The 113,649-nt window shown below is 39.2% G+C and overlaps 19 protein-coding genes across 26 annotated transcripts in view; 9 read left to right on the top strand and 10 right to left on the bottom strand.

The window, feature by feature from the left end:
• Positions 1 to 2,576, bottom strand: part of LOC135627783 (uncharacterized) — a 6,365-nt gene extending 3,789 nt beyond the window's left edge. Inside the window, exon 1 of the mRNA XM_065134077.1 lies at positions 2,355 to 2,576. Coding sequence (XP_064990149.1) covers positions 2,355 to 2,427 — 73 coding nt within the window. The 5' untranslated portion in view covers positions 2,428 to 2,576. The remainder of the gene's footprint in view (positions 1 to 2,354) is intronic.
• A 775-nt stretch (positions 2,577 to 3,351) lies between these two features.
• Positions 3,352 to 6,653, top strand: LOC103970445 (probable bifunctional TENA-E protein). The gene is made up of 3 exons (XM_009384225.3): positions 3,352 to 3,519; positions 5,467 to 5,684; positions 6,142 to 6,653. Exons 1-3 carry the CDS (start codon positions 3,370 to 3,372, stop codon positions 6,452 to 6,454), a joined length of 681 nt encoding a protein of 226 aa, XP_009382500.2. The 5' UTR covers positions 3,352 to 3,369; the 3' UTR covers positions 6,455 to 6,653.
• Positions 6,654 to 9,418: 2,765 nt separating this feature from the next.
• On the top strand, positions 9,419 to 10,696 carry LOC103970446 (bZIP transcription factor 53). Its single transcript, XM_009384226.3, has one exon. It carries the CDS (start codon positions 10,043 to 10,045, stop codon positions 10,475 to 10,477), a length of 435 nt encoding a protein of 144 aa, XP_009382501.1. The 5' UTR covers positions 9,419 to 10,042; the 3' UTR covers positions 10,478 to 10,696.
• Positions 10,697 to 13,562: 2,866 nt separating this feature from the next.
• On the bottom strand, positions 13,563 to 14,210 carry LOC135627786 (calvin cycle protein CP12-2, chloroplastic-like). The gene has a single exon (XM_065134083.1). The coding sequence runs from the start codon at positions 14,172 to 14,174 to the stop codon at positions 13,785 to 13,787; it is 390 nt and encodes a 129-aa protein (XP_064990155.1). The 5' UTR covers positions 14,175 to 14,210; the 3' UTR covers positions 13,563 to 13,784.
• A 650-nt stretch (positions 14,211 to 14,860) lies between these two features.
• On the top strand, positions 14,861 to 19,368 carry LOC135627785 (uncharacterized). Of its 4 annotated transcripts, none has more exons than XM_065134079.1 (8): positions 14,861 to 15,089; positions 16,096 to 16,161; positions 16,275 to 16,505; positions 16,599 to 16,772; positions 16,954 to 17,060; positions 18,269 to 18,726; positions 18,810 to 18,896; positions 19,016 to 19,368. In XM_065134079.1, exons 1-8 carry the CDS (start codon positions 14,934 to 14,936, stop codon positions 19,042 to 19,044), a joined length of 1,308 nt encoding a protein of 435 aa, XP_064990151.1. In that variant the 5' UTR covers positions 14,861 to 14,933; the 3' UTR covers positions 19,045 to 19,368. The 4 variants fall into 4 exon arrangements, with proteins under 4 accessions (XP_064990151.1, XP_064990154.1, XP_064990153.1 ...); XM_065134082.1 differs by having other exon boundaries at positions 18,831 to 18,949; XM_065134081.1 differs by having other exon boundaries at positions 18,831 to 18,896.
• Positions 19,369 to 19,694: 326 nt separating this feature from the next.
• Positions 19,695 to 27,999, bottom strand: LOC103970448 (argininosuccinate lyase, chloroplastic). The gene is made up of 7 exons (XM_009384228.3): positions 27,534 to 27,999; positions 26,332 to 26,595; positions 25,258 to 25,374; positions 22,961 to 23,109; positions 20,972 to 21,263; positions 20,700 to 20,864; positions 19,695 to 20,180 (listed from the first exon to the last, which is right to left on the bottom strand). The coding sequence occupies exons 1-7, from the start codon at positions 27,966 to 27,968 to the stop codon at positions 19,908 to 19,910; spliced, it is 1,695 nt and encodes a 564-aa protein (XP_009382503.2). The 5' UTR covers positions 27,969 to 27,999; the 3' UTR covers positions 19,695 to 19,907.
• A 4,007-nt stretch (positions 28,000 to 32,006) lies between these two features.
• LOC135627787 (GTP-binding protein SAR1A-like) lies at positions 32,007 to 35,333 on the top strand. Its single transcript, XM_065134084.1, has 3 exons — positions 32,007 to 32,368; positions 32,524 to 32,655; positions 34,783 to 35,333. The coding sequence occupies exons 1-3, from the start codon at positions 32,240 to 32,242 to the stop codon at positions 35,101 to 35,103; spliced, it is 582 nt and encodes a 193-aa protein (XP_064990156.1). The 5' UTR covers positions 32,007 to 32,239; the 3' UTR covers positions 35,104 to 35,333.
• Positions 35,334 to 36,485: 1,152 nt separating this feature from the next.
• Positions 36,486 to 38,103, top strand: LOC135626305 (flavonoid 3',5'-hydroxylase 1-like). Its single transcript, XM_065131520.1, has 2 exons — positions 36,486 to 37,402; positions 37,477 to 38,103. Exons 1-2 carry the CDS (start codon positions 36,509 to 36,511, stop codon positions 38,101 to 38,103), a joined length of 1,521 nt encoding a protein of 506 aa, XP_064987592.1. The 5' UTR covers positions 36,486 to 36,508.
• A 2,141-nt stretch (positions 38,104 to 40,244) lies between these two features.
• On the top strand, positions 40,245 to 40,946 carry LOC135627252 (uncharacterized). The gene has a single exon (XM_065133268.1). It carries the CDS (start codon positions 40,345 to 40,347, stop codon positions 40,834 to 40,836), a length of 492 nt encoding a protein of 163 aa, XP_064989340.1. The 5' UTR covers positions 40,245 to 40,344; the 3' UTR covers positions 40,837 to 40,946.
• A 720-nt stretch (positions 40,947 to 41,666) lies between these two features.
• LOC103970450 (uncharacterized) lies at positions 41,667 to 42,262 on the top strand. Its single transcript, XM_009384230.3, has one exon. It carries the CDS (start codon positions 41,730 to 41,732, stop codon positions 42,219 to 42,221), a length of 492 nt encoding a protein of 163 aa, XP_009382505.2. The 5' UTR covers positions 41,667 to 41,729; the 3' UTR covers positions 42,222 to 42,262.
• Positions 42,263 to 43,151: 889 nt separating this feature from the next.
• On the bottom strand, positions 43,152 to 54,156 carry LOC108951662 (pentatricopeptide repeat-containing protein At1g09900-like). Its single transcript, XM_065131522.1, has 4 exons — positions 53,993 to 54,156; positions 46,107 to 53,381; positions 43,518 to 43,619; positions 43,152 to 43,342 (listed from the first exon to the last, which is right to left on the bottom strand). Exons 1-2 carry the CDS (start codon positions 54,154 to 54,156, stop codon positions 51,626 to 51,628), a joined length of 1,920 nt encoding a protein of 639 aa, XP_064987594.1. The 3' UTR covers positions 43,152 to 43,342; positions 43,518 to 43,619; positions 46,107 to 51,625.
• Positions 54,157 to 55,738: 1,582 nt separating this feature from the next.
• On the top strand, positions 55,739 to 58,772 carry LOC135627363 (uncharacterized). Its single transcript, XM_065133440.1, has 3 exons — positions 55,739 to 56,058; positions 56,386 to 56,822; positions 57,356 to 58,772. The coding sequence occupies exons 1-3, from the start codon at positions 55,996 to 55,998 to the stop codon at positions 58,533 to 58,535; spliced, it is 1,680 nt and encodes a 559-aa protein (XP_064989512.1). The 5' UTR covers positions 55,739 to 55,995; the 3' UTR covers positions 58,536 to 58,772.
• A 2,033-nt stretch (positions 58,773 to 60,805) lies between these two features.
• Positions 60,806 to 67,529, bottom strand: LOC135627031 (phospholipase A1 PLIP2, chloroplastic-like). Of its 4 annotated transcripts, none has more exons than XM_065132975.1 (8): positions 65,953 to 67,529; positions 64,869 to 65,342; positions 64,690 to 64,749; positions 63,775 to 64,191; positions 62,607 to 63,679; positions 61,570 to 61,738; positions 61,301 to 61,477; positions 60,806 to 61,208 (listed from the first exon to the last, which is right to left on the bottom strand). In XM_065132975.1, exons 1-5 carry the CDS (start codon positions 66,589 to 66,591, stop codon positions 63,107 to 63,109), a joined length of 2,163 nt encoding a protein of 720 aa, XP_064989047.1. In that variant the 5' UTR covers positions 66,592 to 67,529; the 3' UTR covers positions 60,806 to 61,208; positions 61,301 to 61,477; positions 61,570 to 61,738; positions 62,607 to 63,106. The 4 variants fall into 4 exon arrangements, with proteins under 4 accessions (XP_064989047.1, XP_064989046.1, XP_064989044.1 ...); XM_065132974.1 differs by having other exon boundaries at positions 61,570 to 61,815; XM_065132972.1 differs by having other exon boundaries at positions 61,570 to 63,679; positions 65,953 to 67,130; positions 67,385 to 67,521.
• A 2,861-nt stretch (positions 67,530 to 70,390) lies between these two features.
• On the bottom strand, positions 70,391 to 71,768 carry LOC103970454 (uncharacterized). The gene has a single exon (XM_009384234.3). It carries the CDS (start codon positions 71,610 to 71,612, stop codon positions 70,512 to 70,514), a length of 1,101 nt encoding a protein of 366 aa, XP_009382509.2. The 5' UTR covers positions 71,613 to 71,768; the 3' UTR covers positions 70,391 to 70,511.
• An 811-nt stretch (positions 71,769 to 72,579) lies between these two features.
• LOC103970893 (uncharacterized) lies at positions 72,580 to 76,031 on the bottom strand. The gene is made up of 2 exons (XM_009384813.3): positions 75,745 to 76,031; positions 72,580 to 73,703 (listed from the first exon to the last, which is right to left on the bottom strand). The coding sequence occupies exons 1-2, from the start codon at positions 75,966 to 75,968 to the stop codon at positions 72,785 to 72,787; spliced, it is 1,143 nt and encodes a 380-aa protein (XP_009383088.2). The 5' UTR covers positions 75,969 to 76,031; the 3' UTR covers positions 72,580 to 72,784.
• A 4,646-nt stretch (positions 76,032 to 80,677) lies between these two features.
• On the bottom strand, positions 80,678 to 81,523 carry LOC135626210 (uncharacterized). Its single transcript, XM_065131363.1, has one exon. The coding sequence runs from the start codon at positions 81,365 to 81,367 to the stop codon at positions 80,927 to 80,929; it is 441 nt and encodes a 146-aa protein (XP_064987435.1). The 5' UTR covers positions 81,368 to 81,523; the 3' UTR covers positions 80,678 to 80,926.
• A 3,175-nt stretch (positions 81,524 to 84,698) lies between these two features.
• Positions 84,699 to 90,407, bottom strand: LOC135627788 (uncharacterized). 2 transcript variants are annotated; one of them, XR_010492698.1, is made up of 5 exons: positions 90,260 to 90,407; positions 88,593 to 89,920; positions 86,464 to 87,253; positions 85,004 to 85,437; positions 84,699 to 84,905 (listed from the first exon to the last, which is right to left on the bottom strand). XR_010492698.1 is itself a non-coding variant. In XM_065134085.1 (4 exons), the coding sequence occupies exons 2-4, from the start codon at positions 89,913 to 89,915 to the stop codon at positions 85,214 to 85,216; spliced, it is 2,337 nt and encodes a 778-aa protein (XP_064990157.1). In that variant the 5' UTR covers positions 89,916 to 89,920; positions 90,260 to 90,407; the 3' UTR covers positions 84,699 to 85,213. The 2 variants fall into 2 exon arrangements, 1 of the variants encoding a protein (XP_064990157.1); XM_065134085.1 differs by having other exon boundaries at positions 84,699 to 85,437.
• A 9,682-nt stretch (positions 90,408 to 100,089) lies between these two features.
• On the top strand, positions 100,090 to 101,875 carry LOC135626395 (acyl transferase 9-like). Its single transcript, XM_065131642.1, has 2 exons — positions 100,090 to 100,732; positions 100,829 to 101,875. Exons 1-2 carry the CDS (start codon positions 100,319 to 100,321, stop codon positions 101,675 to 101,677), a joined length of 1,263 nt encoding a protein of 420 aa, XP_064987714.1. The 5' UTR covers positions 100,090 to 100,318; the 3' UTR covers positions 101,678 to 101,875.
• A 3,810-nt stretch (positions 101,876 to 105,685) lies between these two features.
• Positions 105,686 to 109,456, bottom strand: LOC135627789 (protein DEHYDRATION-INDUCED 19 homolog 2-like). Its single transcript, XM_065134090.1, has 5 exons — positions 109,217 to 109,456; positions 108,977 to 109,122; positions 107,065 to 107,144; positions 106,621 to 106,890; positions 105,686 to 106,043 (listed from the first exon to the last, which is right to left on the bottom strand). Exons 1-5 carry the CDS (start codon positions 109,329 to 109,331, stop codon positions 105,941 to 105,943), a joined length of 714 nt encoding a protein of 237 aa, XP_064990162.1. The 5' UTR covers positions 109,332 to 109,456; the 3' UTR covers positions 105,686 to 105,940.
• Between the last annotated feature and the right edge of the window lie 4,193 nt (positions 109,457 to 113,649).

A 113,649-nucleotide genomic window follows, 5' to 3' on the forward strand; every position in this document is an offset into this window, starting at 1 on the left:
GAGTAGAGAATAGAGAAGAAATAGACCACTGTTCTATCTTATGACTACCTCCTAAACCATAAACGAGGAAGATACTGAAGATTGAACAGGAAGTAGCATTTACTGTACTAAGGTTAGGTACAATAGTCAACTATGAATCATAATGGTTCACATGAGAAGTCATATGAATGCAGTTTCAAAGGACACTTAATTAACCAAAACTGGAATGAACCTCACCTATACCCTGTAGATGGTCTAGGTTAATAACACATGATGTATTGCTAAAAAAATCATCAGAAGAGAAAGCGGAGGGAGAATGTGATTGGATCAATTATGGTGGTTGTGGTTAATTAATACTAGTACTTTTAGCTGAAACTAGTAATGTCAGCTGAAAATGATCGAGACAGGCTTCTATAAGTCATTCCCATCAATCAGAGGCAAGATCATTACAAACTCACTCAAACTACGTTATTTTACTGGTGGCCTAATATATATAGTTCCCAAATCATAGCACATCCTATTTAATGATGACGGATAATTAGAAAGTCCAACACAATAATTATGCAGACACTTATTCACTCATTTAGATGAATCATGATGAAGTATATCCCTGCCAAAGGCCATCACACCATATTTAAGTGTAGTAAAAGGAAAATTTCACTGCAGTGATCAATGTGACATGAAAACCCAAGTGCACACTCAGATAAAATCTACTAAATCTCAGCAAAACTGGGGCTGGTACTCCTTGGTTATTTGGAGTCTGACTTGTGTTTTGATGAAATCCCGAAGGTTGACATGAGTCTTAAAATACACTAACCCAACCTTTCCTTTGTGTATCCTCTTTCAAGACTCAATCCCTAATCCTAATACACTTCAGCGACACACATTTTCCTTTCATATAGGGGAGGAATGGATTTATATTCAAGTGGAGAGGGAGGCACAAATCTTAGTGGATTCTAATGCTTAAGTAAGTAGGAACAATTTTATACAAAATTTATGTTTTTTTACAAGAAGCCAATATCACACAGTAGTAATTTAGTTTATGTAATCCAAATAGTTAGATGAATGAATGACAAAAGAAAATGAAACTTTAAATATAAAAAAAGCAATATAAAAAAATAAATTGCAAGATCTACACAGAGAAACTGCCAATATAGAGTAATACAGAAGGATTGCCCTCATCCTGTGAGCAGTTACAGTCTGCTCTGCTACATCAGCGAATCCTTATTTGGCTTGAGGTAGAAATGGCAAGAAGTTGCTATCACTATCAAACAACCTCTCATACCTATAAATTTTGCCTAGGGTCTAAGGTTGTAGTCTCATCTAATTGCTACCTTAAGCTTAGCCTACTTACCTGTCTAACTCAAATATCAGAAGGGACCCCATTAAACGTAACTCTGATATCTTGTTGGTGGTGTTCATGTTAAAAGTCCTTGACCTTGCAGGTTCAGCGTCTCTCTCTCTCTCTCTCTACATATATATTTCTCTTAGTGGTGATTTCATACCTCCAATAGTGCCAACCCTCTGATTGACCCTACTCTCTCCCTCTTTCTCTCTCTCTCTCTCTCTCTCTCTCTCTCTCACGCTCGCTCCTTTTCTGACCTCCTTCTGTCTTTGATGGTGCACTGAAAGATGGGGATGGGGATCCCCGTACCAATACAGTGTGAGGGTGAGGATAGGTATAAACTGGAGATTACCTATAAACTGGAGATTAAGGGGATGGGCAAGATCAAGTATGATCAAGCCAACCCCTGATCTGGATCAATGTTACTCCTATTAAACGGAGCACAACATTCAGCATAAACATCTTTTTGTAGGCAATATCTCTGTAGTCAACCAGATAGATTAGCTTCTAGTAAACAAACAATTACATATGACAATATGGCACATCTTATTGTACTGCTGAATTCATTAATGAAAGAAGAACATACGCTGCATTTTACACTGCATATCATCCCATCCAACCGATCATTGATTCTATTAGACACTCTCCACGACCAAATCATTGCATGAACAATAGAAAAGCTTTATGTTAACTCTATACGGTTATGAACTTTTTGCTCCGCTATAATGCACCTCATTTATCCCAGTACTGAGTGCATCGATGTTTCCGAGCCCTAAAACATAACAATCATTAGTTACTAAGCCCATATCCTCCATTCACTAGTCCACCATGCCATAATCAGAGTCAAAGACGTCGATTCCCCAAACCCACGCATTTATAAACCCCATAGAAAGAGATCAGCATCACAGCCGCAACCATGTCGAAGCCCAACTCCGACCAAATGAAAGACGCTCATCACACAAAAGAGGCATAAATTAAGGGACGATTCCAGAGGAGAAACGCGAAGTAGAGAGGTCGAACCAAGGCGAACCTGTCATGCTGAGGGTTATCAGACCGGCGATGAAGAGCAGGAGTTGAACCCGGCGCTTCTGGAAGTCCATCATCCGCACCTGAAACCCTAACCCCCACCCTCACCTCTCAGACTTCTCAGCGATTCGGAGCTCGAGGCGGTGACTGTGAGTGGGAAAAGACGACTTCCCGAGTGTCTCCGTCTAATTTTGGGCATCCAGATTCCAAACGCAACCAAAAGCGTCGACGACCGCGTCGAGGGTAACAGAGCCAAGGAGGAAGACGTCGGTCTGCTCCGGTACCATAGACGAGCGACCAAACATCAAATGCGCCCCTCCCATTGGGCCACCTTTCAACTCCGTGGCCCATGATGTCGTAGGATCACATACGACACGTGCCAGCAACAAAAAGCCCCATGCTTTCTTTCCGTGCTCACTTAATGGTTACCCGTCTACTTACCTGGTTGTGATTGGAGGATGCGTGAACCCACACGCACGTCTCTCCTGATCGTTATATATATATATATATATATATACATAATGGGTAATTTTTGTTTGGTCATCAATTTTATATAATGGAAATTACAACTCAAATTAAATTATCCTATTTTTAATTAAAAAATCAACAATTTTGATCCCCCTTTAGAAAAATTGTATAATAATCTTGAATAGAATATATTTTAGTGAGGTTTAACTTCTCCATCATCCATTAGTAGATTTTTTCTAAAGTGAGAAATTAAAGTCTTACTTTGATGCTTCAATTTTAATTTAGTAGTGAAGAACATGCTCCATATATTCTAATGATCATCTCAAATCGTCAATATCATCATCAGCACATAATTGCTCCAAAAAAATGTTGAAATTAAAAAAATATTTATTTACTAATAAATATTTTTGTATATATAAATAAAGTTGTTGAAGAAATCATTTATAAATAATAAAAATGTAAAATAATTAACTGATAGGGGTTGATGTGCAAAAGTCACATCATCTTATATCTCTACACAGCAATGGGACAAGGCGGCGTCCGTGAGGACGATGGAGAGCCGAAGAAGCAGCGGCGACATGGGGAGAATAGCCTCGTGGGTGAAGAGCCACCGTCCGATGTACGATCGCGCGACCCAGCACCCCTTCGTCGTCGGCATCTCCGATGGTTCCGTCGACCTCTCCGCCTTCAAGCGATGGCTCGTAAGAAATCGATCCAAACGCTTCCTTTTGTTGTGTTAGGTATCATCTTAAATCTTTTTTATCAGACAAAAAGGAATATTTCGATGTTCTCGCACACTTTTGCGGGTAATTGTCTTATTTAAAAGCTTTTAGCTAAATTTTTCTTGCTAGCTAGGAGGGTGAATATTTGACTGTGACAATGTCTAGATTTTTTGGTTATCAGCATGAAGTGCAACTCCAGTTTTGATGTCCAAACTCCAGTTTTTTTATTTACTACCGATACGTACGTTTGATGAGAGAAAGGTACCATTTTTCATCAATTCTTCAGTCCAGTCTTGCCAAATACAACTATTAGTTTCACCACTATATTATTTATTTGTGTTCATCATATGGTTTGTTCATTCTTTTGATTGCTCTCTTTTCAGAGGAAGCTTTTGATTTCTCGAAATTTGCACATTCATGAATCGGAGCAGTGGCATATAGTAGTTCTTTGCATCGACACGATAATAGTGGATTTGGGTTTAAATATAGTTTCTTCTTCCTCCATCTAGGTAACATATAAGATAACTAGCTTTCTGGCATGCTGGCTATTCTTGAAATGATGGTTCGTTGTACAAATGTCTTTGGTTGAATTACGGAGATTTTCTTTGCAAAGAGTCATCTTTTTTCTTCATCACAGAGTCATCTTTTTTTCTTCTGTAAAATATTTGAACAGCAACAGGCTCCATGGCTTTTGAAGGGATAACTTGGCAACACTCTATGGTTTAAATGTTGTGCTAAACAAGCTGAATTTTTTAGCACACAAGTCCATCGAAACTATCCTTCTAGCATCCGACGTTAGATGACCTCTGTCAAAAGGAAAAAAAAAAGTGATTTAGGGTTTGTATGAGAATTAAGAAAGTAAAAAATCAGCTTGACATTTTCTTTTCATCGCTGCTTTAAAGAGAATTATGACAATGTTTATCTGTGGCAACCTTTATGTACTGGATCACGCAGCAATAACCATGTCAACTGTTGTACCAAAAATGTTGAGTTAGTGCATTTTTTGTTATTTCTGCTCTAATAAGTCACCAACATCCACATATTAATACATTATAGCACTTGATTTGTTATACAGTATAGCACTTTGATTTGTTATACTACATCTTTTTCCTCAAATCATCCGCATCTTCTCCTCTTCTTTTGCTTGGTTGCTCACTTCATTCTTGTTCTATATTCCCATTGCTTAATGCCTATGATGTCATTGTGCAGTGGCAGAGTGAGTTCCATGGCAAGTTCTGTTGTTTCTTAGCGAGTAAGTTGAAGGGTTGTGTTGGATACAGAATCTTCTTGAATGTTGTTATCTTCCTTTCTGCAGGAAGCAAGTGTGGTCTTTGGGTGTTTTCAACTCATTTATTATCATGCTTTAAGAGGATAAAAGACATCTGAGTTAGACATGTTTAATGGGCTTCCAGAACTATCTCTTCACTCTCCTAGAAATGTGGAAGAAATACCAAAGAACATACTGCAATTACCACTTATCATCAGCCATTATGCCTCAATAATACAGATACTTATTTTTAATTGTCCTGTGTATTATGTATTAACCATACTGCTGATTTGTGTTATTTTTGACTTGCTTCTTGGCACAAGAACACTGTGACACTGAATCATACATGTAGAAATCAGTAGTCATTCTAAAAGGTACAAAGGGTTGATCAGTTGATTATACCCCTGTATCACCAGTAAAAGCTCAGGATATCCAAATATCATACTTGCTCAGGATTTCTATAATCGCATATCAGCAATTAGTTACAAGGATACCCAATATATTTAATTCTCTAGTGAGCAGCTGATCATTCACATAGAGGACTGTAACCTTCCTCAGCCCTTTATATGTTCATGGTGCAATTCTTTTTTCTTCAAATTTCTGATTAGTTAACATTTTCTATATAATCATGTTATCAATCCTTTTATAAAAATGAGCAGGCACAGGATTATATATTTGTGAAAGAATTTGTCCCCTTTCTAGCAAGTGTTCTGCTAAAGGCTTGGAAGCACTCGGATGATGAATCAGACATGGAAATACTCTTAGGTGGTATGGCATCTTTAAGTGATGAGCTAGCTTGGTTTCGAAAAGAAGCTTCCAAGTGGGACGTTAAACTAGTTGGTATTGTTCCGCAAAAGGCTAATCTGGAGTATTGCAGGTAACTTTTCCTGGCTCTAACCAAAGTTTAAAATCTCAGTTTAATATTGATTTTGATTCCTTGTCGGGCCGATATGATACCAGGCGATCACTGTCCTATACCATCTAATATCACCAATAATAATAATAAAATAATGAAGACCAATTGATTTAGAGCTGTGGTCCACTGTTGGTCCTCAATTGGACTGGTGAAAATTGGTCAGGTGCATATGGGTATATGAAACGATAGGTCTACCTTAGGAGCATATTTTCAAACATATTGCCTTTTCTCCCATAGAATCATCGTCAAGATCCGGAGAACATAATTGCAAATAATTATTCGTCGAAGAACTAGGAACATTTTTCAATCTGTGTTCTTTGAGATATCAGACAAAACCCTTCTTCTTGAGATTAAAGTGGGAATCCAGATAGTTGCAAGCATAGCAGATGAAGCTAAATACTTTTAATGTCAATGACAGGTTTCTACAAAGTTTGATGCTTCCAGAGGTCGATTATGCTGTAGCCATCACTGCTTTTTGGGCCATTGAAACTGTCTACCAGGAGAGCTTCTCTCTCTGCCTTGATAGCAGTTCAAAGACTCCAGAAGAACTTATGGAGACCTGCCAGAGATGGGGCAGTGCTAATTTTGGGCACTATTGCCGCTCGCTACAAAAGATTGCAGACAGGTGCTTGGAGAAGGCTTCTAGTGATATTATACGAAAGGCTGAAGAAGCTTTTGTTTGTGTTCTTGAGCATGAATTCAACTTTTGGAACATGAGTTGTGGTGAATGAGGGCAATGTTATTAGGATTGTGTAATACTTTGATATATGGAACACAAATCTTCAAGTAGATTTTTAGATGATTTTATGTGACAATGGTCAAATTGGTGAGACATGTCTGCCACTAAACCATGACAGTCCAGTTATGTGTCCTATCAGAAGTTTCAGCCAATGTAACAAGGTGAACTAAACTATGATGTATTTGTTCTTACATATGCCTTATCACTGATTGATTTTGGCAAGAGCTGCAAAGTTGTCTAGAGTTGATTGTCCTCTCACAAGTCTTGAAGAAGCCCACTATCAAATTAAATTCTTTACACAAGGTTGGAGTATCCAGGTGGGAGAAAGAAGCCCCCAAGAGCAGGTAAAAGAATTTTCTTTCAGCCAATCCAGCATTGCATTCTTAAGAAGAGATACATACCCATGCTATCTTTGTAACCTGGCACAGCAATGCCACCACTGTATGGTGTGGGATTCATCAACCATATGAAAGATGCCACCAAACAAACAATTTGCATAAAAGATTAATACCAAATATACACTTTGTTATTTATTTACATTGAATCCCAAATTTGTTGTGATCATTAATTTACCAAATGATGAAAGATGCCAACTTGTTTTATGATATCATGTTTTAGATGTTACTCACAAAGGAGTTGTTTCAAAGTTATATATATATAAAAAAGAGTGTCTATAAAAAATATGCATGCAATGGGTGAGGAAATAATATATTATTAGAAAAAAAGATGAATCATCCAAGAATATAATTTTAAATACCATAGATAATGTTTGGAGTTTTTTCCTATGCAGGATAGAAGAAGGGCTTTAAATTCTACTAATATTAAAATGATTCATCATAAAATACAGAGAAAAGTTATGCTTAAGCTATTTCCCTCTTTGCATACAGGCAATTGTTGACAAAAAATTGATTTCTCAACAATAAAGTTTCTGAAATTGCAATCTATTTTTTAATATTAAAATATTATACAATGAAACAATTGAAAAGGAGAGTTAACATGTACAAGCATGCTTTCACTTTCCTCTTTAAATAAATATAAATTTTTTTAGTAAAACATCTTAATTATTAAAATTTTCATAAAATATTTTTGACTGAATGAAAAGATCATTTTATCCATATCTCTTCGGGCCAATGTCGTCTCCTGTAATACACTATTGATTCTTCTCCGTGTTACCTTCACTATCGCTTATGTGTCCTCTTTGGACTTAGGAACATTGTGGTCGACATAATTAGCCTGCCGACAGAGGTATAGATCAAGCAAGAGGAGAGGGGTAACCAACAAGACTAACTTGCACCAGGAGGTGCAAGCATGACCAAGAGGGTCAACCCATATACAGAGGAAAGCAACTGTAGAAATCAACTCGCTTGCGAAGGCACATACGATTTTTGAATAGTGCTTCCCAAATTTGTTTGCACATAATTAAAAACTAGATAATAATATTATATATTATAATTGATGAGATAGTAAGCATTAAGAAGGCAGATGAGAAGGTTGGTGATGTAAATAAAATTATTCCATTTCTTTCCTTAGAGACTAAGGAAAGAATCTTGTTTTGATCATTCCAACTTGGGATTTATTTACTAACCCTCCATTACTAACAAAAGAAATATTATCCTAAAGGAATATTCCCACTTACACATTGGATCTAACGAAAGGTTACAGTCAAAGCCAACTAATGTTTCTGATTTTTCACTTTACGAGTTATTTTACATGTCTCTCCTTTCGAGTTTGGAAATGGCATCTTTCATCCTTTAATATATTATTCAATAAATATATTTAAATGTTACTTTGTTTGGTGTCCTAATAAACCCAAATCATTTTCATCGATTATTTTATTTTCTTGATTATTATCTTTGGAAAACTGAGACTCAGACATACGAGTCCAATTGTATTATCTTAATTTTTAAAGATCGAAATAGCTTATCGAATATACACTAAATATTATTTTATTAAATAAGTATTTAGAGACTATACAAAATAGTCTCTATCAAGGCCTGTCATACCGAATTGTACCGTCGGACGGTACGTACCGGTCCGATAGGTTATCGGTACGTAGATCGTTCGTTACCGGACGGACTGTGCTACAGGCTGGTGTACCGTTCAGTACACCTTAATGTACTGCTCGATACATCGATACCATATTGTACTGAGCCAACATCGAAACACCGATACGGTACGATATTGTTCGGTCTCTATACATATCTAATTGATTGAACTTATACTAAATTTCTGATTTTTTTTTAATGACTTGGTCATTCAAGAGCTCATAACCAAGAAAATAAGAAATAAGAAATGAGATATATTTATTTTATATTCTTGAACTAAAGAGAAAATATGAGTTATATATAAATAAATTTTTTATCCTCAAGTGAAATTCTCAGTCAAATTTTTTTATCTATAATAACACTTAGAAATGATGGATTTAACAATGAGAATTATTTAGTTGGAATATTAAAACTATTATATCTTTTAGACTTGTATTAATGTTGAATTTAAGAAAATATGAACTCATTTATATTTGTTATAGCACCATGACTCTTACATTTTTTTATATATTCTCATTCATTTGATTTTTTTTTACCTTCCTTAATATTCGTATCTACTACATCATACTCAACAAAATCAAATAAATAAATTTTTTTATTTTAATAATATAAAAATTATATATATATATATATATTCTGAGTTTGTGTGAGGATGTTTACGTAATTTTACCGATACTTTTTAGGAACCTGTAGGGAAGCTTCCCTTCCGGCGATACATAGTTGGCAAGTTGAACACGCTTCCTTGACAGCTCTGCTCCTCCAACCATGGCGTTCCAGCGCACGAAACCACCGCATCGAGCCGGCCCAGCTGAAGTCATCGCCCACGTTTGAGGGCACCGAAGTAGACGATGACGTCGTCCCAAAATGCCCCGGCTTCCTCTATAAATAGACAAGCCGATGGCTTCTTTTCTCTTCTTTCATTCGTTTGGTTGCTGTGTGGGTGGATTAGGTTTTGGCTTCCGTTCCAGATAAGTGTTCTTTGTCTCCTTTCTTTTCTCTGTTTCCTTTCCTTTTCTTAAGGGTTAGTTCCTTTCTTTGGTTTCTGTGGCTTCTGGTTTATCCTTGGCTGGGATCCTTCTTAGGATACACCTCCAGGTTTAAAATCTGATCTTTCGGGGTTGATTTTGGCTTTTGGGTTGTTGTCTTTTAGCCCCGATCCTCAGAATCCGATCTTTGGAATCGACCCTTCCGTTTAGAGAGCTTGCGCTTCTCAAAATCTGTTATTTGGAGGCCAATCTTTTCTTGAAAGATCTGTTATTTCGGTGTTGGTCTTTGTTCTTGCAAGTAATTAGAGGGGGCTGATGATCTTGATGTTTTCGTCTCTAATTCTGTCGAAAACCAGTTTCTACCCTTTATGAATCTTGCTACTCTCAGCGTCTGCTTCCTCCACTCCTTCTCCGTGGTCCTCCTCTACTGGTTCTATGTGATCTCATGAACTAAGTCTCTTTGCGTGATCCAGTCATTTCATTTCATTTTTTTCCGTTCAAACCAATTTCTATTAGCTTAGAATCAGAGAACCACCCCTGCTAAAGAGTATGTCTTCCATTCCGGTCCGCCGCGCTTCGAGTTCTGAAGGAGACTCGCAGCCGACGTCCGATGAGAGGAAGAGAAAGAGGATGATTTCGAACAGGGAGTCCGCAAGAAGGTCTAGGATGAGGAAGCAGCAGCATCTCGATGATCTGATAAACCAAGCCGAGCAGCTCAAGAACCAAAACAGCCAGATCGACGTGCAGATCAATCTGGCGACACAGCAGTACGTCAAGGTGGAATCTGAGAACGCTATTCTAAGGGCTCAGCTGAGTGAATTGACAGAGAGACTGCACTCGATCAACTCTGTTCTCCGTTTCATCGAGGAGGTCAGTGGAATGGCCATGGACATACCGGAGATACCAGATCCTCTCCTGAAGCCATTGCAGCTTCCCCGTGCGGCACAACCAATCATGGCCAATGCTGACATGTTGCAGTTCTGAAATGTCATTGTTGTGTAAGGTCTATCTAGCATGTGTCTCCATTGATTGGGCTATTAGTTCCTTGTTTTGCTGCTTATGCTTTCATCTTGTTGAGTCGCAGTAAATTAGCTTTTTCTTTGGTTCGAGTCAGTAAGTGATGTATGGTTGTGTGCTTATTGTAATTTTACCTTTCAGCAAATGTTGCTTTGGCTGCTTAAAAGATTTTCTCTGATTATATCATTTGCATGTGATTTTTGTTATTGTTGATTGGTGTAGATCTTGAAATGAGAACAAAATGATTCTTTCAATGGTCTTTGGAATCTCTGGCTTTAGTTTTATGTTATAGTTGTTGTCATCTCTTCAAGGTTTTTACTATGTCATTTGCAAACATTCATTGGATGTCCATGATTTTTAGGAACACCTATCGGATAATGATTGTGTCGGCACTGCTTGAATTCAGTTCAGAGCAAATAATCTGTGCTTTCAATTCTAAATCTTATATATATGGATGTCACTGTGTTAACCGAACAAAGTGGTCATGAATTTGGTTCTTTAAAAAAAGGGCAGATCGTCTATTATTACATTTAGAACTGTAGAAGTGAGAAACTTCTTCCTAATTAGCTCTATGAGACAGATTGTCGTAACAATTATTCTAAGTCATCGGTAAACTCTAAATGCGCTGTTCGCAGATGCATGCACATGTTTTCATATCTTTTAGTTCAAGTTAATCAAGCTCACTGTTTCAGGATGCTTTCCTTGTTGGCTCTTTGCAATTATCAAACTTTCCTTTGGTTTTGAAGTACTCTTTATTAGTGAGCACAGTAGGATGCTTTTTCATATGTTTACTAATAATCTCTCTAGGATAAGTAGGAACTTGTGAATCTTGGTTGTCGGAAAACCGATGCGATAATGCACTCTCTTATACTGTCAAAATTTGTACATTGCTGTTGTTTGTGAAATACTAATGAATTTTCTCTTTGCCAACCTGACCTAAACTATTCTCTATCAACTAATGGCTGACATAACACAATCATCCTTGTCATTATTTAACTTTTGCTGTATCTGAAACCCATACTCAAAGCTGAATCAGCTAATGATCTAACTATACTTGGGAAAAACTCACAGAGGCTACTTTGAGACTGTGGCTTTGATGGCCTACTAAAATACATGTATATTGATGGTAATCAAAAGGCCTCTGTTCTCTACTTGTTGCTACTGCAGAAGCTTTACCTGGAAGATGTTTGCTTTATTTGAAACCAACGTTCTCCATTCTTGGTTGATGCTTGCTCTGTGCAGGAAGGATGCTACTTGTGCTTGTTTCTGCCTCTGGTTTTCCATCTTGAGTTCTGTAACAAACAATCTGTGCTCTACTATATCTGGTCTTAATCTCCATACACACAGATGTAGCTTGAAAACTCTGAAACATATTTTTGATGCCTCATGGTGTTTCTGAATGTTAATATATACTTTGTTAAGTCTCCATGAGCAATCATTATTGAGGGTCGGTGATGGTGATTGCATGACTTTGTAAATTGTTTCCTAGCCCAGGTTATGTGATTCTTCAATTAATTATGTTCTTTGCATGCTACAGGCATGGCCAAATCTGTAGTTGAAAGGCTATTTCAACTTATTAGGTAGACTAGAATCAAGACAGGTGCCATATTGATCATGCTTGTGCACTATATATATTCTCTTTGAGTCACTGTCACCTTTGATTTTTTATGCATAAATACATATTATATTGATGGAAAACCACTCCTTTACCTACACCCAACATAATATGATGCCAGTTATAATGTATACAGTGAGCCATGTTAGGTGGAATCTTCCTTGGAAGCAACTTTATTAACAATGTCAAAAATTGCAGCCTCTAATGAAGCTACTGACATGCTTCATTCTTGCTTGATACTCTTTTTACATGTACATTCCAGGCTGCTATTTAGCTTGTTTCTGCCACTCAATTGCTGCATCTTCTCTCCAACTTGAGCAAGACTTTTGTGCAAGATTTACAATTCATCACCTGTGCTTGAGTTTTTTCACCCAATTTTGTGGTACATATATTCTAGTCTTGACCTTATGGACCTTGTTGTTGCTTGGAATTTAGTGAAAAATATTTCAAATTTCAGTATGATATTTCATAATGTTGATACATCATGCTGAATCTTTATGTGCATAGTCATGCTATGGATTAATGAAGTGAACAAGTGTATCATCAAAATTCTTGTATTTCTGTTCTGTTTCAGGTTGTACCACTACCTAATTAACTTGGTATTTTGGAAATCAAGGCATGGCTAAATCTGTCATCCAAGGGTTGTTCAACTGAGAAATGGTATTGAAGTTTTGGCATTTAGTAGCTCAAATCAGGGCTGCCACCAACCACAAACAATGACATGGAGACCATATTGATCATTCTTGTGCACTTCACAGAAAATGTTAAAAGTTGCTGTCACTGTTCATTTTGATCCTTCAATTTAAAATGTAGTGATCAGCCTCCACCAACACCTCACACCAAGGCCATGTTCATTTATAAATATAGAGTTAGGCCTTTGCCTTTTGTGTGTGTATATATATATATTCAACTTTGAGACATATTTATGCATATCTCTCTCTCTACCTTTCTGAATTTGATATTTCCACTTATACCCTTGAAAGCTTGGTAGACTGCCATATTTTTCTTTCATATTATCTCTATGAACAGAGTTTGGTACCAATCTGATGTAACTAAAACACTCAACTCTTCTTCACCATTAGCCAAAATATTGCCCCTTAGCAATTTAGTTTGGGCCTATCAACATCTGAGCTTTACTGTCTGAAAAATTAGTGGGGATACAAGTATTTTCTTCACTGCTTGATGATAAAAACTTTACATTTATGAAGAAGGGTATCATAATGAACAAACTACACTCTTTCTGGGCAATTGCAAATGAAAAGTATTTACTATATATATTTGTAGAGTCCTGCAGCAGAGATGTAAATAGGTAATAGTTATTTTAGATAATAATGCTATTGAAAAGATTGAAATGACTTTATGATCTTGCAGAGATGATTTATGCATGAATCTTGCACAAAATAAAATAAACATACAAAAATAGCCTATTGCTGTGTGTGTCTCCAACAAGATATTAACACCAATTTCCCATTGCCTTCATTAAATAGTGAGTACATAAACTGTAATGCTATTGCAGAGTCAAAGCAGCTGTAATACAATAGAGTTCAGATGCAAGTAGAAGTTTAGGCAAAGAGAAGCCACCACAAGTTTCTGCAAGCATCATGCAGTGACGCAGTGTGTCTGGATCACCTTCTCCACTGCCTCTCCTCGATTACTACTTCAGTTGTCGTAGGTGCGGCACTCGTCGGTCTCGGGGTTGTCCTTGCAGTAGTTCTCCAGGGGGTCGGAGTCAGTCTTGAGCTTGTCCCTGGCGTGGCTCGCCGCGGCGCTGAGCTCCTCCACCTCGTCCCACGCCGCCGCGCACTCCCCGGCCACCGCGTCCCCCGCGCACGCCTCCTCCGCCTTCTTGATGCTCTCCGAGACCTTCTCGGAGATGTCGGGCGGCGTCGACGGCGCGCTCGCCACGAGCACCGTGCTGCGGCGGCGGCGAACACCGCGGTCGAGCAAAGGGAGGAGCCTTGCGTGGGTCTGTCGCGGCCTAAGCGGCTCCGCCTTCACGAACACAGCCCTTCGGGTGGAGAGGCTCACGCCACATACTGTCGTCGCCATGGTTACTGCCTGCTTCTTCTTGCGGTTGGTACTGTGAGTGGGAGGCTGCAATCCTGAGCTATTTGATTGGTTTCATGGTGCATTGGAGGACACACATTTCTTATCTCCTTGGAGCCAAGTGGAGGGCACGACATCCACAGGCTCGTAGATATTTACTGCACCTTGGAGTGGTACAACGTGAACGAGTGAAAGACTACTGTGCCATTAGTATGACCACACAAAGTTCTTATAGCAACCTTAGGCTGCAGTGTAGCGTGTACTTAGCTTCCGATAGGAACGAGGAAGGGAAGAACCAGTGGTGGTGGCAACCATCTTATTCTGTATATAACATTATAGAGAAAGGAAAAATTAGAAAGGAAAAATTAGATGGAAAAGTAGAGAAGTAATGACATGTTGACTTCAAATGGATCTCGAGGAGCAGTAGTAGACTTAACCCAAAGTCAAAATCTGAGTGATGGTACAAAGAACTCTCTGACTAATGGTCTAATTTCTAAGATCAATGAGTATTATTGCTTAAGCCTAAAGCGTTAATGATTCTTACTCTTAATCTCTTATGCAATCAATATAAAAAGCAAAAGAAAAATTTTCCAGGTAAAAAAGGCGAAAAAATTAATATAATAATCAGTAAAAAAAATTAAAAATGTGTTTATATATATATATATATATATTTCAAACGTAGTTTTAGTATGGTGCGGAAAAAAAGGGCATAACCACTTCAATTTGGCGGGTGAGTTGGGTTACGGAGGTAGTGATTATAAGATGGGATTCCTCTCCACTTCGCGCGCTTCTCTCTTTGTAATTATAGAGACCCCGGCGTTGGTTGTATCGGTGGAGGGCCGCTCGCTCCTCCGATTGTCGATCCTCGAACCAGTGAGCGCTGCGCCCTGTGAACCCCCGACTCATTCGAGATTCGAGGTAAGCGCGCTTCAATCCGATCTAAACCTTCCTCCTCCTCGATGTCGTCGATCGACCTCGCTTGAACCGGGAGGTGCGCATCAAGAAGTAGGTAAACTATTGATGAGCATCGCTGCGGTTCGATCTTTGAACAGGAATTACACGGATCCTCTCGGGTAGGTGTTTAGGGTTAATACATATGCTTCTTGAATAGGGAGTAATCTGTGGTGACTTTTTGTGCCTTCTTCCATGATTTGATAGATTGGGAATTGGGCAAGTCCTAACAGTAAGAATTTTCTCTGTTCTGGTTGATCGATGAGGGCAATGGAGGCATGTTATGGTCACCATGTTCTAGTTGATCCGTCTCTTAACTCTGCTGCCACGAGCCTTTTCTTTGGGGGATGGTGACTGATTCTTTCTCCTCCCATCCCCTCCCTCTGCTAGCTTGGGAGGGAACCGAAGGCGGCCTCCTGCCTCATTGTAGGCTGACGGCTGGAGATCAGCGGTTGCCTGGACGTGCACCTCCGCCACCTGGATTATGATCTGTGGTCTTTTCAGTGCCTTCAACAGGTAGGTTGGTTAGGGAAATCGAGGCACAGCATTTGCCTCAGGAAATGGTGTTGGGATATGAAAGCATCCACTGGTTATCAGGTTGGGTTTTAGGGTTTAGGGCAGTCCGGCCCACAAACAGAGACGGAAAAAGCTTGTGTTCTACTCGAGCTCGTCTTATTTGAATTACATCAAGTTCAAACTAGAATTTAGTGTTTGTTATTCTTGACAAGTCAAGCTTGATGCATGACTAGGTTGGATCATGTTTGACTTGAAAAGGACTCAGTTTGAAAGAAAAATTGATTTTATTATACGATATAGATTTTGTATCCTATATATATCATTTACAGTAGATTTAATGGATTTTCTATTACTAGTCTGTAGGTCTTCATATCATTGTTGGAATTTCATTGTATATTTTGGTATATTTTAGGTTGTATATATTTATAGTTCTCTGATATTTCTTTTCTGTTTTCAGATTTGCTGTAGTTATCTTGGATTACTATTCCTTGCAATATCAGTGATCAGGATGAGTGAAGCAAAGGTACACTAATTCTAACAAAATTATCTGATATTTCTTAGTTTGCCTGCAATTTAAGTAGATTTGGATATACTCTGTTGAACACTAACTGTACTTATGCTGTTTTTTATTTACAGATAGATCAAGAATCAGGTCCTCTGGGCCTGTGGTTGAACAAAACTGAATCATTTGTGAACTCCATCCATATGAAGCTGCAAAGGAAGATTAATCTTTCAAGTGAATTAACTCAAAACAATAGCTTGGAAGAACAAAATACAGGAAATGATAAGCTCAATGCTGAACCTCGAGCTGATAAATTAAGAATTATAAATGTTCCAGTACTGATGCTGAAGATTGGTTCATGGCAGGTAGGTTCACTTTCTATGAGCTGAAGCAAATATTAAACTTAAGCTTAGTGTTCAATGTTTGTAATTCAGTAATTACCTCTATTGCCATTGTAGTGTGTATCGGTGGGTGAAGGTGATATAGCAGCCAAGTGTTTCTATGGTAAAAAGAAATTTGTGTGGGAGATGTTAAGATGTGGATCTAAGAAAAAATTCGAGATCCAATGGTCTGAGATCTCGGCAATTAGAGCCCACTTCGCTGACAAGCAACCTGACATCCTAGAAGTTGAGGTTAGACTTGATTCCCTCTATGAAAAAGCATTATTCAGTTGTACATTTCCACTTCTCCTATATGAGCAAACAAATTATGTTTTTGTACGAATATTCTGTTCAAAATTATACCAAAAAAATTTCAGCTAAAAATGTTGGCATATTGTTGTTTTCATGTGACTTATGGATAATTTTTGGGCAGCTAAAAAAACCACCACAACTCTTTGAACTAGTTTCTTCTGATCCAAGAAGGCACCCCATGTGGCAACCAATTCCTGACTTTACTGAAGATCAATCTCGCTTATATAGGTATGTAAACTTAAACTTTGCTTGTAATGCTTTCTTGTGAGAAAAAATTTTCTTATATTTACAAGAACTGTACAGGTACATAATAAGCCAAAACACCTCATTAAACAGAAAATTTTAAACTAAATTCTACAAGCTACCAACTATGATGTGGAATTGAGCATCTTTGAAATATCTATTTAGCTGACAAGAAATAGAAGAAACACCAAGTGAGTAAGGATAGCAAAGACTACAGAGGTAAACTCCATAAACTTCAGTCTGAGCAAACCTATAGATCTTGCATGATTCCAAAATTCATTCAATAGATCAAGAATCTCCATCGTAATTTTACTGCCTTATCTGTTTGAGCTTGAATAGCCCCAGAATATTTAGCTTTGGTTGCATTTTATAGACATGTTCTGCTTCATGAAATTTTACAGGACTTAAAGAGTCTCAGTTATGGCTAAGTGCTTCAGCGAAATAGATTCCTCCATGAACTACCAAAAGAAACTCTCTTTTACAATCATCCTCAGTCATTTTAGCCCTCGTTTAAAGCATAAAGCCAATGTAGAGATGCCACTCATATAAGCCGAGTTCCTCCACATTCTCTTTGTGATGAAGCATTCAGAATTATAAGTGTCGTTTGAAGTTACCATATTAACCTGGCAAAGATACATGCAGAAGCCTGCAAAATCTCCGTTTGGTCAAATTATCCTGAGCAGTAGTTTACCCGGAGCAAGCAGTGAAACTACAAAAGAAAGTCTAGAATTCTTTGCTTAAATGAAATCAAGTTAGGTCAACTGATAGTAGCATTCTTTTATATTAAATCTCTTGATTTCTTATGATTTTATATTAAATTATTTCAGTTTCCTCCTTTTCCAAGAGGAAAATTCCATTTCCTGCTAAGAGTAACATCTGCCATCGTTTCTTTCTTTCCCACCTCCTTGGATCAACCAGCACAATCACACCGGAAGAATGCCTTACTGCAATTGTTTTGCCTCAATTCAGTTTATCAAATCTTATGATTAATATGTACATTCCCTTTCTATAATCGCACTGAATAAGCGGACTGTTGGTTGGCCTCCATTTCAGCTATATTTCTATGTTTTTAAAGTTTGCAATCGATCTGAAATGATACCAAAATAAACTGGTTTTTCTTAAATTGTAATTATAAAGTGCAATAAGATCCTTCTTCTTTACAAAGTTTATGCACTTGTCTATATTTCTTTCAGGAGACACCATCTTGAGTTCAGAGAAGGGAGTTTCCGGAAACCTTATGACAAATTATTGCTCGAAAACAAACACTTGTTTAGGTTGAGTCACAATTTGTTCGAAAACGATACGTCTCCACTTTTTGGGGTGGTCCGCAGTGGGATCCAATATTCTAGCACCATCCCACAGTTGCTACACATGTTCAACCAGCAAACTAATAACTTGTATCACTCATTCACAGACCATTTTGGTAATCAGGGAACTACAGATCTTTCTACTAGGTATGTTGGCAATTCTGGATACATGGCTCAGTCTTTTGGTGCTAATTTGCCGACTGGACAACCTGTGCCACCATTTAGACTCGTTGATGAGAACAAGCCAAACAATTTGGGATGTATCAGTGAATCTGTTGATGCTTATTTGCCAACTGGTTTTCTGCCACCAACTGGACTTGCTGATGATAAGTGGCCAAGCTCAGGTTTATCTTGCTCATCGACTTACATATCTACATCGATGATCATGTTATTTAACTAAATTTGGTTTTTTTCCTCAATTTGTAAGATATTGCATTTCTGGAAGCAGCTGCTGAGGAGCATTCTGGAGTTCTGAATCATATACCAAATATGGATAACAGAGCCTCAAGTTCAGGTGCAGTTCTCTGAATCATATACCACATATGGATAACAGAGCCTCAAGTTCAGGTGCAGTTCTAACCCTTCTTTTACTTAATTTTAGAATCTGCACTAACCTCCCTTTATCTTATGCAGCCAATCTGGTGATTAATCCTGGCACATGACTCAATCTGCAATCGCAACGGTTGAGCGATTCTTACTGGAAGGTGACTAGCAAAGTATTGTTAAGAATGTGCTCGAGTCATTGATGAACATGATTCAACCAGGCTCACAACCTGAAACCGTAAACCATGAACCAGAAGAGTAAGGATTTATTTAGATAATGATGTAGACCAACATCATAACTTGTGCATTGGTAGATTGGTTTAACGTTGTTTTCAGTCTTTGCAAGGACAATGTGGTTTTAGTTCATTATTGCCACAGATTTATGGATTTATTACATCTTTGGCAGGAATTCCAACACCGTCACCAGAATCTTAATCTTTATACACGCTTTTGCAACTATCAAAAACCCAGATTCGAGGATATATAGCATCCTGTGTTTAAAAGTAAGAAGACCACCTCCAAAAAAAATTCAGCTTGATCATTGTCATGTAACACATTGTGCAGGTATAATTTTAAGGAGAGAAAAATAGAAAAAAGATATTTCATTTGAGTTGTTAAGTTCCTGTCCCCCAGACATCTGTTTTAACTGGACAAGACAGGACTGTTGTCTAAGAAAAAGAGAGAAAATCACATTTCAATTCATGATAATTAGAATCTAAAGAACACAATTTGCGGAAAATTCATGACACAGTATAGGTTATTTTAGCTATTAGCATCTTGAAATCAGATATCCCTTGGCAAAAATTTCACTAAAAACCCAATGAGTTTGGACTCGATAAACCTTACTAAGATATGAGACCAGGTGTTAACCATCCACTGTAGCATAGTAGCTTTTGTTACATCCAACAACCATATTCATAACTCAGTACATCAAAAAAGAACAACCAGCTAATGGTAGTCATAAATAAGGAGGTTGTAGTCATTACTCTGTCTTCTCATTTTCCGTTTGACCAATCTGAAGCTTCGAAATCCAGAAGCTGAGTTGTTCTGCAACACATTCTGAACCTGTCGACCCGTAGGAGGAGAACTTGTTAACTGAATTTTCAACTCCTAGAAAATCATAAACATCCTCCTTGAAGATGGAATTAATTCCCTGTAGCTGGTCAAGAGGAAGCTCCGAAAGCTGACAGTTTCTTGCGACACATAAAGCCACACACCTTCCAACTATCTCATGAGAAGTCCTGAAGGGCAGCCCCTGTTCAACGAAAATGCAAACATGAGAGGAATTTTCAGAGCCAAGTGGAAAATTGACTAGTGCAAACAAACAACAGAAATAAAATACAAGAAATTGGTAAAGAGATAAATGTAATGAGTGAGCTGCTCATGAATAATAAGAAGCAAGCCCATGGGCCTTTTATGCATCATTTTGAACCGTATGGAACATTCTTAGCAGGCCTATTCCTTTTAGAGCTTTATCTATTAACAAGATAGAAAAGTAAAAATATTTTACAATGATGACAAACTTCCATGGAAGTCTCCAAAGTGTTCAATTGAAAAAAAAAACAGAAAAGAAGATGAATCCCTTAAAGCTACCATGTTGCCTTCATTTCTTGAACTTCATAACTAAAAAGATCATTGGTTTTAATAACTGAAGCAACTTGTAGAACAGTTCGGAATTTTTTGGGGGTTGGATAAGAATATTAAGGTCATTACGAACTTTGTAAAAAAAAAAAAACTATTCTGTACCGATTATCAAAAGCAACAATAGATTTACCTTGTTCACAAGATAATCAGCAAGGGTAGTAGCATCAAGATGTCCAGCTGGCAAAACTTTTCGTATTCTTGCATGATTGAATGTGATGTTCTGCGCAAATTCAGTTGTTACTTCAAGCATCCCCAGTACAGTCTTAACACTGTCAAATAGAGGTTCTTTGTCTTCCTGTTTCGAGAGAAATTGTCCTCGCCGTCATATAGAAGCAACAAAAATTATGAAATTCTATATCTCAAAGGAAAATGGAAAAAGCATTTTCAGTGGCAAATATATACTTGTAGATCACGATTGTATGCTTGCGGAAGCCCTTTGCATAGAACAAGAAGGGTCATAAGATCTCCAACAACTCTAGCAGATTTTCCACGGACAAGTTCCATAGGATCTGGATTTTTCTTCTGTGGCATAATGCTGCTTCCAGTAGATACTGAGTCGCTTGGGGTCAAGAAACCAAACTCCTCTGATGCCCACAAAACCCACTCCTCACCAAGCCGTGAAAGATGAACAGCTGCTATTGAATTAGCTGACAGAAACTCCAGGACAAAATCACGATCTGATACTGCATCAATGCTACACAAAAGAGATATTTAGGGACAAATCAAACAGCACCTGGATGAAAAATGATAATCGCAAGGAGAAATTGTGAAAAAAAAATTATATTCAACATAATTTTTTTATCATTAGTTTCTTTTGTCTCTATTTATAGTCATGAAACTAACAGAACATTGCAGTTGACCAGGAAAATCCTTTCCGAAGTTTCATCTTGAGAATCCTTAAGTAGTAGCATAGCCGTATTGAATAAAGATTAACTGCTAGAAAGTGTCAATTAATGCATGTTGCAACCCGGGAGTGATAAAGAGTCACCAACTGATTAATGGATATCAGCAGAAGTCTTAAAATACCCGATAATGTAATGTCGAACTATCTACTGAAAAAAGGATGTAATTCTAAATTAACAAATTGCAACAGCCATATTTACATAAATCACCGTTTGATTTTCATTCATCATGACAAATATTTCACATCAAACTAAAGTTAAAAATTAACTATAATACGAATAGTTACAAAACAAGGGATTGGGAGATTTTAGTTGATTTATCCAATAAATAGAAAAAGATGTCCTACCGTTTCCACATAATGGAAAAAAAACTGAGGACCAAAAGGACATCCAGGGAAATTCTGTTTTAGAAGCACCCCAAATAATGCCCTTATTTATGACTTGCAACATAGGGACTGTCTAAATCTTTGAACTAATCCATCCATGCTTACACTTATTTAATGCAGATCAGCTATTTTCTTTTTTCTTACTTCTTCTAAATCCATATTGAGGAAGAAATTCTGTAGGTATATGTTGGTTTGCAGGTCCAATATTACAACTTTGCAGTGTCATGGGTAAAGGTCTTGAATGTTTTGATGGTCCACCAAACAAAAGTGTAAACAGCAAGCATGTAGCTTGAAGAGATCAGAACTAAAAAAGATACCCAAACAATGTAGATATCAGAAGACCACTTTTAACTACATTAACTTGTTTGTGAGAACCTTACACAACAAGACAAAAAGGTGAATGAGAACCTTTATGTTATTAGATCTCACCAGTGGAAATGTAATTAACAAGTCACTGGAACATTAAATTAACCATTATAAAAGCAAACGACATGCGGTCATCTTTTTCACTTTCACTAAGATATGAAGCCTCTTCCCTTACCCCCCTCTTCTTTCAGATAAAGTTGTCTTTTTAATTATTTATCAAAACGTCTATGTGTTTCCCCTCCTCAAGTCTACATGAACATTCAGATATGGGTATAATTTGCAGATTCTCATTTGAACTAACAAAAAGCATCCTGTTATGTAAAATGATGAATAGGGATAAGCCTAGTAAATAGATGAAGTCTGGGCTGGATAAATTATCGAGATGACCTTCCATGTATAAAATCCATGATGGCAGCAATGTGGGTCCTGTGGAAAGTCAACTATTTGTACAATGGTGCACAGGAGACATCAACTTTAGAACATAAGTGACTAAAATGATAAAAAAAATGGTGTTTGTAGAAACAAAAGAATTTGTAATTGCTACAGATTTCTAAATAACTGATTTCTTTATTGTGATAAATCAATGAGATAATTGTCATCACATGATGATAATACTTAACAATCACATAAAATCAAATGGCAGGCAGTTCAGGCTGGAAACAGCTGGGTTGATGAAATACAGGTACAATGAACAACAGATTAACTTTATTTAAAGGTATATATGAAAATAAACATACCTGTTTCTCATAGGAGCAGTAAATCCCAGAGCATCTGAAGTAAGAAATCTGTCAATAGGAAGGCCAGTACCAGCCAACGCACAAGCACCTAAGGGGCAGAAGTTCATCCGATCCTTGCAATCAACCAGCCGACCGACATCACGTTCAAGCTACAACATATCACATCACTTACATAGTTATGCAAGTTTAACTCAAAGAATTAACACTCGTCATTATAAAAAAAAATATGTTCCTTGGAACATACATATCTGACCATAGTTTAAATTTTCAAATAAGTTAGAGCAAACAAAATAGTCAAATAACTCACATCTTAACTGAAAGAAATGACACACTGTCTATGATGCATCTTAAGATGGAAAAATCATCATACAGAAATGTATCCTCTTTGTTTCTCTAGATAAATCTTATGTCTTCTTCAGTTGATGCTTTATTAAACAAGACCATAGAAGGCAAGCCAAGTGGGAGCCAAAGGTGTTACCCAAATGGCATTCTCAAGTCTAAGACTCGAATGATGGTCAAGCAGTGTTATTCTATGGACATATTATGATAGGTTTAACAACCAGCAAAGGACCATTTCTGCAAGTTGTCATGTGAGGTCTATGATCATTATCAAGCCATTTTATGTCTATTATTATCCCTTAAATTCCTGAACTTAAGACCACCTTTCATAACAGCTTAATGTCTATTTTACAGGTCTATATGTGACTAATAATGATGAACTCATTGTTCTGTAAAGCCAAAACCTATCTCAATTCCACATTTTATCTCAAGGTAAAACATGCCTAGTAGATCTTCTACAAGCACAAGGCTATGCGTATTGACCCACCCTAGACCTTGAATTGACATAAAGTCTCATGCATTAAATCCGCCACCCCTTACCTTAGGGTTAGTGCCAAATATTTGTCTAGTTAAATCTTTGGGAGAAAGAATAAAATGTAAAATCTACAACCAATACAAGATCTAAGGCTTGGACGGACAACATATTTTGAGTCTAAAGTTTCCAGATTTATCATTAGGAAATTAAACTTAAGCCAATCAGTTAGTTGTTTCTGGATCAAGGTATCGTAACCTGATAGCTGAATAAGTAGTGTTTAATATGTATGCTCACTAGCCATTCTTGACTTCATACGGTACTTGATACAGCCATTGTAAGCACTAACAACCAAGGATTGCCTTTTCGGGTATCAGACCCATTCCAGTAATTTGTCAGAACGATATGTACCGATCTGTATCAGTATACCAGCCCATGATATGCAAATGTATACTGGTTGTTCGGCAAGGAAGAAAAAGAGAGAAGTGGAAAGGGCGGTGGAGGGAGGAAGGAGGAAGGAGGAAGGAGGAAGGAAGAAGGAAGAAGAGGAAGATATGGAGAAGGAAGAAGGAAGAAGAAAAAAGAAGAGGAAAAGAGAAGCGGCAATGGCGAGGCAACGGCATTGTCAAAGCATCAACGACAATGACGAGAAAGCGTTGAAGCAACAATGGTGAAGTGGCAACAACAAGGCGGCGGCATCTTACGTGAGAAGAGGATTATTATTTTCGTTTTTAATACTGATTTGGACAGGGCTCCACCATTTTTTTGAATTTTCTATTAATTTAACTGGACCGCAAGAAACAGGATAGTCGACATATCGGCCCATGCTTAGACCGGTATATACTGCCCGTACCATACTGTTTTGGGTGGTACAGCAAACAATCTATCAACAAACCAACATTTCATCCACTTGTAGGCATATACATAGGACCAGCTTACTGCTTTCATGATCCACAACAGTAAACTAGCCTACATCAACTACATTGTAGTGCACTTCATCTTCTCTAATGAATCAGCAATTTTCTTAGACCAAATGCTTCAACCATAGAGAAAGAGCTCACTAACCAGTCTTGACTTCACAAAGTACTTGACAGAGCCACTTTTCAGCAATATCAAGGATCAAAAGTTATATACACTTGTGTAAGTATGACCAAGGAATCTGCTTATTACTGTCATGATCTACATTGGTAAACCAGCCCACATCAACTCCGATGGAGTGTGCTTCACCTTCTCTACCAAAATGAAATCTTCTTAGACCAAATACTTCAACCATCAGAAAAGTCTACATTATTGCACGAACTTATTCCCTCAAACATGCTTTTAAAATGAGTTTCTATATCTTGCCTCCTTTATTAAAGGCTATTATTGATTGAGAAATTCATACATGTTTCCTGACATTCTTGGTAATTATATTTCCATCTTCTATTTCTAACTTTTATTTGCCTACTATTCTCCAATTAGAAATAAATGTATGCAGGATTATTACCTGTTCAACATATGATAACAAGAGATGTTGCAGCAAGACAGGTTGTGCCCTCTGTAGATGAGTGTAACCAGGAACTATCAGTCCTTCATTGCTCAAACCTAATTTGATTAAGGCCACCTGAAAAATATAAGAATTGAATAATATTTCATAGAATGTCGTATAACCATTTTGAACAGGAAAAAGAATAGATCAAGTCCATCAGACCATTAAAGCAAGAAATCCTGTAACCATATGTTCAAGAAACTTTTCAACCTCACAGATCCATACATTATATTAAGATAACAATGTTTTTGTCAAGCTCAACATGCATAAAGATCATAGCATACTCTGAGACTCAGCATATAGGAACATCAAAATAGTTATATGCATGCCTTTAATTAACATGACCTCAAGCTGTTTCTAATAGCATATATGTTTCTGGAGAGTATCCAGAGGTTGAGACAACCGAAAATGGCATGTCTCTACATAACAATATATTGTACCAGATGCACAATTAATAAAAATAATCTGCAAGAGACAATTAATGCTTCAATCAAGAAATATAATTCAAAAGTGTAAATATTTATTTGAGGTCAAAATTAATTCCAACATACACAGTTGGTGGCTTGACAATGAATGTTTTCTTCTCTCTCTAGCCAATTTCGCATAATGTAATTATAAGAAATAGGTTAACATGAGCCTAAATAGATTTATTGATATGAAGTTTTAAACATGACTCTCACCTGATCAAACTTATCAAATATTATGCATTTCATGCCAAATTAAGGAAAGAAGAGCAAAAAGAACCAACAAAAACTTGTATCAAGCCATGAGAATTTTACTTTGTAAAGTTAGATATAATATTACATTTACAATAGCATATGTCAAAACAGAAGGGTATATTTTCATAATTATGGTGCACATGTGGGAGTATGTGGGTAAGGAATTCAGGGATAATGAAAAAGGCACAATTGTCTATGTGGAGAATAACAATTAATGGTTTTTGTACATTCAATTACAAGATAAGCAGCATTCAGACAAAAACAATGAGATTTTCAGGGAAAAAATGCAACATACTAAATGAAATGTATGAACCTGAAGTTGTTTGATGGATGCCACAATTTTATCAGTGGCTTCCCTACACCACAAGCGGAGATCTGTTACAACTTGATCATTTCGGCTTCTTGCGGTGTGGAGTTTTTTCGCAGGTTCCCCGATAACTTCTGTGAGTGCAGCTTCAATATTCATGTGCACATCCTCCCTATCCATTCTCCAAACAAACTCCCCTGCCTCAATTCGTCTCTCTATCTCATCAAGACCATGCAGTATGCTATCTCTATCGCTGACAGTCATTAAACCCTGCACCACAGTAATGATTAGTAAATGAAATGCCTTCTTCAGAAGAAATAAAGTGACAAAAGTTGATTCAAGAGTCGCTTCGTAAATATAATGCATTATAGAAACGCTCATTATACTTATGTAAACATAATTTCTTTTCTAAAGTCTACTCTGAACTTGTAACTCACATAATATATGAAATTTAATTAATAAAGCATTTTGCGTTTAAAGTGAACACAATATCCCATTTGTTCACCAAAACTAGCATCATTGCATAGTCTAGTCATGTCCCTGACAGAAAATAGATGGTTTTCAGCATTGTTAGATGTTCTCAAGAGATGAGATTTGCATAAAATGGCTCAAGTAGTGTAGCACAAAACCTGAAGTAGACTTCCACTCTATTCTCTTGGAACTCTCTCCATGCTGTAGATTTCTAAAAATCACCAACCAAAACATAACTAAATCATCCGTTTCACAGGATGATAAACATGATTATTTCATAGAAAAAGTTCTTATCCGAATGTTTAAACACACTACTATTGAACATTAAAAGAACTTTAAATGGTTGGTGAGCTTTGGTATCAAGGTTGCTCATCTGTGGTCCAGTTGATCAAATTTCGAGTCAAAACGATGGATAAGACTGCATAATGAAACAAAGTTAGATATCCTTCTACAGAACCCTCCAGAGTAGAGCTAAAACCCAAAACGCCAACTTAACAAATTGAGAGCCAATTCCAACCCCTCTCGCACAAACTCTTCCAGAATCCTGAAAACTAAGAAAAGTAATGACCACAATTCCTACCCCAACTCATCCAGAATCCTGAAAAAGAAGTAAAAGCATAACCATAATCCTTGAAAAGCATCACCAGAAGTGAAAAGAACTAACACCCGCGAGCGTGATTTCTTCGAGCAACTCGTGCTCAAGGACTGCCGACAATGGCAAACGCATGACGACTCACCTGGTGGGCGAGCATCCGGGCGTGGGCGCGGCTACCCATGATGTCCTGCTTGTAGAGCGCCTTGTCGAAGGAGACGGACTCGCTGAAGCGCTCGACGGCGTCGGTGACACTGTCCTCGAACCGCCCGCCCCACAGCTTGGCCTCCTTGGCCTTCTCCTGCTCCTGCGCCGTCCAGGGCTGGGTGGATGCCATGGCCTCCGGGGCGGCGGCGAGGATCCAGCGATCGGCGCGTCGGCGGGGTGCGGCCGAAAACGTCGGGAGGCGGCGGCGGCGGCGGCAGGGGGTTGGGCTGCGTGTGGAGGAGGAGAAGGAAGGGAGCACGGGGTGGCAGAGAGCCCTCATCGCGTTCATTCGAAGCAGGTAGTCCGATAAATAATTGGATCGAGCGGGGAAGTGGGAAGGGGGAGCGGAGGCGACGGAGAGTCCACACTTCATTCAACCATCCCACCGAGAACAGTAAGTCATTCTCGTGACGAGGGTTCGTGAGTGTCGCGTGTGCCTGCCGTACACGTGGAAAAGGCCCGCAGCGGCCCCCATATCTTTCAACCAATGGTTTGTCACCTGCCGCGTCATCAGAAGGATGGGTGCATCGCCACGTGCCAAGGGTTGGCAACGTGAATCGCGTGCCCAGTGCACGTGTTCCGAGCGGCCCCCCTCAGCTTAGCTAATGGTGGCGTGCCACCTCATCAGGATGTCTTGGTGGAGGAGAACGTGTATGGCACGTGCGATTATAAAAGTCTTATTATTTTTTATTATGACAACAAAATCGAATGTTTTATTATTTCAGAATTTAACAATAAATAGAAAGTCTTTTCAGATGTACAAAAACTTCTTTCTTCCAAAAAAAAGAAAAAAGAAAAAGGAATGAGGTCTTCAACACTTGTTTCATATGTAAATTATGGGATAAAATTTTAGATCCTCAATTAAGTACATTTCATTGGATAAAATTTTAGATTCTCATACATCATCATCTGATTGAGTCAGATATATCACTATCAGTTCAATGCTTTATGTATTAAATTTAGCTGATAAAATTTCAGGCATATCACTAGAAAATATTCCTACTTAGTTCTTGAAAATTTTGATTTATTCACAAGTCCCTTAATTTAGTTCTTGAAAGATGTAAAAAAATCTTCCATTCTACTGTATGCTACAAATTTAGGTATAGCTAAATGACATTCTGCAATGTGATAACAATGACCTCTTACACTGAAACCATTTTGTGGTTTTGGAATACATTCATGAGAATGGAAGGACTGTTCCACAGATCTCCCCTCCCCCTAAACAAATCAATAAAAAGATCATTTTCTCCAAGGAACTGATGCTACAAATCAATAAAAAAATCTTCCATTCTACTGTATGCGACAAATTTAGGTATAGCTAAATGACATTCTGCAATGTGATAACAATGACCTCTTACACTGAAACCATTTTGTGGTTTTGGAATACATTCATGAGAATGGAAGGACTGTTCCACAGATCTCTCCTCCCCCTAAACAAATCAATAAAAAGTTCATTTTCTCCAAGGAACTGACCAAAAAAAAAAAAGAATTTGGTAGTAAGTCATAAGAAAGATCAGAAGATGCTACCCACATGCCAAAAGCAAGTGCAGTATGAAGAATTAAGAAGAGTACAATTGAGTTGTATTTTATTAAGTATAGATAAAAAAGCATTAAAAGAATAATTACAAATATACAGTTTCTAAGTGTACACTGAATCAATCCTATAAATATTTTCTTTTATGATTGAATCAATCCAAGGATCGTTTGTCATCTTTTCAAGTTAACCACTATAATTTGATGAACTTCTTTTTGCTTTTTTTCTTTTCATGTTCCTCTTCTCTTTGGAATCTAATAGGACACTTCTTTCCTTCTAGTCTATTTGATCATGTTGAACTTTTTTTTTGCCACATTTATGTTTTCTTTGCTCTTTGACAAAAATAATTTGGACTTCTCTTTTGCTCACATAGTCACAAATCAACCCTAAAAACCTGTTAGTTGCATTATTATTCTCAAAATGGACTTCGAAGGTTCCTAGTTAGCCTGTCCATAGCTAAATTTTGACATGAGAAATAATTTGCAAAGCTTGTATCAGGTATCTCACAACATTATATCTACAGGTTTGTAGACTATAGGAATGACATGAAAGCACATGCATTCCAACAGCCATTAAAACACGTTTACTATGGCCAACTCCCAGCAGTCCAAAGTCCAGTGAACAATCTCAAAATGGATAATCCAACAATTCTATTTCACTATCCTTTCAGACCTTCATTTAACATTTGACACACTTTAAATGAATAGAAAATACAACATAATGTGCAAGAAAACTCAGAAAATTTCATCCAACAAAAGTAATAGGTGCATGAATATGAGAAAGAGCTAATCCAACAACTGGCCACATTGAGTAGATGAAAGCACACCATAAAGCTTTATATATATATATATATATATAAAAGCCTAAAAAATCTCATAACTCCATCCAATGATCACAAATTTGTAGTCCCCAAAAACAAGGTCATAACCTAGTGCAGAAGAACTAAAAGGCTAATCTAAACAGAACATGACCAGAAATATTTTTCTCAAAAGCTATTGAATATGTTAATATAAAGTCTTATAGACCTTAAGATTGTTTAAAAGTATATTAAATTATTTCTTCCAGACTGTGGACATACTCAGATTCAAGACCAATCACAAGAACAAACATTCATTTTATAGGCCAATTTCATAAGTCTGCTATTTGATTACTCATTGGCAGCAATATTCTTAAGACATTAAATCCTTCATCAGCATCAAGAACACAGATGTACTGATCATGAAACAAGTATGAACTGCAACAAAGCTCACGTAAAAGGAAAAAAAAAAAAAAAAAAAGCTCAGAGCACAAAGAGAAAATCAACAAGTGGTTTGCCAAAGTTATGTCCTCTAAGAAGCATGTGACTTGTAGGCCTTAGCACTTTGCAGAATCACAAGTCAAGGGTTTTTTCTGCCTGATTCAGTTTTACACAGCCAGTGAATAAAACAACAATAAAATATATCTGGATTATGTTCACAAGAAATGTCAATCTATAAACACAGTGATACAACAGCACATCGTGATATTACATATTTAATGAAACATTAGAACGTGATACACTCTTTATCACGTGATGCCGATCAATGAAGTATATATATATCCAGATATCCCTAAACAATAACTTCAATTAAGAAGTACACAATGTTAAGAAGGCAATTATTGCATGAGAATTTTATGACTCATTTATATGGAGAGAGAAGTAGATAAATAAAATTGCTATTTGGGATGCCCTAAAAAAGCCTCTTACAAGAATGAGAACACAAACTGGAACCACAAGATCAACAAGTCATTTAAATTGCTGCATAGAAGATAAATAATGACACAAAAACTAGTTTGGCCTAGAAGTTGTCTGACATACTGGCTAAAGCAATCCAACAGTGCCCATTTTTGCTCATCAGAAGTCGAATTAATATTGTTCAACAATGCGAGAACAAAAGCTTAGTTAATTCCTAAGGGGAAAATACAGCTAGATCCATTTTCCATTGTCTACTCCTCCATCTCCGAACCCGAGGCACCATTCTTCTTGTTATGCTTTCTTGCGTACCTTTGGTTCCTCAGAAACTTTGGATCCATCTGCAAAACCCATAAATAAGAACCCAAATAATATAAAAAACAAATATTTGATGCAAATTAGCAAATCCACGGGCAAAATAACATTCCAGAGATGCTACCAAAGCAAACCCGATTAATACATCTCATAAGGATACAACAAAAAGGAGGAAAAACATCATCTGGGAACACTACGTAAGCATACAAGAAGAACCATATACACTGCCTAGTAAAATCTACTAAAAAGGAAAGAAAAAGACAAAATGGCGAAAATAAGATTAGAAGGGAAAAGATCGAGAAAGACCAATACCCCTTTGGTGGAGGTGTGGCGATGCTTTCTGGGCTTTTTGATCCCGTTCTTGTGAGCTTTGTAAGACTGGTTGTGAGCCGTGTGGTTCTTCGACTTAGCCATTTCTAGATCCAGAGAAGACGGTTTCGAACAATTAGCCAAAATGGTACGGAATCCAAAGCCAAAAGGCGATTTTGAAGGCTAAACGTCAAAGGAATATGCCAAGCGAAGGTGGAAAAGGTCGATTCGGAGAAAGAGTATTACCAACCAAAGCTGCGGAAGAAGGCGGAGCGGTCGCTTCGATGCTCGTTCGGAGCCGAGTAGGGTTTGGAACACGAAGTCGATGTAATCCATTTTATAGGGCCTCTCGTTCGAATGTTGTACTTATAGTAGAATGACGGATATGTCCTTCCCGTCGACGCAATTTATTGGGCCAAGCCAAGATTTCGTCCCTTGAATCGTGTTCATCGTCGTGGCCTGAAAACACCGGTAACATTCCGATACGAAACATCAGAACAGGCCGGTCCGGTACCAGCTCGTCCCCATATAAATACTTCGCTATGCAGTGGCTTCGTAGCGAACGCGTGACCCTTTGCTTTGTCCTCTCGGTACTCCCCCCTCTCTCCTAGGGTTCGCCCCCGCCCCCTCGCTGGTGCTGTTGGATTTCCGGCCACCAGATCGCAATCAACCACTTTCGATCATTGGATCCGATCTCTTCCGTCAGGGATCCGCTAGAACTGTGTGAGGTTTCGGCTTCTCGGTCGTATCTGGGGATAGATTCTTGCCGGCGACCATGTTTCTTATAGATTGGTTTTACGGAATCCTCGCCTCGTTGGGGCTGTGGCAAAAGGAGGCTAAGATCTTATTTCTTGGACTCGATAATGCGGGGAAAACGACTCTGCTTCACATGCTTAAGGATGAGGTAATCTCGGGATTCCTAATCTTTTCCGCTTTGTCTATTTTTTAATCATTAAGCTTGGATTTGTGTTGGAAGCTTTGATTTTTATGCTTGTTGGAAGCCTGCGAATACCTTTTTCTGATTTTTTGGTGAATTTTTTGGTGTTCGTTGTATGGCAGAGGTTGGTCCAGCACCAGCCAACACAGTATCCGACGTCGGAAGAGTTGAGCATCGGGAAGATCAAGTTCAAGGCTTTCGATCTGGGTGGGCATCAGATCGCTCGCCGTGTCTGGAAGGACTACTATGCGAAGGTCTTATCCCCAACCAAGAATCTCATCGATACATCTAAATTGTTTCTCCAGATATAAAATGGTTTGAATTTTCTGATAATTATGATCAGGAACTCTCTTAATTCGTTCTTCTTGATCTCCGTTGGTTCTTAATCGACGCATCTCATTGATGGAAATAGCATAGTAGGAAGCGATCTGTTGTGAGCTATGTGAAGTAGAATAAAGAAAAATAACAAGAGTTGTTAAGAATTCTATGCTTATTTTCCAAAATGTCTTTCTTAAGAAAATTGTTGCACTGAATGTTATCTCATAACAAGTAATTAATTCACTTAAGTTATCGCAGAGAGTAGCTACAATTAGCTTATTTTAAATGCACGTGCAGATTGTCTTTTGATTTATGCAAACGAAACATTGCAATTTTGAGTTATGAATATCCAGTTTGATTACAATTCTTAAAAGGAAAGTTTTGAACTTACTTCATCTATCATATGCATAGATTTGGTACTACTGAGTTTGATTTTTTATTTATGATTGATTTCCCTGAGGAGATTTTCCATCCAAGGCCCTTTTTCATTATTTTTCCCTTAAAATAATTCAATCTTATGGTTCCCTTCTTCGGAGGAGTAATATGAGAGAATGGAGATCATCACAAATGCATATAACTCTTCAATCTTAACTAATATGAGGACATGCTCCATTTTGATCATATAAATGTCCCTTAGCAATTAATTGATCATTTATTTTAAACTTTTCGTGTGCTGCTCAGATCACTCAACCATGACCCCCCCAAGTTGGCTATTCCTGGTTAAGTTTTGTTAGAAGAATTGGCTTTGTTATGTCAATCTTTCTAGAGTTCCCATTTGTTTCTTGTGTCTGTATGTGTGTTATTATACTCTTTTATTCCTTTGACAAATTTACTGTCATTATATGTTGGTTTCTTTTCTGTTTCATGTCTTATGGCTTTAGATGATATGTATCATTTTAATCTACTCATGCTTTTAATAAGTCCATCTAGATATATGTAGACATGTAGAACAAATCTAGTGTCTACAATGGCAACAAAAAATGTAAACTCCAGCTAATTAGGGTAAGTTATATTGTTCTTTTTGTGAACTTATCAACAGTTTGAGTCATCGAAATAGCCTTCTTACTTGTAATAGTAAAACTGCATAGTTGTTAAATCATGCAATGGTGAGAGCCTCATGCATTAACTAATATCTTTTTAATGGAAACATTTCTTATAATTTTCTTTTCTACTAGCCGTAAGCGTCATTCTCAATATTCTAATTTGAAGGATACTAGCTTTTTGGATAATTCTATTTCTTAAGCACTTGACATTCTGATCCATGGAGTGTGGCAAGTTTTACATCTATCTTGAAGCTTTTTTTTTTCCTTTAATTTAAGAGGGCGCACAAATATCATACATTATGCCAAACACCCTTCTCTGCTTTGACTGTTAGGGTCTACCATATGAATAATATTTACTTTCGTTGCTGCCTTCCATTGGATGGTAGATTCATTGTTTTGAAAACTTGGCTTTTGGGTGCCCCTTTCCCTTTTTCATCAATTCCAATTATAGGTTTGCTTGATCTTAAATATCTAGTTAGCTTAAAACCAAAGAGAACCTTATAAAATGGAATGTTCTCTCTTATTAAAAATTGAGCTTTCAAGAGCTTAGGATTGGAGCAGAAGTGGCCTTTTAAGAGTTTAGGATTCTTCTAGGTTCCAATTATGAGTTATTGGAGTTTGCCAATTGGGATTGTGACAATCTTTGCATGGTTGTTTAAGTGGAACAAGAATGTCATTAGGTTATTGAGACTCCAAGTATATCAGGTTGTATGTGAGTTTCAAAACTATAGGCAGGTGGAACTTCAAAAACCAGCAAGTATATATGTCAGGAAAACACCGATGGCTGTGGATATGATGCAGGTAGGAAAACCAGCAAGTCTATTGTGTGTCATGTGCGTTCCTGCATTGGTTAAGTTTGAGTTTCTAATTGGCCAAAGCCTTGATGAATTGTTTGTTCAGTTAGGTGCAATTCTATTATCTTGAATATTGCCTTTGGTGAAGAGGATTGACAACTTGAATCTCATTCATGAAGATGGTAGTTAAATATTCTATGGTTAGATGTTTTAATTTCTTTGGCAGGTAGATGCAGTGGTTTACTTGGTAGATGCAGCTGACAAGGAGAGGTTTGCAGAGTCGAAGAAGGAACTTGATGCCCTCCTTTCAGATGATGCGCTGGCGAACGTGCCGTTCCTTATATTGGGTAATAAGATTGACATACCATATGCAGCATCTGAGGATGAGCTACGCTACCACCTGGGCTTGAGCAATTTCACCACCGGCAAGGGCAAGGTAAACCTGGCGGACACCAACGTTCGCCCCTTGGAGGTCTTCATGTGTAGCATCGTTCGCAAGATGGGCTATGGAGAGGGCTTTCGATGGATGTCACAATACATCAAGTAGACATGCTCCCTGTGCCGAGACGAAACAGCTCATGGTATTTTCTACCCTGGTCCTCAGGTTCTTATTGAAGCTGCTTATCCTGTTAGGTTTTTAATCATTTCATTGTGATGTTGAAGAAGGAACAAACATATCTTAGCGATATAGTTTGTCGTTTGCACGTTCAATCCGTGACTTTCTTAGTTGCTTGTAAATATATTTATCTTAAGTTAATACAATTTGTTTTTCTGTAATCTTGTTGAAAGATGTCCCGAGTTTGATGGCAAATATACTTTGTTAGAATTGGGTAAATGTTTCTGATTAATACATAGCTAGAATCACAAGCGTGCTGTATTTTTGTTGCTCTTTTAATTGCGGATTTGATCGATGGTAGGAATTGAAAGCTTTTTTAAGGGCAATAGACGTTTAGCTTTTAGATCGCTGTTATCTTACTAATTGTTGGTGACTCCTAAAAGACGAGAAGAGTAAGAGTTTGTCTTCCTTTATTTCCTTATAGCAACACGACTCCGTGGTTATGCTAATTAGATTCATTTAATATATTAGACACGTGGCTTCTGTCAGTGCGGGATTTAGTTGAAATTGGTCGTAGAAGCCCATCTCTCTCTCTCGTTTGTTCACCTGCCTCATTTAAGTACGTATCCTCTTCGCACACGCGTCAACACGTGGGTCCGGGAGTGCGATCTCCACACAAATAGGCCGACTCAGCTCGGCCGAGTCGACGTCCGAGTCCGACCGAATACCACACAGCATTAGAGAGTCGAGAATAAACAGCATTGTTCTCAGCCCGGTGATCTCAATCGTTTTGCCAACTCAGTTCGTGGACGGAGATTGTATTCGTGTGCTATCTTGCTGTCTTTGGGAGTTTCATTATTCGAGTTGGTTGGTTGGTTGGTTGGTTGATGTCCTACTGGTGAAGAAGGCCAATGGAAAATCTATTTTATTGATCTTAATAAATATTATCCTAATAATAGTTATCCTTTTTGCCTTGAATTTTTATCCGTTGATAGTTGTTTATGAACTATTCACTTTTATGGTCACCTTTTTGCTTATTTGTGAATAGACGCTTCGTCTGTTTATGAAGTATTGACTTTTTATGATTACCCTTTTGCGGTGCCGTCGAGGGGTCAAAACAGAAGGCCGCATCATATAAACATCAATAAGTCAACATCAAGCAGGACTGACGGGTTAAATATTTGAGCAGCTGTTTCAGCATGCACGCGTCTGTGAATACTAATCTTCGTCCACTCACCACTCGTTCCACGTGATAGTCTCTCACCGCCGCCGTCCCACATCTACTATTCTACACCTGCCACACTTCTCCGAGGCTATATATAAACCTGCAACCGACCACCCTTTGCTCCGTCACTCACATTCATCGAGGTCGCTCCGTAAGTCCACCATTACCGCCATGGATATGGCAACAACCTTCCTACGTGAGCTTTTCCTATGCGTTGCGCTCTACTACATCCTTCGCCACGTCGTCTCCCGCCTCCTGTCGTGTTTTTCTCCTCTCCCTCCGGGACCGCGAGGCTTCCCGGTGGTGGGTGCCCTTCCGCTGCTGGGAAGCGCGCCGCACGTCACACTGGCCGGCATGGCCAAGCGCTACGGCCCCGTCATGCACCTCAAAATGGGGCAGTTCGGGATGGTGGTGGCGTCTACTCCGGACGCCGCCCGAGTCTTCCTCAAGACCCTCGATCCTTACTTCTCGAACCGCCCCGTCGACGCCGCCTCCGTCCGCCTCGCCTACGGTGGTCAGGACCTTGTTTTCGCCGAGTACGGCCCCGAGTGGAAGTTGCTGCGCAAACTCTGCAAATTGGAGATGCTCGGCAACAAGGCGCTCGAGTCATGGGCGGGGGTGCGGCGCGACGAGGTCGGCCGCATGTTGCGATCCATGCATGCATCGGGGCGGAAGGGAGAGCCGGTCATGCTAGGGGGGATGCTAATCTATACCATAGCCAACATGATCGGGCGGGTGATACTGAGCCGGCGGGTGTTCGAGACGAATGGCTCGGAGGCGAACGAGTTCAAGGACATGGTGGTGGAACTCATGACATTAGCGGCGCAAGTCAACATCAGTGACTTCTTGCCGGCGGTGGCTTGGATGGACCTCCAGGGGCTGGAGGCGCGGATGAAGAAGCTGCACAAGAAGTTCGATCGGGTTCTCAGCAGGATGGTGGCGGAGCACGAGGCGTCAAAGGGTGAACGTGAGGGGAGACCGGACTTGCTTGACGCAGTGATGGCGATCCGGGACGGGCCAGAGGAGGAGAAGCTGACCAACGATAACGTCAAGGCTCTTCTTTTGGTAAAGACCACCTTTCCCGCTCATGCAAACCACGACGCATGCACAGTCTAATTTCTGGCTTCTGGCCGTGTCAGAATCTGTTCACCGCAGGCACCGACACCTCGAAGGGCACCATAGAATGGGCAATGGCCGAAATGCAACTGAACCCAAGCATCCTCAGGCGAGCCCAGGCCGAGATGGACGGAGTCATCGGCCGAAACCGGCGTCTGGAGGAATCCGACATACCAAACCTCCCGTACCTTCAAGCCATATGCAAGGAATCATTCCGGAAGCACCCATCCACGCCTCTCAACCTCCCACGGATCTCAACCCAGGCGTGCGAGGTCAACGGCTATTACATCCCGAAGAACACGAAGCTCTTCGTCAACGTCTGGGCCATCGGGAGGGACCCGGACGTGTGGGAGCACCCACCAGAGTTCAACCCCGACCGCTTCATGACGACGAAGGGCGCCAAGATAGACCCTCGTGGCAATGACTTCGAGCTCATACCGTTCGGCGCCGGGCGGAGGATCTGCGCCGGTGTGCGCACGGGGGTTGTGCTCGTGCAGTACATATTGGGTTCGCTGATCCACTCGTTTGACTGGAGTCTACCCGAAGGGTCAAAGCCCGACATGGGCGAGACGTTTGGGATCGCACTGCAAAAGACTGTGCCGGTGGCGGCCATGGTGAGCCCTCGATGTGCTCCGAGCGTCTACGACTAGTTGAAACCCCATGCATGTTGCCTCAACTTGGAAGACGGTAGTGAGTCAGTCTGGTACGAGACATCTCCACGGAATGCTACATCTCACTATTAATGCCATGATAACAAGGGTTTTTCTATTTTTGACTTAGCTCGTCTCACTATTAATGCCACGGAATGCTACGGACTCAAAAAAATATTAATATAATGATATATATAATTTAGAGTTAATGTCTATTTTAGTCATGAACATCTTAAGCCCTTATGGTTTACTAGTGTCTAAAATAACTCTTACATTTTCAAAAACATAATATATAAGTTCCTCACATCAAACCTGAGTTAACAAACGTTAGAGTCCGCTTATTTAGCATGTTGACTCATAATAAATTATTAATATAATGACATATATAATTTAAGATTAAAAAAAATTAAGACATCTATCAATGGTCGAAGGAGGTATCGTCGTGAAAATGACCAACAACAACAGTGTCGAGCCACTATTGCCTAGCAAGGTGTCATACGCATACAATCTCTCTCGTGCAAATGACGAGCTCAAGAGCTTTCGGTCTTGCCTTAGGTGGATATGCGTTGACCAGTCTGACGCTATATCATGGACAATGTTGTAAACGAGATGTTTAATGTAATGCTCATGTATATTCGTATCTTTCGATTTTATTCATACTTTACACAACATGAAGAGGGCTGACCGTAGGCTTTGACAACCCCATTTTAGTTGAGTTTAATGGCTATTTTAGGCTTATAAATAAAGGTTGTGTCATGTGAATAATTGTAGGGATTTTGATCTATAGACCATTTGGATCATTTGTTGTGCGATCGTTTAAAGCTTGTGAAGTCTATGTTTATAACTTGCATTGGCCATAAAGTGTTCGATAAAATAATTATTTGTGGATCTCGAGTGAAACACTTTCTCTAACCTATTTTCTCTTTTGTAGATCCTAAGGGACTATAGGAGGTTTCGGGGAGGTTGATCTTTGCGGACATACATGTAATGGTGTCGTACGACTTAGACAAAACTAGCTAAATTTGTGATAGCTAGGTACATAGTGGTCTCCTGGTCTATTTTCCTTCTCTTAGGAGTCTTAGTCCCCATCGCCTCTCAATTTGTCCTCTCCTACGCCCCCACCTATCGCATATACGATGTGGTGGTCCAACTCTCCCTCACTTTCACCTTTGGCCTCTCCTACCTTTGCCTCTCATCTTTGTTTGCCACTTCCTCTTCCTCGATAAACTGGTCGAGGAGAGCAAGTGACAAGATGGATCTATTGGATGGCAAATGTTCTCATTGACTAACTTGTCAAGGAAGAGAAAGCAACGGAGGTCGTAGCGGCAAACAAAGGCGGAGAGACAGAGGTAGAGGTGAGGAAAAGTTGGATCGCCAAGTCTTAGGCACGATGAGTGGGGGCGCAAGAGAGGACGAAGTGAGAGGCAATGGGGACGAAGATATCCAAGAGGAAGAAAATGGATCAAGAGGCCACTATATGCCTAGCGTCGACACACATCCACCTAAGGCAAAACCAAAAACTCCTAAGCACGTCATCAGCACGGGAGAGGCTGTGTGCGTATGATGCTATGCTATGTAACACCGGCTCGGGACTGTTGCTGGTGATCACTTCTATAACGACGCCTCCTTTTGTTGGAGGTCTCAATTATTTTTAAAATATAATTACATATATCATTATATTAATAATTCATTATAAATTAGTATACCACGTAAGATATGATGGAATGAGTTTATATATTATGTTTTTAAAAATATAAAAAATATTTTAGATATGAGTAAATCTTAAGTGTTTAAGAGATCCATGATTAAATTAATATGGGTTAAAATAAAATGACCCATAACCTTAATAACAATAATTTTGCATGACTTGTTGGCACAAATATGTCACGCGGATTAGACTGTTAATTCATGCACGCTTCAACGAGAAGGTTGGCGAGTCTGATGTCGACGCTGGCTAAGCGTGAAGCATGCTTTTCCCTTGACTCGTCGTCTTGCTCGTGTGAAATCTCAGTATGTGGAGAGAAAAGCATGCTTTTCTTTGCCATCTCGCGTCCTTTGCCTTTACCGAGCCATCTCGCCACGCGTTCTCTCTCTCCCCTCTCCCTATATATCAACTTCACAGAACATGAAACCTCGCACAGGCTAAAGAAGAATTCCTGCTCCTACTGACGGCTATATATTATATTTATATGTATACAGAGAGAGAAGAGTAAGCCCAACAGCATAGGAATACATAAAGCTATGGGCAATTGGGCATCGTGCGTGCAGCTGAGGCCGAAGGCGGGCGCGACGGCCAAGCTCGTGGGCATCGACGGCGTCGTCCGACTCGTGGAGGCACCAGCCACCGCCGCCGAGGTCATGATGGAGTTTCTCGGCCGCGTGGTGGCGAGCGCAGACGTGGTGGAACGGACCCGGCGCGCCGACGCAATGAGGGCGGACGAGGAGCTGCGGCCTGGGGCGGTCTACCTGCTGCTGCCCGTGGGCCGAGTCGGGTCCCGGCTTTCCGACCGGCAGATGGAGGTCTTGCTCGACGCTGGCCACCGACCGCGGAGGGGGAGGGAGGAGGTGGATTGTGGTGGCGGAACGCAGGTGTTCCCGGAAGTAGCCATCGGGACGGAGGGGAAGGTTGCGGGGTTGGAGGCGTACGTGACCGGGTATCGTGGTAAACGGGTTGGCGGATGTGGGCAGTGGAGACCAGTTCTCGACACCGTTCACGAATCCGAATCCGATTAAAACTGTGATATTACCCTTTTATTGACACGTGAAAAGCACGTGAAATTCTTTTGCAATGTATGTGGTCAATAATAAGGTCGCCAGATTATTACAATCCTTATTGTTTTCAATGCTTATTGATTTGATTGGATGAATGTGGAGGAAGTCGTCGATTTGAACCAATTCCAAATTGATTAGTCAACAATTGCAACTTAGTGGTTTATCATTAAGCAAGATTATGTTTCCCTCCAATCCAAACCAAACAAAAGATTAATCTAAACTTGAGGGTAACTGGTCATTTCAAATTTTCCGATATTGATTTGGACCGAGTGTCACTCACAGTAGTCTTAAGCCAATCATATCCCTCTCTCTCCACCCTAAAAACCACGTGAAACAACAAATGGGCCGATGACTCGACGAAATCACGTTTGACACGTCACGCCCAATTTGGCTTTTGTGGCGAAATATACGACACAGGAGCGGAGGAACTTCGACGAACCCATTGGGACAACTTACTTGCGCAACTTGGGCCCCACCGGAACGCGGTGTATGGTGACTGGTGGAGTCGCGAGGTTGGTCGCCCGATTCGAGTCCACGGCGTCAACTATTGGAATTATTAATGGGAGAGGAGGAGCAGCAGCAGCTGCATCCAACGAAACAGGAGACGCGATGTCTACCAATCAGAGCCTCCCGAGGAGTAACGGATGGTTCGCGATCGACAGTGTTGGTGTCCGCTGACTCCTTCAACACTCTTGAACACGCGCCATTTGAACGCCGCATTCACGTTCCCACCTCCGAACCGCTCCCATCTATAATATACCCACCGTTCTCCTCTCCATTGCCTCGGCCTCAGCTTCAGCTTCAGCTACAGCTACAGCTACAGCTTCTTCTTCGTATCTTCTATTCTCTCTACTATGGGGAATCTGCTCTCGGGCCAAGCGCACGACGGCAAGGTCGTGCTCCCCGACGGCACTGTCCTTGAGCTCGACCGCCGGACGTCCGTGGCGGAGCTCATGCTCGAGCACCCGCGCCAGTACGTGCTCGACCTGCGGTCCCTGTCCGCCGGCAACTCCAACGCTGCACCGCTCCCCGCGGATCACATGCTGGAGGCCGGTAAGGCGTACGTGATGCTTCCGATGGCCCATGGGAGAGCCACCGGCTTGTCGGCGGGCGAGGCCCGTCGGGTCCTGGCGGCGGCAACCCGATCGATGACGAAGATGCAGCAACCGCCGTGCACGCGCGCGGTGGGGGTGACGGAGAGCGAGCGAGCGGAATGGCCGGCAGAGGAGTTTGAGGAGGGAACGGAGTTCTTCAGGCGGCAGCATTCGAGCAAACGGTGGAAGCCGAGCCTTGGTACGATAGAAGAGGAGAGTTTGGAGAGGAAGGTGCCTCATTGGTTGTTTTAAGAGCTGCAATTGCATGTAACAGTAGTTATTATGGTTATGTGCCTATGGGTGTACGAGAATTAAGTTGCGGAGGAGTGCAGAAAGAAACACCTTCCCGGTTAGACTCAAATCAGACTGTTGGTGTAAATAACTTTAAGCCGTGGCCTCGGGGCCGACGCAACTTGGTTCGGATCCGGATGATGGGGGATCTTCCCGGGTCAACCATTGAAATCGCTGAGGTGGCCAACTACGGTGGTCTGATCGGAACGGGGTCGTCGTTTCCTTCGGGAGGAAACTCCTCACCTGAGTGTTTAGTGGGAGGCCTCCGTCTTCGCACCTGCATACAGGTTGGGTCGGGAGAGCTCGGTCCGACCCCTCCAACGATCAAGTTAGTGAACAATCGCAGGAGGTTTTTCTCTGTTGTCCTCCTCTTTCCTCGGAGCACAAGGGTTTTTATAACGAGGGTTACTGTTGCCTGATGTGCCTGCCCATAGGGAGCAGGATTGTATTTCTGATAACGTATGACATCGACGTTGGCATGGCGTGAAAGATCGAGTTTGAGCAGGATGTTAATGTGCCTCAGTCGACGTTCCGATCCATGTTGACCAGATGCTCTTAGGTCAACAGAGACGCGAGGCGTCATCTGGGGTAGCTGATGTCGCCCGAGTATTATTGCCATTATTACATCACAGACCAAACTAAGACAAGACGAAGTGGCATGAGTCAACGCCTTCTCTCTTCAATGACGACCCTAGAAAACCCATAATGACCCATGTCTCGGTGCAAAAATGTCACGCTGGTTTCGACGCTATAGTTGGCTCTCGAACCACATCTGTTCGGACGTTGTCTTGACATTGGACTACCAAGCTTCATGCAATTCAACTCATATTCCCTCTAAATCTACACAGAGTAAAAACAATTTTAAGAATGCTTAACATGTCAGCCACTTGGTAAGGTAATGCAGAAGAGCATGGGTGTTGCGCTAACACTGGATTATAAAGTCTCGCACATTCAAGTCTAATTCTCAACCTACAGAGAATAAAAATTCCAAGTACGCTCAATACACCAACTATTTGAGATGTCAGACACCCTGCTGATTGACATGTATGGCTCAGCCATGTTGAGACCATGGAATAAGAGGCCTGCGGTTTGGTACATCTGGAGTTAGGCACACATCAGTTTGTTCAAACATCAGCTAAGTTAGGCAAGAAAGTAACACCCAGAAAATATGGCATCAGTACTGGCATCCTCATGTTTTTTAGCTATATTTCATGTGTATTGAAGCAGCCAAGGCATATGCTTTTGTGGGAAAATTACCTTTGCCTGTTCATTGTGCCATCTTCGTTTTTGGGTACAAAAGCTGTGCCTTTGTCAAAGTCTCTGGAGTATAAGCTGAGGACAGACGCAAGGACATGGGTCCTGTGAGGAAGAGCAGAGCAGATTGTAAGCCGTTGGGGCCATTGCTCTTTAAATTCTGTCTGGCTAATTCAAGTCAACCATCAATCTTTTGCAAACTAACTCTTTATTCTAATGGTAGTTCTATTGTTTGGATGGCTTTTGTAATGATGAATATTTGTTTTAGGCAGTCTTTGACACCAGATGTTAGCCTGACATTTCAGCTCCATATAGAAGATTCATTATTGGTTTTGGTTGGCACAGCTTCTCCATGGTCTCAGACAAGATATATAACCTGACCTAACCTAATATGACATATGGAAGAACTTGATTCTACAAACCACAAGATCTGTTGTATCATTACCACTACAGTTGGATGGAAATGGAAATTATATATTATAACTACAAAGCATGGAAGTCATTTACTTGAGATGTGCCATCTCCATATCCAAAATAACTGTATGCTTTAACAAAGGAGCATGTACTTTATGTTGTATACCCCATGATCTTCTTATGTTACCATAACCCTCAACTACTAACCAAAGGCAAGCCAAGGTTAGTTCAACTGTGTTTTCTTTTATTGTTGAACTCGCAACCATTCATCTTGAACTGGCTCTATTTAAAGTGTAATTCTTCTATTTTATTCAGACAGCACCAGATCAGAAATTCGAACCAACAAGCATGGCCACAGATAGAGGAAAGGCTAGGATAAAAGTAGTACATGTATGAATTGATACCGAAGAAGCTCCTATAGAGAAAGAAATATGTGATGATGATGCAACATAGGTACATGGAAAGAGAAAGGGATCAAACAAAAGTAGGCAAATCCAAAGGCAATATATCAAAAAGATTGGGAGAATGGAACAGTGTGTCTGTTGCCCATTATCCCATATTACTTGGATGATGTGAGCAGAAGTGGCACGAGCCAACTCTAACACCAGAAACTTCAGCTAACAAATCTCTTTTTTCTATACCTCTTCTTTTACATCCACCTTCTTAGTAAGGTTTCATTCTTTCACCGCTCTTCTCCTCTTTCTAAGTCTTTCTCGAGTCTCAAGGTTCTTCCACATGACCCTTCCTTCCATCTAGTCAAGACTTCAAACAATTACCATTTGTCTCATTCTCTCAAGGCTAAATGCATTAAACTGTTTCTCTTTTTTCTTTTGTGCATAGAGACAAACACAGGACATGGCTGGCTGTAATGAGAATGTGGCATCCCAAGGTGAAGAGGTAAGCCTTGTTCAACTTAATTATAAAAAAGAGCACTTAAAAAGAACAGCTGTATTAACAACTTATTCAATTTGTAATCATAGTCACTCTGCTTGGATAGGCAGGTAAATTTATCACACTAAGAGAATCTAAATTTTCTGCTTTGCGAAAATTTAGGCACTATCATCGCATTTGCCACGAAGGTTTGTCCAGTGAGTTGTATGAATTGGACTGAGAAGTTTTTCACTAATAATTTGCAGAAAATTAATTACATAAACAAATAGTTTGCACTGGTTGGACTTAACAATTCAAACAAACAATGTCCATGCATGAAGAAGTACAATTAGGTAGATTCAACTCTGGAAAGAATAGGAAAGATATCTTTTAACTGATTCTTAAGAAGCATTTCCATTTACTTCGTGACTTATTTGTAGGTATTTGAGTTCATTCATTAAGAACATGGTCAAAGTTTTAAGCAGATTGGGAAGGAAATATTAGCTCTGAAACCAAGGGTATTAGACATGGTTTATTATGTCAGTCTTCGAACACATACATAAATTAGGAGGCCAATTTATTTAAAACACAATGAAAAGGGAAAAAGAAGAGGTAATGAGATAAAAGGATGCTTTAAGAAGAACGAACTAAGAAGTGGCAAAAGCTTTGCATAAATGAACTCTAGTAATAAAGTGCATTAAAATATCTTTCGTTTACATTCTTACTGCCCATGAAGGACTGAGACTCTGAAAAACACATGCAGACTACACTTCGTTGTAAAATTATTAAGGTTTGAAAGACACTTTAAGATTAAACAATGTTAGAATAATTTACAGATTTCTAAGTGATTCTTTAAGCTTCTGAGAAATAAAAGCAACACATTGAGCAATGTTCAGATTTCCCTGTTTCCTTTGGTAGGTGATACATCCTGATCAAATCAAGGACAAATTATTGGGTTAAAAGGAACTCAAGGGCCACCGAGATTTTTCTACCTTTATCATATAGTGATGACCATAAACATTACATCAATTCAAATACTTTACATTTTTTGTCAGAATGTCGAAAAATCATATAATGTTTTCTTCAGGGCTTCTTATTTTTATGCTCATAATCTTCTTACTGTAACTCTTAGGTGAAACTTTTGTATTTCAAGAAAATCTTTCGGTTATAGAATAGATATGTCTTTATTTTCAGATTGTACACAACATTCTCCAAAGAATTAAGTTACTTGTTCAATTCCAGGTAAAATTGGAGAAGTATGGAGGCATTGTGCCTAAGAAACAATTAATATCAAAGGTTAGTTGATACCTTGGTAAAGTAAGCAAGCCAACTTCTGAACACAATTAGCCACTAAGGTTCCACCACTGCAGGGTTCTGCAATCTTCAACACCTGGCCATTAAAAGTTCAAACCCAATATCAACTTCCTTTGTGATCACATGATGAATTTTAATCAGTATATCACCATTTATTCATACCTTCTAGCTTACCTATCCAGTTGAAATGTCCCACATTCATGATGGTGCAATATAATAACCATACAACTCGAAAATTCTCACTGATGCAAACAAAGCAACTGCAATGACATAACTTTATCAGCTATCAGGCCATCGCTTATGAGGTTGGATGTCATTGAAGCAGAAAATTTGTTTGCTGAAGAGACTGATCTTCAAAATCAGCAAACCTCTATTTGTTGAAGAGGCTTTTCCGCATAAACATGTTGGGTCAGAAAATTTATGTCCATTATTCTCTTTTGCTGGTTACAGGACCATGAAAGAGCCTACTTTGATTCTGCAGACTGGGTCCTCAGCAAGGTATGCCCATTGTGCTTCTCTAAGAAGGTTTGATATGACATAATTTAAAGAAAAATATCTGATATTCTAATGTTAGATTCTAACCCAGTTTTTGATCATTTCCTTTATTCTACAGGTAGGAGGAACAAGTTCAAATACAAAAACTGCAACTGAAAATTTAAAACCCAAGCTGAAGGTATGTTGATTATATGCATTGCTACCAAGTTCATCAAACGTCAATCATATGGACAATAGATCATGGCATGCATTCTCCAGTAGGTGATTTAGATAGCTGCAGTATCACAAGCAAAAAAGCCTCATAAAGCACTTGTTTTCTGAAACAAGCATACAATTAAAACCATCTTAAAAGTTTTTTGCCCAAGCTATGGACAACAAATTTCACTCAAAATCAGTCAAAATACTTGATGCTATCTTTACCTAAAACAACAAAAATATATGTAAACACTATTGATTGAACTTGAGACATACTCGGTGATGAGAACAGATCCATATAACCAACTACACATGGTTGGAACATCACAAGTTCTTATTATTGTTGTTGGACTATGATCTTTCTTAATATGGTTTCAATTTGATGGCCAATTGCTGCAGCCAACACCTCATCACCAGCTTCCACCAAGGAAGCCGACATGCACATCAGAACGAGAGTACGACAATCTTCCATTTGATTACATTGTTTTGCTTTGCTCAAGCAATCTTAATCTGATAATTGGATTCTGAAGCATTTACTAACTTGATGTAATCATACAGGATTAACAGCTAAAGAACAAATTGGGTGTGCATGATGTGGTCTATGTGAGGAGGAACGGAGATGATGCTAAATGTCTTTTTCATGTTTTCTGGTCTGCATGTTGTTTACATGTCTTTAACAGTCATTAAAGCTCTGTTGTTGATAATAAAAAGACACAATGATCAAGTTTCTCGAGATTAAAAAAGGAATCAACCAACATTAAGGTTTTGTTTCTTGGTTGTTTTGTCTCCCAGTAAGGTTTCATAAAATAAATATCTACTGCACTCATAGTTCCCTATGCTTTTTCAGATAGTTTTCAGATAACGCTTGGAAGATAAGTTGCAAAAGGATTAAATGTATGATAGAAAACTGCCTTCTATTTTCTTTAGAGATGTTTATAGAACACAAGAACATACTAGGGTCATAGAATAAGTTAATTCTGTAATGTTCTCAACTTTACAAAGTCTAACATGTCCTTCTGTTGTTCCAAAAAAAATATGATAATTTGAAGAACCTAAATGCCTCTTACAAGTGATTAACAGTAAAAACTTAGCTCACAAATGTGTAAGAACTAATCTAGCAAACACTTTTTATTATCAGAAATTGTGAATAAGCATTACACAAAGAAAGTTTTCTAGAACATGGAAACATAATGTCATGTTTGGTGTAGTTTCAAGCTTTGGATTCCTTAAGAACTCTTCATTTGAGCATCCTTCTGTCTGTAGTTTAGCTCAACAAATTATTGGGTATAAATGACGCGTTGCAAATTTGATCGACCACAGGTAGATGATGAGTAAATGACTAAAAACATTAGGATTCACGACAATCACACAGCAGGTTCTTGAATGTTTATCTAGGCTGATCTCAATTGAAATAACAAAAGAACATGAATCAGCAATAACTGACTGGATCTGTCCTAACTTATCAAAAAGAGTAGCTTTATACTAAGTCTTTCCTTTTAGATGATTAAAACAAGAAAAACTACAAGTCCATCTAGCTCAGTGATTAGGATATAAATTGCCAGTCTATCTGATCATCAGATGAAGCAATAAATAAATACAGCTGCAACAACAGAATTCAGAATCATCCCAGGTTAATTAACCTCCCAGGCTGATGTTCATATATGATACATTAGAAAATCACCAAACCATGATTTGTACAATGAAGATAAAACATCAACTAATTTACTTACTATCCTGAACAATTATAAAGGAAATTCTAGTTAGCATATCACTAGAAGACTACTTACAGAAAATCTCAGTTTTTCTAATAATGAAAAATTCGTTGGGCACTTTCCATGACAAAACATTGGGGAGTTGTTTTTTCTCAACATATGGTCCAACATCGTCATCTCCTATGTCGAGCACCCCACCATAAACCACACAAACAGTGGTATTACTCCAAATCAAGCCTGCTTTGGGTACATATGTGGCTCCCCTTGAAATAGCTATAGTTGTCACTCTTAGCATATTAGGTGATACAGCAGCCATAACTAAGAAAACAGAATCTCGTAAATTAAGTTATTTATTTGACACGGCCATTCTTTTGAAGAGTGATGGCTTGACGCTCAGACCCAATCTAAATAATTCAATTCTCCCCAAATCATAGCATCATCATAGACTCGAGTAGCAAACATAACTTATTTTTTTAATGATTTGATCAGTTTCTATATGTTGTACGTAGAAATCCTGTTGCACCAGTTAGCTGATTAAACTGACCTTCTGAATATTGAAATAAAACACAGTCATGCTTCTACTAATTTGCAAATAGAAGATCGCATTACAGTGAGACATGTCAATGTTCGATGGTGTAGTTAACCAAGGTATGCAATTTTGAATGGTACCGCCCGATACGGGCGATATGTACCGGTCCGACGGCATACCGATACGCGGACTGCCCGCTACCGGGCGGAACGTTTAAAGACGCCCCGTATCGGACGATACGGGGTAATATCGGGCGGTAACGGTCAAAATTGAATTTCGACCGTTACCGCACTGTAATAGTGCTACAGTGCTCCAACGATCAAATTGACCGTTGGAACCCTTTCTCATAGTATTTAAACCCTTCTTCTCCCCTATTTCACTCCATTACATTCTTATACTTTCTTAAACTATCTTAAACTCTTTTTTTCTCACATTTGTGCTCTCATAAACTCTACAAAACAACGATTTGTGAATTCAATTAAGGCAAATTTGGAAAGATTAAGAGGAAGAACTTTCTAATCAAGAGCTATGTATTCTCTTTCTTTAATTAGAGAGTAATTAAGATCTTTAATATTATAATTAGTGTGTAACAAAATAGTCTAACAATTCAAATGATTTTTCTATAGATATTTCAATATTTACATAAGGACAATCCGTAATAGACTGAAATACAAACCTTGCACAAGATATTCTTCAAAGCCCGAAAAAAATATGTGATACTATTCTTACATAATTTACATTGATTTTGCTAAACTTATGTTGTTACTATATTTATTTCTAACTTAAAAACCCTATCCTAATTTTTTTTTTTTCAGGTATTTTCGGAGGGTTTTACACCTAAATTAGGTGTACCGCTCGGTACGCCTGCTCGGTACACGGTACCGTACCGTACCGAACCAACCTCGAAACACCGGTACAGTATGGTATTACATACCTTGTAGTCAACCACTATCAATACATAGGAGTCTAAGACCCATGAGTGTTGCCAGCATTGGTTGCCTTTGGATAGGTATTAAGGAGATCATAACCTCCAGGTGAGGTTGGAACCAATACAGAGTGAATGCAGTGAGCAATGGCTTGCATGTGATTGATGGAATGTTCCAATCTTTAAAGAGGATAAATTCTTTGTTGATGCATGGAGGTGGTGGGTGGTGGTAAATTTCAATATGACCAAAGGATCAGTACTGAGATGGGCAGATGTCAAACAAGCAATTCTTTGTACAAGAGTTTGGTGTGATTTATCTGTTACTGGCAGTGAGAAGATCCTTTGTTGTTTGTAGGACCAGTAATGGCAACAGTTAATAGTGACAATATGGGAGACAAGCAGTCAAGAAGATTGGGAAGGAATGCTGCCAATCACCTAACGAATTCATTAAATATCATCAGCAAGCTCTGCAAATCCTTACTGTCCGTAAAATTTAATACAACAAAATTGTATGAATATGTAGAGTATAAATACACCTGATCTCTGATTCATAAGTAGTAGGCAAAAGAAATCAGAAAAAAAACCTAAGAAAATGATTCTGGTCAAGAAAAAAAAGGTGGACTTCTTTGCTTTCTTAATTCTTTTCTTTCAGTAAGTTTCTAAATCATTTCTAAAGTGGGTAATCATATATTCACCCCAATTGCTAAATGCCAATGTCGACATAACCATCTTTTACGGGTCCACTCTCTGGCAAGAAAGGGTAAGAGATCTTTTTCTATCCTTAGTGTTGTTACCATTTCTGAAATACAAAGACAAATACATTAATATCAGATTTTTTCACTAAATTAGAAAATCAAAGTAACTTTGATAAAAATTGTCCTGTTGAAAATTAAATCAAAACAAAAGGTCAAAAGCATTAACATTATAAATACTAAGCATGGACTTCTACAGTAACAACCATAATAATTATGTGATGAACTAAATTATCCAATTTATCTGTACAAGCAGTATACCAGAAAATTATATGGATGAAAAGAACAGCAAATTTTCCTATAGTTCCATGTAAATCTAGAGGATGACACTTTGTGTTGCAACTACAACATGGCATTTGCCTCAAGCATTCATCTTCACATTGTAAACCAACAAGGACTCCAATTAACTGCAGAATGCAAGCACACATGAAGCTCAACATCTCTATTATAGCTATCATAAAAGAACGTCAAGCATTTTTGATAAGGAATTACCAAAACGAAGCAAAAATGAAGAGCCACAAAAAAACTTGCAATACCATCAACAAAAAATCAAGTTTAACCCAAAAGTCATGCAAGAGTTGAAGCAAATAACCCCTGTGAACCAGGAATTAAGGTATAGCCTGGTATTTGTAAGGTAATATTCTGCAGATTTGATGATGTGCCTCTATGCTTTTGCACATACCAAATGGGGCAACATGATCGAACGAAACCGAGACACTATTGGACTAGTTTTTCTAAATTCTAAATTGCAACCTATATGTGTGTTGGTTATAGATAACTGCATTTGCATATTCTCCAAAGAAAAAAACTTTCAGTGAAATTAGAGTGAATTTATGAAGGAAGTTACATTAAGAAATGTTAGTACTTGTTTATCAAGGACATACACTTGTATTCTAGCTTGAGCTTTATACAGGAGAATGATCCACTTCCATTTTTTTTAACAACTCCTGTGCCATCTCCCACTTGGCAGACCTTTGAAATGCACATTCAAATGCATCTCTTGCGTAAATTGGAGGATGAAACCCCATAGCTAGCATCGAGCTTAATTTGTCATAAGCAGCCTCCAACCTACCAGCTTTGCAATGAGCATATAGGTCCTGGACCTCCATTTTTCTTTTCAACTTCTTTGACATATCAAGCTCTCCATTTTTCTTTAGAAAACCATCAACTAAGTTATAAGTGTTGAAATGAGGGCGCATACCCAATCCTATCATCTCCATCAACAATTTGTATGCTATCAGCCAATTCTGAATCATGCAGTTTGCATGGACTAACATAGTGTATGTTGCACAATCTGGCTCACACCTCCTCTTGTTCATAATATCAAAATATTTTTGTGCTTCAACAACATTTCCTAACATACAAAAGGCCCGAATGATTGAATTATAAACAACGAGCTTTGGCTTTAGCCCTAGGTTCATCATTCTTCCTAACACCCTACAAGCTTCATCCATTCTACAAGCCTCGCACAGTGCCTTTATTATGACAGTATAACTCTCAGCAACACAATTAGGCTTCCTACCCTCCACCACTCCCAGAATCCCCATTGCTTCCTCAATCTTTCCTGCTTGACAAAGCCTCAAAACAAGTGCATCCACAATATAAGTGCTTGGCAACAAACCCAACCTTGCAATCATGTGGAAGACCTCAACTGCAGGTCGTAAGACTCCATCAGCCATGAGATTGGGAACCAAAATATCAAATGGCCTGCTGTGTTTCCTAATGCTAACTCTCCCTACCGTCTCGTCCTTGCCACCAAACTCACAAAACTCTCTGATAAGAATATTCAATGCTGTCCTTGTTGGAACCAAAGTAGCCCGGGTCATCTCCCGGAACACTTCAAATGCATTCTCCAATCGTCCAAACCTACAAAGTCCGATAATAATATTACTGTACGAGTACATGTCCGGCTGCACAATCTTATGAAAGATTCTAACAGCCACATCGATCAAGCCACCGGAAAGATCCTTTTTGCAAAGCACATATAGCACATTGTTGATCACCAGGTTGTCCGGAGGGCAATTGAGCTCCAATTCCATCACCTCAAACAGGGAAAGCGCCTCCCCGACCCTCCCCTGCCTTCCGAGGAACCGGATGCAAATGGCCACGGACCGAGTCGACACGCGACCATTGCTGCGCGCGACCGTCCTCAGCAACCACTTGAGGTCATCAAATAGCTTCCTCCGGCCGAGGAAGTCGGCCATGTACTCCACCACGGGGTCATCAAACCGGAACCCCAGCCGGAACCCTGCCCAGGAGAAGAATCCGAGGGTGGCGGATCTCCCCAGCCGGCGGTGGCACTTGAGAACTTCCAGCACGAGGTCGGAGGTGAGCTTGTGTTCGAACCGAACAAGGAGGCCATCGACGACACGGGGGCGGTCAGAGGGCGGATCCGACAGCAAGGAGCAGATGGATTCCGCGTCGGGGGTCGAGACGAGGGGTAAGGAGTCGGGGCCGATCCGGGGAACGGCAACAGGAAGGGGGGCGGGGCGGTTGGCGGGGGAAGGGATGGCTAGGGCTTGGAGTGATGTGGGGATGCAGGAGAAGCGAAGGGTGGATCGGAGGAGATGAAGAGCGAGACGAGAGAGTGGTTTTGGCCTCCTGAGCATTACAGGGACGGGGGAGGCACGGAGACGGCTGAAGAGTCGAGATGAATACAAACTGCAAAATTGAAGGTCGTATTTGATTGCTTATTGCATACTATTATGTAGGGGGCCACTCCGTTTCCTTAACGGGTCGGGCCGATGTAATATGAGATGCAGAGACAATCGTGAATTGGGCTACTCCGTTTTGTTAACGGGTCGGGCTGAGGGAACATGAGCTACGGACACAATCTTGGGCAAGTGGGACGACTCGAAATTTGTATTAGAGAGAGAAAAGGGGATGAGGTCGAAAGAACAACCAAATAACTGAAATAAACTCACAGTTAGTGTCATTCGCATGGGTCTTTTAAGTCCAATTGCATTCAAATCAATCTTAAGACTTGCAACTTGCTTATTTAACTGTAACAAGAGATTCTTCCTGCCTGGCATCTGACATAAATGCCACTCAATCCATTTGCCTAAGAAAGAGAAAGAATGGGGCACGGACTTAGCAGACCCAGCTTGTAATGTGATTGTGATTGACGTATCCACACTCATCACACTCCCTTCTTCTCAGCTAGCAAACAAGCTGAGCTGCCATATCACATATCAATGGAGAGGACCTCAATGTGTCATGTGGGGTGGTCTCATGGCAGAGAGAGGGGCGGGGGTCCCCTCGTATTAAGGCACCTTTCTCCTTCAGCTGGGCTCTCCTCACTGTTTGCGAGGTACACTCCACCGAAGAGCAGCAATAATGGTGGCGTCCTTGCTGCTAGTAAAGCCATCCCTCGCATCCCTTCACTTGTGTGTTTCTTTTTTGATGCTTTCCCCTTGTCATCATCCTTCAGCATCATCCAGCACTTGCCATGCATCATATAGAGCATAAATATGTGAGAGAGTGAGAGAGACCCACCACTAAGGTGGGGATGTGAATTGAGATGGAAAGACGAGTCTTATTCTATGGTTATACAAATGATGTGGATCCTGGTATTTCACTTTTGGCTCTACCCATAGCTTCTGCACAAGTCACTTCGGACAACTGGGCTTTGGTTTCACCACCATCATCTCCTTCTTGCATCCAACATTATTGCAGATGATATCAGTACCAACTCGAGGGCATTGTTTGATGAGCCCGAGCTCACTCTTTGATGTTATTGCAATCTACACTTTCTATGTATATATATCATCTTTCAGTCCATACATATCTTAGGAGTTGAACGAGCCTGGCCATTGCGATATATCATGACCATGCACCTTGATGAGGTGCAGGTTCTTCTTACTACCTACTCAAATGAAGGGGTGCAACCAAGGTTGTCTTCCTGCTCCATCAAGCAGGTGGAGTAGAACAATAACTACTGCTGCAGTTTGTGTAGTTTGTATATTCTTATACCAAGCATTGCTTTCCCTCGCCCTCCCACCAACTCCAGTTTGAAACTAAGGATTCCAGTAGTAGTTTAATGATAGAATGTGGGAGGGCAGTTTATACCTGTGATCACACTTCAATGTTCAGCAACAGCTGTTCTTGCATGTTTGTGGACAACCTACAGTGACGATGACCATCTCTGGCTGCTCCAAGGCCGCTGTTGCTCATTATTTGTACAGGTTTAGAAAGGTTTCCATTCATTAGACCGCTTTTTCGATAGAACCTACAAAGTTTTTGGCACAATAGAAAGTGCATTTAAGGCTCTCAAATGCTCACACCAAAGGAGTCGTCCAATTCAAGTATGCCTACGAAGCCTCAGTTAAAGACTGACGCTGAAACGAGTGTGTCAACTCTCGTCCCAGAACCGGACTTGACAGCTGTCATCCACGTTACAGGACACGTCGGTGGTGTGGGTCCTCCTCCTTTAGGGGTTGGGTGTTGGACACAAGTTCAATAAATGCGGCGCTCGGAATTCCTCCCTGTTCGCTTACCAACAGCAAGGACCCTTCCTCCGTCCAATCACAGCCCTTGATCATAGCGAAAGGCAGCGGGCCCCGCTATAAAGTGGGAACTTTGGAGTGGGGGAAAAAAGAAAAGCGAGAACAAAGTAAAAGAGGAAAAAGAGGTGGCAGGATTCTTGTGGGGTAAGCCATCACCCCCATAAATACGATCCTCCGACGGCATTAAATGTATCGAGATAAAAGAGACTACCTGCCCTGAGATTGGAGGGTTCATTGACCCCACTTGTCGAGTGGATGGTGGGCCCCACCTTAAGGTATGACGGGCGACCCGTCTCGGTAGAATCATCAGAGGAAACGAACGGCCAAGATCAGCGATCGCCGTGGTGGTTCTGGATCCGAACGCGATCTGGTTACCGCTGCGTGCTTCGCTTTCTTTTTCTCGAGGGTTGAATGAAGCCCGTGACGGTTGTGTTTACGGCCGGTGAGAATAACTCGTCTCCCTCTCTCCATATCTCTCTTAATGTATAGTATAAGGCCGGGTGCGCGAGAGAGGGGAGGCATCTTTGCCAGCGATGCCAGCGAGGATGTTGATGGATCGAGGCTTTCTCCGAAAGGGAAGGGAGTGGGAGAGGGCGAGAGGCAGTCAAAGCTGGCAATTTTCTCTCTTCCACGCCCTTGCTCGGGTTTAAATGGGCATCTGATCCCTCTGAGCTCGCCCTTAATAAGTCCTCTCGGCTCACACCGGAGAAAGCTGAGATCTTTCGGGTCCTTCGGGTGGGAGAGTGGGGAAAGGTGATGCTTTGGGGACAATGGCGGCGAGCTCACCTTGCCTGGCGACGGAGAGGAAGCACTGGTGGCTGATCAACAGGAAGGTGGGTGTTGCAGCACCGCCGTGGTGCATCTCCTGGTCTTGGCGTTCTGTTTCTTTCTTGCCTTTTCGCTTCTTTGGTCGCTGGTGTTCTGTTTCAGTGAGCTTTTGGTTTTGGTTGTTTGTTTGATGCTCGGAAGAGCAAACTTTTTAGACATGCTTTTTTGTTCAGGTCTTCATCATGAAAGAAGCAGCCATTCTTTTCACTGTTCAAGACATCCTCTGTTTTTGATGCATTAAAGATGCCCTGAAGTTCGTGTTTTCCTCTTTGTTGATCGCCATTACTGCATCAAAACCTGATCTTTGTCACCTTCTTCGTGCGAATCCTCAGGTAGTCGACAAGAACCTCCGAGAAGCCCGAGCTCTCATAACGACGCAAGAGCAGTCCAATGTGTCGACGGCGGTGGGCCTCCTCGACGCCGCCCTCGCTCTCTCCCCGCGCCTCGAGGCCGCCCTCGAGCTCAAAGCCCGCTCCCTCCTCTTCCTCCGCCGCTTCCGCGAGGTCGCCGACATGCTCCAGGACTATATCCCGAGCTACAAGGGAGGCGGCGGCGGGGGGGACGACGGCTCCACTTCCTCCCTCGGCGCCGGCGACCACTCCTTGACGGCCTCCTCCGCGCCGCTCCCCCGGGAGCGCGCCAACCTCCTCTCCCCCGGCCGCGAGAGGTCCGACGGCGACCACTCCTTCCGCTGCTTCTCCGTCTCCGACCTCAAGCGCCGGCTCTTGGCCGGCCTCTCCAGGAGCTCCTACAGGGAGGGCGAGTGGAGGTACGTTCATCGCGGTCACCACATTCCCCATTCTCAAGTCCTTTATGTTTAATTACTCCTTTGAGATAACTAACACAGTGCTTTAGTAGTCCCTTTTTGGCCTTAAGAATTTGATCAAGCTTTCCATAACCAAGTAATGAACTTTGTTCTTATCCTGCAAAATCTTTGGAACTCTGAGCAAACTCGAAGAACTTGTAGTTGCATAGGTCAGCCATTGGGTGGAGGATACAACTTTCAAGTCCCACCCTGGATTTGCTGCCCCCCTTTCTCTTCTCCAATACAAACAAAACCAGCAGCTAAACCAATCTAAATCCTCCAAAACATTGCTGCGAGTGCTAATCAGTACTTTTCACCTGTCTTGTCTTTTCTCCCACAAACATCAGCTGGACTTTTTATTACATAATGAACGGTCCGGTCTGGTTAAACCGGACCGTTTTGGTTTGTAGTCATCTTTTTTTCCTTCGTTTTCAATTCGGGGAGATGTCGCGTCTCGGTAAGCTCACCGCCTGTGTACTCTGCCACCTGTGTCTCAGGTATTTGGTGCTCGGCCACGCTTGCTGCCACCTCGGCATGATGGAGGACGCCATGGTCCTGCTCCAGACCAGCCGCCGCCTCGCCTCCGCCGCCTCCCGCCGCGAGTCCGTCTGCTGGTCCGACGACAGCTTCGGTCCCTCCGCGGGGGAGGACGGCTGCTCTGCTGCCCCGCCGTTTTCCGACTCGGAGTCGGCCTCCCAGCTTCTTGCTCACGTGAAGCTCATCCTACGGCGGCGCGCCGCCGCGGTGGCGGCGCTGGATGCCAGCCTCCCTGCTGAGGCCGTTCGCCACTTCACCAAGGTCCTCGACACCCGGCGCGGACTCCCTGGCAGCTTCGCGGCCGGCTGCCTCGTGGGCCGCGCCGCCGCTTATCGCGCGACGGGCCGCCTTGCGGACGCCATCGCCGACTGCAACCGCGCCCTCGCCGTCGACCCCTCCATCCCCGCCCTCCGCGCCCGCGCCGACCTCCTCGAGGCCGTCGGCGCCCTCCCGGATTGCCTCCACGACCTCGAGCACTTGAAGCTCCTTTACGACGCCATCCTCCGCGACCGCAAGCTTCCAGGGCCACCGTGGCGTCCCCACCACGACATCCGGTACGGCGACATTCCGGCCAACCTTCACACGCTCGCTGCGCGGATTCAGAAGCTCCGGGGCCGCATCGCGGCCGGCGAGGGGAACAACGTGGATTATTACTCGCTGATCGGCGTTCCAAAAGGGTGCAGGCGGCCGGAGTTGGAGCGGGCGCACTTGTTGTTGACGCTGAAGCATAAGCCGGAGAAGGCAGTGGGGTTCGTGGACCGGTTGGAGTTCGCTGACGACCACCGAGATTTGGACGCGATCCGAGATCAGGCGAGGATGTCTGCCTCAATCCTTTACAGGATGATGCAGAAGGGATATGCCAGTATCATGGCGGCGGTCATGGAGGCGGAGGCAACAGAGAAACAGAGGGCAAAAGTGGCAGCCGCCAATGCAGCGATTCAAGCCTCAACAGTGAAGACGGCTGAGAAGGTGAATGAAGCGAGGAAGGAATCTGTTTTAGGATCAGATAAGGCAGCAGTGGCAGCATCCGCGGCAGCGGCCGCAATGTTACAGAGTGTATTTTGCCGCGACATGGCGGTGGTGGGGAGCATGCTGTCGCACAGGGCAATGCCGGTGAAGTACGAGGCATTGAGCTGCTGAAGAAAGAGGATGGCGGGAAGGGATCCGAGGGCATGCGGATATGAATTCGTTGTCTGCTAGCATCACTGTACAGCTGGGGGAAAAATATCTTATGGAAGGGAAATTTTGTTCTACTCTATTGTTCTTATACTCTTCTTGTTTACCTGTCTTTCGTCTTTCGTCTTTCGATCGTCGTCTTCATCTTAGTAATGGTCAGTATGTTATATCAGATGTTTGTACAGCTTAATATTGGGCTTCCATCAATGTCTACTCCCTTCTGACTGCAGCTGCATGTTAAACTCTTGCCTGATTTCAAACCAGCTAAAATGACTACTGATGCAGACGTATCCACAGCAGCAGCAGCAGCAGCAGCAGAGCTTTTGCTAATGCCTGCTTGACGTACTCATCTTGCATCAGCAGGAAGCGCCAGTCCCCAGAACACTGCACTGCCAACCCCATCCCATCCTTATTTTTCTGCACCACAGTGGCTTCGTGCATCCATCCATAAGTAGTCACCACCAACGTGACAACACAAGTCCCCATCCATTCTCTCACCCCCCGTCCCCTCCCCTCCGCTCGGCAAACACAGCACATGATTGGAGGAGAACCTGATTCTTGCAAGCCCAAGCAAACCGTAAGGAGAACTCGCTGCAGCACTGAGGCACCACTAATCTGCAGGTTAATTTAGGTGGAGATGCAAGCCTTCATGGCTGCTAGGGTTCCAAACGCATGCAGCAGATGTGATGGATCGTCCTCGTTTCGCGTAAAGCTGTGTCCGTGACGTGCTCCCCATCGTGTTTCGGGCACACAACCCTAGACGGGAGACGTGCTCTCCACATGCGTCCCTGTCATGGTGTTCACTGTTGTCCAGGTGTTCCACACCCCCTCCTGGAGCTCTCGTACATGAGAGGTCTTGGGAGGTGCTCCTTTGTTGTCCGCAAACCTGAGCGCGAGTCAGTGAGGCAGGCAATAATGGTGCTAATTTAAGGACACTTGCGAGAGGACGTGATGATGATAACTTGGACAGCACAAAGCTGATGTCCACATGCGTCTCATCACAGTAAGGTAACCAAAGACACATAAAATACTCTCTTATCCTGACAGTAAGAAGCTGGGAAATAAAAGATTCAAGGTCAATCAAACACTAAAATAATAAAGAGTATTTGGTGGTCTTAAACAGTCGATGCATAGATCAGCCAGCTAACTTTAGATCATGTTCTTGGAGTTTGGTTTAAGAGAAAACTGCATCTCTATTGCAGTGACAGATAACTGGCATTCATGGTACATAGGCAGCAGTGGATAGCTTTCAATTGAAAAGACTACATGCATGAAGTTTACGACAGCAATACTTATGCAATTACTCCCGTGACAAGTCTTCAATGTTGCTCCAGGAAGAAGGAATCCAATGCAACTACATGATCTGTTAATGTCTATGCATGCTAAGAAACAACATCAAACACTGGTTTCCTCAAAGTTTACGATCATCACACACAACCGCAGCGAGACGGATCGTAGGATTAGGCGACTCATTCTATCGATTCAATATACAAGCATCATGGTCAAGCTTCGAATCCTGCTTTACAGGTAACAGTTGTTGGGAATCTTGGCTTGTGGAATAAACAACAAAGTGATACACCTCAAAATAAGAGAGGATGATTTGTTTTACAGCATGACATTCTTATACAAAGCTCTCTGACCGAGATGTAATGATGAGAACGAGGTGCATCTCCTCATGAGTACCCCACTCTCTCTTTTTATTCGACTGTCATGAATAGATTACTGTGAACAGTTGTGGGGGTTGGCTTGTTCTTTTGGCCAAAGAAAAGTAGCACTCATAACCTCTAAATTAAGCTTCCACAGGTCAGTGATGAAGCCTTGTCTTCACTTAAAACGTGAGTTGGAGTTATCTTTTCAGATGTGTTCGAGTAGTGGATAAGGAAGAAGGTGTCGAAGGAGCCAATCGAGTTGTCTTGAGATGGCTTGAGATCTAATGCTCATGGTGTTGGAATGAGAGGGGACAAAGAACAGCTAAGAGGAGTGACGTGAGGAGTGATGATGGGGATGCATGTGGTTGTAGAATCCATTTAATATTATTTTTTCGTCATATATAAATATTGATTGGTCTTTTTTTTGGTGTTAGCTTAAACTATTGCATCTCAACACTCATCATTGCTACTTGTAGTCATTTCTCTCTTGAAGTCTTATCTATGGTTGATTTCTATGTTTCTTTGTTTTGATGTAGCATATGAAGCCCAAGATTAAATTGAAACCAAACAAGTGGATTGTAAAGATGAACAAACACAATCTTTTGATATGCTAATTGATTGCATCAATCTGTAGATAAAACAGTACCTTTTTTTTTTTTTTGTTAGTCACAGGGCATGATAATATCTTAAGAACATGATATAAGCTGCAAAGTTAATGTGTTCGGCATCAAAGTTCATGGAACAGCAAAGATTATTTGTAACCTTGGCCATGCTGAAGACACGATTTCCTCAGGAAACTCGAGCAAGGAATGAGAAATTTGTAACCTTGTCAAGTTGGAAACATCAATGGATTCTTCACTAGATAATTCCGAAGAACAACCGGGCAGAAAACGTGAAGAAGTAGGCCTCTCTAACACTTGCATGACTTTGTCCAATACACATCCAGAAAAGGCCAATTGACTGTAGATTGTCATGAGATGACTGCAACCTGTCAATACATACAAATACTCTGCATTATTATCTGCTAACATTTCAACATGTTATGAGTATAACGATCAGCGTCCGACGTGTAATCCTTACTTGAGTAGCCGTCATAGTCCCACGCATACGATACTCGTACCTGACTGAAGAGATAAGCTTCAAAACATCAACCAGGCAAAAGCTGAGACCTCAGTTTTGTTGCTGTTCTCCTTCACAGAAAGGTTTGTTTGAACAAGACAAAGGTTGAGCTGATGACTACATACATACAAATACAACCTGTAAATACATACAAATACTCTGCATTATTATCTGCTAACATTTCAACATGTTACGAGTAGAACGATCAGCGTCCGACATGTAATCCTTACTTGAGTAGCTGTCATAGTCCCACGCATACGATACACGCGTCTGACTGAAGAGATAAGCTTCAAAACATCAACCAGGCAAAAGCTGGGACCTCAGTTTTGTTGCTGTTCTCCTTCACAGAAAGGTTTGTTTGAACAAGACAAAGGTTGATCTGATGACTACCTGTCAGCACTTGGATGTGTATATTTCCATGGCACAAGAAAGAAAAATAATTGAGCCTTTAGTCTCCAATATAATCTGCAGAAATGCTGGAGAAAAATAAAGTGATGCTTTGGAACCATTGGAATCAGTCAAGTTATAGAACTAAAAAGGGAACATCCAGTCCTGGGAAAATTTTATCCAAGTGACAAGAAGTTTTCAGCCTGCCTCTCGAAGCATGCCGCCAATACGCCCTACCCTTTTGGGCGACAGGATATTGAAGGCCCGGACAGGAAGTGAACGGAAACATGATTTTGACATATCTTACTAGTTTTTTGGAATTCCGACACAAATCTAAGTTCTAACAAATGCGATACTATTGTGGTGAAAATGACAGATCACAAATGCAAATATGTGGCTTCTCTTCAATCACTTGAAATTATTCATTAAAGAAGCTAATTTTGAGTTTTACTGTCATGGTTTGTAATGAGAAGCCTGAAACTATTCCTTAACGAAGCATAAGAGAAATGTACATTGATCACGTTTTGGATGTAGAGCTCGCATTTGTATAATGATAATTATTGTCATGCAACTCTTCTTGCCAAAAAATATCTGCAATGCATATATCTCATGAGTTGGCAGACAGCAAAACTTTTAGCAAAGAAGAGATGGCCATATTTGTACCAATACTATCTAAACTGACAAGTATTAATAGAATTTTCCAGTAAATGGCAAGTAAAGCAAGCATTAACTGATCCAATTAAGTAAACAAAACATAACAAATAAACCTCATAATTCAGAAGAGCTATATGGTCTGATTGGCCAACTGATAGAACCAATCATGACATAGCAGTCATAGCAGTAAAAAAGGACCAAAAAGCAAGTTCAGGATTAAGCTTACCAGAAAGAAAAAAGCCAGATGACTTGTGATGGTAAATTGATCTCAGTGCTTAAGAGTATTGATCACATCTCGTCATACTGTATCTCCTTTTTCTTCCACAAATTGGTCTGCAAATTCCTTCAACGAGGATACTAGAATATATACAATGTAAATATGACACTCATTGCATGCGAGACAAATTACTATAATGAGTCAAATTGTACCTTAAATTAGAGAAATGAAAATTATAAAAAGGCTTCGGGATGAAAGACGTTCATTCTTAAATACAATCTATATGCTCATGATGTATATTCTTAAATTTGATATTAAGTTTGAACAGGCAAAGATATGTTATAGCAAAAACAGAAGTTAATAAGTGAAAAATGAGTTAATTTTTTGATTAAAAAATGCATTAATTTCTATTTATTGTGAAAAATGACAATTGTTTCCTTTCAATTCCAATATCCTTTGGAAGAATCTGTATGACGAATAAAGAATGCAACTGCATCAAACTACAGCAACTAACTGACAACAGATAATGCTCCCAAGAGAAATAAACGTGCTGGAAAAAAGAGCATGACAAACATATGCACACGCTGAGATGCGACCAGCCTTGCAAACCGCTTGAGTGTTCTACTTCCTCCATGGAGAACACTGACAAAGCTGAAATGGATTTGGTTGGAGTTGGTTGATCCAACAGATCTGGTGGTGACAACAGTGGGATGCACGTCCGGTGTGGCCACAAGAGGCCACCACATTCTGCGACGGTGCTCCCTCCTGGCTTTTCTAATGAGTTTAAGCTCCTGACGGACCACACCACGGATTGATCTCAGGTAGGAATTTGTATCATGATCCCTATATACTGTTCCTTCAGAACCATATGCGGATGGGTCACTAAGTATCTGAAGAGGGTGGGGAGAGTTTAGGAAAGCTAAACTTGCAGCCTGCAGTAGTCTTTCTGAATCATCTGAATCCACTGATGAATTGTCCAAGATGTAGAGGCCACTGCCTGGGGGAAGAAGGTGGTGATGCGGAGAGAACTTCTCTTCAGGTTGTAGTATCAAAAGCTTCCCCATAGGAGCATACAACAGTTTCTGTCAAGCAGTGGCACAAAAGCAAAGAGCGTTCGTTAAACATTCAATATGGTATTATGACATTCCAAGAAGCTTCAGAATGGAGCAAACTTTACCTGGTTCTTGAGACATGGATGATTACGAAAGTTGCCATTAACTGCATTGAGAATCTTAGCTACATGATCTGGATAGTTGCAGGAGAAGGCTCGAGGAACAATGTCCCTATGCATAGTTATGGCTTGGACATGATATTTTGGCAATCCCAATTTGCGAAGCAAGTAATCACCACCACACATTATGGATGGCGCACCAAATGTTATAACAGGAAGCAAGGATGTAGCAGGCACTTCTCCTCGTATCAGTAACATGAGATTCACAAGAAGTGCAAGACTTCCCCCAAGAGAATGACCAGTGAAGCGAAAAGTTGCAGATTTACCATGAGACTTCAAGTGAGTTCTGACTTCTGGTAGCATCTGTTGGTACATTCCCTTAGCAGCCTCATATATACCCCTGTGGACAGGTACATCTAGTCCCTAGAGCATGAGCCGAGATCTTGATGAGCACAAGGTGAGATGCAATATTATTTTGTTTAAAACAAATTGATTAGTGCACCAAATAAAATGAGAACAGTCTAGGAAGTGCCAGAATATGAATTGTATTGGCCAATCAACATGCAGAAGTGATGTCCAGAAAAGGATTAAGATATTATGTCCATAGACATTGATACAAACTGATCTTGCACATCCAATCTAAGATAGTTTAGATTAGTTTTAGAATATGAAAAATGAAAATAAAAGATAAGAGTTTTGTCCTCATGCGCCTGGGTATATCCAAAGAACAGAACAGAACAGAACATATTTGACTCGAGCTTGCCCCAAAACATGCAAAAGCCGAAGACTTTGCCAAAACAGGCCCCACATTTTCATTTAACAATTAACAATCCATGTAGACGGAACGAGCAAGTCCAGCCAAAATAACTAAAAATAGCACGAAAAAAAGGTTTATAGATAAATTTTAAAAACAAATATTACCTCAAATTGAATGGGTTCAAAAAGAAGATTTGTTTGCCAAGAAGCCAGTGTCTCAGAACCCTGCAAATCATAAAACGAATCAAAACCAGAACTATAACTTACTTGGCTACAAGAAAAGAGAAAAAGAAGAAGAAAATAATAGAAATACTCAACAAGCATTTTGAAGAAGGAAATTTCACCTGAATGACAAAATATCTTGTAGCACTTTTATCATCATCACATATGTACCATTCACATGGTAAGGACTGGCTTGAATTCAAGTCCCCAGCAATGGCTTGTTTCATTTCCTCCTTACTGGCTACTGCTTGAGTGACTAATTTTGTAGTGGCCATGCGAGACACCTCTTCTGGACTCACACTTCTGTCTTGTTTGTCGTCGCTGATACCTTCCACCGGTTTCTCGCCGTCCTTTGTCTGAGCAGCACCATAGGGCAGAGCACCCGTAGTCTGATACTGCAGATTGGGAGCAGCAGATGTACTTACGCTGGTACTATTTCCCTTCATTGTGTCAATCTCTTCTGAATCGCTGTTTTCCTCTTTCAGTTCTTGATCTTGGGATGGTTTCTTAGCCTCATCGGAATTTAGGGACTTTCCATTATTCTCCAATGACGAAGCAACAAATCGTAGTCCATAGCATTTCAGGAGGTTTTTTGGCTGAAGGAACAAAAATAAAACATGTCTCAAATATTTTCCTCCTAGAAAAATAGAACATTCAACTAATAGAATCTAAGATGTCGAGTGAAGTTAGGTGGGAACACATTGGATTGGAGGAGACTTTTAACACTCAATAAAAGTAAAGGTCTCATCAGATTGGATTGCCCAACTCCCAGAATGGACGAAAACAACCAAAACTTTCAACCTCCAAATTGGAAAGGGAAATCATGAAAACCCAATTTTTCTCATGTCTACCAACCTCTGCTTCACTTTGAAAAACTGAGAACCATTTTCTTATTCTCTATGAGGAATAAGAACTAAACATTCAACCAATACATCAGACCAAACATATCCATGTGATGCTTTCTTGAAATTCTGAACATATGATCTCCTTCCAAACTACAAAATTTCCAGTCTTTCTTGAATCACAAAGTTTAACCAATCAGTAAACATCTCAACTTCAGAAAATTGTCCTCCTAAATTGATCCTAAAAGAAACTCTACTGAAATACCAAATATTTCAATCAGAATATGCCATAATCGAATTCTCTTTCCATCGATTTAAAGCAAAAAGAACGACCGAATTCAAGAAATGCGTGGGAATTCCGTACCTTGATCTTGGAAACGATGTATGCCAGGCTACCGAGGTAGGCCATCTTGGCGTAGAGCTCTGTCTCCACCAAAGACACCCTTCGGAGCAGCCGCGAGAAGGACTCACGATCGAACACCAACTTCTCCTCCTTCCCCACGCCGTCGATGACGCACCCTTCCGAGCCATCTTCGTGGCCGCCGCTGCCGCAACCAACGCACCGGTCTCCGTCCTCAACAGCTGCCGCCTCTCGATCGCCGCCGCCCGCCGCAGCCCCCTCCCTCTCCGCCCACACCGACCTCACTCTCAGTATCTTCAACACCCAGTTGTCGCTCCGCTGCTCCGCCGGCAGCTCCTTAAGCACCTGTGAGTCTTCTGCCCTTTCCGCAACTGCAGCCTCCTCGCTCCCCTTCCGCTTCCCCGCCACCGCCCCTCTCCGGCCGGGCCACAGCCGATCCAGCCGCAATGGGAACATGTAGGAATGCCTAGCAGCCGCCGCGGGCCCTGACGCCTCCGCCGCGCTCCCACCGCCGGCCCCCGCGGCGGCACGCGGCCCCAAGGTGCTAACTTTCGTCGCCGGGTGGTGTTGTCGGGCACCGACATCGCGGCCTACGGCGAGCCCCGGAGACGGGGCCCCCTTCATAAGCATCACACCGTCCATTTCTCCCTCGTCCAATCGCTGCACCCCCTGAAACCGCAGCAAGCCGCCAGCTTTCGCGCAAAAGAAGCGCCTTTGGCTCCCCTCCCGCGTCTTGAGCCTTCGTCGGAGGTCGAGAAACGAAGAAAACGAGAGAGAAGGAAAGCTCGAAGCCTCAAACGACAAAAGATCTCCGAAACAGGCGGAAACACGTCCTTCACGCTGTGTCGGCCACAGGAAGAAGCAGCCAGGTGGCACCGCAAACGAAGCGCTTGATGAACGCGGATGATTTAGATTATGGAAATAAAAAATCTTGTTCGATCTTATTCTACTATTTGCTATTGTCTGATCGTGTTCTCAAAACTACTCCGAGGAGAGCGCGAGAGAGAATGGCTTCCAAATAAGTTCCGCAAACGGATGGATAGGCGAACACGTCATGAGATGGAGGCTTGTGACTCAGCAGGGCAGAGCCAAAGACAGCAGAGATCAAGATCAAGATTAATTCTTGTGTACGCGTCTTCTTCCTTCTTCCGTCTTCCTTCTTCTTTTTCTTCTTCTATTATCTATTATCAAAAGAAATAGAGCTTTGTCTCAAATTGAAAGTGTTCTTTTTTCTCATGGAGTTTTCTTCTTCAGAAACTCATTTCTTTTTCTTCTTTCTTCCTCCCCAAGTAAACAAATACGTAAAAAAAACAAAGTCTGCAGAATCCTCACTCAGCTATGAACATGAAAGATCTAAACAGGTGCCTTCAAACTAAATCCAATTATTGGATCGAGGAATCCGATGTAAGCATAAAATCTATGATCACGCTGCTACCTTTGAGATCATTGCTGGAGAACACCCTCCATGCTGCTTGGCAGATCGAATTGCTTGAGATTGTTAACGAGCGCAGCAATGTTTGATTGCAGAACAACTTCAAGGAGATGAGGATTGATCTGACAACACCACTCTCTTACGGGTAAGAAAGAAACCCCACTTCGGTGCCAAACTAATTGAAGCGAACTTTAGCTCCAAAGACTATTTGATCGTGTGTTGGGTTCGGTGTATGTAATCCAAGTGTCTTAGTCTATCTATTTCAGCACTGTTGGGTGCATACAAAGATTCCAAGGAGAAACGGGGAGCATACAAAGATTCCAAGGAGAAACGGGGAGCATTATAAGCCTTCCTCATTGAATTCCTACATCGACGTTGAATGGTGAGTGCTGAGAGTTTTCGTGTTCGAAGTTCAACTTCGACGTTGATCAAGAGGTCGGCTTTTATATTGATGAACGAAGGTTGGTCGTAGACAGGTTGTTAATGGCTGTCGACTCCATGGGGCACCGTCCCGAGTTTTTCGAAACGATTAGCAAGAATCCGCATTGCGCAAAATCGTTCTGAGCTTTCCAAAACGATTATGTGCTATGTGGCATCGTCCGGTAGGCCTCGAACGATGCAAAAGCGAGCAACATCTCAACTAAATATGAGATATCATATTGATGTGATGCAACACGTTGGCGTTGATGTGGCTACTGACCATTGATGTGAGGGTAATACCAGAATCACCATCCATTTCAGCATCGCATTCTGTATCGGTGGTAAGAAACACTGGTCATTCTCCCATCATCAATTCGTCCTTGGGAAAGGATAGCGATATTTAATCATGTCATGAATCCATAAAAGGGACTCCACATGTTTCTCTGAGATCTTCAGTCAAGATTTATTATTTTCTCTATTTTCTTGCATTTATTTACTTTTTCTCCTCTAAATATTATGTATATGGTAACTTAATTTCTAAATTAATCATATTTATTTTAAATAAAGGATCAATTAAATTGTACCTGCATCATGAGAACTTGGTTTGATCTCAATGTTATCAGAGTTGAATTAACTCGAAGAGTTGATTGAATTCGATGTGAGAATTATATTTAACATATATATGTTCAAGAAATGAGGTCATACGTTTACTAAAAGATTAAATAAAAAATACTAACGGAAATACAATAATAATATTATAATAGGACTGACTCTAAAATAGATAACAAGACTGCTTTCTTTTTCCTTATATATACAGTATTGCGAACGCAGAAGAAGCTGTAATTTTATATATAATTCATGGATGGAGGAATTCAATGATGGAGAAAGAGGAGATGAAAGTTCAGACTATCTACTTCGGTCGGGAAACCAAATATGTAGCATCGATCGAGGATGAGAGAGGAAAAGCCACGACAACCCCCAAACCCATGATGAACACGTAGTCCTCCTCACCACCTCGCGCTTCCTCTCTCTCTCTCTCTCTCTCTTCTCTTTCATTGACCTGTGACCACCTTCGCAATAGCGACATATAAAGGTCAGACTCTTTGCTTCTTCACAACTGGTTAGGGAGACATGGTTAGGGAGATGGCGGAGTTAGAGAAGGGAAAGTGGCCGGCGGAAGAGGATGAGATCCTGGTTAAGTTCATCGCCGCTAATGGTATTGGAAATCGGAGGTCATTGTCTAAGAATGCAGGTAAAGCAAGCTCCACTGCTGTGACACTCTCAGCTTTACCTCTGATCTGCCGAAGCTGTTCTTTCTTTTTCTTTTTCTTGTCTCTGTAGGGATCGGAAGGGCTGCTGAGGTGTGGGAAGAGCTGCAGACCAAGGTGGATGAACTACCTCAGATCTGACATAAAGAGACGTAACATCACAAAGGAAGAGAAGGTCTAGTGATGTCCATCCTCATCTTGTCCTTTACCTCATACCTTCTATTTTCACACGCACATAATTTAATTTAGCATGTGTTTAGTCTGAGACCATATATGTACTATGTCTATCTAATTGCATAAAAACTCTTAAAACAAAATATTTATCTAAATATATAATTTAATTTATCATTATAATATCATAAGATGATGTTTCTGGGATATTTTATCTGGAAATACTATCGCTTTTACCGAAGAATGCTCCATATATTAGAGTATAATTAGGTCCCCCTTCTACGAAACCAATCCAAACTTTCACATAATAATTAGTTAGAACATAATTTTTAGATGATTAATATTTTTTTTACTTTTTTTTTAAAAATGATAATTAATTATTAAAATTTATGATTTTTTTTTTTTGAAGTGATCGAATGTAACTAATATCAACTTCTACTAAGCCTAACTCAAACTTTTTAGAACATAATTTTAAGATGATTAAAATTTATTTCAATTTCAAATATAACTTGATCAACTTCTAATAAACCAACTCAAACTTCCATCGAAGTTTTACTTCTTCTACTTTATTCTTTCAGATCCTGAGTTTCTTTTTGTTTTTCCATCCAATTACCATGCGCACATTATCATTTCTCATGTGTCATGGAAGAACAGTGACAGTAGAAACCGAGTCACTGATCCGTGTCGAATGGGGGACAAGAGAGAGGATCCAAAGCCTCCTCGTTAAGTGCCCACTTCACGACAATGGCATACAGAAGAATGGTGGAACCTACGAAGCAGCCAGCACTGAATGCCCACAGTACACAGGTGTGGAAGGTCCCACAGTTATACCGAGACGAGACGGTGAATGAGAGATGATGACAACATGCCCAGTTGTACGGCCCACAATGCCTGATTCCCGTCCCTCGTCTCCAAATGCCAGGTTCAAGTGAATGGTGGGGTCACGGCACGTCACGTGCCTGGGAGGCCGCTCTCACAGCCTTACTTGTAATGTATGCAACAATAGTACAGGCGTCATTATTGCACCTCAGCATAGAGTAAACGCAACTATGCCTATACTAAGCAAACATGGCATGCATCACATCACTACTATATCGTCTACCCATAGAACGAACTATTATATCTATGCGAGGCAGAGTTATGAGGAACAGAACATAAAGATAGGAATTTATTTTGGTGAAGGAAAACAAGAAAAAAAGAGTATACAGAACGTAAAGGGGAGCGTATGAGATCGTTCTTACTTAAATTGGTTTGGGTGATGGGATCATGGTTTACCTGGAGGTGACGGGATTGAGGGCTTTGGCGAGACAATTGAAGACGCCGTAGCTACGGGAGGAGAAGCCCAAGCAGCCCAGGAGACCCTGACGGTACGGCAGGAAGGTCCGCCGCCTCATCTCCTCCGCTTGCGCGCGGTTCGCCGTGTAGTGGCGCTCGTGCGCCGTGGGGCGCCGCCTTCCCGACCCGTTTGCCGGCCGTTTCGACGGCTTTGTTTTGTTCTGCTCCGGTGCCGGGGGCAGAACCGACGATGACGCGGCCGGAGGCGGCAATGGGGGCTTCGATTTGGAGGAGGGGGAGAAGGAGATGGAGTGCCAGAACTTTTCCTTCTCCCTGCCGTTCCCTCGCCCGCTGCCTTCGCTTTTGCTTCGGTAGAGGAGATCTTTGAGGAAGATCCATGGTTTGGAGTTCCTGTTGCCTGAGGAGGAGGCCGAGTCCGGCGCCATCGCAGCCTCCTTGGGATCCGGGTTGAACTCGAGCTCCTTCGCTTCTTCCTGCTCCTCCTCCTCGTTCCTTTGACATCGGAATCGAGGGCTTCGAAGGGGTGACATGGATCTGGTCCTCCGATGGATGAATCTGCCCCGGATCCTGAGGCGCCGCCCCCTTCCGCCCTCCTCCGGGGCTCCGAGCGCCGCCATTTCCTTCGCTTCCTCTACATCGTCACAGTCGTCGTCGTCGAGATCCATCAGCGGCGCGAGGGACTGCGGTCGCAGGTGGTAGGAGGAGGGCTTCATCGGGCGGATCTGGCCGTTGAGAAAGAGCTCGTCCGCGGAGATCATCGTTCCCCCGCGAGCCGCGCCGTCGAACTCAAACGAACCAGAGCCGGACGCTTCGTCGATCGCCACGGAGGCAGCGGCTGGGGAAAAGGAGTAAGGAGGGGAGGAGAGGACGTAGTGGACGGGGCTGGCGGGACAGCTGAAGAAGTAGCTTCCGGCTGCGGCCGTGGCGGCACCACCATCACGGCCAGGGCTGGAGGGGGCGCTGACGAAGGGGGTGGAGGTGAATGAGGAGCCATCATCGATGGTGCCGACGGGGAAGGGAGGGTATTGCGGGCGGCTCTTTAGCGTTTCGCCATGGCCAGGGTTTTCGAGCTCCATTTACTCTTCTCTTCCTTCTTCCGACGTCGCTCGTAGAGAGAACCAATGAAGACAGAGAGATAAAGAAGGCAGAGAGGGAGAGAGAGAGAGAGACGAAGGTAGAAAGGGAGGCGGCGATGGCAGCGCGCGCGGGATACTGTCAGATAAATAGGAGACACGCAGAAGGTTGTTACTGTTTACGAATAGTGGTAGCCCTGATTTTAACTGTAATATCGAGATTGCCACCCATTAGTAGTTTGACTAAAATGCCACAAAAGTATCAGTTAAATATTTAATAGGTAATAAAAAAAATATTATATTCTGATAAAGATTTTGACAGATTATTATATGTACGTTTAAGCTTTTAGATTTTAAAGGGACACATAATAATACTAAACTTGAATATAGAGAAATTAATACGATTATGATGACTGCTTTCGAGAGTTCGAAGTGTGACGTTAGGAGGAGGCCTCACCCGAAGACCTTTCGGGTTGTAATCTCTAACCCTATATAAAAAGAAAAAAAAGTCAAACTTGGGTACTATAAAAACCTGCAAGAAAAAGTCAACCTTTGCTCGACGTGAGGTGCATGATTCATGAAATATGGGTGGGTCCACCTCGTAGGTCCGCAAGGCCCCACGTCTCACGTGCAGAGTCTCCTCGGATCTTGAGAGATGGAGAAGAAGAGGGTGGCATGCACGTCTGCTTGCTGTCAGTATCAACTTTCTCTAGTTTCCTATTTACGTTCAGAATCTGAACTATGCGTGCGGTCTCAGTATATAAAATACTTACACGTGTATGCTTCTCATCCTTCGTGCACATAATAGAAACATGCAAATGCAAATGCAAATATATATGTATATGTATATGTATATATAAACAACCATGGATTCGAAGTAATGGATGAGATATTTTTATTGTCTGGAGTTGTTCTTTTAATGTAGTTTGCTTTCCTACTACGAAGGGTAAGTAAACCTAAAACAGAGAATGAAACATTTGCCAGATTAATGGCTATAGCAGTATAAGATGCTACATGTCGATGTAATGTATGGAAAACCTATGGGCAAGAATTGTCCATAGGTTTTTGAGTTCATAAATTGTATATCATGTCAGCAAAATTTCAGGTCAAAGAAACAAGTTCAATTGGGTCTCTTAATCTTAACTGGTGCTAATGATACAACTAATTTTCTTTTGTTACTTGCACAATCCAGCTTGATTCCTTTGCTTCCTTCTATGACGACCAGACTGAGGTGCTGAGTGCAGTCCTCTCTTTCTGTTGTGATTGTTCTTGCCAGAAGATGCATTTTTACTTGTTGAAGGACCAACCAATTCTACACCTTCATCATCCACTTTGTTTTTAGTTCCTGGAGAATCTGATCTCAGGCAATCATTGTTCTGGTTTGTCTTCATAATCCACATTCGCGGTTCCATAGCTTTATCTGTCAACTCTTGAATGCAAGACTTCCTCTTTGCAGCTTGTGATTCACCAACTCTGTGAGTCTTCTTCATATTGGTTCTTCCCATGTTCAGATCAGTCAGAATTCTCCTACCGTCACCTTGTAGCTCTTCTCCGGCAACAAGGAAATGAGTCTCTTTTCCATGGTCACATCTTCTAATTCCATCATCCTCGTGGTTGTTCCTCAAATTCATCTCTTTGTTTCTAGTAACACCCATTTTGCAGTTAGATCCCATTTGTTGGCTGTGTTTTAAGGTTCCAGTGTTTGGTTGCATCCTCAACTGGCTTCTCCCCACCATGCTCAAACTGTATTGTGGTACTCTTAACAAACCAAGAGAAGGATCGACTGCAGAATGGTGCACAGTGTTTGAGTTTGAGTTGCATGGATGTCGACTCAGAAGACCACTGTCCAAAGCAGCATTTTGTGGGTAAGATTGTCCCCTATGAGTGTGTCCCAGCAAAGGGGCTATATTTTTTGGAAGGAACCTTAATGGGGGAACAAGCACAGCATTTTGGTGCTTCTGCGACCGAATGCTCCTTTGATCATGTCCTGGCTTCATTTGATCTGTGTGATTACCAAGTCCAACAAGAGGATGTTCTTTTTTGCTAATGGAAGATGATGCCAGAGAAACGTTTCCTGTTAGCTTCTTGTCGTTCCTGTACACGCCAATGATTAGCAAGTAGGAAATAGTACAAAAAGGAATGCAAAACATAGAATAGAAACATAACTGCATCAAATAGACTCATCATTTTCTTGGTAAACTATAAAGTGACTTTTTTTGCCTGTAATGTGAAGATTCAGCTATTAATAGGTAGTCTTGGATTACAATTAGCATATAGGATGAAGAGCAATCATTCAAGGGAAAAACAAGCATAATCAGTCAAGAAATTTGGTACAAAAATAGTACAAAATATGGTTTTCATGACTTTGTACCTATATCATGACCCAAGCATAAATGAAAAGGACAATGAGTAAAGAAGATTATGCCATCTCCACAAATATAGTTGGTACCAGTTCTAGGCAATAACTTGTTATTGTTTTACAATATGTTATCCCCTTCAAAAATAGTTTTATCAAAGCTGTCCTCTTTCATAATGGTCAGTAGTTTTCCCTAAATTCAGGCTTAGAGATTTGGCACTCCAAGAACATTGAGAACCAAAAGCATCACCAGGATCTAAGGTTACAAAAACAAGAACTGAGGTTTTTTTTAATCAAACAATCAACTTAGGTACAGAAATTTGAAGTAGAATATTTTGTTATGGTATTAGATGGTAATCACAACAATAATTTGAGGTTCCAGAGTCTTACTATGGATCATAGTATATGCCAACATCTGGGTGGTCTGTCTTGATTTATAAGTAATATTGTAAAATAAATAGAATTCAGCATGAACTGTAAGACTAAAATCATCCACAAACACAAATATTATCATGGAACTATGGTTACAAAACATAACAAAAAGATCAACACTCTGCACAAGTGGCTATAAGTCAAGTAATTAATAAGAGATTTGGAAATAGCAAACTTCCATTAAAAGAGTGTTCAGACAACTAGTTATCTGATAATTAGAAGAAAATTATGGAAAAGCCAGAAACTGCAAAAACACATAATATAGGCTTTATGATGGAGTAATGACTGATCTTACCTATGATTGGGTATTTAAGTTTCACAGTCAAAGGTAAAGTAAATTTTATGCTGAAAAATTAAAATGACAGTATTCAGGAAATGTGGAGTAATTACTAGGCTCACTCTCGACTGCAATTTGGTTTCATGTCAACATGCTTCCTATGATTCTATCATGATGAAACTGTTTCTTACATCTGATGCACATGAAAAATTCTATATCTTGAGAGAAAGTTGCTTACATTGATATTGGAATGTATGTGCTTGGAAAAAGGTTGAGATTGCATATTAGACACCTAACTTTTTATTGAATGCTTCAAATTTTATGGTCTACTAGATTTAGTTCAAGGATTTGACTTCCCTGATGACCTTTACAGGGAAGGATACAGATGGGAAGTGATTACCTCTTGACATAGGTCATTTTGTAGGACTTGACGGATCAGGAGTCGGGCCACTTCGGGAGTCATGGAGGATCTACAATGGTATCATCGACCCCGAGAGGGAGCCGAGTCAGAGCCACATTGGACCGATCGGCCTATTTCGAGGTGATCATCAGACATCAGGAGCTACTAGGAAGTACATGGTAAATGGTTGACACCTGCAGGCCCAATTGCTCTAGGAAATCACACAGCTACAAAAATATAGAAAATCGAGCAGTGAGATGCTGGAAAGTGATGGCATTTTGTCCAACTAACCAGCACTCCCTTTACAATACAACAATATCTGCTCATAACCAAAACTTCAAAGAAGCACTACCTACAAACCAAGTGAAGTTTTGGTATTTAGATCACCATTCATAAGGCAGAAGGATGATTGAGTCGAACACCTTGTTTGAGGTGACATTTTTCTGTCATTTGCATATAATAGATGGTCTATACTGAGATGCTAACAAAGTTTATTCCTATTTCTCAAATCTCTATCCCATGTCGTCAAGATCTTGTCGTGCCAAATTAAAGAGATCAATCTCCAAATGAGGAGATCCATCCACAAAATCCAATCCTAAAATGAAGAATCTGATAAAACCTTAAAGAAGCACCCAACACCAGATCGGAGATCAAACAGAGAAGGGATCACCTGAGATTGGAATGGGCGTCCAATTCCTGATCTAGCTTGCGCCAGTCCACTCCTTTCTCCTCTAGGACCACCTCCCTGGGCCTCGCGGACCCGAAAGGGTCAGCCTTTCTCTTAGGCTGCTGCTTCTCGTCTTCCTCTCCCGCGTCCTTCCCCTTCGCCTTCTCCAGTTCTTCCTGCTCCTCTCGCTCCACTTCATCGGCCCACGAGAAGCCGAAGGAAGCCATTCTGGTGCTCCTTGCCGCCCAAAACCTCTCCTTTCTCTCTCTCGCTCGCTGGCGTTTGAAATTTCAAATCGCTGTGGTCGGTAATGGCTAGGGATTCAACTTCCGCTTAGTGCGTGTGGAGCGTTGGATCTGGATCGGATGGCTGGTAGCGGACCACATCGTTTAGTGTCGGATCCCCGTATATCTATCATATAAATATAATGGATTTATATTTCCGATACATATTGAAACCATAGTAGATTGGGATGGGGTAATAAGGTAAATATATAACTATCGTGCTTGTAATCGGTTGGTCTCTTATCACGTCTGCTATCGTGCAGCTTCAGAACTCTCTTTGGACCATATCAAACACCACTCTGTATTTATTTGATGAAATTTTCTAAGAAAGATTTGCATTAATTCTAAGGATTTCAATTGCAATCCTCAACTCTCTTCATCATGCATGGCTACAGGCAAGCATTGACATGGAATTCATTTTGTGCATTTAGACCGAAGCCAATAACTGCTGCATATTTATGTGTAAATATAAATTATTATATCTAATAATAATTCTTTCTATTGTTTTTGTAAACTTATTTCTTATTGATATTTATAAAGAAATTCTTGAGGACGCTTGTGAAAGGACTCCACAGTGGAGTAAGAAAGTATCATTTTCTTCATATGTCTCAAATTATTTCAATCATTTGCTCTGTCTCATATTCAGTTATTCTGATTCAAAAAAAATTTATTAATATATATTTTATATTTCTTTCCACAAAAATAATATCATCAAAATTTTAAAGTAAACACTACTTATATTAATTTTAAATCATGGATTGAATAGTTCTTCTCGTAATATTTTAATTGTTCTAAGACATAAGTTATGATTTTATTATTCTACATCAAAACACATCTTAAATCATTTTTGAATTCATCACTATACACCACATTATACTTAAAAAATTAGATCTGAAATGAATCTTTTTTTAGTTCTTAAAAATTATCTTCACAAGACTCAATCCATTTAAATCTAAGATACATTATAATAATCCATATTTTTAAAAAAATATTATTTTATTATTTATAATTTACATAAGACACTTTTTTAATCCTTAAATTCAAATCCTTATCTTTACATTAGTAAATATTTTATTAACTAGTCAAATAATCACATCTTCTTGATAAGACCACAAGTAACAAAAAAAAAATCTCTTTCACCCAAAGTCTCGGATCTATTGCAAAGTAGTTGATTATTCTGAAAATAAATATAAGATAAAAAAAATCAGTAACCAGGTAAGAACCTCTGAAAAATTATAAAAAAAATAATCTTCAATATTTATGAAACATATGCAAATGTCATAACATATTGATTCATTATAAAAAAATGATAATTCTTATGTAATAAATAAAATCATATATCAATCACATGCAACACAAATTTAATAGTCAGATAATAAAGACATACATCACCCCCGATAATGCACCCATATCGCACTCCCAATAGCAGATAGAGTGATATCCCTCACCCGCCCAAATGATGATACATTTCTCCTAACAGCAAATGAAGAAAACCACTAATCATCACGTCTAACAGCCCACTAATCCCTGAATGGAATCACCCTACCTACCCTTTATACGGATACATAAATATCCATGATCATTCAGTTACATTCATCCATTCATTCATACATGCATCCAAGAAATAACATGATAAAATATTAGAGGAACCATGTTTGATATATGATTTGTTAGACTATGTCCATTGGTGGCTCCGCATTATGATAGGCTTGTAGTTTCTTTCATAGGTTGTACTTCCAATATGGATCACTAGCATAGTCACAAATACTACATGACAACAATCATATCAATATCATAAACTAAAAAAAAGTATAAAACCAATAATTATTTTCAAATAACACAGAACTTTAAGTTCATGAAATCATAAAGACGTGAGACGTCAATCTCTTAATAGTCATCGATCAACCAAAACCCTAATTAGAATAACCTAATTAACTTGAACCAAACTCAATTTGATTAGGATCTAATGAAGCTAACCTTAAATCCTTATAGAACTTATATGGAATCATGTCTAATTTAGATTTAATTGATTTCAATTAAGTCAAGTAGGTTTGAAATCATCCTAAAGCGACTTTAAGCAATCAAACTTATCTGATTTAGACAATTAACAAACACAAACCAATAAAGGAAGATGAAATTGGACTATACAGTGTAATGTTAGTCTAAAGTAAACTAACACACCTGAGTCTTGGACGGATAATTGTACTGCACATGATTATCCCAAGTAATAGGTTGGGCTGAGATACAATGGGCTAGATAGAGGAGTGATGATGTGTCTAGTATCAATTGCATAGTTCGGTGAACCTAACTTCGTGGACCAAGTTAAACCTTACTCACAAGTTAAGTTGAGTCTTACCACTAAACTAGGTCATGCTTGGCTCGTGAGTTGGGTCATGCCTTGACACATGAGTTGGAGTCATGTTTGACTATATGGACTGAGTCGTACCTTGTCATATGGGTTAGCTCCTACTTGACCACATGGGCTGGCTCATATATGGCAACATGGGCTAAGATATGCTAGATCACATAAGTTGAATTGTACCTAGCCACAACGGCTGAATCATGCCTGGCTACATGAGTTGGGTTGTACCTAGTCACATGGGCTGAATTATATGTGACTACATGGGTTAGGTCATGCTTGGCCACATGGGTTTGGTCGTATCTTACCACATGAGTTAGATCGTACTTGATCACATAGGTTGAGTTGTACCTAACCATATGGGTTGAGTCGACCTAGCCTAGCAAATCAACCTTAGTCAAGTCAAAAACCAATTAGACTCCTCTTATCATATTATATTTTAATATTTTTAAATTATTAAATAATAACTCAAATCCATATATTAAAAATTTTAAATTCGTAATCTTAAATTTAAGACTAATTAAATCATAGAAATTCATAATTCTTAAAACACATATACCTCTGATTAAATAAATTAAAATTATTATATTAATCTAAAAATAAAAATTTAAATAAGTAAATCAATCTTGAAATTCATTATAAGTCAAATGATCATTCTAGTATTATCATCATAAAATTTTAAAATTAAAATATTATTATACATCATAAAAATATAATAGTTGATTAAAAAAGAATAGACGATCCTACCTCCTTTTGAACTATCGTCTCTTTAGGATCATCTTCTCAGAAAATCCTCTACTCAATCCTCTCAATGTAAGGCTCGGTGGAGAATAAGAAATGAGGAGCCCCTTTATATAATAGAATATGATATCTCCCCGAAAGGTAAGTAGTAATTTACCTTTATATAAGAGAATATGATATCTTCTCGAAAGGTAAATAATAATTTAATTTTTATTTTTCCTTCGCATATAAAGATAAAAATATAATATTTATTTCTTATGATTTACACAAAAATAGAATATAAACTATTTACTTCCTAAAAATCACGTTACTTATTAGGAAATAAATCAATTTATAATTTAATCGATTAGTAAAATTCTAACTCGTGCATGTGATTAACGAAATCAATTTTAACCATTTTCTTAACCATAGTACACAAACAAGAAAATTAATATATTATTTATAATAATTAATTTATGTTAAGAATAAATTATCAATTATTATATAAATAGACATTCAATTCACGATCAATTATCAGATGTTAAAAAAGAAATCTTCTCCTTACAATCTTTAGTCGTCCTTTTTTGCTTTTCTCATACAATCTAGGAGTTGGTTTAGGTCAGTGACACAATAGGTAACTATGCTGGGTAGAATTTCTATAGTCATCTGCAATGTGTGTGGGATAACCACTATCTCAAGATAGTTTCCTGGAAACACCAATCCTACTCTCTTAAAATTTATTTTCTTCTAAAAATCTTAAGATTTATCTACTAAATCTTTTTTGCCCGATGATATATATAAAGGTTTACTACAATGCTTACATACAATGTCATAAATGGCACAAAGTAGATTGGAAGATTGATTTGCCATTTTGATCAGTTCAAAAGCAACCTAACTCAACACATGATGAAGGTTACAGAGAGCATTTGCTAATCAAAGCCTAAATATCTACAAGAGAAATAAAAGAGAAGGAGAACTACTTACAAGGAAGAAACAGGTTTGCTCAGAATTAGTGAATTGTCTCAAAATGGTCAATATCAGATTTGGATCACTTGCCTAAGACATCTCTAAGTGTTTCAGCTTATATAATGCAATTCTCACTCTCAGCAAGGAAATCCGAAAGTTACTCAATGTATATTCATCAAAAAAATATGTTTCTTACTTGTACATGTCAATATATATACATCCTTCAAGAAGCAACATAGAATGCATAATATTCTCCAAGGAAATATGGCAATTTGTTCTTAATTAGCTTAAAGTTATAATACTCTTGTAGCTTATAAATCCAAATTTATGAACCAATCTAATAACATCCATTGTGCCAGTTTTTGCCTACAGATTCAACTAACTAAGCACAATGCTGGGAGAACCCTACTTAATCCACCATAACTTGGTCATCATCTCCCTAAAGTTCAAAGATGAGGAGGCAACAAATGCAACAAGAGTGGTTGTTTAACAACATTTGTACATGATCATATCTCTCTCCATTCAAGATCAGAAACTAAGAAGCAAATGGCAATCATATGAGATGCAATTATCGATTCGCAATGATCTTCAATTACCCCAACAAAACTGAAATTTTAAGCAGCATCTTTTAAGAATATAAAAAGCTCCTTTACATTGATCTTCAATTACTCAATATAAAGACATTTAATCTAAAAGTTCACTCCTACAGTCTCACATTAGATAAAGAGTTTCCAAGGAGAAAACAAAGAGAATCATATGTAATAAACACAAACATATTGTTTGCATCGAAAGAAACCAATAATACCTCCATAAAAGTCACCACAAAGCGGCGCCATCCGCTTCCCTTCCGCCTCGCTCACCAACCGTGGACGAGCTCGGAGCACTTGACCTTGATCCACCGGAACCCCTTCCGGAACGACGCCTTCACCTTGCCCTCCACCGCGTACGCCTTGTAGCTGGCTACCCGCCGCCGCCGCTTCGCCTCCGGGTCGGTGAAGCACCAGGCGCTAGACCCCGCAGACGACAAGCCGCTGCGTTGGGGCGGCGGGAACGGCGGATCCCGAGACCGACGCCGCGGCGGCGGCGAGGGATGCCGGTCCCGGTCGGCGGCGTAGTAGGAGGTCTGGTTGGCGCTGAAGACGTTCCCCTTCACGATCTCCAGCCTACGGTCGCCGGCGCCTGCGCCGTAGGCTCGGAACTCGTTGCGGTAGCCGCCGTCGTACGGTCGATGGCCACGATCGTGGTCGGCGGCCGAGTACCGGTGCTCGTCCCGGTTCCTCCGTTCGAAGTCGTCCATCTCCAGTGGGAGAGAAGGCAAATAGGGAAGAAAGGCTTTAGAGAGAGAGAAAGAGATCGGCGGAGATTTGGCTTAACATTGCAAATAGTTTTGGGCGATGAGAGACTTCAAATTTAGGGTGAGGACGACTAATTATAACTGCATTTTTCGAACGGTGAAGGAAGGAGTTGGCTTGCCTTTTATTTTAATTTATTGTACTTTCTTTTTGTTCGTAAACTCCCTAATATTGGATTCTCCATAATGTTAGTTACTTCATTATATATATATATATATATATATATATATATATATATATATATATATATATATATATATATATATATACTTTTCAAAGAAAAAAATGACAATTTTGTTTGTAATTAATCCTTTATTTATAATTATTCATTATTTATCCCCTTCCAGCAAGAACTGACGGTGCAGTGAGTGTACAGCACGCAGCCAACTCAGTCGTCTTTGTTCCACATACATGGAGTGCCTTCCAAGCCTCGTTACACACAGAAGAAAACAATGAAATGAAATGGATGATGATGATTGATACGGCATGTTTTGGAAGCCCAGAAACGTCATCACTGATGTCACACGTCAAGTCAGAACCGTACCGAGAAGTTGCTCCGCCTGTCTCGTCCCGAGAGCTCAGACGGTGCCATCTGATGCTGCTCCTCACGTCCCGGACATGACGATTGGTCAGAAGTCCCGTCCCGCCCTTCCGGGGTCAGCGGCCACGCGCTATCGACCCTCGTGCAATAGTATAAAATCCCTGATCGACCTCCGGCAAAGGGAGAGACGAAAAAAAATAATTCACCCCACACTGACTTGCTTGTTTGAGGTGCCACAGCCGGGATCACCCGGCGGGGGCCATTTTTGCAAGCGGACGACCACCCGCGAGCAGTGAGCGTCTCAACCCGGGACTTGCCATCCAGTGCATAAAGGACAACATCCAATCGGTCGGAATCTCGACCAACGTTGACCAACATACCTTCCCGAGGGCGCGGTCAACTCACAAAGACGAGCTGCCAACCACTCCGGAGACGGAGAGACGCAACTCGACATACACAGCGCCTGGATCAGCACATCAAGGAACGCGGATCAACATCTCAAGGGCCCGGTTGACCTCGGCGTCCAGCTCAGCCACTAGAAGGCTCCCGACATCGATCCGTGAACCTAGTCGTGCTGACTCTTCAGTCATGGTATGCTTGTTCGTTAAAAATAATGATGATGATGATGAATTTATTGTGTTAATCCAAGATCGTGACAGTTCATAACCTGTGTTTTATTCGAACAATGTCTCCAGCATCCCTATGGAATCCTAACACTTCGAGATCGAGTTATGTACAGAACAGTATGTTTACATCTACTGGATTTAATTAGCTAACGAGTGACCGAAAATATCAAGACAACTCAAAATCTATTTATTTAGCATGCGCATGTGATGATTGAGGACCCAACTTTTATAGAGTTTTGTTGCCACAAAATTGTTAATATTGGAAGGCCAATTGTATGCGATTGCCGAATCCTATACTTGTTGGATGCATTGCACAAAATCTTAAATGGTAAGTTCTTGATGTTCTTAAGTACTTGTACCACAGCAATTCATGTGAAAGGCAAATTCATTATGCTTCGTCGAAGTGATGGATTAGACTTATATAGAGTTTTGTTGGTATCACAAAGTTCCCAAGCAACTTCATCAAGTGGGATCACAAAGTCACAAATGTTGGTATCACAAAGTCTCTCCAAAATATCATTGACTCACTTAAAAGAAAAAAGGCTGTAATTTTAATTTCATAGTTTATTTGTTTAATTTTAAATTTCATAAGGAAGTTTATGCTCTCAATGAAATCTATAACTCATCCATTTTGCTAATAGAGTTGAATCCAAATTGTGCATCGATTTTGCAAGAGGTTTGTATTCCTCGATTCAAAATCATGAAATAAATCTACTCTGCCACTTCATTTCAGGAAAAAAGAAAAAGAAAAAAGAAAGAGGGTAGAAATCACTGCATAATAACTCAAGACGTATGAAATTAGTTAAAGGATTATTTATATAAACGCCAAAATCTTTTGTTATTATCTTTATTTTTTCATTAATAATATTATTAAATCTATAAGTTTAAAAAGCGAAGTAAGACCTATTATATTTATATTTATATATTCTTATATTATTCACATATGACAAGAACAAAATAAATATAATAATAGGAGAAAGGAAATGAAAGGACACCATCAGTCGGCAACCATGGTCGTTATCGCTATCGCCTTCGCCGATCACAAGCGGCGTCGCCTGTCGCCTCCACCCTTGTTACCACTGCGAGTGGCGTCGCCCCCTCCGACTTCGCCCCGCCCCTCCTCGACACCGCCACCTCCACCTCTACGACCTTCGGCTCCACCCTCCGCGTTCCAACGTCACGGCCACCGCCCCGTCCTCCACCAGTTGGCCCCCCCTTTCGCCTTCCAGCACTGTCGTCACCCCGCCCTGCTCCTTCTTGCTAGCGGTAGGGAGCTCTTCCTCCTCATGGTGATGGTGCTAGCGGTGCAATCCTTGCGGATGGAGCTCTTGGATCGCGAGAAAGAGGGAGCGGTGGAGAGCGACACCGATAAGGGATAAGGAAGGGGGAGCGACGAAAGGCAAGGGCCGAGGCTACGATTGGGGTTGAAATGGCGTGGCCCCATGAGCGAGGCCCGACGGTGCCACGAGCAACCTGGAGGACAACGATGGCGAGGAGGAAGAGCTCCCTGCTGTCGGTGAGAAGGGGTGGCAACGATGGCGACCGCGGTGGGCGAAGGTGACGACAGCGCCATTGATGGAAGATATTTTCATCAGCCTGACGAAAAAGAATCGCTTCTAGAAAAAAAATCCAATTAGGAGGTCAACATTAGGTAAAAGTCTAATAGTAGAGACTTCTTTAGGAAAAAGCAGACATAATAAGATTACCGTATCAGAAAAGACGAGGAGATTACCTCACATGCATGCCAAGTTATGTGCTGGTGCACGCAAAACTTGGTAAGATTCCCAAAAACACATCAGCATAGCCACATGAGTGTGAAAAGAGGAGAGAAGCAATCAATGTACTGTGCAATGATCCACGACAAATTTGGAAGGAAAGAATCCAAGTAGCCATTCTACAAACAAAAATTGCCCAATTGTACATCCACCACACACACACAGCAAAAAACAGGCATAAATATGCAGGTAGAGGTTGTTATTAAGAGGGGAGGGGACTGGGGGGATTGATTGAAGAAACATCGAAGAACAACACACCAATCCGCAAGGCAAAAACACTTCCCCCAAACTCCCAAACAACCAAAGATGGCCTATAAAAGAAACAACCACATGATAAAATTTCAAGTCCTCTACATTTTCATTGAACTCTTTAATCAGTTGAAACTAAATACACTGGAATCAAAATTGAAGAAATATGAGTACACGTGTTTTGCGTTCTGCTTTACAGAATCGTTTGGGCTATGATGATGCTTGACATGTAAAAAAAGAGTGAAATGTTCATAGTTTTTCAAGTCAGCGGGACCATAAAAAGACTTCTGATCTGCGCCGAGGACAAATGCAGAGGGCGAGCGTTCCATCAGCTAAAAAAATAATTCAATTGAACTAACCAGGAGAAACCACAAGTTCTTCTCTACTTACCAATAAGATTCAATCTCAATCTTCAAGAGATACTAATTTTTTGGAGTACAGATTTGCAGTCCTATCAGAGTACTGCAAAAAAATAATGACCTTGTGAAGCCATCCTGATTTCTTCAGGCAAGAATAGGCGTTGCCAATATGAACGTAGCTGCAGGACATGATCAAGACAGTCGATGCAGTATTACCCAAGGATCATTTGCCAGCCTAGATTCAAGTAGCATGCAAAATCTTCTGAACCACATCCTTGACATAAGAGCTAAAGCAAGACAAGCAGCAACCTTGAGTCACAACTACTTGTTCTTGATCTGAAACATGTGAACAACAGCCAGGAGGATGGACAGGGACAGAAACCATTCTCCTATGATGTTTAATTCCACATGCAGCTAAAACAGTGTGGGTAGAACGCCTAGCAAACTCCTTGAAAGTGATACGATCTTGTGAATGAAACATTTAAAAATTAGTTCCTACAAAGAACTATAATATCTACTAGTTATGATCAAATTAGAGGTGCAAGTTAAACAAATGATGAAAAGAATATATTATCTACTAGACTTAGCTCAACCTATCATTCATATCAACTCTACGATACAAAACAGAAAGAGGCTTGAAACAATTAAACACAAGAAAAATAGGGGAATAATATAAGCAAGGAAGACACTGTAAGGTCAAAAGATGTACTAAAAATCTCTTATATGAATATATGCAAGAAAAACTGCAATAATCAATCTTACTTTTCCTAAGCAAATTAGCTTCAGGAAACATGCAGCTTAACTTAATATATGTAATGTCATTTCCAAAGATAAAAGCAAATAAGACTTGCACCATGTTTGGATTAATCACTTCAAAAGGAATAAAAGGTGGCAAATAAATTCTGTTCCTTTTTTTCCCCTTTCATATCTCAACTCGACCATAGAGGAGAAATAAAATATTTTAAAAATATTGGAAGAAACAGCTGACTAAAGAGCTGACAGGTTTCAAATTCATTATGCTAACAGTCAACAAATGAAAATGAACTAAAATGGCATATATATGATCTTTTAAATTCTGTTGAATATATATGCTGAACTTCAATTTACAGGGATAAAGAAGAATAACTAACTTTGATGTGATATATATATATATATATATATATATATATATATATATATATATATATTTCCTTAAAGAATTTACTTATACTGCCCTTTCAACTGAACAGGCAATTCACTTGATCTTGTTGTTGACCTAACAAGATATACTATATATGAGGAAAAGCGTGATTGTCAAGGAACTTAATAGTAAAATAACTCATGCCATCATTTGCATCAAACAGGGCCTTGGCTTCTTATGTTTTTTCTATAAAAAGAATTCTGCATCTAAATAAGAAGGATACACCTAAATTCTCTTCTAATTTCATTCTGCATTTTTCTTTTTGCTTTTAAACAATATAGGTTGATAAGAATTATATATGTTTGACATACCAAGTGGAGAACCGCTGGATAGTTCTTTTAAATGGCTTTTTACCATGGAGTGGACTTGTTCCTTGGCACCATTCACATGTTGGAAACTACTGCTTTCAGTTGCACATTGAACCAAATTAGCATTAGACTGAACGGAAGGCCTATTGTTGTGATGGCACTGTTCAGCAGCTGACCCCCTGTTCCAAGAACTGAACCCCTGAGAACTATGTAGGCTTTCCCCACTTTCTCTTACTTCTGATGTCATAACACCACTTGCCATGTTATCACGAAGCACATTAGTTTCTGCAGAGATCTGCCTTGGTCTACTGTTGGACAACAAAATGCGTATACGTTGATGTATTGCACGTCTTCCAGAAAGAGTCGTTGCCCCAGCTCCAAAAAACTGAGATGTAGATCCATAATCTTCCACCGACCTAGGAGAGACATTCAGATCAATTTCTTGCAAGGAAGGTTGACTTGATCTCTGCAAATTTGTATTATCACGAACTGCAACATCTTCCATTCTAACAGGAGTGACCAAAAAATCACTACTGTTTGCTGCTTGATCAGTCACAATACGCTCATTTTGCAAATATGATGAACCATCGCCAGCAGACCTACAGCATTCACAGTACCAATTGCCTTCTGGTACTTCCCTTCCAAGACCAACACAATATGTGTGTGCAGGTGAATCGCAGATATCACAGAGTAACATGAGACTATCATCTCCACCTTGATGACACTCTATACATACTACATTCTCATAAGGATCCATCATTCGTCTTATTTCTTCTTCAGAAGGTTGATAGACCTTTACAAACAAAGGGCAAGGCTTAAAGGCACAATTACATGATACAAGAAATAAACAAATATGAATAGCTAGCTTCAGCCAGAAACTGCAAGTTATTATACTGCAATCATCGGTGCATCGCAGTACATCAGGAAAAACAAAAAAAATCCAGTAAACTAAAATAAAGAAGCACCTAAAAGATTTTCTTACAGTTACCATACTTTCTGTATTAATTTCCTTGTGAAACATATATTCTTCAAAACATCGTTTATCTTGTAAACTTTCTGAATTAAGAATCAGCAGTTCCCATTTGATTTCTAAGAGATTTTTGTAAAGCACATTAATATACTCTTTCTTGAAAATGATTAACCTTCTCGAATGAGAAAATCCACAATGACAATTTTGTAAACAAGCATGGATGTCCAAAAATGGCAATCAGTACTCTTTGTGGAAATTGAAATTTTACTCAAGTAACATGCAAGTCATAAACAGTTAAGCTCAATTTCCTTCACAATTCCATTTGCTGAGACAGAAGAATCAACAAATGATAGTATAAAAAAACAAGTGCCAAAAATGGTATACAAGGTTATTATAGAAAACATGTCCCAGGCCTACTTAACAAGTGGTTTTCATCTAGAAATCCAGCTAACAAACAGGAACTACTTTTGTCGGCGCTTCTACAAAAGAAAGAGCTTCAATAAACAAAATCCAGTCATGCACTTCTGACACATAAAATGTGAATAAATGTTATGATCTCTATTCAAAATTACGGACATGCTCTTGCATCAACATGCAGTAGAGAAAATCTTGATATTTCTTCAAGCCATATCCGTGATTGCAAAACATTTAGTGGGAAACCTTATGATGAATCACTTGATAATTTAAACCTGATTCAAACATAAAGTTTAGACCCCAGGTGGAAACCAAAATGGTGAAGCAAGAAGTACAATTGCAATAATCTTACTCAACCACGCTCTGTAGGTTGGTTGTTATTGTTTTTGCTTGTCCTATCAAATTTATTATGCAACTAAAAGTAAGATCCGTAATCAACTATGTACATGGAAGTCAGTTTATCACACCTACTGTACCTACTTCGCATGCCTGAAGAATAGCATAAGAAACTAGGTTAGATATTTGTGCACTATAATTGCAAGCATAATACCAGGATAAATGAGATCCCAAGTTCCAAACGTTTGACATTCTTTTTGTTGCCAAATTTTATTGGACTAGTGACAAATGCAACATATTAAGGTTATATATTTGCATGTACACATCATGCATTTAACTAGTGCTATGAGAGGGTAAAATTCCTTGAGCTTAAAAAATGAATGACTGAAGAGTGCAAAAATAAAGTGAATACCTGATCACGCTTTTCAACTTTTATAACTGCTTTCCGCAACCCAAACCCTGGATCTGACCTTGATGACTTGGTAATGGTCCCAAACCTCCGCTTGCAAACAGGACATCGTGACTCAACCTTTGACCATTCCATTATGCATGCAAAGCAGAAATAATGTGTGCAGCAATTCAACACTCCTCGAACTGTCATCCTCTGCTCCTCTGATAAACAGATCCCGCAGAGCGGCTTCCCCAGCTCATCGTTTTCTTTCTCCTTGCCCTTCTTGTCGCCCTTCATTCCAGCAGATATCCTCTTCAGCTGAGGCTGATCCAAAACCCCACCAACTCCCAGATCCCTTAATTCTTCCTCAGAAATCATATAATCACCATCTAAAGAAGACTCTGATTTATCCGACGAGACCATAACCTTTCCCCGTGTTCTTTTTGTGTTTGTCTTCCTGAAATGTTTGTTGTTAATCTCCGGTCTATTTAACAAAACCGTGTCCTCCATGAAATCATCATCTGAAGTTACAAAATCAAAATCGGATGTATCTGATTCCACTGGCGACTTATTCTTGATAGCCCACGATGTTGAGACTTTCCTCCTCCCTGTTTCCTTAGGTTTTTTCGACTTTCTATCAATCGCAACACGATCTTTCACTATGAAATCATCATCTTCGCCAGATCTGTGTGGCCTGCTCCTTTTCCCTTTCTTTCGTTTCAAAGCCCTCGGCTTCCGCTTCTTCCCACCTTGCTTCGGATTTCCTCCTTTCCTTTTAAATTCCGAAATCACAGATGCCTCTTCATCCTCAAAATCTTGCTCATCGGGCGAGAAATCCTCATCCCCATCATCGTCTTCTTCCTCCCTTACCTCTTCCTCAGAATCCGAAGCCCTAGGCTTCTGACGGCGAGATCTAACCCTAGCCTTCTTCCTCCTCTCCCCCTTCTTCCGAATCGAAAAATCCACTCGATCCTCCTCCTCCTCCTCGTCTTCTTCCTCCTCCTCCTCCTCCTCCTCGTAATCATCGTCGTCATCGTCATCCCAAACCCTAGATTTCTTCACCCTCCTCTTGGGTTTGGAAGGGGCCTTTCGGGGCTTCGATCTCGGCGCCAAGAACTCCTGCTCATCATCATCATCGGAGCCACCGGTGGACTCGCCGAACTCGTATTCGTCTTCCTCGCCGTCGGAAGCGAGGGGTTCGTCAGAGCTCTCCTCCTCCTCCTCCTCTCCCAAGACGTACTCCTCGTCATCGTCGTCGTCGTCGTCGTCGGAGGCCTTGGATCGGCGCCTACGCCTCCGTCCGGCGGCCGCCCGCTTGTAAACGACCCTCCCTCCTCTTCCCATATCACCTATTAAGAGTATCACCGCCGCCCCCCCCCCCCCCGCCCCCCAACAACCAGAAGAGAGAAAAAACAAAAAGTAGGGATTAATCGTTAAAAACCATCAAAACCAATGTTTTTCCCTGCAACGGGAAAAGAATTCGAAACATTACTGTTGATCTTTTCTTTCTTTTCTCGTTGTTCTTGAAATAAATAAAGATTCGAAATAGAAAACCATGACGAAGAATTTCCCTCATTTGTAGAAGATGAAGAAGACAAAATAGAAAAAGAAAAAGCGGGAGAGAGGGAGTCGTAGGGAAATATAAAAGTGTGGGAGGGTGGTGGGGTTAATTGTTGCGTTCGTCGTACCTTCTCTCGAAGAGGCGGAGACGAGGACGGGTGGCGGCGTCGGCCACAGGAGAGGAATCGCGAGACACGAGAGAGAGAGAGAGAGAGAGAGAGGCGAGTGAAGATAGGCTGAGGACGAGGGGGCGGTGGGCCGCCGACTTGATGCCTGTGGTCGCTTAATCACGAGAACGCCCTCCGCGGTCGGGTGGTCCTGCGGAGTAGCGTAGACGCGAGGGAGGCTCGCGGATGCCCTCCAACCGAGGCTTTTCGTTTGATGGGAAACCCTCGCAATTGATTAACTGCCATGCCGTGGGGTCCACTCATAACCCTCCTCATGTTTGCCTCTTCCCAATAGACGATCGACACGGAGGACTGTGAGTCGCTTGCATGTTTCCAAGCTCAAAAATGTTACCTGTCAAACCTTACCGCGTCAGTTGTTTATTATTATTATTATTATTATTATTATAAACAAATTAGATAAGACCTTTTCTAAAATATAAATTTAATAGCATAAAAAGGAGAAATAACAAATTTTGAATAATTAAATTAAATATTTTAATTATAATTCTTAAATTTATTTTTTTTTACCACTAAGGTATTGATCTGACATATTTTACACATAAAATATTAATTCCATGATGATGTACCAGACCTATTTATTAAAAATTAAAAAAATTTATTTGAAGATGCTAATTAATTTAACTGATAAATAATTTATTATAAAATTTTAGACTCAAATCTTCTTTTTATTATTTATCTTTTACATTATTAGGCCAATCATGTTTTTACACATAAAGTGTTGGGCTCTTAACAGAGAAATATGTGCCCCAAAAAAAGAAAAGAAAAGAAAAGAAAAGAAAAGCAGCTAAGATAAAATGTTCAAATGGATTTTCACAAGCACTAGTAATGATAGAATGAAAGTTAAAACAAAAAAGAAATGTCTAATATGGTCTGGTCATGATGGCATGTTCAAAGAAAACCTATGTGTAGGTCAATCAAATTTGGTGATGTTTCATAACTTGTTTCATGCACAATTATGTGGTTATAATTCACTTCCAAATCAACCATTGGCCATCCTATAGTATCATAACATCTAATATTGCAGAACTTAAATGAGGACACCTTAGAGATGCCAGCCCAGAAAGGTCAAGAACAGGTGCTGATCTTAGGATGGTCAGTTAGTACATTGAATCCTTAACAAGCTGAGCCATGGAAATTTCTCTCTCAAGAAGGAAAAGAACAACTAATAAAAATGTTGAGGATGGGGTAGTTTGCCTAACACTGTGAAATAAGGGGAAGTCTGCCCTGTTTCTTCCACTGCAGTCTGAAAAGTCTCTCATGTGATAGATAACCTTTCTTTTCACTTCAATCACAATTAGTCCAAACCTTTCTTTTCACCTGCAGTCACATCAGCAAAGTTTATGGACAAGAGAAGAGCTCATTCATCCTTTCAATGGTAGTTGGATTGAGGACATGAGTGCCAATCTTCCTACTTCTATCCTAATATAGTTGTTATTTTATTTTATGATCTTAAACCAAGGATTTTTTTCCCTTAATAGTCAAAGCATATATGAAAAACCCCACAAGGGAAAGATGTCAGCAATTAATGTGCTTATTTTAAGGACCTACATATCATTAAAAGAAATAAAAATCAATAGTATATGTTTTTTTTTCTCTTTATACAAGTTCCAAAATTCTGTTGGAATTAAATGTATGATTTAGTATTGATATCAAAATAGACAGCAAAATCTGTCTTTTTCAAATATGACAACCTCTCCACATGATTTGGATATGATAAAGGCTGATATTATCTTACCAATCCTACTCACTCATAATTCTCCAAGTAGGGCTCATCAGATAGACATGGTAAGACTTTTAAGACCAATATTGACCAGGCAATGGTTAATGATCTGCTTTCATTTATATAAATATATATATATTGGAGGCCATTAAGATTTCTACATGACAGATAATAATTTTCTGTTTAATCTCTGGTTCTCTTACTCTGATATTAAAGATTAAATTCTTTCTATGTACTGAAAAATGATTCCCAACTAATGAGAATTTTACCTCTGCCTCACCTCAATGTAGTGCCTCGGAGAACAATAATAATTTCATTGGTCAGCCTTCATCCTCTTGCAACAGTGCAGAAAGCATTAGTACTCTCCAAAACAATCTCAACTTTCAGAGAGAGAGAGAGGTGTTAGAATGACAATCTTCACAAAATATGAAACAAATCAACTGAATATTAAGATGGTTTGGGAAGCAAATAAAGAACCCTAATGACTGCCTCACTGACCATAACTGATAGAATGAGAAAGTTGAGTGCACTGTTTTCTCATTCTCTTCTCTATTTCTTTCTCTTCCTGAAAATTATTCTGTGTGTGCCTCAACCAAAAACTCACCAAATAAACTTTTTCTTTCTGCACAATTCTATTTTCTTCACTGACACATCTGAATCATCTAACTAACAGTAATGGAGATCACTTCACCAAGTTACAAATATGTTCTAAATACATGCAATATTAGTTGGAACAACTAATATTTGGATTAATCTTGTATTACCTATCCTGTTCCAGAAACAAGCTTGTGTGATGACTGGGGTACATCAAAACTTTATAGGTCTTAAGATGCCTTCCATTACAATTTTATTGAACCTTGAAATCCAATCTGGCAATTAAGTTCCATAACTGACCAACTTAGGTACAGTTATGCATACATCAATCATGAACCTCAATATTCATAACACCAAATCTGAAAGAAAAAGGAAAGAACAACAAAAAAAGACATACCTCAGAAGCCATTAATTTATTAGCATAAAGGTTAGAATTCTCCTTTTCCCTGCTCATAAGGATAGGAAACCAGAGATGGATCACCTCTATATATATATATATATATATATATATATATATGTTATTGTAATTGACCTTTTATTTTCAATTGATAATATAAATATTCAATAATAAATATTGGCTTTAAAGTACTGCACAAGAGATTACATTTTTTGGGTAGATATCCCTAATCCGAACTTTGAAGTTTAGCATATTGTATTCCTTCAAGACACAGTAACTTACAAATATTTCACTGTAATTAGTGTTCTATCTCCAATTCATATTAATATCCTTCAAAAAGTTGTTTATATTTTTAATAATATTATTTATTTGTTTTTTTTATAAAATTAAGTTTGAAATCGAAAAGTCAAGTGAGCAATGAAACTAATAATGGATATGTTGGGTGTTTGGAGTTTGGAGTTTTTATAAGTATCGAGATCATTGATAATCATAATGATTAATCTTAATTTATTATATATATATATAATCCTAGTAATAAATTTTTATCATATGACGCTTTGATTTTTACTAAGAGTATCTTTTTTAAAAAAAATCGTAATAATACCCTTGAATTGAGTCAATCGATTTGTAGTCTAATTCGATCCGAGTCAAATCAATTTGAATCGGATCCCATAGGATGGTTTTGGATATCTTTTACATTCAAATTACGCTTATGTTTCAATTGAATTATACGTGTGTTATATTCATAATCTATTAAAATTATTTTTATTTTTTAATGGATAATTATCAATGGATTGCAGTTGTAAATAGTTAAAAGCTATTATTTTTCAAAGTGTTGCATTAAATTGGACTTTTAACTGTGGTAATTAGAAACCCTAGTAATAAGTAAATCATTATGTCGCGGGTTTGCTTGTGAGTTAATTTGATGAAGCCTTTTCCTCTTTTCATCAGCCAACCAGTAGAGGATCAAAAGAGAAGAGTCAACATATTTTCTATTAAAGAGGGCATTACAAAAATAACATTATATGTTTGGTGCACATTGGTAGAGGTGGGTAGCGTATTTGGTACTTAATATAATTATATGTTATATGTAATAAAAAAAAATTATACTAGAATTGAAATCAAATAACATTAGATCGGTTTTTATGATGTATATCTTTCGTTTTGATGTTATTTGAAAAAGGATCTCGACACTATATTTAGATTTAAAAACCGTTGTAAAGAGAACTAGATTCTCCTTCTCCTCTCTTTCTATAAGTGGTTTAGGAAGATTGAGAGAAAAACTATAATCTTTCAACTACGTCCTCTATGACATGCTTTATTTAGTTTCTAGATGTCATATCTATTTATACGTGAGAATAAAGAGTGTAGGATAAATTATTAAAAGAGTATCTCCCACCAACGACATCCCATATGGAATCTTACTATAATATAAACTTCTTTTCTACTTATCAATATCTATCATCAGAATCCAATTAATTTTATTATATATCGTTCTAATAATAATAATGTGTAGTTGTGTCTCACTTACATGAGTTAGCTTCAATTCTGAAATGCATTACTTCAACCTTCAAATTCTCACGAAACAATCATATAATATACTTCGTATGTTTTTTCTTTAGATTATATATACCCCTGCTATGTTCATCGACATGGTTGAGGCACTCACAAGTTCTAAATTCTGAATTAGTTAATGCTAAATTACTCACCAAAACAATTTCCATGAACCTTTTTTTTTTTCTTTCTCATTCTTAAGAATATTACTATCTTATTGTTTGTCATATAAAAAAACAGTATATTGTTGTTTATTATATATAAAAGATCACATCTATCTATGGTGGCTGTGTAATTAATTTTCTTTGGCTTTTATTTTTGTAGATCTCGGAAGGACAAAAAGAAACTATAACATAGGAAACAAAAAGAGGATGTTGAAGAAAGTATGTGACTCATTATTACTTTATTTTGATGATACATGTCATATATTCATTCTTTAAGTAGAATTTAATTTTTTCTTTCTTTAAGTGATGCTAAAAAAAAAGAGAAAAGAATAAAGCTTGTATAGGATGTAGTTCTTTGTGATGATAGATATTTCTTGTTATTCACAACATGATCAATTTTATGTGATCTATGTTGTCTTTCCTTCTCAGCATTCATATCATTGTATTGAAATTAAGATTTTAGAAATATCCAATTATCATTATTTTCCATATTTATTTATTTGCTGCGTGTTGAGGGAACATATGGAGAATTAATTTTGTAAAATATTGATTACATTATGTTATGATAAACTTATATGAAGTTGTTAATTAAATTTTGTATTTGAAGTTGGCTATGCTTAAATATTATTATTATTATTATTATTATTATTATTATTTTGTATATACGATATTGTTGATAAATGAATTTGTTAGTCTTTTATGAAATTATTGTGATCCATCCCAATGGTTGCTAAGTGTAATCATAGATAAATCATCTTATGTATTATATAGTCTATTATTGTGGTTGTCATCCATGCTATAAAATATAATCTTTTTTCATAAAAGAAATCTATTATTATAATTATTTTATATAGGGCAAAAGTATCTATTACTGTGATTGATTTATTATTGCAGCTATTCTTACATGATAAAGCATGATTTATTATTGTGGTTAATGATTGTGGGATGAAATAATCTATTATTGTGATTGAGTTACCATAGTAATATGTAGACATTTACTTGTGATTATAAAATCCATAACTATTTTTAGTATATTTTGTTGTAGTATTATTAGAATCGTATTCTAGTAGAATTCTTAAAGTTTTGATAATTAATTAACCTAGAGATATCTTTAAAAATTAATTTTAAAATAGATTAAATAATTGAATTTAACTTATTTTGATTTCAAGGGTAAATAAGTCAATATATGAAATAGAAAATATAGGATTTTGTGATTAGTTTTATAATAAATTTAAGATAATTTATATAAAATTATTTTAAAAAAAACAATAAGTGTAACTCGAGCATAACATTTTTGTTTTGGATACTTTAGAATAATTTTATATAAAAATTAATATAATTTTTAAGATAACTTGAGTTTTTAGTTTTACGACGAATCTAGGATAATTTTATATCAAAACTAATGTACTTTAATATGTTTTATGAATAAGTGTCACTCCAAGCATAATGACTTTTCTAGATAACTTAGAATAATTTTATTTAAAAATAATATATATATCCATACATATATTAGGATAATTTAAAATTTTAATTCTATGATAAATTTAATATAATTTTATATTAAAAAATATATTTGTAATATTTTATGTGAATTAGTGTAATCTGATTATACTCAAGTGCAATAGTCGTAAACTATGAGGAGGAGAAGACAAAAGAGGAGGGGGTGATGGAGAGGATAAAAGAGAATAGATAATGGAGTAGGAGATGGATGAGGCAAAACTAGAGAGGGAGGAGGTGATGTGGAGGTGAAGTGAGAGAAGGAAGAAATCAATAAGGAAGGGGAGGAGACAATAGTGGAAGATTAGGTGGAGAAGGTGGGAGATAATTTGAAAAAAATCAAGAAATAATCTAAGGTGTAATTAAATCAAATTGAATAATTAAGATTTAGTTGAATCAATTGGTTCATCTCAAAAAATCGATTTAGTCTGAAAAATCGAATCAAATATAATCAAAGGATAATCATTATTTTTTTATAATTTTATGGAGAATGTTTTGATCAAAACTTAGAGAAAAGGCATCGCATGATAAAAGTGAAATATAAAAGCATCATATATTAAAAACCTATTACTAAAGATATTTTTTGCTAAATTTTTCATAATTGTATACAAATGATATTAAAGTTGAGAAGGATAAATATGTTATTTTTATTTTACTTTTTTATGAGGATAGTTGTTTGTCAAAACTTACTAGTATAATGTTTATATAAATCCATCTAGAAAAAAAAAACAGTTGACCAAACCAACGGGATAAGTCGTAAAACTTTGATAAAATATATAACTTTTAGTCCTTAAATCTTAACCTATGAGTTGTGAATAGTCTTCAAGAAGATTATATCTTTGACGAATATTCCAATGGTTACAACTTTGTGGGGGGCTACTTATCAACTCCAACTAAACCAAGTAGGACTAAGAGGTAGAACTCTTTGAGTTGAGTGGAGAATAACTAAGAATTCGATAGGCGTACGCTAGTGGATAGCATGTGGGTTTGAATTTTTAATTCTAATTTTTTTGGGGACGAATTCCCAATGGTCTCTATGGCTTTTTTTTATTAGAGTGTTTCAAATTTTAAAAATTATTATAAAATATCTTTTGTTATGTATTATTTTATTCTTATAATATTAAAAAAAATTATTTGTAACTCCGATCCTAGCTACACCTCCGTTCACTCTTGGTCACTCGACTCGTCGACCCTCACCAACCCATCGAGCCTCGCACGAAGTAGGAGAGGACATAAGAGCTACGATTGCCTTTACATATCCTGTTTGATACAGAACCAATCATATATATCTTTTATTTAAATACATCATCGTTAGTCTTTTTTTACCCCCTTGAACTCATTGTTGCTTTTTGTCTCTCCGAAATCCTCTCCCTCCTCCCTCGTTGATCATTGTCGATGCAACAATTGTGCAAGGGTCGATAGGTAGCCCATCCTTCCTTGTATGAGGGCTCATAGGTAGGGTTACCAAGTGTGGGGCAGAGAGGGATGATCGGTGGGGCAAAAGACTGGCTAGGCGTGAGTGGAGACATGACGAAAGACGATGATTGATAGGGGCAAAAAATGGTTAGTTCTGAAAAATAATAATAATAATAATAATAATAAAGTGCTTTACGAGAAAACCCCAAAGTTATGAGCTATTTTCGAGAATTCACCCATCTTTTTTACTATTCATAATTTTTATTTTAAAAATTTTAATATTCATAAAATATCTCTTTACATATAGATATCTTCTTTTTTTTTCTCTTCTACTCTTCCTTCTTTTCTTCTTCATCATCAGTAAACATCATGACAAATAAGATCGGACAATATCGAAGTGTTAGATGTAATTAGGGATTATGAGAATAAAATAAAATAGTAAGATTGATAATTTGGGATTATAAATAGTAAAATTATATTCTGTTAAAGATTATCCATACTAAAGGAGTTATCAATGGTAAAAAAATTACCATTAGGAAGCAAGCCTCGATAATTATGTTGGATAAATACTTTTTATATTTTTAAATTTTAAAATCTATTCTAAATAAATCGTAGAGGGGTTGTGGTCTTGTTTGGCTCAGTCATCTGGATGATCAAATTAAATCACTCTATAAATTAATTCGAATCTTTTACTTCTTAATTATCATGTTAATTATCATTGGGATAACTATCTTTTCAATGAACATGATATGATAATTATTTTTCATGATATTTCTGAAAACAAGTGAATATGACTATTTTTGTAATCGTAAACTATTATTATAAATAAAGATACACTCCAAGCATTGTCTAAACTCTTTTTTTTTTTTTTCGCTTGAATCATCCATACTTCACATTAGACCTTTGGTTTCTCAATCGATATTGGATACTTATTGACATAAGCATCGAGGGATCCCTCAAGATATACTTTATATAATATTTTTTGTTACAGGAGATCACAGAGATAAATCTCTCTTAAATCGATGTTGAAACTTTCGAAGATCGGTAACATATGTTTGATTGTTGAGTATGGCAAATTATTATTGTATAATAACATAGAGATAAGCCCCCTCTCAAATCGATGTTGAGGCCTTATAGGTTGGTTTCTGCACCTTAGGTCTTATAAGCTCGAGTTCATAAGTCTCAACTAGATTGGAGCAATTCATAGCTAGATATAAATAATACAATAAAGATGCCTGGCTAATAAAATCGTTGATACTTTTTCGTACTCAATAAAATACTTATATATTTAAAATAACATATTTATAATAATAATAATAATAATAATAATAATAATAATAATAAAAAATCGTAAGCCTTAATTATTTACGATCAATCATATAAATTTTTTTATCGCTATTAAGATCTATAAAAAATCACATACTTAATTAAGTTTAAAGTACTTAAATATCTATTTATAATTTTTATTAAAATATTTTTAGATCTTTCTCTATCTCATCTTTTCTGACTACCCATTAAAATAGCATACTTATCATTATAAAATTTAATTTAAAGTATATTTTTCATATATCATTATCATTAATATCCCTTAATAAAACTCATGTTAACCAATTACGAGGGTATCATTAGGTAAAAATCTAATAATAAAAATATTTTTAAGTAAAATATTATATAATAATTTACTCTAGTAAAAATATCACCTAACTTAGTAAGGATTCTGATAATTTATCATAAAGTTTTAGACTTAAATTTGACCTTCATCACTTTATATATATATATATATATATATATATATACAACTTTGGAGGCCTGATCTCAGCTGAGGTTGGCATGACCTCACCTGCTTCCGCTTGCTTTGGAGTTCTTATCCGAATAGATATTGCTCACATATGAATTCTATTGCGATATACATAATGCTCACATATGAATTAAAACATAAGATCTATGATTTGTGTAATGTTGTACCAATGGATGTTTCAATAAAATTATATTGGAAATAATATTAAGTAAAAAAAAGTCTTATGTGCATCCAACAAAGACTATTTTAAAGGTCAAGTCAGTTGTCCTAAGTGTTCAGATAATCCTAATAAATTTAGAATGATAATATATTTGAAAGCTATGTTATATATATATATATATATATATATATATATATATATATATATATAGTATCGGTTTTGTAATTATCATCGACTATATAATATTAAAATATATCTTATTTTCATGTCATGTTAATGTGACATAATCCATCGGTGCTTCATCTTCTTTCGATTCCTTTTGTGTTGAATAGAAACAGCTCTCTCATGGAAAACGTCACCGTCGTCGATCTCCCATGGCCACCGAATGGTGTCCGTTTCCAGTTACAGTGTTGAATGCCTCGGAAGTGTTTGCCTGTCGCTTCGCAGCACGATTGGCCATTGTTGCTGCCCGTATTCTTCGAAGACTCGCATGCCATTGCTGATCCTTCAGTGCGCATTTGCGCCCAGTGGAGAGCTTCCTTTTTCTCCTCCACTTGCTTCATCCTGGCCCGCTTTGCCTACCAGTCTTAATCCACTGCGAGCAATTGCCATGGCCATTTCTCCACCGAATCCAGTCTATATAGCCACAAAGATACAGCTTGGCAGGAGAACGCTGAACCAGAAGAAACATTCCTCGCCATGGACTTCTCTGTGACCAAGCTGACTGAGGGGCTGGTTGCACCGGCGGGGCCGACCCCGGCCGGCACCCTCCCCCTCTCCGTCATGGACAAAACCCCAGGTTCGGTGGGACTCGTGGACTCCATACACGTGTTCCGCCACGGTCGACAGCCCGCAAAGATCATAAGGGATGCACTGTCCAGGGCCTTGGTGTTCTACTACCCTGTGGCCGGCCGTTTCGCCATGACCGACCAGGACGAGCTCGAGGTCGCTTGCACCGCAGACGGCGTGTACTTCATCGACGCATCCGCCAGCTGCAGCCTCGAAGATGTCAATTACCTTCAGCTGCCTCTCTCGGTGCCCAAGGAATCCATACTCCCGTATCCATCCCCTGATGCAGGGCAGACGGAGGGCATCGTTATTCTGTTGATGCAGGTGACCTCCCTCCCTCTCTCCTGAATACTGTACGTAGTTTGGTCATGGCAGTACGAGCAAAACCTACTCTTCTGTCTTGTGTGCGATCGAGATCAGGTTACAGAGTTTACATGTGGGGGTTTCACGGTGGGCATCAGATCCAGCCATGCAATTTTCGATGGCATCGGAGCAGGTCAGTTCTTCCAAGCCATTGCCGACATAGCCAGAGGTTGCACAGAACCCCTGGTCAAACCCATATGGTGCAGAGACGCCATCCCCAGCCCGCCTAAGCTGCAACGAGGACCACCGCCGCCACTACTCACCTTCAAGTTCGTAGACACCATACTGGACGTCTCCTCAGACCACATCAACCGGATCAAGGACGAATTCATCAAGAAGACAGGCACGTTCTGCTCCACGTTCGACGTATTGACAGCCAAGGTTTGGCAGAGCCGAACACGAGCGATCCAGCTGGAGGAACACTCCACCGTTCGCATCGGTTTCGCGGCAAACGCTCGTCACTTGCTCTACAAATCGCTGCTCAAGGAGGAAGGCTACTATGGGAACTGTGCCTACCCCATGACCATCACGGCTCCTCGACCGAAGGTCGCGGATGGATCTCTGCTCGAAGTCATAAGCCTCATCAAAGATGCAAAGCAGAGTCTGCCGATCAGGTTCTCCAAGTGGATGATGGGCGACCCCCAGGAGGATCCATTCAAAGAGCCAATCGACTACGGATTCCTGTCCATATCAGATTGGAGTCGAGTTGGGTTCTCAGAGGTAGACTACGGCTGGGGAACGCCGATCCACTTTTGCCCAGTGAATGACTACAATTTCTTTGGTTCGTGCATCTTTCTCAGGCCACCTGCACCCAAGCAGGGGTTGAGGTTGATGGCGCGTTGTGTCGTAAAGGAGGAATTGGCATCCTTCCGAGATCAATTAATGGAGTTTGCCACCGAAAGATAGGATCTGATCGGAGGACTTCTCTCCATCTTACGCTAGTTTTGGAGAATAAGCGACGAACTCGGTTGCCTGTGAGTATGGGAAATGGTTTAGCTGTTTCATTTGGGAAATGTTTATTAGGGTTTTCTGAGCACACTATCAGCATCAGATTAATGTTTAAATCTTTAATTTTTAATAAATGGATCTGATATATCATCATCATATTAATGTTTAAGATATTAAATATATCGGATGAGGTTTAAAATGTCAACCTTTTAATTAGTGTCTACAATATCATTTTAATATTTTTTAATATATCTAAACTACCCCTTTATAAATATATTAAAATATTTTCATCTTTTTCTTTTTCTCTTTCTTTCTCTTCTTTCACAAGCAATAGAGCGACGATAACAATGTAAATGAAAGATTGATGGCATGCATGCAGTACAGTCAGATGACAATGACATTAACGGAAGATCGATGGTATATAGGCATGCTATGGTTGACGATTGACGATAGCGACTTTCTCCTCTTTCACAACCAATAGAGCTAGAGTTAACGATAACATCAATGAAAGATCGACAACAAACGGATAGGTTAGGGTCAGTGATCGATGTAGATGGTTTCCTCCCCTTCCGTAGCCAATAGAGCTAGCGACGACGGAGGTAACGAAATATCAATGATATGTGAGTAGGCTAAGACCCATGATCTACGATAACGAGTGATGAAGGTAAGGCCATGGGCACTTTCACGATAGTAGAGTGCACAAATAGAGATCGTGAGAAAGAAAAAAAAGAAAAGATGAGGGTAAAAATAAAATTAAAGGGGTTATGAATAATAAATCATTTTTATTAATTTTAAAAGAGATTATAAATAATAAAATTTATGAATAGTAAGAAGGAGGTTTGAATAGTAAACTCTAAAATGAAACGTCTGTCCACGCTCAGCTCCTTATATTTTTTAACCTGAAGATATTTAAGCAATTTAATCATCAATATTCATTCTTATTTAAGAATTTATCTAAAGACTGATACATTTATATTTTCTAATACTATTTTTCTCTTCTAATGCAATCTTATACTAAACGAAAGTTTATAGATTTTATTGTTCCTTCTCCGGAATTTTTATATTGCCATATAGTTTTTTTAAAAGTTTAACAATGAACATTTTATCAATCAATCATGTCCGAACGGATGAAATCATTCCTTCAAATACAAATGCATTCACGGGGAAGAAACGTCACGTCATATGTTTTGGCATGTGATGCAATCAAACATGCATAAACGGATGAAATCGCTCCTTAAACCTACGATCATACATGCTTCAAAAGGTTAGTGCCTTTATTTCGTGCTCTTTAATGTATTATAATATCATGCTATATTATTAAGAGTTAAAAAAAGGTATATTTTTTTATTTATTCGTATCTAAAATAACTTATATATTTTAAAAAATATAACGTATAAGACCCTCCCTCAAGTCTAAATTAACATATTATAACCTGTTTATATCACGTATTGACTCATAATAAACTATTAATATAATGACACGTGTAATTTAAGTAAAAAAATATATTCATTTTAGTCCTTGTGATTTTGGTTATGGATCACTTAAGTCCTTATGGTTTTATTTCTGTCTAATATAACATTTATATTTTTAAAAATATAGCATATAAACCCCTTCCGTCAAGAGTTGATAAACATTAGAATCACATATTAACTCATAATAAATCATTAATATAATGACATATGTAATTTAAGTTAAACAAAAGTCTATCTTATCGAGGAAGAGAAAGCGACAAAGATCATAGCGACAGACAAAAGCGGAGAGGCAAAAGTGATGGAAAGCTAGACTACCACGTCGTAGGCGCGATAAGTAAGGGACATAAGAGAGGACGAAGTGAGAGGCGATGAAGATAAAGACACATAAAGACCATTGTATGTCTAGCATCTGACTAGTTGACGCATATCCACCTTATGTAGGATCTGAAGCTCTTGAGCTTTTCGTCAGCGCAGGAGAGGTTACGTGCATACGATGCTCTACTAGGCAGTAACGACTTAGTGTTGCTGCTAATAGTTGCTTCCACAATGACACCTCCTCCCATCATTGATGGTGATATCAATTTTTTCATTTAAATTATATGTATTATTATATTAATGATTTATCACTAGCCAACATGTCACGTAAGCAAATTATAATATTTGTAAACTCAGATTTGATAAAATAATCTTTTATATATTATATTTTTTTAAAATATATGAATTATTTTAAATATGAATAAATCATAAAAACTTAAGTAATCTATGATCAAAACCATATGAGCTAAAATGTATCTTTAACTTTATTATTAATCAAAACAAATTTTACGCTCGTAACACAATGCAATAGTTTTATTTATAAAGGCATACAGTACATCATTCGTCTTTATGCCATGTTATGTTAAATCGGGAGAAATAATAGTTTCATGTCCCCTTGTTTTTCTTTATTTTTTTATGTCATCTCATATTAAATTGAGATAAATAATAGTTACATTTCCCCTTGTTTTTCTTTCGTTTTTTTTAATGAAAATTTGTCATCCATACTTCGAATTGTGAATTTCAAATATATTAATATGAATGCGATTATGAACATGCCATTTCTACCCCAACATTCTATCAATGTGATCTTGCCTTCTGTCACCATGGCAATTTTAGCAATGTTTCTATAGCCTTGATTTATGCGTTCATCGGACAAAGATATGGTTCAGCGGATCAAAAATATTCAACGAGGATTGATAGCCAATTTTTTCATGTATCTATGTCTGTCTAACCCCCTTAATTTGATTTATAGTTCCATTAAATCAAATTCGAAAACATAAATAATCACAAAAAATTAATTAATCGAGTTGGGTCTTTTTCAATAATGGAGTTTATTTGGCTCTTAATTAAGATAATTATTTGAGGTATATGTCTTTGTCTATCCGACCCACTTAGATTATATTTGATTGGAATTCCATTCTATTGAATTCAAATAGTTAAATAATTTTAATTATAAGAGGCGGGTTTTTTTTTTCTTCTAATAATGGAGCCTATTTGAGTTTTGATTAAAATAATTACTAATCAGGTTTTGATTAAATATGAATAGAATATAGGTATTTGAGTATGGATTTAGGATATGTTGCATGGCATAGATGATTATAAGTGCATTATTTAATGTCATTTAAAAATAAAATAAATAATTTTATTTATCCTAATGTCATCAACTATTGATGAAAAGCACGATATGTGATATCACATATGGGATCAACGTAAAAGTAATGTAAAAAATAATAATTTTAATATTTTATTTTTATTTTATTATTTTTATTAATAAAAATATAATTTTAATATCTCATATATTAAAAATAAAAAAAATATATTAAAATTATATATTTTTTTCTCATTATTTTCGTATCCATTGAACACATGTTATGTTTTCTTTCGTATGGATCCAACACATGTTATGATATCTATCAATGCAACCGATGACTCTACGACAAATGATATCATTTATTTTATTTTTAAAATTATAGATATCACACTATAAATTATTAAGTATAAAGAGATAATATGCTTAGGCCACACAATAGCAATGAGTTGCATTTAATGGCAATACTATTTCCCAAAACCTGTCGAGACATTATAAAAGGCTCACTAAGGGTTTGTCTTGACCACCACCATACCTATATTTCACAGCAGCAAACAGAGTGTCTCCCAATTCCCAGAGCTCTTCCTAGTTTGATCCGCCATGGCGACTCCGAGGAAGCACGTAGTGGTAGTAAAAAAGAGACTCACCTGGTCTGCCTTCCTCCGCTGGACTCCGAGGAAGGCCATTGCTTGTTTTCCAGGCTCTTCTTCTAATGACTGCCTCAAAGTGATGGTAAAAAGAGCCTCACCTTTTCCAACCTGTGAAAGCAAAATAAGCTTGCCTTGATGCACTGAAGAGGCCATTTCTGCCTTAGCAATTGGAGTGAACTGTGTGTGTTACATCTGTGAGAACTGGAAATCAAGAAACCGGTGGCAGAAAAATGCTAAAGCAGTCTCCGACTATAAGTAGGCATTGCTGCCCATAGTATATGATAGTTCAAACATTCACTCCTAAAACATGTACTAAGTTAACATGCATAATACAATTTATGCTCTTCGCTCTCCCCTAGCAAGACAATTTAAGTACTAATTTGGAACCCTTCCATAGGAAAGAAATGCCACCCGCTGATGATCTCTTCTGTTTCCCTCGAGCATTCCGGCCGCCACTAGATGGCAAAAGCATGGCTTACAATGCGTCGTCAAAGATAGTAGACAGCACAAGCCCCTGCACGAATTCGCTCCTCTGAGCCCTCTCTTTCTGATCCTTGTCTGACAGAGACGGTTCAATCCTGGATGTATAGATCACACAGGTTGGTTAATGAACTGAGAAAAAACATTTATCGAAATAGCAACCAAACTACAAGAAAATCGTATATTAAGGAACAAGTTGTTCAGCATAGAGGTGCATGGCCTTTCATACACTTTATGTTATAATATGTTCTACCACTCATAGACAAAATGCAGTTACTACCAAATTGTGATCATTCTCTAACGAGGGGACTAAAGAAAGACCATATGATAAGGCCAAGAAGTAGGTCGATCAATTTCTATGACAAATTATTGGACTAATCTATCCCCACTGGAAATACATGCCATCCCAAGTCTCAGGATACATAAGATGGAATAACTTCACAAACAACCCTGACGACCGAAAATATATCATAATTTTATGACGGCGTAAAGAGAGTACTTGAGACCAAAGGTTTCTAAGAAAACACATTCATTGACACAGGAAAAAATAAAATAAAATGAATGAGCCAACTAAATTAAGAATTGCAGAAAATCAATGACATGTAAAGTTCCAACATCATCTGCATATCAAATTGATGATATCATGTAATGGAAAATCTATAAATACGCACATACCTATCAACCACTTTTTCATCTGAACTCTTGCTGACAAGTGTTCCTTCATCAAAAGATTCTGGTCGTGCATCTTTCAAAGACTCATCCAAAGGCAAAGTATAAATTAGCGATGATATAAACGGATCAGGTGTTGCCATAGGAGGAGGAGGAGCCCCATAGGAAGATCCCCCTAGAAGAGCTTGCAGATTGCCGTCTCTCAGGTCCTTTCTCAACAGAGAAAGCATAGTACGGGGTGCAAATGATCCTCTGCGGCATTTTCTCCTACGCTGCATGTAATTCTCAATCAAGAAATTCAAACTCAACGATCCGAACATAGGTTATGATCATTTTTATAGTACAGCAAAAGGACCCTAGAGTTGATTTCAAAAATTCAAAATTCTTCACACAGCATTTTTAGCTCAAACTTTAAAAAATGGGTAACATCCAATAGAGAATGAAAAGGATATCTTGAAAAAGCTCCCATGTTGTGTTGTCAAATGACCAACCAAGTCAAGCCCCACGCTAGCTGCGCAGACAGGACATACCTGCAAAAGGTAAAACATCCCGACCCTAGCATGATAAATCATCATACAAAGTGCACTCAAACAAATGCAGCAATAAGGAAAAAGGGAAATGGCTTATGCCTACTAAACACTCTACCACTTTTCACATAAATCAGAAATTTAACAAAACGTTAAAAAATGTGCACAATACAGAAGGAGGAGAAACTGTTTTTTTTTTTGTCACAAGACATTAAAAACATAGCAACAAGACTTATCCCAGTTGGTTGGGGAAGTCTGCATTGTCATTTTCCCATCTTTTAGATCAATTAACAAAAATATCCATATATGTTATAAACGTCATCATGCCCCCTTCATCCTTCTATATAAGACCACTAACCTTTATTGACTAAATTTTCCAACCAACACACGTAAAGGTCTTATATACACATACCATTTCAACAGATCTTTTCCTTATTGTGTCCACAAAATGTACTACCTCCAACTTTAATATATCTGAACATACTTATTTCAACCACATTAACTTTTTGGACTTATGCGGACTACATAACAATATATTATGTAAAGCATGATGGGCATATTCACATCTAATAATCTTTTTTATTTGAGGTTGTCCAGCATTATTTGAGATGAAAGAAAATGCAAAACCAAATGAAACACAAAAGTTTAAATACTTCAGCTGGTATAAATTATGTTCATCAGGAAAAATGTTAAAATGAGGCAATCAGGATGCAAAAGATGATACAATAGTAGTGTTAAATACCATGAAATACATAAGCCTTATTCGAAAAGATGAGCTAGGCAGTTAATGTGGATCCTATAATTCCCAGTCCTTAATGAACATCAATTGTATAAGCAACTCTGACTTTAAAAGGATTAAAAATAATTCATTAATTTAGAAAATTCTCCTTTTGAACAGAGAATGAAGCGGATCTCATTGTTTGTAGTGATACCAGGAATATACTCTCACATTATGCAACTAGTCAGGAAAATTTTGCTACTATATATTTGCACACAATTTAAAACAGAGTTTTGAACAATATATGAATCCAGACAAACTAGGAACCTCAATGGCATCGACCATGTACAGAGAGCACTTTTGGCTGATATTAGAAAAGAAGAAAAAATCTCTTCAAAATGGGGACTGTCATATGATCTCCCATCATCATGAACCAAAGGTTAAAATGCTGAAAACAGAAGGCACACTCACTAAGCTTCCTTGGTTGGTATCAACAGGGTTGAGGCTTATGAGATTGACATTTAAATTATTTCACTGTTTGGACATGGGAAAAGAGGGAACACTCATCTATATCATCCTATATAAGTCAATGATTTATTGAAGAAACTGCTCCTTAGCTAACATCTAGATGTTTAAATTGATTTCTAATGCAGGAAACAGGTACTCAAAGGTCAGTTGTCCTAAGTTAAGCATTATGAAATTGCTAGACCATGGCCTGGTTTTGCAGGCAAGAAGCAAGCTCATGGTTACACAAGATGGACATCAAGACAGAGATTGAACGGAGATTTTAGGTAAAGATAATGCTTCGATTAAAAACCACAACCTCAAACTTCCTCAAGAGAATATATGCTTCAAAATCACAACTTTCTTCCGACACTTGAGTCTACCTGACGAAAATTTCCGAGATAACCTAAGAGGTTGAAACCAACGACAGGATTAACCTCCAAAGAATAAAAAAAAAAAGATGAATTCTTGAACCAACAATTCCCGTATGAAAATTTAAGCTTCTCCTCATCCCAAAAGAAAGTCTTTTTGCTAACATCACAACGGAAAAAGAGAAAAAAAAAATTGTTCTTGATCGATACATCTTAATCAGGTTGGAAAAATGAAGTTATACCCCATTCTTAGCCTCCACGGGGTGCTCATCATCGATATGGCAGCAAAGCCCGACGATATCGAAATCCTCAGAACAGAACGGGCAAGGGAACTCCGCGCGCGGGTCATCCTCGCCTCCATCTAACTCCTCGAACCCAAGATACAAATCTACCAACCGAGACACACGATCAGAAGATCCCACTCAAAAAACAGCGCAAGGAACACGCAAACCTCCCCGGCAGCACCTAATCCCCTCACCCACCTCTCCAGCCGCGAAGGCTGAGATCCCGAGACGCGTCGGCGTATCGCGAATGGGGCGCGGTCTGGTGGCGCTTCGATGCGGCCGGTGACAATCGGCTCCACGCATCGGATTCCATGATCGATCGTCAGTCTCGCAGCTCCTTCTCCCTCCACGAACCGAGTCCTCCTTCCCCGAGCACCCTAATCGTAGCCCCACCCACAGATCCACGAGCCGAGAGAGAGAGAGAAGGGGAAGAAGCGGTGGACAATCTCTCCGTGTGCGAAAAGGCGACGTTGGTTGGCACTTGTAATCGCCTTCCTAAAAGGACATCCATTTCGGTCGGAACAACGAAAACACCATTACAAGATTTCCCGTTTCTCCTACCTGTCAAACTCATCTACCCTCCCTGTTTACCCAGCGGCGACAGGCGAGACAACAGGATCACCGGCAACGTGTGGACAGACTCCACGGGTAGGTTTCACGTCAATTGCCCTGTCGAGGCGTGACGTGTTGCTGTGGCTAAGGTCCGGTGGACACGTGTAAGAATCGGGTGGGATGAGTTTGCTGTTTGACGTTTAGAGATGCCAGCACCGGCAGCACGTGAGGTTCTGAGGAAGGGCATGATGGGGAGATCCGTCTCGGAAACCGAGATGGGCTCTGCCGGATCTGCTGCTCGGTCTCCGTGACGAAACAGGATGGATCCGTGAGTGGAATTGCTCGAACCCATCACATATCAAATAATTATTAGACGATGTAGAATATGAAATGTAATGTTAATACGATCTGTCCAAATTAAGTAGAAAAAGACATGCGTTTCAGATGTGAAGGCGAATCGCCGCATCGACGTGCGCATTGAGACCACTGTAGTGTGTCGATCACTAAAATACCAAAAGGAAGAACGAAGAAAAAGACAGTAAAAGTATGTATTACTCATGCAGACTTACCTTTCTGTTGGTATGAAATATAACTTGTAATATAAGAATGATCTGAAAGCTCAATTCTGATGAGGGTAATAACGGCGATAAGGCTCGGGTAACGTTAGCTGTCCCAGATGATACCTCACGTCTCTGTTGACTTGTTAGCACCTGGTTAACGTGGATCGAAACGTCGATCAAGTCACATTAACATCCTGCTCAGGCTCGATCCCTCATGTCATGCCAACATTGATGTCAGATGCTACCAGAAGTACGATCTTGCTCCCTGCAGGTAGGCGCATTATGCAACGGTAATCCTCACTATAAAAACCCTCATGCTCCGAGGAAAAGGTGAGGAGAACACAACACATAAAAAATCCCCTGCGACTATTCACTAACTTGATCGTCGGAGGGGTTAGGCCGAACTACCCCGACTCGACTTGTGTGCAGGTGCAAAGACGGAGGCCTCCCACTAAACGTCCAGACGAGGAGTTCCCTCTCGGAGGAAACAACGACCTTGTCTCGATCGGACCATCGCAATCGGCCACCTCAGCGATCTCAAGGGCCGCCCCGGGAAGATCCCCAATAATCCGGACCCGAACCAAGTCGCGTCGGCTTCGAGGTCACATCTTAAAGTTGTTTACACTAACAAATTCAATGATTAGATTTTTAACAAATGAGTAATGGATGAGAAGCAGTTAATGTGTGTAATTATATTAAGAAAAACATCGATAGATCCAAAAACTTTTGATTGATGATAGATAGGGGGAGACTCATTAATGAAGAGAGTCTAGTCTGCATCGGACGAACACCCAAGTCAAACTTGCATTGATGACCACATGATAATTATGGTTGGGTCGTCCACCATGTCACCGTCAAATCATAAATAAAAAATAGTCCTCTTAACATATTGAATTATTTATAATTTAGAATTATTGATCCAAAGATAAAGAATGATTTCTCTGACTCTGATTCTGTTACATTCTTCAACTAGTTTGGGGAAAAAAAATCCGGTTGGATACATATTAAATGAAATATTCAATAATTTTTATTTATTTATAGAATTAAATATAATTATGGATCTTATAAAGGACTTTTGTATAATAATAATATGAGTTAAGTATAGACCTATTGTAATTAAACTATCTTTAGTATTCTGATTTTCCGGTGCTATCAAAACTTATAATGGGATCATTATTTTATGAATAATAAAATAATTAGTTTTGTTTATCCTCATATCTTCGATTTTGTTAAAAGAAATACTATAGGATTTATTGATTTATGATATAAGAAAAAATAAAGTTAAATATTTTATTTTCTGTAATATTAGGAATATTAATATAACCTTAGTAAGTGTAGGGATAAAGATAGCTAATTATATAGGATAATTTATAATTAGCCCTAACAATATAGTAGAACTTCTAAAGTCACATGAGTTATGAGTTATCATTTAAAAAAAAATTATTTTAACTCAAAATTATGTTGTATACCAAGCCATCCTCTTTAAAAGATAAATTTCAAGGTCCATTAGTTTTTTAAAATTAAAATTTTTAAATTTTTTATTAAGATATATTATGTGATTCTATCTAATTAGATAAGATATATTATAGATATGATTAAATTTTAATTATGATTATGCATCAATAAAAAATAAATCTGATAAGATTCCTTATGAGATGATTTTGATGGAAATAACTCTCATAAGTATCTAGTCTCACCTATAAATAGACAAAACCCCTTAGAAACTAAATACACAATATGTGGATATAAAGAAAGATACATGATATTATTAAGAGATTACTTATCATCTCTTATATCCTATTTGTTTATAACTCTATCATAGTGATTATGTAAATAATAGAAAAAGATGAGATCGATATTACTATAACTTTCGAATTCAACGATAATATGCTCGTAAATTAGATACAAACTTTAGTACATATTATAAATTTAGATCTTTTATTATTTGACTTCAGATTTTTAATATTTAAATTTTTGAATATATTTTTATGCTTACATTTCTCCTTTATAAATATCAATATAATAAATTTTCACATCAAAAATGGCATCAAAAGATTATAATCATTTTAGAGAAAATCAACCTTTGGTAACTTTTGATGTTCTAACAACTTTAATTAATCAAAAGTTTTGTTAGTAGTTTACTGAGATATGATTTTCTCATATCTCCATTTTAAAATTTCTTTAAATTGCTTGTATATGGGTTTGCGCGGAGAAAGTGTCTTTAAAATTTTTCTTAAGGATATATTTGATCATACTAATATTATTATTTGAAGTTGGATGCACTTGAGGATGTAATGGAAACATGTAGTGGATGTTTTTTAGTTCATTATGGGTTCGATTATGTTAAGTGATACATAACATTATTCGTTTGGATTTCGATTTTAGATTTTCCATGAGGTAACCTATGTGAATTATGACACTATATATTATAAATGTCTCCCTCTACAATCGGAAAACCAAAAACAGACAACAATAATACTATTTTTCATTCTTGATATCTCGAACTTAGATGTGGAATCCAAACTCCATTTTAATCAAAATCCACCACAAAGCCATTTTTCATTCTCTCTCTCTCTCTCTCTCTCTCTCTCTCTCTCTCTCTCTCTCTCTATATATATATATATATATATATAATAATAATAATAATAATAATAAATAAATAAAATAATAAAAAATAATAATAAATTAGCTAATTAATTTTTGGATAATATTTATTGTTTCAACCAAAAAAAAAGCCCATTGTTTGGTATCAAAATTAACTAAGTAATTATGTTCGATAGGTTCTTTAAAACTCGTATATGAGTAAATAAATAAAAAAGCAATCGAGTATTTTTTTTTTTTTTGTTTCTCTGTCGTTGAATTTATAGGGATTTAATTCGTATCAGAGAGTGCGAAATGCAAACTAAACGGAGACCGTCGGATGGCGCTCTCCAAAAGCTACGTACAGCCTATGACGACGCATCGTATGAAGTACGTGCTGGCCGGTGTGATGCACCGCGGAGACCCCACAATTTCACGCTTATAGTTACGAGGCTCTTACACCTGCGATGCGACGGGATGGTGACGACGAGTTATCCTGTGCCGGCAGAGTAAAGTAAAACGACACCTGCCCCCAACCCCGCTCGTGTCGTCCCCGTCCGGCCTATCTGACTCGTGATTGGCCGCAGCGACGGTGATCCAGTGGGACCCGCCAATCACGGGGAGGGTTTGGGAGGCGAGTTCCGAGAAGTGGGTCTCGTTCGTACTACAAAATCCGGAACGGCAAAGCATGAACGCCGTTTGCCTTTGCCTTGTGTCTTTACTTTAATCCTTTTACTTTTTGACCCTTTTACCACGTTTAAGAGGGTTAATCTACTAAGCATGGCTTCGGCCACAAAGAGCAAGGAATCGGTGGCATTGACCAAGTAGCAGTAGTAATTATAATATTAACAATGGATATTTGTCCTAATGAATCATACCTTCTTCGCCATAATTTCCTTAATCTGAGGTTGAACAAGATTAACTCGAGGGATTTGACGT

This window comes from Musa acuminata, chromosome BXJ2-11 (genome assembly GCF_036884655.1).
Source record: "Musa acuminata AAA Group cultivar baxijiao chromosome BXJ2-11, Cavendish_Baxijiao_AAA, whole genome shotgun sequence".
NCBI classification, from domain to species: domain Eukaryota; kingdom Viridiplantae; phylum Streptophyta; class Magnoliopsida; order Zingiberales; family Musaceae; genus Musa; species Musa acuminata.

Excerpts from the sequence above, each read along its gene's own strand:
- LOC103970445 (XM_009384225.3), top strand. The coding sequence starts at position 3,370 with ATGGAGAGCCGAAGAAGCAGCGGCGACATGGGGAGAATAGCCTCGTGG. Across the intron at positions 3,520-5,466 it reads CCGCCTTCAAGCGATGGCTC|GCACAGGATTATATATTTGT; the intron begins GTAAGAAATCGA and ends AAAAATGAGCAG. Across the intron at positions 5,685-6,141 it reads GCTAATCTGGAGTATTGCAG|GTTTCTACAAAGTTTGATGC; the intron begins GTAACTTTTCCT and ends TGTCAATGACAG.
- LOC103970446 (XM_009384226.3), top strand. The coding sequence starts at position 10,043 with ATGTCTTCCATTCCGGTCCGCCGCGCTTCGAGTTCTGAAGGAGACTCG.
- LOC135627786 (XM_065134083.1), bottom strand. The coding sequence starts at position 14,174 with ATGGCGACGACAGTATGTGGCGTGAGCCTCTCCACCCGAAGGGCTGTG.
- LOC135627785 (XM_065134079.1), top strand. The coding sequence starts at position 14,934 with ATGGGATTCCTCTCCACTTCGCGCGCTTCTCTCTTTGTAATTATAGAG. Across the intron at positions 16,506-16,598 it reads TGAAGATTGGTTCATGGCAG|TGTGTATCGGTGGGTGAAGG; the intron begins GTAGGTTCACTT and ends TTGCCATTGTAG. Across the intron at positions 16,773-16,953 it reads CTGACATCCTAGAAGTTGAG|CTAAAAAAACCACCACAACT; the intron begins GTTAGACTTGAT and ends ATTTTTGGGCAG.
- LOC103970448 (XM_009384228.3), bottom strand. The coding sequence starts at position 27,968 with ATGAAGTGTGGACTCTCCGTCGCCTCCGCTCCCCCTTCCCACTTCCCC. Across the intron at positions 20,865-20,971 it reads CATACAATCGTGATCTACAA|GAAGACAAAGAACCTCTATT; the intron begins GTATATATTTGC and ends CTCTCGAAACAG. Across the intron at positions 20,181-20,699 it reads CTGATTATCTTGTGAACAAG|GGGCTGCCCTTCAGGACTTC; the intron begins GTAAATCTATTG and ends TTCGTTGAACAG.
- LOC135627787 (XM_065134084.1), top strand. The coding sequence starts at position 32,240 with ATGTTTCTTATAGATTGGTTTTACGGAATCCTCGCCTCGTTGGGGCTG. Across the intron at positions 32,369-32,523 it reads TTCACATGCTTAAGGATGAG|AGGTTGGTCCAGCACCAGCC; the intron begins GTAATCTCGGGA and ends GTTGTATGGCAG. Across the intron at positions 32,656-34,782 it reads GGAAGGACTACTATGCGAAG|GTAGATGCAGTGGTTTACTT; the intron begins GTCTTATCCCCA and ends TTTCTTTGGCAG.
- LOC135626305 (XM_065131520.1), top strand. The coding sequence starts at position 36,509 with ATGGATATGGCAACAACCTTCCTACGTGAGCTTTTCCTATGCGTTGCG. Across the intron at positions 37,403-37,476 it reads ACGTCAAGGCTCTTCTTTTG|AATCTGTTCACCGCAGGCAC; the intron begins GTAAAGACCACC and ends TGGCCGTGTCAG.
- LOC135627252 (XM_065133268.1), top strand. The coding sequence starts at position 40,345 with ATGGGCAATTGGGCATCGTGCGTGCAGCTGAGGCCGAAGGCGGGCGCG.
- LOC103970450 (XM_009384230.3), top strand. The coding sequence starts at position 41,730 with ATGGGGAATCTGCTCTCGGGCCAAGCGCACGACGGCAAGGTCGTGCTC.
- LOC108951662 (XM_065131522.1), bottom strand. The coding sequence starts at position 54,156 with ATGATGCTGAAGGATGATGACAAGGGGAAAGCATCAAAAAAGAAACAC. Across the intron at positions 53,382-53,992 it reads AGCCCAGCTGAAGGAGAAAG|TTTGTATTCATCTCGACTCT; the intron begins GTGCCTTAATAC and ends TCAATTTTGCAG.
- LOC135627363 (XM_065133440.1), top strand. The coding sequence starts at position 55,996 with ATGGCGGCGAGCTCACCTTGCCTGGCGACGGAGAGGAAGCACTGGTGG. Across the intron at positions 56,059-56,385 it reads GGTGGCTGATCAACAGGAAG|GTAGTCGACAAGAACCTCCG; the intron begins GTGGGTGTTGCA and ends GCGAATCCTCAG. Across the intron at positions 56,823-57,355 it reads TACAGGGAGGGCGAGTGGAG|GTATTTGGTGCTCGGCCACG; the intron begins GTACGTTCATCG and ends CCTGTGTCTCAG.
- LOC135627031 (XM_065132975.1), bottom strand. The coding sequence starts at position 66,591 with ATGGACGGTGTGATGCTTATGAAGGGGGCCCCGTCTCCGGGGCTCGCC. Across the intron at positions 64,192-64,689 it reads TTGAACCCATTCAATTTGAG|GGACTAGATGTACCTGTCCA; the intron begins GTAATATTTGTT and ends CTCATGCTCTAG. Across the intron at positions 63,680-63,774 it reads ATCCATGTCTCAAGAACCAG|AAACTGTTGTATGCTCCTAT; the intron begins GTAAAGTTTGCT and ends ACTGCTTGACAG.
- LOC103970454 (XM_009384234.3), bottom strand. The coding sequence starts at position 71,612 with ATGGAGCTCGAAAACCCTGGCCATGGCGAAACGCTAAAGAGCCGCCCG.
- LOC103970893 (XM_009384813.3), bottom strand. The coding sequence starts at position 75,968 with ATGGCTTCCTTCGGCTTCTCGTGGGCCGATGAAGTGGAGCGAGAGGAG. Across the intron at positions 73,704-75,744 it reads GACGCCCATTCCAATCTCAG|GAACGACAAGAAGCTAACAG; the intron begins GTGATCCCTTCT and ends TGGCGTGTACAG.
- LOC135626210 (XM_065131363.1), bottom strand. The coding sequence starts at position 81,367 with ATGGACGACTTCGAACGGAGGAACCGGGACGAGCACCGGTACTCGGCC.
- LOC135627788 (XM_065134085.1), bottom strand. The coding sequence starts at position 89,915 with ATGGGAAGAGGAGGGAGGGTCGTTTACAAGCGGGCGGCCGCCGGACGG. Across the intron at positions 87,254-88,592 it reads AAGTTGAAAAGCGTGATCAG|GTCTATCAACCTTCTGAAGA; the intron begins GTATTCACTTTA and ends TTGTTTGTAAAG. Across the intron at positions 85,438-86,463 it reads ATCCAGCGGTTCTCCACTTG|ATCGTATCACTTTCAAGGAG; the intron begins GTATGTCAAACA and ends TTCATTCACAAG.
- LOC135626395 (XM_065131642.1), top strand. The coding sequence starts at position 100,319 with ATGGACTTCTCTGTGACCAAGCTGACTGAGGGGCTGGTTGCACCGGCG. Across the intron at positions 100,733-100,828 it reads TCGTTATTCTGTTGATGCAG|GTTACAGAGTTTACATGTGG; the intron begins GTGACCTCCCTC and ends GATCGAGATCAG.
- LOC135627789 (XM_065134090.1), bottom strand. The coding sequence starts at position 109,331 with ATGGAATCCGATGCGTGGAGCCGATTGTCACCGGCCGCATCGAAGCGC. Across the intron at positions 109,123-109,216 it reads CAGCCTTCGCGGCTGGAGAG|ATTTGTATCTTGGGTTCGAG; the intron begins GTGGGTGAGGGG and ends CTCGGTTGGTAG. Across the intron at positions 107,145-108,976 it reads CCGTGGAGGCTAAGAATGGG|GTATGTCCTGTCTGCGCAGC; the intron begins GTATAACTTCAT and ends TACCTTTTGCAG.